Raw genomic sequence first — 144179 nt, forward strand, 5'->3', positions numbered from 1 at the left:
TTTCAAAAGATCTCGATTATCAATCACTCGAGTGATCGACTTAAAAAGATCTCGATTATCAATCACTCGATTATCAGAAGTACTCGATTCCCGAGATCTCGATTATCAAAAGATCTCGATTATGCCCATCACTATTAGTTTTACATAATAACAATTGTCCCCACTTTTCATTTTGAAAATGGGCACATGTCCCTATTTTGGAGTAAAAAAGTTTGGTCTCCTTAATGTTTCATCAGCTTACTGTACCCTAACTGAAAACAACAGTCAAAAGCTCAGTTTAAATCAAACTTTAATGGTGAAAGAAGGAATTCGGAACTCCAGCGCTCGAATACGCTACCTTGCGGTGATTTATAAAACTGCGTCTGCACCTAAAACATTGCCACGTTGCGCATCACGTGTGTCTGTTGACGTAAACGCGGTCAGTTTGTTCTGAGTAACGCATTCAACATGTCTAAGAACGCCTTCAACAACAGAAATTAATTCGTCCCTTAGTAGTATTCTCGAGCTTCTCAAAATAATTTCGAAAGCTTCTAAGCTTCTCAAAAGTATTAAATGGTGGAAGCGTAAACAAGAAAACTCTGGATTAACAAAATTGGATAACGTTATACCAGGTAAAATTTTTTATTGTTTTGTATGAATTTGTAAGAATATGGGGTTTTTTTTAATCTTAAATTTATTAAACTTACCATATTTTACAGCAGCATTTAGTTGGAATGGACAGTATGCAAAATATTTTCTTGAATATATTATCGTAGAACAAAATGAATAACCGAGAAAGAATTTACTTTATTCCTTTTATTCTCAGCTGAAAGGTTTCGCCAAATTTGTTTAGGGTTATTAATTTTTAGTATTGTGCGAGCAAAGTAGCCTTGGCGAGATTTCGCGTTTTTAGTTAAACCATTTTTAATTTTTATCATGAGTGGAATAAAATGGTAGTAAGATTACAGAATTCGATAAGTGAAAGGAAATAATGGTCAATCAACTGAAAAGAAAACTACCACCATATATCCGTGAGAATTTTGTTGATGATTTGCATAACATGACACAATTAAATCGTAACTCAGAAATTAGAAAAATTGAAACAGAAAATTTTTAAATGAACCGATTCGGGAATTCGAGAGAAATAACTCAACTACAAATGGAAAAAAAAAAAAAGCGCTAGCCAAGCAAGGCAAAAAAGTATCATCTTCTTTCGATATCAATTTGTAATGTCACATTGAATTTTCTAGCATTAATTGTTATTCTTGTCAGGCCACAATTATTATTTAGTTTTATCAAGAATTGATAAATATCGAATTCAACATCGTGGAAATAGCTGCTTAGAACTACGAACTACGTAGTTTGCATTAATCTTTGACGTTTAGTAATGCTTCTTGAATTCTCATTTCTTTCTACGTGGGCCAGAATATCCACAAGACTTTGAAAATTAATTTTAAAAGAATAAAGCGAAAAAATCATACGTACGAACAAAAATCACAACACTTTTAGCATTTTCTTCGTTACCATGTGCGTTTGTTGTAGTTTTCAATTCCGCCATTAGACAGTGACTTCAGTGCCCCCTATAGTTCGTTGGAGTTGCGAATAACTACATTCAAAATTGTTCAACTAAAATTATTTTCCTTCTCCGCTCAAATGATTTTTCGTTAATCGTTTTCTTTGCTGCTCAAACTTTCAGTGCAAACTGACTTTGAGCGAAAAGGACGCTTGCGTCATTGAAAATCACTACTCTTTGCTCAAAGAATTTTCAGTTTCGTATATCTGGCAACATTTTATTCTCTACTCATTGTTGCACATTGCGGAATGAGCATGAGCACAGCTCATGATTGGCCACTGGTTAACATTCAAGCTTTTGTTGTACAATTCGTGAGGTGAGCTGATGAGCATTGGAAATTGAGCGTCTGTTCTCGTTTGATGTAGGAATCTGATTGTTGACATCGCGTTTTGATTATTGTGCAAAATGGAAGTGGATCCAAGTAGTTCCCCAAATAACATCGATGAAAGTACAACAGATGAAAATCCTGGAGAAAATTCGAACTCGGGTTCAACCGAACAAGTTACTGAAAGTGGCACCTCTGAGTATTCCGAACTATGGATGGATTTCAAATGTGTGTTTTGCAATCAAGACTTAAAAAGTATTGCCCACCCTAAACTATTGCCATGCCTTCACACTGCATGTGATTCTTGTTTAATTTCTGAATCTAATGGGGAATCTGGAGCATCGTCTTCGGCGGGTAAGAAAATTCCATAAATATTGTCACTTTATAAGAACGTAAACATGGCATTATGCCGGTTTATCGCTTCACCTTTTGTTTATTTTAAAGTTTTTTTTGGCATGCATTCTACCATCATATATTTTTTGAATACCTGTTGTTAAAGATTTATTTGTGGATATGATAAACTATTTGTTTAACTTTCGAGTAGAATTATGAATGCTGTCAGTTTTTAATTTTCCGTGCATTATTAAATTCCAAGTAATATTTTCGAAACATTATAAAAATTGCATTTTTTTTGGCTGCATAACTAAAGAAAAAAATTTAAATAAAAGGAAAGGTATTGAAATTTTTAGCTAATGATTTAATTAATGCTGATTTTTATTTGTACTTATGTATTAAAAAGAAAGTAGTTAATTTTTCTCATCTAGAAATTATTTAACAACGGGTTGTAGTATTTTTGTAACACAAAAATCTACGGTCAGTTTTCTTATTAATTTATTTTATTTTTAAATCACAAAGCATGTTTGTTTTGTGTTTTATGTCTGCTGCCTCAATGAACTTACTGCATACTGTGCAACTGCCCAGTGAGTAGATTATTTCTGTCTGTCATTTAAAACATTATTACAAGAAAAAAAAATGTGCAAAAAATTATTATCCATTGTTTTGGCACGTACTTTCAAATAAGCACTTCTTTTGATATATGCATTTTTCAGAAATGGGACATTAGGAATAAAATTAAATAATAGTAAATTATATGCTTATATATTCATGTATTAGACCATCAAACTTACAATTGACTGTTTTCGACAAAGCAAAAATATGGCAATTCTTGATAAAATCACAGGGGTTTGATAAAATCACCAATTAATTAAAAAATATTGAATTAGTGTAAACATTTGACAGTGGTGGCAGTCATGAACATTGGGGAAGAGTTCGCCTAATTTTTGAGCAATTACGAATCGCTTTATCTTCAATTGGCCGTAGATGACAGTCTTGATTTTTTAGGTTTACCATGACAACGAGAATGTCTCTTGGTTTTAATATTTTTTCAGAGAGGTAAACTTTTGTTGTCATGGTTACAAATCGTCTGCATTAATTCAAGGCTTAATTCAAGCAGAATTTTCATTAAAAAATTTTTTTTGGAAAATTAAGTTTTTTTCAGGAAAATCACTTGTACACAGATGAATTTAATAACAAATGCAAAATTTCCAGATTGCTATATCCTTCCATTCTGTACCTCAGAGCCAGAATGACGTAATTCTAAAAATTGTGATTCTCCATTTATTAGTGCCTTGTATGTAGAATCCGCATCGAGCCATGTGAAAGTAATTTGATAAAGAAAAAAAGTTTTTAATTATTTACTAGAGTTAAAAGAGTGCGTGTCCCATCCTTTGCATGCACCAGAATTTTTTTCCCTCTCTTCTTTAAAATTACGATAATGTAACTTACGTCCTTCTGGCTCTGAGGTACAGCATTGAAAACTGATAAGAAATAAAAATACCATAACGATAAACACTAAAAATAGTTATTGTGATAAGTGTACAGAAGGGTGCAATTGGAACTAATAACCATGATAACCTAATTACCATTTCTATATAATGGATATGTCTCATATTATCTAATCCAGAAAACTACCAGCCACCAGCCGCGGATCCACGGGAGGGGAACTGGGGGAACGTTCCCCTCCCAAAATCCCAAGTGTACCTAAAAAATTCAAAACAGAATACAGCAAAATTCTTCCATTTTTTAAAACTTGAAATTGAAGAAAGGCGCCAGGAAAAGTGGGGAGAGAATTGCAAAAGCAGATCCAAAGAGGGGAACTGTGGGAATGTCTCCTCCTCTCAAAAAAAATCCCAAGTGTGCCTAAAACTGTTCAGAAAATAGGAGTACAGAAATTTTTTTCCGTTTTTTAGAACGTGAACTACGACATCGAGAAAAGCAATTAGACAGCAGCAGAAGCAGGTGCACGGAGGGGAACTGAGGGAATGCCTCCCCCCCCAATCCCATATATATCTAAAAATTTTCACAACAGAGTGCAGAAAAATTATATTTTATAGAACTTGAACTAGAAGAAAAGCTGCAGGAAAAGCGATTAGAAAATAGCAGAAGCAGATCCATGGAGGGGAACTGGAGGACTGTTTCCCTACCCCCAAAATATCATGTGTACCTAAAAAGTTTTAGAACAGAGAGCAGGAAAACTGTTTTATAAAACTTGAACTTGAAGAAAGGCACAAGGAGAACCGAAGAGAGAATTGCAAAAGTGTATCCAAGGAGGGGAACTGGGGAATGTGTTCTCCTCTCCGCTCAAAAAAAAAAAAAAAGTGATCCTAAAACAGTTCAGAAATCAGTACAGGATTTTTTTTCTTCTGTTTTTTAGAACTTGAAGAAAGGCTCCAGGCAAAGCGATCAAACAATAGCAAAGGCGAATCCATGGAGGGGAACTAGGAGAATGGTCCCCTCCCTCCCCCCAAAAAATCTGATGTGTATCTAAAAATGTTCACTACAGAGTACAGCAAAATTCTTCTGTTTTATAGAACTTGAACATGAAGAAAAGCTTCGGAAAAAGTGCTCAAACAATAGCAGAGGCGGATCCATGGTGGGAACTGGGAGAATGTTCCTCTTCCCCAAAATCTCATGTGTACCTAAAAATATTCACAACAGAGTACAGAAAAATTTTCCTGTTATATAGAATTTAACCTTGAAGAAAGGCGCAAGGAAAAGCGGAGAGAGAATTGCAAAACCGTATTCAAAGAGGAGAACTGGGGAATGTCTTTCTTTCAAAACACAAAATCCCAAGTAAACTAAAAACTTTTCAGAAAATAGGGTAAGGAAAAACCACCAGTAGTTGACACTTTAAAGATTATTTTTTTCTGTTTGTTAACATAGCTTGGAGGGAATACATCCTAGAAGAAACTTTTAATAAGTGATAAGCGTACCAATTAGTCCCCTATCATAATGCAACAAAATAATTAGGTTTATAAAATGAATGCACATTTTTTTAATAAAAAAAGACATTGGGTTGGAGTTGACACTAACCTTAAACAAGAACATCTAATTGTTGACACTTTTTTTTTCAGCGGTTGATACATGCTTTGATATCGAAAAACAGGAATTGCTTAATAAATGAATTTGTGCCTACTTGTATGAATACAGGAATAGCACTGCCGGATCTAGGCAGCAGCAAGCTAATAAATACCCTTGGCTTACCTTTTGTACATAGTCGATACCCCTTGCCATCCTCTAGTTGCTCGGGTTGCAACTTCTAGGAAGATGCAAATTTACACTATTTTCTGTTGTTTTTTCGCTGAACCTAGGTATAAAATTTCAAGGAAGTTGGATAAGGGTGATGGATTTAGGTTTTGCTCCTTTTCAGAAAAATCGAAGATCCGGCCATGCAGAAATGTAAAGATAATTAAAGAAAAATAAAAAAATTAAGTGCGTCCGTCATCAGCTATTAGTTATAAGACTATGAGAAGTTTTAAAAATTCAAGTTCTGTGACTGAGTAAATATTTTTCATTGTACTCAACGGTTCATCGATATAGCACAATACAGCTTCCCAGTGTAGTTAAATTTATCCACTTTAGGGCCATTTCTATTCTCCAAATTTTGTACTTGCATTATGCATTTGTTTTCCAGTAATCTTTAAAAATTAGTCTTTTTGAACACAAACCTGTTTTAAACTGTCTTTTGTATTCATTTGGTGTAGAGTTGATCATAAAATTTAAAGCTTCTACAATTCAGTGGCGCAACCAGAGGGGATGGGGGGCAAGGGTGCCCACAAGGGGATTATGGAACAAGTTGCGCCATCAAGATTGGGGGAGGGGGGACTTTTTAATTTTTTAAATTTATTTATTCAAGTTCACTTGTTGTTTTATCTTAAGTGAAAACTATTTATTTCATCTTATTTTTATTTTATTTTATTTTATTATTTTGCGTGTAAGTGTGTGTTATTTGTGTAGCACGGAACTTTTCTAACAAAATAATAATAATAATGAAAATAATTTAAAACAAATAAATAAAATAAATGATTAAAAAACATTTTTTAAAAAATGAATAAAATAAAAAGGGCTTAAAGTAAAAAATAAAAAAGGGTAAAAGGCATGAGAAAATTAGGGGAGAAAGATTGACACCATCGAAAGAAGGGGGATGGGCAAACTTGGTGGTAGGAGATGGCACAGAATCGCTTAATATTGCTTTTTTGGAGCTTCAAATTTGAAAAATTTCCGAAACCCTAACTTTACCAAATATGGTCTACAGTCACGTTTTTAAGACTTAAATTACGAAAAATTTCTGGACAAGGGCCCGAATGCTCTCGTAGGAAATCTAAAAAGAAAAAATTACAATTTTGAAAAATTTAAGGGGGAGAGCATTTAAATCCTTCATCACTGAATATCGCTTAAAAACTTCGTTTCCTAGGACTTCAATTTCGAAACGTTTTTTGGGAAGAGCCCCATAACCCCATTGCTCGTAACATCATCAAAGTTTGTACCTGCGTTTTAGGAACTTAATTTCGAACGATTGGGTGAAGGAGTGAAAATCGATTTGGGGCAGCCCCCAAAAGTCTTGTCTCTTACTTACCGTCAACAAATATCGCCTATAATCGCGTTTTTAAACATTCAATTTCTTAAAATTTCCACAGAAAGCCCCTCGAACCCTTCCTCCCCGTAACATAATCAGAGACCGTCTAAAACTGCTTTCTTATTGCTATAATTTCAAAACATTTTCCGGGGGAGAACCCCCGGACACCCCCTATCAGTTAGCAAACATTTTAGGATTTATAAATATAAATACAACAATAAAAATACAGCAAATGAAAAAAAAAATGTTTTTAAAATTATTTTCTGAAAGTTAGACTTGCAGAATTTGTAAAGCAAAAACATTTTTTATAAGAAGCGTTAAGATGCAAAGGGTAAGTTTTCAAAATCAATTTTTAAGGTTATTTTTAATGAGTAATTTCATACACGCTCCCCCCTCTCATAAAACATAACTGCTAAAAAAGTTCCCCTCACAAATCCATATTCTGGATCCACCCCTGCCAGCCACAATATGACAGGTGCAAATTTCTTCTCCATTCCATTCCATTTGTAGAAACAAGAAACATAAAAAGTAAAGGTCTTACTGCTATTCGTGATTCCAAAAAACATAGTTTGAATTGACACACCTGTATCTTTTGGGGTCAACATATAGGGCAAATTTGTTTGGTTCTGACACTTACTTCCTAGGATGTAGCAGGCATGCAGGGCCGTGCTTAAGGGGTGGCAAACTGCGCCCGCTTAGGGCCGGCCGCTAAAATATTTTAAAGTTTAGGGGCCACTAGAATAAAAAGTTCTGCATGAAATAGTATGCAATTGTAATCTGAAAAGATAGAAAATTTCTTTTTATATTTATTTCTTTATTTTCAGATTTTTACTTTCAACAGAAATTTCCAACTTTTAATTTTTATTGAAAAATTGTAGATTATCATGCGATAAATTCCTTTAGTGTTATGAATTTTTGTTGATCGGTTTGCAACGTTGGATATTTTTCATCGTCATTTCATTGTTTTTACTATAGCTTATGAATAATCTATAAGTGCAATTGTTTTTATTTTAACGTATGCACATATTTTCTTCATGTGCCATTTTCTTCTATAATTGCTGGTAGCTTTTTTTTCTTTGCTGTCATTGATTTGTCGACCCAAAAACAATTTTCACTATGTATAATCGTAATTTGCAAAGGAGTATGTTTATGTTCGCCTATTTCCCCCCCCCCCTAAGATTTTTGTATTTCCAATTACCCCTTATAGGGTTCAAATTGCAGAATTTTATACCCATTGCAAAAAAATTTATCCGCGGGAGGCCTCCCGGGCCCCTGAAAGTTGGAGATAATCCATACCCAGTGGGATAGCTACGACGGGGTGGAGGGAGTGGTCCGCCCTGGGCGGCAGATTTTTTTTCGGGGGGGGGGGGGGGGCAATTTAACACTTTTGATGTGAAAAAAATCCAAGTAAAAGAAATCATACTTTAAATCTATTAATAGAGGCAAAAAAACCCCCTTCAAAATGTAAGATTTTGGTACAACTATAAGAAGAAAAGCACTATACTACACAAAATACATGTTGTTCTTATGAACATATGAGAGCAAAATTCCTTTTTTTTTCTCTCCCTTTACATTAAATTGCAGATCTAAAAGGGCGGCATGGCAGTGATAACTCAAGGGAGGAAAGTATTTTTATTGAGGAGGTTACCATAGATATCTGAACTGGGTTGTCCATAAGTGCAAAGACTAGAGAGGGTGGCAAATTAAGCCCTGGTCTCGAACAGCAATTTAAATGCCCGTCAAATTAAAGTGCGGATCCAAAGTAGAAATCTATAAGAGGTCTGTAACCCACCTAGAGGTGACCAAAAACAGCCAAATTTTGTGTTTTTGGCATTTAATTTCAGAAAACTTTGTGGGAGAACCCCCTTTCGCCACACCCTTTCTTAATGTCACTAAAAATTAGTAAAAATTGTAGTTATAGGACTTCATTTTTTAAAATTTTCGGGACAGAGAGCCGTTTAATTGGTTCTTTTGATCAACATGACCTAAAAAGTCAGTTTTTGGGGAGGATAAGAGTTCAATTTCAAACAATTTTCCGCTGGGAACTTTCAATCCTGCTTTGTTTAACCAAAGATGATATTTAAAATGTTTTTAGACGGCGTCGTCGTGCGTTCATCTATATTATGCAAGATTGGAGGGAGATTATTCCACCCTTCTTTCGTTGTCTTTCCAGAATGTGAGTGAGTTTTGAAAAAGTTCCAGGATTGCGTACCTGACTTCGCAGCAGTTTTGGTGATGTTATATCACCCCACCCCCTAAGATCCTCAAAGATATCCTATAATTGCGTTTTTGAGGCCACTCTCCCCCTTCGGTGTTAAAACATATTCAAAGAAATGCCCGAAGCTTCCCCATTACCTTAACATAGCCAAAAAAGACAGCCTAAAATTGATTACAAATTAAAAAATGTTTCGAATGGGACCCGAGCCCTCCTTCCTCCCCTAACCATCAAAGAAAGACTACAACTGCGTATGCCAGAGTTTGAAATTTAAATGTTTTCATATCGAGCTCCTGGCCTTCCTCTTTTCCTCAACATCCCCTACTAAAGTTGTATTTTAGATACTTGAATATTGGAAAATATTCTGGACACAAGCGTTCTCCGAACATCACCAAAGGCTAAAACTAACATAAGCTTTGAAGAAACTTCAGAAGAGACCCCCAAGCCCCCTTTATTACGATTTTTGAAATAAATTTAGAAAATTTCTCTGAAAGAGGAACCTGACCCTCCCTGTTTTTGTAGGAAGAATATGAATTAGTTTTTTTTTTTTTGCCCCTTACCTTAAACTAAGTTTTAACTTCAATAATTTTCTATCATATCAGTTATGTCTCAGATAAAGGGTGGCAGAAACTGGTTACGCCACTGTCCCAGGGTGGCGACAGATCAGGGAAATCAGGGAGATCAGGGAAAAGTCAGGGAACTTTATTAATCAGGGAAAAGTCAGGGAAATATCAGGGAATTTTGAAAAAATTACAAAAAATCAGGGAAAATTTATTTTTATGAAGAAAAAAAATTTTTTTTGCTTTACAAAATTAAGTACTCTAATTCCCTACACATTTTCCGCCAATTATGTGTTCAAAAAAAAAAAAAAAAAAAGTAAAATTAATGAGGTGCGATTATACACCGCCGCATATTTGTGCATCTTTTTTCCTCAACGTCTAAGTATTGAATCTTACTTATTAAACCACAGGATGAACTTCCTAAGATATCTTCTGTGTCTGTTAGGTTGTTTATTTTACCTAGGGTGAAATTTCCTTTCACGCTTTCAATGCTACGTAAAATAAACAACCATACAGGCAAAGAGGAAGAAAGGCCTTAGCTCCTTTGTCTTTATTCCATTGTCTCGAAGTAATTAGCGTACTGTAATCACGATTTCAAGAAGAAATCTTTGGTTTTTGAATCAATACTGATAAAAGCTTAAAAGTTATTACTTCTTCACGTTTTTAATTTATGTGCTAAAATTGAACTTTCAATAAAAAAAAAACTTTTTTTTTTTTCCGTTATACTATTTGTTGTCACCGCAGATTATAAAGATTTTCTTTCTTCAGACTTAAGTGATCCTTTTATTTTATAACCAAGTTGTATTCTTCTTTTATATATTTTAAAATTAACTAATCGCTTTTTTTTTTTTGTATTTCAAAGTTGTTTGTTACAAAAGCAATCTAAGAATTTTTTTCGATACATACTGAAATCATTTGAAATAGAGTTAACTTGTGTTTACTTAAGTAAATATTTTTATTTGTTTACTGTTAAAATGCTGTACTCATTCATTAAAACCTATGTTCTTGATTAGAGGAAAGCTCTTTATGAATGGATGTCAAATGGTTTCATCTGTTTTGCATAAATATGTCAATTAGTTATATAAGAATAACTACATTACTTCTATTCTTTCACTGTTACTAGTTATTCTTGCAACAATTATTATACTGTTTGAAAATTTAGTTCAAAATAATTTCAATTACTTTTTTTTTTATAGTTTTCTATAATCTTTCCATGAAGAAAAATTTAATATACTGTTTTGTAGGGTTTTTTTCCCCAAAAAATTGACTTGATATATTTTTTTTAACCATTTTATAAAAAAAGTAGCATCTTTTTACTAGATATCTTTAATTCAACAACTTTACACAACTTAAAACGTTTAAAATACTGCATTTTGTACAAACATGCAATGGATTTCAAGTATAGCAAAGAAAGAAAACCATTATCCTTGGTAACGTAAATCAGGGAAATTTGGTGAACTTAATCAGGGAAATCAGGGAAAAGTCAGGGAACTTTTTTTCACAGTTCCTGTCGCCACCCTGTGTCCATACCCCGTTTAAAAGGGTTAAAATGGTTTAATAAAAAAAGTTGTAAGTTCGGCATCACTCTTGATACTATTTCCATTCTTATGTTTGATTCAAGAATGACAGCAGGCAGCACGTTAATAAAGCGACACAGAAAAGTCAGGCATGACGTTATGTATCACTGGAGAAAAGAAAACAACATAGGCAGGGGGGGAGGCTTTAAAAATGGCCTTTTATGCTACCAACAGAAAAGTTGTCTGAACTACAAAAGATACCCAACGACCTGAAATAGCTTAGGACCACGGGAAGGCTAAATCCCAGCCACCAGTCTTGTTCCTCACCCCCCCCCCCCCAGGAACTCGGTCCTAAATCCACTTGTAAAGCTAAGAAAGTTAATCTTCAGTTAGATTTTTTTTTTTTTTTGAAATGTATATTGTAATTTATTTGGATCTTTTCTTTTTTCAAAATGAATATTTGTTTTCGGTGAATTTTGATGTGTTTTTCTTTTTCTTCCTTTCTTTCTTTTTTTTTTCTAAATTCACATAATAAAGCAATTTCATAATAAAATTTCAAAATAATTGTCGATTCTTACGTGCTGGGTGAGGGTTGTGTGTGTAGGGGGAAATGAAAACAATCGGGAAAAAACACGCAAAATTTTAGAAAAAAACTTTTTTCGAAGGGGTTTATTTCCACTCCGGAAAAATTGAAAAATTATTTCTTTCAACTTTTCAGGAAGTTTTAATTGAAATTTTCAGCAAAAAGTGATTAGAAATGTTTCATACTTAAACTCTGATGCAATCTCCTCCCCCCTCTCCTTGTATGTTAAAATACTGCCTAACTTTGATAATGCAAGCTGTTGTATGATAATATAATTTGCATTTTGATCAAAAAACATATAATTTTTGCAAAAAGAATTAAACTAATATTCTTAGTGAAGAATTTATTTTACTTTTTCATAAAACTTCATAACTTCAATCATAGAACTATGTTTCTGCTGACTGTGTGAACTAGATGTACAGGATGCGGCAAAAAAAAAAAAAAAAACCTGCATGCAAATTTTCTTGTAACTTTATTAAAAATAAATTAACAAAATGCAAAAAATAATATGAGAAGACCTTTAGCATTCAAAAGATTAATTGGTTTCAAACTGGCCGCCTTTTGAAATAATACAGAGGTGCAACTGCTTATTGAAATTTTCTTTCAAGGGCCGCAAGTCCTTTAAAAAATCCTATTCCCTGTAAAGCAATTGGTTTAGGGAGTTCAAACTTAAGTGTAGTTTAGGGTAGGCCTTGGACTCTAAAATAGGCCATACAGTGTAATAAATTGGATTGAGGTGTATCGAGTAGAGCGTCCACTCTAAAGATGATATCATGTCAAAAACAATGCACCTTGCACCACCCTTGTCTTTTTGGCTGTATGAACTGGTGTGGAGTCGAATTGAAATATCCAATCTACATTGCTATGCTTTAGTTCTTTTAGGTCCATTGAAGTACAATCGTAAATCAGTGAAAGGTATCTCTTCCAGCGTGGACTTGCGGCCCGTCTCAAACGTTTCTGGCATCAGGGCCGGATTTGGAAGTGTGGAGGCCTCCGGGCAACGAAGGAGTAGAGGCGGGGTATGAATAGATCATATTTTCGAAAATATTCGATACTTTGATTATATGTATCCGAATATTTTGATATATATGAATATATCCGATATTTTCAACCCGTGAAAGTTAAGATATTTTGTAAAAATTTTATTGTGGGGGGCCCCTTTGTCGTGGAGGCCCCTGCCCTGTCTGGCATCTTTGGAGTCATACAAATGCCAGAACTTTTTGGTACTGGTAAAACTTCTGTTTGGGCTGTTTTTGCCCTTAGTCGCACTTATTGGTCACAAATTCCACATCTTACGAACAACTTCTCTCGTGGAAACCCAAGAATTTTTCATTGAACTCACTTTTGGATGACCTGACAATTAACCAAAATGTTCACTGTTCATTTTTGTACACTTTCCGGACATCGACTATCTTTTCAAGCCACCTGAAGCAGCATAATGCATCAAATACTGTTTGCTAAGGCACAACAAGCAAACAAACTCATTCAGCTTGGTTAAACAACTTTAAAATAGCAGGTCTTTTGCTTAGAATTGTAAGAAAATCAAAAAACAACACATAAACCAGGAGATATATTGTAAATTATTTTCTAAATTATTTTTCATTTGCCAAATGAAACTCTACAGAATGATATAATGCAAGTATGCACTAAAATGTACATGTGTACGTCTAGTGAGAACTGTTAAACATCATTATTTAAGAAAAAAAGTTTTTAAAAGGCACTTTTGTGATGTTATCTCCAAATTTGCCGAATCGTCAGAGAAAATTTGCTGAAGGAACTTTTACATCGTGATGCATCGCCAACCTTTCATCACGATGTAGAGATGAATCACGATGTAAGTTTTTTAAAAAATATTCTTTTCATCATACTATAAAGCAGTGCGAAAAGTGGAAATTAGTGAAAAATATGGAAGACACAAGTTTTGAGATGAAAATGAGCCTGTTTTTTCAATGCAAAAAGATGTAAGTGAATGGACGTGGAGTCATGCATTCCATTCAAAAGCTCACATTTTCTTGCATCAAAAAAAGGTTCCTTGTAATCAGTAGCGGGAGAGGAGGGGCACACCGGGTGAAGGACACTGAAAGAGGATTTCGAAGTTTATAAAAAAAAGAAATACTTTTTCTGAAAATGTCCACCAATAAATCTCAAATTATATTTAATCCAACAAATTTAACAGAAGAAAGTTCCCAATATTGCAGGGAGAGGGGAAGGTTACATACATAATCTAGGACAAATTTTGCATAAAATGGATTCTATTTATATTTGTCTTCCAAACTTTTGTTATGCCAGAAAAATAGAATTGAGTTGTTTCTGAAAACTATATAAGTTCCATATTTACATGCAGCATTTATGAAGTTTTTTTTTTTTTTGAAAGAGGGGAGGGGGGGGGGGTGATACTACAAGTTACCGACCTGTGTGACATCTGCACTAAGAGATATACACGTCTTGTAACACCAAAACACATTGCATTTTTTATTGCTATTTTGCCCTTTAAATTTTGCGTTTCTTCTAGCAAGTGACTATATGCCAGAATGTGATAAACTTACTAATTCATCAACACATCTTTCGTCTACAACTAAGAACACATGTGTAATTCTTTCATGTTTTGGGAGAAATGAAGGTCTAACTCTTTGCACCTTCATTGTTAAACTGAATTGGATTCACGCACTGCGTGCTAATTAACATTAGTGTGGAAAATATTAGAGAATAAAACAGCATCAGCCCTGGACCGGTGTCTGTATATCAGAGCAGTATTGATGCATTAAATTAGAGAAACGTTCTAAACCGGTTTAATGATGTAGGATGCACACCGGTTTTTGGTGATGCATCGCCCAGGTCACCGTGACCTCCCATCATTGTGTCTTTGGCAGCCATTAAAAACTGCATTTCTGGGTCAGAAAAAGAAATTTTTGAATTGGATACCTTAACCCCTTGAGTATGTCCAGGAGCGCCCTACTAATAAAATTTTTGGGAAGGGTGAAATTCTGAATTTGCTGTAATGAAAATCCAATTTTATCAAATCAAAAAATCTAAGCATGTATGTAAAATCTTATGTGAAGAACATTGATTAAAAAACACTTAAAACTAAAAAATAAAGGATCGCAATGTTGTAATATTGCCTTCAAATTTGCAGAGTTGTTAATAAAATTTATGCCGGATAAGGAATTTTGTTAGATCACTGCCATAACTAGATAATATAGATGCATGCGGTGCGCAGATACATTTGATGCTGTGCATATACATTTGCTGTAGACCCGTGCATTGGATGAAAATTGTTAATATCCATATCAAGCAGATTCTCTTCAAAATTCGAAGATAAATTTATGACAAATATTCATTACCACTTTCACAAATACATGATTGAAAGCTAAAGGCATTTTCTAAAAAATCACTCCTTTTTAACAATTCTAAAATACTTTCTGATAAGTGTTTGCTAAACCTTTGAATAACATTTTTAACATTCTTCCTTTTTACGAAATTATCAGCAAGAAAGAAACCAATTCAAGATTTTTCACTTTTGTTCGCAATTTGATTAGATTTTGACAGCTAAGTCCCACCTTTCGAAAGTGAAAAAACCCTTTGTAATTCTTTTATCCAATTTAGAGTTGTGTGTCCCTTTTCAATCTAATGAGGAGCTCTTATCTCTTTTTCTCTCATGGGAGAAGCTTGTACTGACCACCTACAGCTTTAGGTAGCTATGGTCTTTCTCTCCTTCTGCTATTTCCCTCGTCCAGTATTGCAATCACCTGCTTTGAATTCCTTTCTATTTTCCCTCATTTTGTCAAAATCTGAAACCTGTACTTTCAGAACTTATTTACTTGCCTCTGCCTTTCTTGAGGTGTCATGCCTGGTCAAATCTCTTGTCAGAATTCGAAGTTCCTACAACAAACATTTCCAGGTTTTTCATTATTTTACTGAAAATTTTTCAGTTGCAAAGAAATATTTGATCTAGTCTGCACAGGTCAAAGTGTCGTCGTAACCAGAGTTGAACCAAAAAAAAACCGTCGTAAAATCCGGAGCCACGTAATATTAAAATAATATGGCATAAGTTTGAGACTTTGAAAAAGTGACGTGACATCCGGAGTGTCGTGAAATCCGGATGTCGTGATAATGAGGTTTGACTGTAATAGGCATTGGTTAATGTGTATTTGACTCTTCAGGGACCAATTTAAAAAATGTATAATTGATAAAAACTTCTAAAAGAGAAACGTATAAACGGTGTTTCACTGTTTGTTTAATCATTTTACTTCTCTCCATATCACCCCACTTCTTAGCAATGTGCCTTAAGTTTTCATTTAGGGTGGGGGGTGGGAGAGGGGGTGCGCATAGTAGGCCCCTGCCACAGCTTAATTTATAAGTACTTGCTTATGAAAAGAATATCAAACTGTCGTATCTCGACTTCTGTCTTAGTGAAGACCTGAATTATCAAGGTTTAATTTGGCATATCCCCGTAGACCCCCAAACCCCCGTAATTCGTTTCTTACTACTTCGTATCGCACTGGGAAAACCATTGGACTATTAGCAAGTTTTAACAAGTTAACATAACAACAATTTATAAAAACTGATTTTAATGTTAAGCAAAATTAGCAATAGCTGAAAATTCTTTCTCTATTAATAATTTTATTCATTAAGACATGAAATTAGAATTATCAGTGATGCTAAAAATGATAATGTTTAAAAGTAAACTATGCTTAAAAAAATAAATTGACAAAATTTGTCATTTTAAAATTAATTAATATTAATTATTTTTCTTGAAAAGAATTTTTTTCCTCAGGTGGATATGTAGTAATTGCTTTGCTGAGTTGCACATTGGCATAAAACTAAATCCTGTGATAAAAAAGATGATGAAATGAAAGTTTTTATTGTTAATCTAAACACTTTTTCAATTTCATTTTTAAAAATTTAATAAAAGTAGCATAGTTTTTGTTAACTAAAATTACATATCTATATATTATGAGTATAAGCAATTTTTATTTCATTCAAAAAAGTTTAACAAAAACTGAATTTATATTAATTTTATGCTTGCGTACTTCTCCCTACGCCGAGTTGGGCAAGAAATGTTGTTTATTGGGAAACTTCCGAATTAAAGCGACTTCCGTTTTTATGACAACGACTGCAATTCAGTTCATGAAGCTTTCTTCATGCTGTGTTGCCAAGTTGGGAATTGAGTATAGCTGAACGTTATCGACCACTTATGAATCGTTAGATAATTATTTAACAAGTCTACAAGGCTAAATCCTGGCTGCATCCCCAGTTTTTATGGTCTCCAGTGCTGTCTCTAGTCTCTCTCTCTTCTTAAAGTTTACTTAATAAAGTGGCTGATATGATGTTTGTTTTTTCATTTTCAATTCAGGATAAAATCCTCACAGTATAAAAACAAAATAAAAAGGTGGTCCTCCAGACTAGTCAGCCATTTTGCAACTTCTGAGTGAAACAACAGTTTTTTCTTCAATTTTAAAATAAAACTTCAAAAAAAGTTACTTATTAATCTTCCAATATTGAAAAAATAAAAATTTTACTATGTGAAAATGTTTTCGGGCATAAGGATCATAGGAGTGAGTCCTATACTCTGGTTTTATGCCGAAAAGTAAGTGAAAAAATTGTAAAACAAACCCGAAAAAAAGATCGGTTTAGATGATTTTTGAATATTTTAGGGGGGAATGCCCCCATGAGTCACTTGACTTGGTCTAAGTGTTCATGGTTTTAAACTTTGCACCTCTCTTGTCCTTCAAAAAAGTACTAAAAACAATGCTCCCTTCCTTTTCCAAATAAAAATAATGGCTATGAAACTGTTGAAAATTGAAAAAAATTGGGGGGTGACGTCATTTCCAAAAATTGAGACGTGTAGGGGGAAAGAGAGGTCATATTTTGATTCAGGGGGTTATTTTACATAAGAATCAGCAAGAATTATGTCAGAAGCATTTTGAAGGGTTTTTTTTTTTTTTTTGCTGCCAAGGATGACGGGTAAAAATTGCTTTTACTCTTCTGCATTTTAACGAAGCAATTGTCTGTTTGGTAATAGTGGATTAACCCTAAAGTAGATAGCATTAATATAGTCGACCACTTTTTCTTTTCGTCATTCTTCTAAAATGAGCCTTACCAATAAAACAGTTAAATGACCGGATCCAGTTCAGCCTTGTCAAGATAAAGCATTTCCTTTCATGTCAAACATTACCAAAAAATATTATCAAATTATCATGCTGTGGCACGAGTTTCATTGTTGATGACGTCAGGAGCATTACTCAATCATTCGCTATTATATGTAAGAGGTTTACTATTATTTCAATAAATGGGAAAACTGCCCCTTTTGCTCTAGAACTGCTTATGCAGTAAAACCTGTCTACAATGATATTGTTGGGACCTAAAAAAAATATTGATAAAGACAGGTTATCATTATAGACAGTTTCATTATTTATGCTAAAATTTTGCTGGGACCAAGGAAAATATCGTTATAGACAGTATTGTTATACACAGGTTTCACTGTAATTTCTTTTCTACTTTTGTGCATGTGTTTGTGTTACAGTAAACTGTATTGCTTTTGCATGTTTTCTGCTGCTTCCTCAGAATTGATTTTATGTAAAGATGTTTCAAATTGCAGGTAGAAAGAATAATTTTGCAATACTTAATACAGGTTAGTGGCAATTTTTGTGGCTTGGAATTCTATTTTCTGTTCTCGTGTTTTGCTTTATATGCTTGCTATTATGTAACTTTCAAATTTCTGCATTTGGCTCAAAAGAGTAAAAGTCAACAGTAGCACAGCAAGAATTTTCTCTTGCTAGTTGATGTTTGGTCATAGTCATAACAAATTGGGAATTCTCCTTCGCAATGGGGTGGGGGGTAGTAATCACAACAGAACTTATGCAGTGCTGTAATTGGAGCAGAACGCAGGGGGAGGCACCCCTTGAATTGCCTGGTTTATATTGTAAAAAAATGCAAATGTAACGAACATTTGTTTAAAACCACCTTTTAATGGGGAGTACCTCCAAATACTTTTCCCCCAACTATTGCCCTGCTTTACATATATATAACATTACCATACTCAATGCGGCAAAATAATGAGAGGCTCTGAGGATCTCCTTCAATTCCACATCCCCTGCTGCATCTCTGAAAAGCAGTTACAGTGGAGGACAAAAAACTGCATCACTTGCAAAAATTCTCATTTTAAAAAATTTCTCGAAGAAATAAAAGATTAATTGTTCTGCAAATTTTGTCACATATAAGATATGCTTCAGCTGACATTTTCATTTATTATTAAATGCCCATGCATTTAAGGGACCAGTGACAAGTTGAAGAAACCAAAAAAAAAAATTTTTTTTGATATCCTTTATTCTAAATATCTTTGAATAGACTAAATTTCATAAATTAGTTTGCTGTAGGTACAATGTTATAGAGTTTTCGAGAAAGTATCACTTATATTCACAAAAATCAACATTTCTTTCGAAAATGTCAATTTTGTTCGCATGCTTTTGGCTTATAACAAGCAAAGTTTTCCTTACCAAATTTTCAGTTTCTGACAGCACACTAGTGAATCATTATGCCGAAATTTAAATAAAAATTTACTGAATTATGAACATTTAAAAGAATTATTGACTACCCACATGCAAAAGATTGCAATTTATTGTTTTCAAAATTTACTACACCAAGGTTCTGGCCAGAGAAAATGTAGGTTTAAGGACCCTTCACAGTTAAAAAGGACCATTCACAAAATTTCAATTGACCAAATCGGACCTTTTATGGACTAATTTTTTGACAAATGAGTATGCAAACCAGAAATCTAATCTATATTTGGTGGATAACTTTTGGTTTGCATTTTGACATTTCACAAAAACATTTGATTTTTCACAAAAAAAATTTTTAAATTCAAAAATAAGACTTCGTGAAAAATCCTAGACAGAACGACCCCTGCTTACATACAATGGTTCAGTATGATTTGTGATAAAAACCAGATTATTTTTGAATAGTCTCGTATAACAATTCATCGCCTATCAGAGAATATTAAAAATTTGGCTCCATATCTTTCTAAGTTTTTACGATGTTCAACTGGAATTTTTTTACAAATTGCCAAATCTGTTTGCTGTGACATTTTGCCTTCAATTACGTACTTAGAACTTCAATGTTTTACAATATTCCATAGTTAAGTCACCTATAGCTTATGAAAACTAATGTATTTACATATAAATAAGCATGGTTTTTGCTGTTCTTTGGCAAAATTTAAAAGGATGAAATAACTTTTCCGAGTCAGACAGGACAACATTTCTTCAGACAATATTGTACAGTTTTCAATTGTTCCAAGAAAATGACTCCACAAACGAGGAAAAGTGCGACTCAAGTAAGGTAGAGAATTTCTCATCATTTATCTAACTTTCTTTCATGATTGTTGAAACATGCATATTTTTCCGGGAAAGTTTGGGTTGAAATGACTTGAGCTGCACTTTTCCTTGTTTGTGGATTCATTTTCTTACAACAATTGAAAACTACACAAACACTTAAATATTGTCCTTTCTGACCCAGAAAAGTTATTTTGTCCTTTTGAGTGCATTATAAAAAGTGCTTAGTATTTTTTTTGAAAATTCTGTTATTTTATTCCTTTTAGTGTAAATGTATTTCATAAATAGAATAATGTTACCATCATGAAATTTCCCCTCTTTTTTTCATATAAATGCTTCATACTGAAAGGTAAAAAACAAAATACGTGTCTAAAACTTAAAGCATTTGGCACTAAAAACTAATCCTTCTAGGATTTGTTTATGTGCTAATTTAATTAGAACCATTTAAATATTAAAGGTTTGCAAAACTAATTCATATTTCACAACAGACAAGTTACTCGTGATAAAGATCCTAATATGTTAATATGTGTCTTTGTTTAGCCCCGTTTTCGATTATTGGTATAGATGAGGATAAAAATCCTAATAAAGCAATAATAGTGGATAAATTTTATCTTGCTTCAGAGAAGCCTTGATTCAAAATTTTTACTATGATTTCTGCAATTAATATTGCTGTTGTAAGACAACAAAATTACCTGTTTACCATTCTAACCAAAATAATTTTATTTTAAAATTGAATTTTTTAGCATTAAGTTGTACCTTAAGATTAAGCAAATCATTTAGTGAAATCCCAAAGTCTCTAAGTGGTCTAGTTGGTGAGATATAAACAAAAGCAGTCCTCAGATTTCCCCTTGACAATCAGGCCGAGTATAATAAAAGTGCTTAATAAATTAAGAGGACAAATTTTTGTCGCCATGGTTACAAATAGTTTGCGTTCATTCAAGGCTCAACATAGGCAGATTTTAGTTTAAGAAAAAGGGGGGAGGGATTATGTTTTTTTTTTCCTCAGGAAAAACATCAACATAGATGAACTTGAAAAGCAAAACTTCATCTAAATACAAAATTTCCAGATTACTAATTCCCATCCTTTAAGATTGATAAGAAAAAAAATACATAAGTGTACTGGTGGATATCGGCCGGTTTGGGGTCAAAACTTCGCGGACAAAACTTCGTGTGATCAAAACTTCGCGTGGACAAAACTTCGCGCGGTCAACTTCGCTGATTCATAACTTGGTGACTTCGCCTAATTCAGAACTTCCGCATGGGTCGAACTTCGCGCATTCTTAACAATGAACTTCAATAAACATATCATATAAACTTAGCTAATAAGTAAAAGTGTATCTTTTTTTTTTTGTGTGTGTGTGTGGGGGGGGGGAGGTGTTATCGTTTAATGATTTCCAGGAACGCATTAGACACTCTATACAAAGAACTTAATTTTTCATAATTTATTGCATTTTTTTATTGCAAGTTCTTGTGTAAATCCTAAATGAATTTAAGTATAGCAAGTTAATAAAGTAATAAATTGATACAGATTTGAAGTTTAAATCAAGAGTAATTTATCACTTTTTCGAAAACGAGGAAACTGGTTTTATAATAACAATTTAATGTTTTATAGCTAATAACTAACTAAAAAATTTTTGATGATTGAAAATTTTGCATTTCATTTTAATTCTTTTCATCACTTATTAGTTTTTTGTACTAACTTGCTTATTTGGTTTTCTCTAAAAAAAAAAAAACTGCTTAATGGGGTGGTTTCCTTTAGTCAAAAGTACTACTTTTAGTCATTGAAATGGATAGAATGAGCAAAAAAAAAAAAAAAAAAATAACATGGACCCAGAAAATATTTTTATTTTCCAACAGTTTTTTTTAATTAATTTTTAAAATGTCCGATTTTTCAAACACGGCGTGGTCTTGATGACGTCACAAATGATGCACTTTGTCGCATCTTTCTACTATGTTTCCACGTTATTAGAGGCGACGAGTACCGGTAACTACTCGGTACTCGGCCTACTCGGCCAATTTGCCGAGTACTCGGTACTCGGCCAAATTTTGATTAGATACTCGGCCAATACCGAGTAGTTGCAAAAAATTGAATATTGTCCAAGACAGATATTAAAATTTATAAAAAATGCAATCACATATAATATTCTGCAATCATTTACAATTTAAATTTAAATTTTGAGAATAATGAAGTTTGTAATGCTTCAAGGGAATAAATCTTTATTTTAATGTCCCCAAAGTTAATAAAACTTATTTATTAAAAATTGTGCAAAAAAGTAAGTATAGAAAATATGGAATTTTTATATTAAAAATGTATTTTTGCTACAAACAAAAATTAGTTATAAGAAATATAAAAATACCTTTGCTTAAAAAATGAAAGGAAATAAAACAACGTTAAAAACGCAGTGCAGACACGTGTTTTGGCATTACAAGTAATTCCTTTTTCAATGCACAAAATGTGAGCTCGTTTAAAGGCATCCGACAAAAATCGGATTCTTTTGTCGAATGTCTTTAGTCTTTAGCTAACATTTTATGCACTGAAAAAGACGTTCCTTGTAACGCAGAAACACTTGTCTGCAGCGTTCCTGCACATTTGTTTTATTTGCTTTTAAAAATTATTTATTTTTGGCGGACAAGAACTATAATAGATTGGTACAATTTGTTTTAATTCCAACTTGATTAATCATACCTTTTATATTTATTTTTAATTTAAAAAAAATATTTTTTTTGTAAAATTTTTGTCAAATATATATATATATATATATATATATATATATATATATATATACAATTTTTTTTAAATAATGCATAGTTAAATTTCAGCAGGAATTTAGTTTTAAAAACTATTATATGGACATGGAGGTCTATACAACTATTCCAATAAGTTCAAAATTCATCACATGTGTATCGGTGGTTCTTCTTAAAACATAATTGGTACTTGGTAACTCGGCCGAGTGTACTCGGTAACTCGGTACTCGGCCGAGTAATGAAAGGCCGAGTACTCGGTACTCGGCTACTCGCCAAAGTGCTACTCGGTCGCCTCACACGTTATGATAATCAAGCAGCGAATTAAAATTGCGCTGTACGCTTTCTATCAACCATATCGTAACCAATACACGTGAGTAAAGATGCGAATTAAATTTTCTGTTCTGTGAATGGGAACATTGAATGGCATTTCATCATTTGTAATGTCACACGACAGAAGTGTAAACAATGAAAGCGCAACGATTTAAGTAATTTTTTTTAAATATTAAAATTAAATAAATTATTTAAAAAATGGTGAGTTACTATGTTTTTAAACATGCTCTTTCAGAAAAAAAATACTTTAAAAATTTTGGAAACGACCCCATTCTAACATTTCCCTATTAGTATTTAATTCAAAGCGCGTTTCTTCAGACACTCGAAAACTCATTTCTGGAGATATTGCCGTTTACCTGCCCACAGCAGTATCACCGTATCATATCACCATTCATTTTTTTTTTTTTAAATGGATATGCCAAATCTTACCTATTCTAGAAAATCACCATTCATAATATTTTTTGCAATTTTTTCAGAGCAAAATTTTTGCCATTTCCCAACAATAAACAATCAAAATTAAAATTTTAATGCGAAACAAAAGTTTTTTTTAAATTTAAACTTAGCATTCATTTTATAAATCAGTACTTTTTTTTTGTCTGAAAAGATTTTGATTGCATATCATGGTCTGAAATTGCCAAATGTATTATTTTCTGTTGTCTCTGAGAAAAATTGTAACTTTAATTATTTCTTGGCTCAGTGATTGTTTTTGCTCAAATTGATAAACGGAAGCCAATTTTGCTCACATTTATTGTTTCTCAAGTTATGAGCGATCTTATCACCTCTGATAAATGTACTGCAACAACCAAAATTAACCAGACCAGCGGTAAATGTTATGACTCCACTCCAGTCAACCCTTTACGGAAAGCAATGGGTAGAAATGTGAATTTATTTTCTTCCTCTGCTCATGAATTCAGGCCTTGGCCTTGATGCTCATACCGGTTGCTAGGCAACGGATTAGAGCAAAGATCCAAGAATCGATTGAAGCTTGGTGGGGAAGCGTCTGCCGTAGCTTTTCTCTGATGAGAGGTTTTCTACTGCTTCATTCTTTCCACAAGGTTGCCGGAATTAACCATCTTCTCAAAAAACTTGTCTGAAAAATTTTCGCCAAGTTTAATTTATTCGATTTTTTTTTATTTGTTTAATTTGCTGAGTTTAATTCTGAAGACGTTCTCTTTTGCTCTGTCATGGAGTTTTTGTAGTTGTAGTTCTACCGACGCACAGATCATTTTTCTGGCTTGCAAATTTTCATAAAATTGCAAACTCAAGTTTTGCATTTTACATGGACCCTGTACTGCTACCTGTGCAGTACCCCCCTGCCCCTGTGCTAACTATCACTTTTTCTCGAACCCCTTTCTCTCTTTAAAATGTAGCATTCTGTGGACAGCCCTCAATAGTAAGTTGTATATCTGTGTGCAGGGCCTATTTGGGATGGGGGGGGGGGGTACCATTGCAGGGGGGACTCGGGTAAGGAAAAGGCCCAGTCTAATTTCATAGCAAAGTAGATTTGATGGAATTTATAAAATTTGAAAAAGAGGAGCACTCTGGTTTTCAAGTTCAAAAGCGTTAAGCATCATTTGACATTTTTTGAACTTTTTTACCTCTGACCCCTGCGAAGGGTCGACGATCCCCAAGGGATCAGCAGACCGCAGTTTGGGAAGCCCTCATTCCCTCTCTGCTTGCTGTGCTTGTAATAATATGAATTGTAACTGAATATGCCAGTGATTGTCGTTCGTCTCGTCCCTGGCTTTAATTTCCTACGTAGAACAGGTACGTAGAACGGACAAATGTGTCCCTAACCCTAGAGTTTAAAGAAATCGCCGCCCAGCTAAATTTCATAAAGAACTATATATATATTAAAACAATGGTCGGATTATACCAGGGGTGCCCACTGAGAGGGGAGGGGGGAGCACATGGTGTAGACAGTGTCACTGAAATATTAAGGGGGAGGGCGGACCCCTAGTCAGTTTGCCCCCCCCCCAAAAAAAAAATAAATAAATAAATAAAAAAAGAAAAAAAAAAAAAACTTATCTGCTTACTAGAAAACAATTCTATTTCAAATGCCGCAACAGTAAATACCAAAAGCGTAAATTTTACTCAATCGTTATTTTAATTCAAAAGAAGAATTTTAATCCAAAAAAGAGAAACCCGATACAGAAATACACACATGTTCCTGAATGAGTTTTAGTTTCCATTTTTCTTAAACTTTCTTCTGAAACTTTGAAAAGATATTTTCGAAATTTAACATTATAAATTTTTTAGTTTCCTGAGCCAAAGGAACGTCATCAGTGGCGGCGATTCGGAGGGGGGGGGGGGGGGGGGGGCTGCCTCCGCGCTTATTTCATCGTTAAACATTGTCTCTGCGTTAAGATTTCAATTTCAAAACATTCTGGGTGAGATTACCCGAACATTAACGTCACCAAATAGTGTTTAAAATTTCAGTTTTAAAGCTTCAATTAAAAAAAAAATAATTCCGGAATAAAATCCTCGAGCGCACTCCCTTCTCCCTTTTAATTCAAAGATGACCTAAATTTGCGTTATAGAGTGCGTTCGATGAGCACGACCGGGAGCACCGGTTAGTTAATCACGTGACAGCTAATGATCACATGCTCCAATCAACCAATCAACTGCTTAGAATGGTAACCGCTGTGGTAACCGGTTGATCATAGAACGCCGCGGTTAGTAACTGGTTACTTACCGATCGACCGGTGAGGTTCGTCGAACGCAACCATAAAGACTCCAGTTTGAGGAGGGAAAATCAGGAAGAGAATCTCCTAGATAGCATAAAACTGTTTTTAAGACTCCAATTTAGAAAAAAAAAAAAAAAAAGGCCGGAGATCTTTTTCCCCAAAGGAAATTCAAGACTAAATTCTTAGGATTTCAGCAGTTCAAAAAAAAAGGGGGGGGGGGAAACCTCCGAACCCTTTCGTTCCTCCTTAAGTCAATAAAAGAGAAGTCTGAATTAAAGTTTAAAAGACGTTTAAAAAAGTTTAAACTTTGCAAAATTTCTGGGAGAGAACCCCAAACCCCTTCCTTTTTTAAGTTTGCTAAAGATGGTTTTAATTTGCGTCTTTAAGACATCAGTTTAAGCTTTTTTTTTTTTTTCCCGAGAAGAGCCTTCCGTTCCCTTACACTGCCAAAGACAGTCTAACTTCTTCGTTTTTATTATTATTATGATTAATTAGACTTAACTTTAAAAATAAAACAAGAACATTACGGGGACAACCCTGGAAACTCCTCTCCATTCCCCAAACGTTGACAAAACTCATCTAAACCGGCGTTTAAACTACAATTCCAAAACATTTACGCGAGAGAACATCAGACGCCTCCCCCAACCTCCCCCCTAGTCACTCAAAATAGCCTAAAATAGTCTTCAACTTCCTGAAACTTTTTGCCCCTGCACATATAAGCCCCACTCACCGCCTCTGCCCCTCAGTGTTGCCCCCCCCCCCCCCCGCACTGCCGAGTTTGTATGTTGATCTGGGTTTTATCAAGATTAAGAAAAGTTCATTTTTAAAAGGATTGCAGTTTATTTTAGAGTGATAGACGGGGGGGGGGGGGGGGCAAAAATACAATCCCAGGGTTGGAAAAAACTCGTTTTCATAATTTTTTTTAAAAAGCCCATTAACCCAGGTTGTTTTTGGGGTTTTTTTTTTAAAGCCCCCCCCCCCCCCCCAAAAAAAAAGAACTCCCAACTAATGCTGGGTTAAAAAAAAGTTTTTTTTTTTTTGTCTTTTTTAGGGAAAAGGTGGGGCATTTTTAGCATATGGACAAAGTGTAAAAGTTGTCTTGGGGTGGAAAAAGCTCGAAAACTAGTTAAAATTCAGCTTTTCTGAAGAGAAATATGAAAGACGATGAACCCCAAGAATGGTGAAGTTTCAGATTTTGTAGTTTCTTTGATTACCAAGTTTAGGCCAAGTTACTTCTCAAGCGATAAAATATATTGTTCTTTTTTAATTACAGTCGGATTCCGCTACAACGCGATTCGACTTGCGCGAAATGGCTATAACGCGAGTTTTTCATGAATAATGAATTTTTTTTATTGCTGACGCAAATTACTCGCTTGCGACAAGAAATTTTTTGGAACGGAGCGGCGGAGCATTAGAATGGGCTTTGTTGACACTAAATATTGGTTTCGTGCATGGACTTTCATCCCTTTAGCATCACTGACAGCGGAAGTTCACACACTGTATTAGTCTAAACAACGCTTTGCTTTATTTTATACAAATTACCGCTCCTATTCTTAACAGTTATTTTTTTTCCTTCTTATGAACGTTGATAAAACATAATGGTTCCCAAACTGGGACTTTCATCTAAAATTAGCAAAAGTGGAAAGAAAAATAGAAAATTTCTGACAATGCAAGAAAAGGTAAAGATTCTCGATGCTTGAACAATTATAAAGTGCCTCGAAGGTAGCACGACAATTAAGTATGAGTTAATCTTCGATACGTATAAATAAAGTTCAAGAAAAGGAAATCCGCAAAAGTTCAGAACTTAATTTTAATAATGAAGCTCGCAGAGTAGTGTCTGAGCAAAATACAAACATCATGAAAATGGAAGCCAAGCCAGAAATAGTGGTGTCACACTGCATAAACTTCATAATTTTTGAAATTATAATTAATATTATGATACCTACTGTTCAGTGCTATTATAATGCAGTAATGTTCTTTCTGTAAGTACCTTACTGACCTACTGTTTAAGTACACGTATCTTATTTATCACTAGCACAAATACCCGGCGTTGCCTGAGTCAGAAATAAATTTAGGAAACAATCGCTACTTCCTTTCGTTTTCTATTTTAACTGAAAGAACTCAAAACATATCACTTTGACGCCATTAAAAATCGAGCTTCTTCCTTACCCATTAAAGTAAAATAGCAATAAGTATAAAGAACGAACGAATATTCATTTAGAAACGAAAGCATGAATTTAAGCATATAAAAATTTGAAGAATTTCCAAAATATGAACTAACAAAAACAAAGATCACCGAAAAAACCGTACGCTTTATTTAATTAAATAGTACACACTCAAAAGAAAAAAAAAGCTCTCTCTACTATGTTTCTTTATATATTATTAAGGATGCAAAAAGTAAAGTTTCCAAATGTTTAAACCACTTTAAACTCATGTCTACTCCGGAGAAGCCTTGATTCAAAAATTTCATTATGATTACTTTTATTATTGCTGTTGTTAAGCAACGAATTTTTGTAACAATGGGTTTCATATTCGCAACTTCAAAGCTCGAATACGCTACCTTGCGGTGATTACCAATACTAAAGAAAAGGTAAAACATTCCATGCCACGAGTTTTCTTTGGGGTAAATTTCCGGCTTCAAGCAGTTTGTGGTGTAATGTAATTTCAGAAGAATAAAAAAGAAAGCTTCGCACAAATACGATGAAAAAGTACTGTCATTCACTAAACGTCAAAGCAAGTTATAAGTTATGGCATTTGTTTGTTTCACTTTTTTTCATCCGCCATTAGACAGTGGCTGCTGTGCCCCCTATAATTTATTGGAGTTGCGAATTTAATTATTTAATGGGGAAATGATATGAAATTTACTGTTTCCCACCATAAATTTTTACAATTAAGTTTTTAAGGAATAAATTACAGCCTAAGTTACTCCCTCATAATGTATCTATCTATGGTGAAAAAATGGTTAAAATCCGTCCAGTAGTTTTGAAGTTTACCCCGGACATCCGAACAGAGATTAGCCCTTTATGTATAAAGATGAGGATGCAATTCCTAAGAAAGTAATGTCATGCTTGCTCCAGAGAGGTCTTGTTTCAAAATTTACATTATGATTACTTTTAATATTGCTGTTGTTAGGCAACGAATTTTCAAAACAATGTGTTTAATCTTTTAGCATTTGATGTAGAAATTACATGACATTTATTGTTTTCGATCACGACGTTTTTAGACTAAGTTTTTTAGCGATAAATTATAGCCTAAGTTGTTCCCCGATTATGTTGCTATCTATGGTGAAAAAATGGTTAAAATCCGTCCAGTAGTTTTGAAGTTCACCCCGGACATCCGGACAGAGATTAGCCCTTTATGTATAAAGATTGATTTTGTGCTTCATAACAGAGTAATCATGTTAAATAGTAACGCTTTTTCTAAAACACAGCAAAAACTCAGTTTTTTATAAAACATACGGTAATATATAGTTAAGAAATGATTTGAAACAATTTGAGGGGTGTCATACATGTCTGAAATAGTTGTGTATGCTTATAAAAAATTTCTTTTGCATTTTACTTTATTGTATTTCATTTTGTTATATAAAACTACAATAGAGCTTCAAATTGCCTAAATCCCTTTAAACTAAATTCCAGCTTAATCAAGAGCTTTTTTTTTTTTTTTTTTTGAATTCTATGATGCCCGTTTTTCTATTTCTTTGCACAGAGTAAGAAGTATTGAACTTTAATGTAAGATAAAAAAAAAAAAAAACGCTGTTCATCTTATTCTGTTTTCTGTCCAACTGTTTGTAAATCCTGTTAATTTCTAAAGAATACAGTAAAACGTCGTTTTACGTGGATGCGTTCCACGGAAATGCCGCGTAAATCAAAATCGCGTAAATTAAGACTTAATATTAGTGTTAAAATAAGGGTTAGGTTCCGTAGATAAAAAAAAACCGTCATTTTAGTGATGACTAATTGTATAATAAGTTTAATGTGTACTTAGATCGATTTCTATGCAAACATGCATTTAGAAAACATAAAATTAATTTCGTGTTCTGTTTATAAATAGGATCTTCCTATGATACTCTTTTGGCAGTCATTTAGAATTTTTCTCTGTAGTTCTTTGCAGAGCATTAACGCATCCATGATCACTTACGTCATTTCCATGACAATCTTTCTTCATTAACAAATCAGAAATATCATTTCTATTGTCTAGGAATGGATCAAAATTTTCAATGTGAATGTTTATGGTTGTGTGTCACTGACGTCGGTATCCTCGTTGGTTTTGTCCTCCTTTGTCACTCCTAAAAGCTCTTCCAGTGAGTTCTGAACTGTTTGAGTTTAATAAATTTACTTCTGGAAAGAGCTCTGGAACTAATCGCATAAAATGTCTCCAGTGGCCCAAGCTCGATTGTATTAGCACTCCGAAATGCACTTTACTACGTGTAATCTGCAATCTTTAGGAGTTTGGAATTTGAAAGAGGGAAAAATTTTTTTCGATTATAAAACATATTTTTAATCAAAAGAATCAGGAAATAAAAGACTTAATGAATAAATGAAAATATACAGAATCAATAAACGAATAATTAAATGTATGAATGAATAAGTGAATTACTAAATGAAGGAATAAATGACTTAATTAACAAATGACACGCAAGTGATTTATATTAAATGATTGAGTGAGCAAATGAAACACTATTTCACTTTGCCCCGTATGTACTTGACTTATAGTACAATTTATTTAAAATACAAATAAGCTTAATATTAACTAAATTAATACTGCATTGAATATTACTAGGTCTCAATTAATGTGAAAAATTGACAAGAAGTTTATCATTTATTTGTAACAAAAATAATTTTTGACTTCTAACAAAATATTACAATATGAGTATCAATTTTTAAAAATTGCTTGTATTACCTTTATGCTTTAATCCTCGGCTTTTTTTTCCTGCTGAAATAGACTACATATGGTAATATATAGTTAAAATAATACCAGATAGGTGGACCTAAAAGCAGAGTAAATATTTCACCATTTCACTTCATGTTCCTCTACATTGGTTTATTTAAATTTGACTAAAAGTAAAGTCAATGCATTTTTAAAGGCTATTAAAGTTCAAAATTCAGTTTTTCTTTATATCCATCGTCTGTAGGGAAAAACAAATAAATCATAAGTTTAAATTGCGAAAGTATTTAAATTAATTGTATTAAATGCTTCTCCGAAATTTAAAAAACAAAACAAAAGTGGCTAAATCATGGGTTTTTGGATTTTACTTTTTTCAAAAAAAAGCCCATTGGGTCCAATCCGGCCAACCCTGATTCAGACGGCCCCTTCAAAAGTGTAAACATGACGTCTGCAACGCGATTCACACGCACAAATCTCAATTCAACAAAGCTCTTGCCTTACGAACATCCTACTTCGGAGGGTCAAGTGGGTGAATCTCTACATTAATATAAAATGTTTGTATTCACGAAACGATCAACGTTTTTTTTTTCTTCACACACTTTCACCCTCTCATCAGTCCAAGAGCCCTTGTGTACCAGACCTGCGACCTACGCATAGTATAAAGGCCCAAAAATGTTTTTGCGTAAGCACATCACAAAAATTAAGAAAGGTTCGCTATTGGCAGCTCGGATTAAAATTCTTTCTTCCTATTTTAGTTTAAAGGATTGGAGGCCAAAACTTTGAAAAAAGGTATAAACTGGTGCGGAAAGCCTCCATTCTCTATCTGTCCAAGGGCGGATCCAGAAAATGTTCAAGGAGGGGGCGATTGTTTTTTGCTCTAAACTCTTTGGAACTATTAATTCCTAAAAACTTTCGCTGGAGTGTACTGAACCCCATCGCCATCCAGGGTGAGCCTTTGAACCTATCCCTAATTTCGTCTAAGATCGTCTAAAATTGAGATTTTTGAACTTCAATTTCGAAAAAGAAATCCTTTAGAAAGTTCCGGTGCCTATCTCCAGAGTAATAAGAGATGGGTTACGATTGCGTTTTCACGACTTCAACTCCGGAATAATTCCGGGGAAGAGCTCTCTTTCTTCTAACACCATCGAATATTATGTAGAATTGCCTTTTTGAAACATTAATATCGAAAATATACATGAACAAAGTTTCAAGGAGGGGGCAATCGCCCCATCGACCCTCTCTTCTATCGTCCTTGCATCTGTCTCTATATGTACTCGTAATACACACGCTCACACACTATCAGTCAAGTCCGTAATTTCGTCATTTTAAGTTAAGTTTCACATTCTATCCAAGTATTGTAATCATGAAAAGGAGTTTTTTTTTTGTATTGCGTTTTGTCTTTCGATTCAACATCGATTCTTCACTGCAGCTGTTTTTTTTTAGAGGGGGTAGAAGTCGTTCAAGTCAGATTTGCTAGTTTACTGCCAATAAATACAGCTGTACTGTGGCAAATCTAATCGCTATATTTTTGAATTATTCATAACATGCTCTCTGTGCTTAGTTTAGATAAAAAATGAATGCTTATACGAATACTTAGACAGATTTTTAGAAGCATGTCATGTTTTGCCTCTAATAGCTCCTATCTTCACATTAATTTTTAATGTGATCCTTTTTCTGCTAGAACGTTGGTGGAAGTGCAGTTGTCTAAGGTCATCATTTGTTTTCGTATTAGAAAAATTCAATACTCAGAAGAAAAAAAAAGAAGGAAGCGATGCGTCTGTCTACGTTTTCAGCAGAAAAATTCTCCAGTGAAAATTTCATTTATAAATTTGAACTCGAATTAAACTCAGAAACATATAGGAAAAACATCGATTGCGCAATTTCCGTGGGTTATTAATTTATGATTGCGTGATTCCTCAGATTAAAAAAAAAAAAAAAAAAGACTGCAATACCTATTGATTGGAATGAGCTTCGTGGTTCAAAACAGGTGTTTCTTTTCGTATCGTGTATTCTCTTTGGTGATGACTTAAAATGGGCAGGGTACTGCGTCCATAGTCGCCTTTTTGTAGCGTCTTGCAGCATGGGCGGAGCTGAAAGTGGGCTAAGCCAGGAACGAATCCAGACATTTTTGAAGGAGGGAGCGATTTTTTATTTTTTATTTACCTCTTACGACGCATCAGATCTATGCTTGCTTGGGGGGAGGGAGGATGGGAAGGCTGCTACATCATTTTTATCTGAGACAACTAAATACAGATATTTATTCCAAGGAGGTCCCCGAACCTGTTCCTTTCCTTTTCCGTTCACGAGGTACTCTAAAATTGCGTTTTAAAACTCCAATCTCGTAATATTCCGGTAGAATGTTTCCAAACTCATTTTCCCTGGGGTTGTTTCCTTTAGCCAAAAGTATTACTTTTAATCACTGAAGTTGATAGAATGAGCAAAAGAAAAAAAAAAAAACATGAAGCGAGGAAAAACTTTGATTTTTGAAACGTTTTATTTTTTAATTATTTTTTTCAAATGTCCGATTTTTTAAACAAGGCGTAGTCTTAATGATGTCACAAGTGATGAACTTTGGCGCGCTATTCCACTGGCGCCCTGAATGCTTACGCTTGCTGTCTACCGCGTTTCCAGATTGCCAGTACATCTGAGTAAAGAAGCGAATTAAATATTGTGCGTTCTGCGCAAATGGCATCAGTGAATGGCATTTCAAGACTTGTGATGTCATCTGCAGAAGCGTAAAAATTGAAATTGAATCTGCGTACCGATTAAAATAATTTTTAAAAAATATTACACTTTGTCAAATTGTATGTTTCATGCTCTTGCAGAAAAAAATACTTTATTTAGAAAACAACCCCATTTTCAAAACAAATTTCCAAAGTGTTCATTTACTGTTTTACTTTGCTTCACATTCTTCTACCATTCGTAGTTACGTTCAAAACATAAAGTAATCAATTGCTATTTTTATCTAATTCTATGATCTGTAACAGGGGTTCTCAAGTGTTTCCGACTCGCGACAAACTTTAAAAAATTAGAATTTTTTCATGCTACCCTAGTTTATCTGTATTATGTACATATACATATAGAAAACCCCCTATTTAAACAAGCATATTACCAATGCAGCACCAATCCTGACTTTACTGGAGAACGAGGTTGAGCAATTTTTGTTTCCAAAATGTTCGATACATAAAACCTTTTGTATTGCGGAAAATGTTAAGTCTGAGACTTAATTCTTGTTTTGCTCGCTGCAACATGTAATGATCTATATTGAAAATGCGACAGTTCTCTTAAAAAGCAAATCTGGTCCACATGGCATTTTTGGAAAAAAAAAAAAAAAAAAAAAAACGTGGTTTTTTTCAAAAATGTTTTTTTTTTTTGGAAAAATTTCATTGTTTCCCCCCAAATATTTTCATAAATTTTACATACTATAGCAAAAAATAAAATCTAATTGATGAAAAGTAACTAGCAAAGCTTTATAGATAAATTACACATTTAATAAATTTAAAAACTTATAATTGTTAAGGTAATGCAAGTTTGCTAAAGAGCTTTGTTTATTGATTAATTTTTCTTGTTTTAAATTTATGCAGTTTTTCTATTAGGTACATAAATATACAAGGCGGACCAACTGAGTTTTTCTAAAATTACATGAAAAAATTCTAAGTAGCTCTTTTATAATTTTTAATTATCATAATTTTTCAGTCTTTTGCATTTCAAAATATATAGTCCAAAAAGCATATTTCAACCAAAACTTCATGTACTACCTAATTTGCATGATTACTTAAGATTTTCATTTAAGTTTGTACTGAGGCTTTTAATTAAAATGATTTTTTTCCTTGATAAAAAAATTGTATTCCTAAATGCATTAAACCAGAAGAAATAATGTCTACAATGGAAAACATAATGATTTTCTTAAAACTTACCTGTCCTGTTTCTATAATTGTTGTCACTGATACATTACGTAAATAAATTACATGATTTTTAACTTTCTAAAAAATTTTTAGACAATATGCATTGATATTTTGATTTTCAAAGTTGTATAATGGACATCAGACTTATGATTCATTTGTAGATAGTGCAAAATACTTTCCCATGTTTAAAATGCGTGATTTTAATTTTACTTTTTTATTTCTAGTAGATAGTTATGAGGAAATTAATTTGCGAGAATTTATTCTGGGTTATTTGTAATTAACAATGTCTGAACTATCACAGAAAATTATTTCTTTGATTATTTATACCGCAAGACCTTATTATATATTGTATTTTTTATAATAGTTAAAGATTTTCAAACAATATTCTCCTATAACGGTTTTTATACCAACCCTGGACCACAGTGCTTGTCGTCATCTGAACCTCGTCAAATCCAACAGCTAAAAAGCTCGTGGAGGATATGAAAAAGCTCTGTCAGATAATTGGGGTGCCCCATCTTGTTGAAAAATTAACGACCACTGATCGTGACATGTTGCAGCGAGTGACAGAATAATTTTACTGTTAAGACCAGACCTGTCTACTTTTGAAAATCTAAATTTGTAGCAGAGTTTTGCGCAGGGTTAGCGTTTCATAACAAATGTGAAAAGTTACGTTGGTAAATACTAGAAAAATTATCTTCCCCCTATTTTCAAAACCAAACTGATAAATTTAAAGTAGAGGGGGAGGGATTATCGAATTTTTTTTTTTGAAAGTTTGGATATTAGGTTATTTCCTAATACTACGGCTGAGCACGGTGACCACAGTGCTTATTGTCATCTGAACCTCGTCAAATCCAACAGCTAAAAAGCTCGTTGAGAATATGGGAAAACTCTGTCAGATAATGGGGGTGCGCAGTGGCGCACACAAGGGAGGGGTCCGGACCCCTTCCAAAGGTCTTGTTTTTTTCCCCGATTGACTACGTATTTATGTATCTTGTACAAAGAGTAGTTTCCAACAAAGGTAACAATAATTTCAGTTTTAATAAGTAGAAAAATAAAATCTTCATGTTCAAAAATTTTAGAAAATAATGTGCACTTTTCCTATAACGATTTGTCTATAAGAAGCAGAATGGTGATTATAAATGAATAAATACACTGTAATAACCACGTTTTTAATTTTGTAATTACAGATTAAAATGAGATTCTATGAAATAGAATGCATTTTTTTAACTATGGGAAAAGTAAAAGCGTAAATTATTTTGCTTTCTGGTTATTTATTTAAGTATATTTCATTAAATAATACTAATTATTTATTCAATAGTTTATTTTTTACTCTTCCTCGTTCTCGGGAATAAAATCGAGTCAATATGTTTGACGGCGTATTGGGGTATGATATGAGAATGAGGATTTCGACCTTGGACCCCCCCCCCTCCCCTTGCAAAATTCCTGTGCACGCTACTGGCGGGTGCCCATCTAGTTGAAAAATTAACGATCACTGATCGTGACATGTCGCAGCGAGTGACAGAATAATTTTAATTTAACCACAAAGCTTCCAACTTTTAAAAATCTAAATTCGTAGCAGAGTTTTGCGCGCGGGGGGGGGGGGGGGGGTGCGCGTTTCATAACAAATGTGAAAAGTTACGTTAGTAAATGCTAGAAATTATCCCCCCCCCCCTATTTTCAAAACCAAACCGATAAATTTAAGGAACAGGGGGGGGGGGATAATTACTTCGAGTTTTTGAAAGTTGTTTTTAATATTAGGATATTTCCAAGTTGTGCGACAATTTTAAAACAACGTTTTTCCACGTGGCGTCAAGTTGAAGTTTGTTCATTTTTAGTGTACGTTCCGAATTTCGTTGTTCCAAATAAGTTCCTTTTGAACACATGAAATGGCGTCCTAGCATCAAAATGGACCAAGACAAAGTGGAAGGAATAAATCCCTGGAACTGGCTAATTGTTTCTTTTTTTTTTGCATGATTAAAAAAAAAAATTGTGCGATATTGTTTGCTTTACTTTTGTTTTTTTAGAAAAGAAAACCTGCACATAGAGGGGGAACTATATCCTAAAAACGTTCTGACAAACAGAGCTGAAAATGTTTAGTGTGTATGTGTATAGGCGTGCGCTGGGCTTCAGGAATGGGGGTACCACTGTACCAAGAGGTTGAATTTGCGCTTGGATAGACTCCCATACTAAGCATTTTTAAAGCGTATGAGGTAAGAAATTAATGAACCTAAGAATGCTAAATTTTAGCCTCTTTCGAATTAACCTTCATTTCCATGTGCTAATGGGGGTACCACGGTACCTCCTTCCGTGCGTACGCCTATGTATGTGTTTGGTGTTTTTGTTTTTTTCCCTTTCTTTTTGAGGGAGTCGCAAATGAAGAAGATTACGAGAATTTTCTGGATTAGAGAATTTCTTTCTGTTAAGGTGGGTGGAAGTATAATCGATGGAATGGTTACTTTCGGGATTTCACGATGAATTTACATTAGGACAAGTTCCAGTTAATTTTGAAAAAAAAAATTATTTTTTTATTATTTTATCATTTAGTATAATAAATTCTTTTTTGTTTATTTTTGAGCAAAAATTTGGAACATTAGCTAGCACAAAAACATTAACCAAATAATTACTAATGTAGAACCTCTGATTTATAAAATTCAATACCAGTTTTGTTTTTAAATTTCATTCATATCCTCATTTTCAAAAGAAAACGTTCAGAAAACAAACGTGATTATTTTAGAATACAAATAAAGTTGAATAGATTTTTTGATCGTACTAGTTAAAAATTAATTTTCTTATTGAGAAATACCCAAACCGCGATGAACGCCAACCCATGGATACCCCAGCCGCAGCCTTCTTCTGCGTCGGCCAGGAAAGGCTAGGAAAAGAGGGGATTCATCCTTCCTTTGTCCCTCCCGGAGGGAAATTCGTTCTGTCCTGCTTGCCTGCAATGCAGTGTAGAGGTAGAAGCGCATTTCTCTTTACCATTGGTTGGACTTTCCTTTCATAGCATTGGCTATCTGTTAACGTTAGAGGAGAGAATGAATGAAACATGTTGAATGCATGCATGCAGAATTTACTGCAGCTTCCTTCTCTCACAATGCCAATGGGCGTGTTTGTTCAGTTTCTGCATTGCAAAGCATTCTTGCTTGCTCATGGAATTTAATGAGTTAGAGCTGAGCAATGCTTGCTGAGCAGTTGCTTCCCGCTCTTTGTTAACTGTTAGCAATAACATTCTCAGTTCCGAAGAAGAAATCCAGCTCGATATTTAATTACAACATTTTTAGAAACTTATTAGTGTGGAATTTTTTTTCTTCGAGTTCAACCTGGAGGACAAAGGGATCATTCTAAAATTATAAAATGAGTTTTGGGTTTTGATTTTTAATACAGCAATAAAGTATTGCATAAGAATTAATGCATTAATTCCCATGTGATACTTTGTCAGTAAAAAATAATACTTATTTGAGAAAAATTGAATGAATGAACGTTAGCTGCAAATTAAATGAACTTTTTGATGAAAAAAAAAAAAATCTCTGCTTTTTATCCCATCCAAGGTATATTTTTTTAAATGAACTTCTTAAATAGAATTTCGTTTTGCAAAAAGTTACCACCCTTAAATTTTTTCATTTGGTTTTGACAAATAGTTTTCTGAAGGTAGAGATTTCTGCGCTACAAAATTCCAAAATTGAAGAATATTAAAAGAAGATTTATTGTTCTCTTTTGGTATTTTTTTGTACCGATCCCCCCTCCCCTCCCAGCATTCTGCTTAGAGAATACTTCTCCTCGTTCAGTGGCATTCCAAGCAATGTTTTCATAGCAATATTTTTGGGATTTAATATGGTTAATTACAATATCGCCTTTGCTGTTTTGATCACTTATTTTATAGAATTCTGATTGAGGTTATTTTATTAATGGAGTTTGAAACATTGTTAATGAGCTTGAAGCAGGGTGGTTTACGTCAGCTTAAATAAGTCATGATTTAAATCAAGTGATTTTTTAAAAATAAAGCATTTATATAAAGCATTAAATTTTGTTTAAAAAATAATTCTTTAGTTTAAGAATGTTGTTCTAAGTATAAAATAGATTGCATAATTACGACCTAAGTTTCAATTAAATCGGCTATTTAGGTCCCCTCTGCCTGTCTATGTGTGAATTCACGTTCTATGCGCAGGATTTCAATACTTAAGAACTAAATTATTTTTTCTCAACCTTACAATATTGCTGTCACTCTTCAGAAACGAAATAAAGAACTGCAGTTCTTTATGCACTAATATGGCAATGAAAAATAAAATTGTTCAATATCCTATTGCTGCAAAAAAGCGAGTCTTTTCTAAGAAAAAGTAGTAAGACAATAGGTTTGTTGAAAATAAAGTGATAAAACTGCAATTCATTTCTGGCAAAACCCTTACACTTTTGTTGGATGATCCTCCACTTAAGCTGATGTCTTTAACACTGAAAATAGCATCCTTGTAACCTTAAAACACTTGAATGCAATAATTTGCCCCTTTTCATGCCTTATTGTTTTTTTTTATTATTATTTTTTAATTTATTATTTTTATTATTTTTTATCAATCTTGATTTGTATTTGTGAAACAGAACTAAATTCTGCATTTATAAAGATCATATTTTAGATTTCTGCTGCTATAGATTAGCATCCTAATATATGAGGCAGTGAGAAGCAAAGGGGTGTAGTGGCAAAATTAAAAATTTGGGGATAACCAGCACAAATGGTCGGTGAACCCATCCTCTGTCTTGGGGCAAGAGATAGTACTAGTAGCTGGGTTGCTATTCCGTCCACTTTTTTGTAAAAAGTCCGGGATGCCGTAAGATATTGGACAAAATTGGACGAAATGGAAAATCAACTGATTATCCATACATAAATTTATTGTTATAGTGTAATAAAATTAGTATATAATTCTAATACATTATCTATTATAAAATAATCATTTAATTAAAATAGAATGATCGTTAACTTTAAAATTTAATAAATCCAAAAAACTGTTTAATTAATTACACATTTGTGCAACTATTTTTTGATCCTAATTTACGTAAAAGTAGTAAAATTTAACAATGAATAAGCTATTAGGCGTGATTACCCTACTATGTCTTACAATAGTAGAAATTAAACTCAATGGAAAAGTCAAACGAAATGCTGGATACACACGAAACGAAGCTTCAATAGATGAGAGGTGCCCCACCTAAGGGACGTCATGGCGCAGTTGTTGGAGGGGTATTTTTCTCATTTCTGGGAGGGTGGGGGCTCTTGCTTTTTTTGGGGGGTCTTTACAATATTTAGGGGGGATGTGCCCTTTCCCCTTTCTCTTATGGGTCGGGGGCAACCTTGTATAGATTAAAAACATTTTATTACTGTTATATTTTTTGAGTTTTTATTGATCTCAGTCCATAGTAAAATATTTATGTAGTCTGCATATTTTTATAGATATGTTAATGTCATACAAATTAAGAAAAATTACAACTTAAGTAGGGTTGTGGGTACTCAGAACAGAGTACCGGAAGAAGCTATAATGAGCAAGGGGGTAGATATCTTTAAAAGGGCTATTAATCTTCATTGGGGTCTAATAAATTGACTAGGAACAGCCTAACTGGATTCAGAGCCTGTTCCTGATCATCACATTTGTATTTCACTTCAGAACAGATTTCACTTCATGTCAACATTTCTTTCATTAATGTCAAGTAGTTTTTCTTTTTTTTAAATATTAATTTTAATGTTTTGAGACTCTAACCTTTTAAAACTTTTTATTTCTACTTTTTAATTTTATAAATTCACTTATTATGGGCAATAAACCTCCATATCACAGAAAAACATCTTAAAATTTTTATAAATACTATACATGCATTTTTAATAATTAACACTCATTTGATTTATATACACACTTTCATAAACTTTAACTGTTCTTACTTTATTCATTTTCACTTGAAACTATTTTACAATCAATTGTTTATATACATATTTATGTATGCTATTTTTATATTAAAATATTATTTGAATAGGAAGAATATGTATAATTATTTATTACTTTCAAACTTCAAATTTTTTTGCAAAAAACTTTCAGTAAACTGAAAAAGTGGACAAAATGGACAAATGACATTTTGTCCAGGACGGTTGTTTTTGGGGTGGACAAAATAGGAAAACCCTGACTAGTAGCCCTGGTAGGTGCTGCTGTACAGCATGATTTAGGGAAAAAAAATCAATGAAGCCTACATAGAATGTTATCTTTATAGTCGTTTCACTCGAAATTTGAAAATGTCCTTTTCCATCCGTTTGCTTCTCACTGTCTCATATGTGAAAAAGAAAACTAAATGACATAAGTGGTTCAAACCAAAAAAATCCCTCGGTTTTTTTCTCTAGGTTAAAACCAGACAGACCTGTTTCAAGTACTGTCTTCTTCCCATAAACAAGTACTTCCAAAACACAGAAAATATTAAACTACCTGTTCCCGCTGTTATCATGCCCAAAGTAAAAAATTTCAAAAGACTTATTGCAGTGATCAGTTGGCTTACAGTTTTTAGCACACAGGCAACCTGTTAACAATTGTATATCTATATCATTCCAGCAAAATTTAAATTCATTCACCAATATGGTCTTGTTGATTTTTTTTTTATATATTCTTGTATTTATTCTTTTACAAGAAACTATTTTGTCTAAAGATGTTTCCCACAATTCTTCAGAAAATTAGAAACAGTTTTGATCATTAAAAGAAAATATATACAGGGGAAAACGTTTAACACAAAGCTGAAAAGACCGGAAATTTTTTTCATTTTAAACGAATTTCATGTTAAAAGATTTATATTTAAGTGCGCAATATACAGTCCGGATCGCTATTTCTGTTTGTGTAAACCGATTTTTTAAGTTAAGCGTTTTCGTGTTAAACGTATTTCATTGTAAGTGCATTGTTATTTATAGAGTCTGAACCAAATGACTGTTATGACAGGGTCGTTCCACATCAAATCAACCACAAAAATGGGATTTTAACACCCACCGTCTCGGAATTTGATCAAACTTGGTATACAGTATACCAAGTTTGATCAAATTTACTTCATCCCTTTATGGTTACAAGCAACCCCCTAATTTTTTTTCTTTCAGTATCAATGCGTTTTGATTTTACAGCCTTTTGAAATTTGGCGATTTTACATTTTTTGTCATTTTTGAGACACTCAAACTGAGATGTGGTTGTTTACAAAAAAAATTATTTCTTGGTAACTAATGCTATAATCTTTTTGAAAATTTTTACAAAAAATAGAAAGACTTTGAACATTTTGATAAAAAATATTTCAATAATCTTAGTTTGCACAAAATTTTTTTAAAAAATTAGAAAATTGAAAATTTTGAATTTTTTTTTCAAAAAAAGATGTCGGCAAAAAACTGAATTTCAACAAAAGGGTCAGTTTTAAAAATCATGATTTTTTAAAGAAATGATCATGAATATGTACTCTAACTTATCCAATGAAAAACATTAGGGGACTTTAAGAGATTCTGCCCCCCCCCCCCCCAATTCTGGAAAAAAAGCATAAAACATCATACAATCTCTTCCATATTCTTAAAAACAGAATTGTCAACAATTATGACAAAAATTCAAATATAATGTGTTGAATATGGAACTCAAATATAAAAAAATATATACTTAAGCTTCTATTTTATTTGAAATAGTTTAAAATTTGTCAAATCAACCACAAAAATAGGATTTCAACACCTACCATCTAGATTTTGATGAAACTTGGTATACTTCCTTATTTTGTGGTTAAAAGCAACCCCTTAGTTTCCTTTGTTTCAATCTCAATGTATTTTAATTTTATAGACTTTTGAAATTTTTCAATTTTGCATTTTTTTGTCATTTTCAAAGACACTAACTGAGCTGTTGTTGATGGGGGAAAAATGTTTCTCAGCAACTAATGATATCACCTTCTTGAAAATTTTTATAAAAAATATTATAATAATCTTAGTTTATACAAAGAATTTTTTAAAAATCAAAAAGTTAAACATTTTGATTTTTTCTTTTTTTTTTTTTGGTCAAAAAAAACCATTATTGAAATTCTAAATTTTTAACATCAGGGTCAGTTTTAAAAATCATGATTTAAAGAAAAAATGATCATGAGTATGTGCTTTAACTTTTCCTATGAAAAAAGTTATGGGTCTTTTAGGGATTCTGTCCCCTCCCCCTAGAAACAACGAAAGCATCATAGAGAAAATTTTTTCCATGTCTTTGAAACAAGAGTTCCCAGCAATTATTTAAAAAATTTAAATATAAAGTGTGTTAAATATTGAACTCAAACATATAAATTTAATATTCAAGCTATTTTTTTTATTTGAAATAGTTAAAAATTATTACAATTATTATAATTATATTAAATATAGACAGTCTGAAAATAAGATATCATGAAATTCAAAAGTTGCAGACAACAATATCTGCATATGGATTACTGCATTTTAGTCCAGACAAGTTAAAACAAAAGTAAAGTCTTAACACCAATTCATAATCATGCAGTTACTAGTACTTTCAGGATCCACCCTCCCCCCCCCCTTACGTTTGAGAAAAATTGCTATCATGGAACTGCTTTTCCATTATAGTTTTACTGCTGTACAATGACAAATTCATCCTTTTAATTTCTTGAAATTACATTTAACACCCCTTAAAAATTAATGGCCTGATTGTTTAGTAATAATATGATTAAATATAGTAAATTACCTTTCCCCCCCCTCAAAGCAAATGAAGAAATAAATTAGTATTTATGCACCTCTCGTATTCAATGTATTTTAATATTTTTTAATGACAATTGGAAAGAAATTATTATTTGCATGGAATTTTTTTTTGTCCAGATTCCCCTCCCCCCCCCCCCCTCCAGTTTAATGACATAACTTGGAACTTTTCCTCAACTTACTGGGGTTCCAAAATTTTGTATCACTTATGCTTATTAATGCTTAACATTCACATTATGAAAATTAATTCCAATAAATGAATTTTCTATTATTTTTGTTTTCTTTCTTTTTAAAAACAATAATAGATTTGAATATCTTGTGAGGAATAAATACATAACTTATAGGAGTTCTAGCAAAATGTGTGTCAAGCTAGAAAGCTTTTCAACCATTGAAGTTAGCATTGGGCAGACTCTAAGAAAAATAAATGTCGAGTTACCTGGATTATCAGTGTGTTCAGTTATTGAAGTTTCACTGTATTTAAACTGGAATTATACATAATGTTTATAAATCATTTGTAGAAAATAAAAAGTGGCTTAAAAGAACATACTGTCCTTGATAAAACTAATGCACCAGTTGAAAGAGGAATCAAGAAAAAGAAAGTGTATTTTAAATAAAAAGTAGTTACCAATCTCACAGTCATAATATAAACAACTAACTATAAACGTAAACCATACAGCTTGCTGATCAGCTGTCATCTATTACCAGCTGTTCCTTTTTGGGGGCTAATGAAGCAACCAAAGTTAGGGAGGTGAAGGCAAATATATTAAAAAGAAAACAAAACATCTAAAAAAACTACTAGTGAAGTGTAAAATAAAAATACCTGTCATTTGTACAAATGCCAGGTTATTAGGATCCATTTATGATCATAGAAACACTTAAGATAACAAAACACTTTTAGGGTCAAATGAGATCATGGGCGCATATATGCAAAGTCGCAAGGGGGGGGGGCTCAAATATTTTCCCCGTAGTTTAGCTGGATATTTTCCCTGTAGAAAACAATTTCAGGACAGATTAGAGTCATTAAAATTAGACATTTTTAATAACTTATTCATTAAAAGGGGTGGAGAAGAAATATTTTTACAGTTGTGCAAAGAAAAAAGTACTAAAAGCAAGGAAGTTCTAATTTGAAAAGGGGGGGGGGGGGGGCTCGACCCCCCCCCTTGCCCCCTATATGGGTGCCCTTGAATGAGATTGTTGCAAAGCCTTAATTATAAACATTTTGGGCAATGGTAAACATTTTAAACTCATACCCAATAAATTGCTATGTTAAACCAAATCCAAGTTTCAGTTTGAGATTGTATTCGATTATGAATCAAGTTAAAAGCTCTGAGCTGGTATTTATAGGATTTTTAATACTTTGTATAAACTGTCTTATTATAAATTAGAATTAGATAAAAAGTTTTAATTTCTATGTTGCCCTAAGTTTAACAATAATTTTTAGCATGCATAAATTGTTGTAGGAAAATTTCGAATTTTGCGATATCTTATTTTTATTGTTTATTATTAATTAATTTAATTAATTATTTACAATTCAAAAAAATCTTGAGTATTTAAATGTTTACATTTAAGTTCAAACACCAATGTATTTCAATATTTAAATTTTCTTCAATGCAATTATTAACTTAGCTTGTAATATTGTGATCAACTTTTTTTCATTAATCAAAATAAGGGGCAAGGGGGCAGAATCCCTCAAAGTCCCTTAAAGATTTTCATTTTATACGTTAGCACACATGTTAATGATCATTAAAAAATATATATAAATTATTTTAATTTAGACCCTCATGCCAAAATTTTAAAATTTTGACTATCATTTTTTTATTAAAAAAAATTAAAATTTTTCAGTTTGTTAATTTTTTTTAATTGCTGAATATAAATTTAGATTTTTGACATATTTTTTTCTGAAATACTTGAAATCTTAATATTTAATATAAAAAATTTCCAAATTTTTTTATCTTTAGTTATTGAGAAATAATTTTTTTTGCAAACAGCTGCTGTTCATTCTCAGAGAACTGTAAATGACAACTAACGCAAAATCGCAAAACTTTGAAGGGCCAAAAAGTAAAAACTATTTTTAATAGAGAAGAAATACTTTAGGAGGTTACTTAGGACTATGAAAAGTAGAAGTATACAAAGTTTCATTGGAATCTGAGATGGTGGGTGTTGGGGTGTGGTGGAACTGACATGGAATGACCCGACAGCAGCATTGTAATGTGATTTTTTTGAACTTAACTAAAATTTATTAATAATCATTTAAATTCTATTGAACTAATTTCTTTTGATATAGAGCAAGTTTTTTTTTTGTACTGAACCACGTTATTTAACAACTACCAAATTTTTATTCTTGTTTCATGGAATTTGATTTTATACAGTAGTAATTGCATTAAGGATACAAAGATAATCTTCATTTTGATTAAATAAAAAATAAAACAATTATTTTTCTTAAAAAAGCAGGTTTTTTTTTAAAGTGGTGTAAACAAAAAAAAAAAAGCCGGGCGGCCTTTTTTGGCCTGGCTAAAATCGAACAGTCCTGTCTAAAAACATACATTTTTATGAAAAGACTTATTTTAGTTTTATACACAACTGCTTCTTTTTGATTACAACTTCAGAAATTTATGAACCTTTACGTTAATGAAATATTTAGAAAAATTATCCTTACATCATTTGTAAACTGCAAAACTGCATGCGTATGTTTATTTAGATTGCTTTTCATAGCTTTCAAATGGAGTGAACTTGAACATATTATTGTACTTAGTGGGTGGTTAAAAATAATATAAAGTATTAAAATGTACTAGGTGTAAAAAAGTAGGGTGCTCATTAAAAACTTCACAAAATTGCTTAGCTTTTTTCAGATTTCTAAAGTAAAAGAGAATTCTAATTAAACTTAGTCATATTTTTTTACATTTACAGTTTTTACTATTTTGCCTAATGTCTTAAACAGTAAATGTAATTTAAGTCATTCATGTAAAGTTTTTTTGCCTTTCTGTAGCTGAAAACGGCGGTGCCCCCCAGCTCAATGGTGCAAATCCAACCTGGGGGGAAAAAAATCTATCAAACTGGATTGAACATAAAACTTTTCAGAGTCTATAATTTCCTGTTGAATTCACATGCTCAGCATCTTGTTTCTAGTGAATCAATTGAAAAAAAATAAAAAAAAAATAAATAAAAATAAATTTGCATGAGGTAAAATCAAATGAACTGTAAGCTGAAAAAATCTTTCCTTGGAAAATTTTTGAAATTGAAACTCCAAAAATGCAATTGTAGTTTGTTGTTGTGTCAAGTCAACTCGCCATATTTTTTACATGGTGATTTGGCAGACAATGATTTTGGTCAAATTTCAGAACATATCAATTTCTATACGGTTCATATATGCTTCCATGGTTCATATATGTCAAGAATTGACTGATTTGACGGGGTGATGAAATAACTTCATTGCATGGCATAGCAAAATAAGAAAAGGCAACATTCATGCAATTGTGCCACCTGTCACTTAAAGCAGAGAGACAGAGAAAAAAAGAAGCAAATTTCGAAGACCCAGTGGGGCAGTAAATATAACATGATATTTTTTAGTTATTTTGATCACAAACAAAGAGATATTCAACTATTTACACCACAGGCAACTAAAAAGAAAAATAATATATTAAAAATGAAAAAAGTATTTTCAAAAATGTTAATTTTTACATATTTGGCATAACTACAAGGGCCTGGTTGGGGGGGGGGGGAGAGGGGTGTGGGGGTTCGAATTGTATTTTAATTTAAAAAAATCTTACAGGAATATTTGATGCCAATTTCTCAACTTTTCTCTCCACAGGTGATTTCGATTTGAAAAAAAAAAGTGTTAAAATCCACCCACCCTAGTGTTGGTAACAGTGTAATAAAAGTTTTTGTCTAAGGTATGCTGGAATTTGATCAAATGGATATTAGTTAAACTTGTTTAAAACGTTCAACAGCTGAAATTATTTGAATGATTGAATATTTTTTAGCCTATTTTGAAGGACTGAAAGAAATGTTCGACAAAGTTAATGTACATTTAAATTCATTCAGAAGCTGCTGTTTCAGAAAGTTCTAAGAAATAGAAAGTAGAAGAGTAGTAGTTTTACCTTTTACCACTAGATCTTTTATTATCTGGAAAGTCCAAGTTAAATTGGCTTTGGAAAATATAAGCATTTAAATTAGATTTGAAAAATGTAGGAATTAAAATTATCAAGTAAAGTGAGAGGGTTATGTATTTCACTTAATTTTCCAAAAAGACAAAAAATCACATTCAACTTTTATTTCTAAAGAAGATAATGTTATTTTTCTAAGATAATTTATTTTTTCTTTTTCGCATAACTATTTATTTATTATTTAATAAATTTATATCTCTATTTAGGTTTGTTCTTTTGAATTTATTATTTTTTGTTTTTTAGGAAACAGACAGCTTAACTGTGCTGCATGTAATCAAGATATTAATTCAGAAGAAACTGTTGATCATTTATTTCTTACTGAATATGTACAGAACTCTGAGGCACAACCCGAGGAGAGTAGTTATCCTTGCACAAGCTGTGAGGAAGGTGCTGAAGGATCAGCATTTTGTCAGAACTGTCAGGAATGGCTTTGTGATACATGTGTTAATGCTCACCATAGGGTTCGGGTGACAAAAGACCATGTTGTGCGCCCTAAAGATGAAATGGAAGGTGAAACTGCTGCATTAAGAAATCAAAAGTATCTCATCTGTCCTATACATTCCCCAGTGAGTATTCCAAAACTTAGCCTGTGATTGTTTATTTTTCTTTTCCGATTTTATTACATTATTCTTAAATTCCAGTTTCCAGGAAACTTATTTTCCGCCTCACTCTCATATGAAGATTTTTTTTTTTTAAAGGGAGGGCCTTTTTTAACATTCCAATGAACCTCTACTTAACACTCCATGAGCAAGATGTGTAGAATTTTTCCACATAAATATTTTTTGGAAGTGCTCTGCCATGAAAGTTAAGTGTCTTACCTGACACCAGTGCCTAGCTACCACTCTGCCACCCCCCCTTCTGATAGCAATGTCGCACCCCTCAAATGCCCCCCCCCCCCCCGAATGAGAGCTCTCGACAAAAGACAAACAGGTACTTTAAAGTATCCACTTAAAAATTTCAATAGTATAATCTGCTCCATAGACCCGTTACTTTGCACTGTTTTTAGGCCTCAAAAGTGTTCTCAGCTTGCCAAGCTGTTCTTCATAATTAACTAAAGTTATAATATACGTGTACATGTATTTGTATATGTATTGCTCTTCTACCTCACTCCCAGCAGTAAAAGTCAGTTTGTCTAACTGTTATTTTATATTAAGTGATCATGTTAAAAAATTGATTAGAAGGTACCAATTTTGCGAAATTAGAAGGATTCATATTCATAATATACTTGGAAACAGGACCGTAACCAGACTTTGGCTTTGGGAAGCGTTTTACCAAACTTTCTCGTGAAATCTATTTGATTAATATGATTTCATTCACATAGTCGATTGATTTTTGTTTTGTAACTTAAATCAGAAGGCTATATGAATAGCTTTTTGTTTTGGTCACCTTATCTTAAGAACGATATTAATGTATTGGAAAGGGTTCAAAGGTGGGCTACAAGGCTAATAAATGGGCTTTCTCATTTAGACTACGATTCCAGGCTTAGAATGCTAAAAATGTACAGTCTTGAGCAAAGAAGAGACCAAGGGAACATGATTCAGTTGTTTAAATTTATTAAAATGAAAAATGTTACGGGTTCAGCACTGAAAACAGGACAAGGGGTCATTGTTTTAAGCTATTTAAATCTCAGGCTAACACGGATATTAGGAAAAATTATTATTTTAGCAGGGTAGTGGAACCTTGGAACAGCTTACTGGAAGAGGTAGTAATGAGCAAGGGGAGTAGATAGTTTTAAGAGGGCCATTGATCTTCATTGAGGATTGTAAATTGACTAGGACCAGCCTAGCTGGACAAAGAGCCTGTTGCTGGTCGTCACTTTTGTATTTGTATTTAGATGAGAGGGGGAGGGGCTTCTTTTTGGGCTTTCGTATGAGCAAATGTAAAATGTGGCATGTCTGTCAAATGAAGGAAATAAAAATCCTGAAGGGTGCGCTTCACTTCACACTCCAGGGTTCCCCATAACTACCACTGTTTGATGGGTGCTCTACATTATCTTTGTTAAACAAAGTAGACCCTTGTTTTACTCGGGTTTATTTTACACAGTTTCGATTATACGCGGTTTAAGATTTGACACTTTTATTTTACACGGATGAGTTTCGATTTCGCGCAGATGCGGCAATGCAAACAGATAAAATTTTCCCCTCTTTCAAAATCCAAACTCCTAAAGATTTCAGATTACACGTAATAAACTGTATTTTGGCAACTCACACAGTTCAGAACTCACTGAAAGAAGAGCTTTTAGGAGGGACGAAAGCAGCCAAAACCAACAAAGATACCGACATTAGTGAAACACAACCAAAATCGTTCACATTGAAAATTTTGAACCATTCCTAGACAATAGAAATGATCCTTCTGATTTGTTAGTGAAGAAAGATTCTATCATGGAAATGACGCAAGTGGTCATGGATGCATTAATGCTCTACAAAGAATTACAGAGAACAATTCTTAATGATTGCCAAAAGACTATTATTGCCAGCTCCTCTTTATAACACGAAATTAATGTAGGTTTTCTTTATGCATGTTGTGCATAAAAATCGATGTTAGTACACATTAAGCTTATTATACAATTAGTCATCACTAGAATGAAGTAGTTTTTTCTATCTATGGAACAGGCACGTAGCTAGAACTTTGTTAAGGGGGGGGGGGGGTCCAAGGTTGCACGAACTTCAAAAGAGGAGGCATGCTAAAGCAGAATTAGTAGCTGATAATTACACAAGACTAAGATAAATCCAATTAAAACTGATCATTAAAATATGATAATTAACTAAATTAATTGAATAATTGAAATTAATAGAGTCATTAGTTAAAATTAGTTAACAAAAAGTTTATGTTAAGTGGTAAATTAATTATTGTCAGTTTGTAAATTAACATTAAACTGAAAGTTATCACATACAAAGTTTCCAAATATGGGTGAACCTCTGTCCTCCTGAAAATAAGTGATATATTTTCTATTAATAAAAAGGGCACAATAAATTAAGAAAAACGGAAAACGAAAACTGTTCTAGAAATTACTTGGAAAATGAATGCGATAATTTAATAAAATATTAAAGCTTTGTAATATATTTCAACAAAATATGTACATTTGTACTTATGCCATTTTATTTGAAAACTAGAAAGTTACCCGTCAAGGCATGATGGATGAAAATTGCTTCAACTCTTCTTCATTTGAACGAAGCAATTGCCTGTTTGGTGATATTTTGATAGTTGAAATTTTAACTCTAACACCAGTGGATTAACCCAAAAACTTCAGTAGATAGCTTACACCAGTGGATTAACCCTAAACTCCAGTAGGTAGCATTCATTGTTTTCGTTTCTTCATTCCTCTGATATGACACAGTCTTACCAGTAAAACTGTTCAAGTTACCGGATCGAGTTCAGCCTTGTCACAATAAAGCCTTTCCTTGCATGTTAAACATTACCAAAACATGTTATCGAATTACATATCATGCCGTGGTGCGAATTCATTGTTGAAACACGCGGGTTACTCGATCATCGGCATTATTTATATGAGGATAAATAAATCTATATCTATGGAGTCGAATGTATAACTATATGAATGTTACATAACGTAACCCTGTCCGATTTGAACAACATTTCAGACAAAATCCCACAACTCTCTCAACGAAAATATTAACAAGGTTTCATTTAAAAAACTTGAATAAGTTTTTATTTATTTACATTTATAATATTCTTTTGATAACACGAAATAGAATGATATTTCCAATCTTATCCATTTTCTAATTATCATTCCTAATCATCAATTAAAAGCTTGAACAAACTATTAACTCTTTGAGGGACGGAGGCACCCTTTGTTGCAACCATTTTATATATATATATATATATATATATATATATATATATATATATTTTCTTTCTTCAGCCAAATGACACAGTGATTTCAGTTAGTTGAAAAAAAAGAGAAGCAAAAAATAAATGATGTTCTCAAGTGAAGTCGCTATTCCTCAAAGGGTGAAAGCTGTTCGAAAAAATTTTAAATATCGGAAAAGGCGTACTGCCGTTTTTTATCATTATTTTTTTCTTTCTAACGGGGCTGTGTTAGATGCTTTAGCCTTTTGCGGAACAAGTGCGAACCAACAATATGGCATCCAGTCATTCATATGCCACCATTAAGGCGCGGATGTGAATGTCACAGGAAAATTTGATGCCCAGTTTCCACCAGATGGAGACACCTGAGCTCTCTTCGATGCGAAACTGCAAAAGGAATTTAATTTTGTCAAGAGTATTCACAGTCAAACGACCTAAGGGATCTTTTACATGCCGATTAATGGAATGTATACCTAATGAATTAAATTAAGCATCTGTGTAATTTTATTTTAACAACATGTTAATTTTAACAACATTACATATCATATTTTACGACGCAGGTAATGATTTTTTTTTCTTCAATACGATGTTAGCAAAACACTTTATTGCAAGAAATTGTAAATGTCTTTAGCTTGAAGAAAATAAGTGTTTAAATAAAAAGGCAATATATAAAAGAAAAGCTCAAAAACATTTACCTCGTATTCACCTTTTTTGTTTCTTTGTTTGTAACGCAGTAAATAGCGGTAATTTTCACCTAGTAATTTATAGTTAAATGCACATGCCTGTTTTTTGTTACGTTTAATGCTACCTTCACAATTTACTAAAGATGGATGCATAGATGCTAACTAAATAACTCCTTAGTACAAAGCCAGTGAATAACAATCAGAAAATGTATTCCAATGATGCAAATACAAATATGTTTTATGGAATAACATCGAATAAGATTTTTTTTCGTCAATTAAAAACTAACTTTTTCTTTTGGGATCATAGAATCACAATTCAGTAAGATTTAAAAGTAAAAGTAATAATTTCTAATAAATTACTTATTACATGCGTTAATATGGCCGAACTTGTAATTTCATAAACTGATCACAGTAAAATATTCAAGTAATTTTCAATTTAATTTTTCTATAAAATTTTGATACCGTAAAAAGTTTGTTACATCAACTTCAAGTTTTATTTATTCATTTATTTTATTTATTTTACCTTCAAACACGAATTTTTTTTGGGGTATTTAATATGTTCCACGTCCAAGAAAACCACGCCAATGAGACTGTGGGATACAGGGGAAGTGGCAATAAGTGATTGTTTTTACTTTGCCAATGGCAATTTGATGGACCAAGGAGAGGGGCTGAATTTCAAGGTCACAGGACCCAGCTGGTTTGAAAGTCGAAAGGGACATTTCCCCGTTTCGGACGGAGTAGGTGACACAGCAAAAAGCAGACGAAAATTGGGAACCTGCAGTTGTTGCACGAGGTTCTCGTGTTCTGAATTGACTCAAGCGCTGAGAAAATTGCCGATTACTTGGAATATTTAAGGGGAGAGAATGCTGCGTTTTATTAAATCATTATCTTTCGGAAAAATTTGGTTGATGCGAGATGCAACAACTGAGAAAAAAGGAGAGGGGTCTTTTCGGGAAGGGGGGGGGGTCCGGACCCCATGGACCCACCCCTTGGCTACGTCCTTGTACGGAACCTAACCCCTATTTTAACACTACTAAGTCTCAATTTGCGCAGTTTCGATTTATGCGGCATTTCTGTCGAACGTAACCCCCGCGTAAAACGAAGGTCTGCTGTATTCAATGTCTGTTGTTGTTGTTGTTGTTGTCGTGTCCAAAGAAGTGCAGAGTGCGAAAGCTTTAAATGGCTCCAAAAGTCTTAAAGACAAGATCCGCTAATTCTGGAGCCCGATGACTGTAAAGGATGTCTGTTGAATTACTCAAAAGAATATATGCATGTACTCATGTATGCACTTTCGAATATATGCATCTCCTAAGTTAATATTTTTTGGCACCTTTAAAACGCATTCAGTAAGAGTGTGGTACTTTCAAATTCAAAGATTCTGGATGTTTTCGTTAGCGTCAGGTATCCAAAATCTAAAGGAAAACACTATTATTTTGTAAGAAATGAGGTTTCCAATAACTAAAAAAAATAAATACTCCAGATAAAGCACAGCTGTGAGATTGTATAATTTTTCAGTAATAATAATTTCATATTTCAAATGAAATTGAGATAAAAAGTTTGACAAAAAGTAAAATAATACAGTGGACACTGGCACTGGTTAATTGAATCAATCCCTTTAATGAATCAAATCCTCAAAAACAGAACAAAATCCAGCTTTTTTAAACTCTGCTTTATGGAATCAAAATTGTTTAGAACAAACGTGATTCATTGCCCCCCCCCCCAGTTATTTTTAAAGAATTTTTATTAAATACCATTTTACTTCCTTTTACAAAAAAGGAAGTGTTGTATTCGCGAAAAATTTTTAACTCAAAAATCGACCTTAATTTTCATTTTGCTCACCCCGGAATGAATTGTTTTTTTTTCGACTCGATCACACTTGGATACCCGAGTAGCATCAACTCATCGGCCGATCATCGGCCGTTCATCGAAATCCGATCAAACTTTGATCGGTCGATGATCGGCCGATGATCGGATTCCGATGAGTTTTCATCGGAAATTGCTCCAATATGTCTCATCGGCAATAGTAGAATCCGATCATCGGTATCCGATGAATTTTGCTCCCTATGCCGATGAGATTTGGAGCAATATACGAGCAGTGTTTTTCCGAGGCGATGAATTTTGGATGAAAATACGATGAGATTTGGAGCAATATACGAGCAGTGCTGTTCCGAGGCGATGAATTTTGGATGAAAATACGATGAGATTTGGACCAATATACCAGCAGTGCTGTTCCGAGGCGATGAATTTAGGATGAAAATACGATGAGAAGTAATAACAACCGCGATATAGGGACAAGCAGGAGGAAAAAAAAATTAACAGTGAGAAGATGGGTCCGCCATCTTAGATGATCACGTGACACTTCCGCCATCTTTAAAACTTTCAGAAGGGGTATTTTCGGATGACGTCATTTGGGACAATTATTTAATATACTTTAATTTCTTTTAATAACTTGTTTAGTTAATTTCTAATTTAACAACTTCTGATGAACGTGATTCATGAGCTCAATCTAAGTCGCTTTAGCCGGGAATCGAACCCTAGACCTCTGGAATACGATATTCATACGCTAACCACTAGACAAGCAATGCTCTCTCTAAAGAGGAAAATAATGTATTAAATGGAAAATCATTTGTGGCGCCATCTATCGGGGGGCAAGGCCATGACAGATTTCTGAACGGAAAGTGAGAATTTTATTCAGTGAATATACTTGTGGCGCCAGCTAGTGAAGAGTCGGAGTCGATCATTTTGCTCGCAAACCGAGTCGGAGTCGGTAATTTTGGGAGTCAAATTGAACAGCATGGAATTGTTTTGGAGATAGAGAAAAATCATTCAAGAGTCGGAGTCTCATTTTGTTCGCAATTCCAGTGAGGTAATCGGGGTTGGAATCGTGGAGTTAAAGTTGAATTGATTTTGCAGCAAATCGGAGTAAACCCTTCCAAAATCCAGGAGTCGAATTCGGAGTCAAAGTCTCAGTCATTTTTCCTCCGATTCTCAACCCTGAATGTTGATCCGTATAGCCTTACATAGATCAATAGTCGGATATTCGAATAATAAAACTTATCCTATTTTAACAGTTGGGAGATTTCCAAAAATTTTAGATTGGGAAAACTTTTATCGGAAAATTTAAACGACCTACTTTTTTTAAGATGAAATGTAACTCGGCAAATTTTCATCGGAAAATTTGATCGTTACGATCTCTTTTTTCCGATGAAATGTAGCTCGCCAAATTTTCATCGAAAAATTTGATCGTTAAGATCTCTTTTTCCGATGAAATGTAGCTCAGCAAATTTTCATCGGAAAATTTGATCGTTACGATCTCTTTTTCGGATGAAATTTCGCTCGGCAAATTTTCATCGGAAAATTTGATCGTTACGATCTCTTTTTCCGATGAAATGCAGCTCGGCAAATTTTCATCGGAAAATTTGATCGTTACGATCTCTTTTTCCGATGAAATGTAGCTAGGCAAACTTTCATCGGAAAATTTGATAGTTACGATCTCTTTTTCCGATGAAATGTAGCTAGGCAAATTTTCATCGGAAAATTTGATCGTTACGATCTCTTTTTCCGATGAAATGCAGCTCGACAAATTTTCATCGGGAAATTTGATCGTAAATATATAGTTTTCCGATAAAAAACAGCTCATCGAAAACCGTTCTCGGATTCTGATCGCAACGATATCAGCGTGCATTACGCGATGAGTTTAGGAGGAGTCGATGATCGGCCGAGCAAAATCCGATGAGTTGATGCTACCTGGGTAAGTGCCTAACAACGTATAGACACGCGAAATATCCATTTTGACGTTACCCGAGTTAGTTACAACAAGTTTTCTCGTGACATCTTTATGTATGTATGTGCGTGTGTATTCCTAGTGGGGTCTAGTTGTGAAGGTAATGCAATAAATTGTATTTTTTTTTTAAATAATGTTTTTTGAAACTTGATTATTATGTATGTATAAACCTGATTTTCTTTTTCTTTTTTAATCTTAGGAACAACTAAAACTTTATTGTGAAACCTGTGATAAATTAACATGTAGAGACTGTCAACTTTCTGATCATAAAGAACACAAATATCAGTTTCTAGCAAAAGCATGTGAAGAAGAAAAGGGAAACATAACAGAACTTTTAACACAAATAAAAGAAAAGCAAGGACACATTGAAAATGCAAGCAACAACTTAAACAGAAGGCATGAAGAAATTGAAGACCGTGAAAAAGTGGTTACTCAAGAAATAAAAACATTTTCTGTTAAGTTAGTACAGCCTTTTTTTCTGTATTTATTTGTAGCTGATTGATTCTGTTTTATCATTTATTCATAATGTGTTTAAATCAGCAACATTTTGAGAAATTGATTTGATTCTGTAGAATATATGTGTTTAATTTTGTTTTAAAAGTTTGTTAGTATTAAAGGCCATTCAGCACACTGAATTCATTAAATTAAAATAATAGCAAAATTTTAAAAGCTTAAATATGTATTTGTGAAGTAAGTTGAGTATGAACAGTCTTATCAGCCTATGCAATATAACCCAACTTTTAAAATAGTTTATGATTTCGCTTCCCCTAAAAATGACTTCCAACCCACCTTGCTGCATCCCTGTTCAGTGGTGGATCCAGACGATCCTGTTGGGAGGGACGAATGAGTAACATATTATGGGGGGGGGGGGGGGGGGGGGGGGGGGGTGACTAATGAAAATAAAGTTTTAAAAATTTTAAGAACTTTACAGGATTCCCCCCCCCCCCCCCCCCCCCCCGAATAATATGTATCATTCACAGTTTGAATGAAAGTTACAAGTGTTTCAAGTACCACACACACACAAGAATAAAGAATGAAAGTTACAAGTGTTTCAAGTACCACATACACAAGAATAAAGAATTGAAAAAAAAGGGGGGGGGTGGAGAATTTCTACTAATATTTTGGATTTATTATCCAAAAAAAAAAACCCCTTCAACTTTTGATTCGTTTGAGGACTTGTGAAATATTTTCAGTAGCCATTTAGTTCCTCAATTGTACTTCTTTCTTTATAAAAGAAAGGTTGCAGCATCGAGATAACATCTTTTTTTACTAGTTTACGTACGAAGCGTAATGAAATACAAAAATTGCGTTTGTGAATTAAATTTGAAGATAGTTATGGGTTTGTTTGTTGATTGAGCTGTTCAAAATTCCCGCATAAGTAAGAATGTTTGCGGGTTCTCCCCAGAAAATTTTTGTTAGGAACGCATTTTTAGACTCTTTGGTGGTTAATATGAGGCTTGGAGGTCTCTCTCTGGAAATATTTTGAATTTTCAAGGTATATTTTCGAAAACACAAGTATTTACTTTCGGTGGCTTGAAAGGAAAGTATGAGATTTAAGAATTCTCTTCAGTTGTTTTTTGATACATATTTTGATGCTTCAAAAACGTAATTTTAAATATCTTTAGTGATGCTTAAAACCTGGGGGTTTGGGGAACTCTCCCCCGGAAAATTTTCATTAGAGTGGCCACAAAAACTGGTGTGACACACACATAGACAATTTGCACGAATCCAATACTTTCTTCTTTATATTGGATATAGAAGAAAGTAAAAATGGTCGAAATGGACTCAGCACACCTCAAAACGTTCGAATTCATCAAAATTCGAAATTTGAAAATTTGCACTAATCGAATATTAGATATAGAAGAAAGTTAAAAGGAAGTATTGGATTCACGAAAAAATTTTCACTCAAAAATCAACCTTAATTTCCATTTTGCCCACCCCCAAATGAATGTTGAGGTCTTTTTTTCGACTCGACCCCCTATAGATAAGTGCCTAAGAATGTATGGACATGTTAAATATCCATTTTGACGATTCCCGAGTTATTTACGACGAATTTTCCCATGACATCTGTATGTGCGTATGTATGTCGCATAACTCAAGAACGATATGTCCTAGAGGGTTGAATTTTGGTACGAAGACTCCTAGTGGGGTCTAGTGCACCTCCTTTTTTGGTTGCATTCGGGTGTTTTAAAAGGGGTCTTTTGCTCCTTTTTGGAGAGAAATCATTGTTAATTTCAATGTAAACTCAAGTGGTGTTGCAATTGGCGGACACTTGGCAATGTATCGCCAGTCTTTTTGTCACCAACTTGGCGACAAATTTGGCATTTTTTTTAAAAATCTGGTTTCAATTTGGCCACTGTTGGTGATATTTAGAGAGTAAACTATTGAATCGCATTAAAATTGTCAATAATGGGAAAATGACATTAAATTGGACTAAAAGGAAGTCATGTGATGCACACATCAGCTCGTTTTTCTGTTGCTTTTCTGCCTTTGCTAGTATTTTATTCAATTTTAATATCAAATTATTCATACAAGTGGAAGTTATTGCACAGGTTTCTAGTATCTACAACAAACCCCTAATTTTCAGTACTAATGTTTACTTTTATATTTTTTAGCCTTTATTTTTTGTTAAGGAACCTATGATTTTTTTTATGTAATTATAAAAGGTAATTCAGAAAGATACACAAAACATATGAAGTAATAACATGACATTCTCGCAAATGTCATTAATTGGTTCATGTAGTATTGAGAAAAGAGTAGTTGAAAATTTTTTTGATGTATGCAAAAACTGATGCACTGGTGTGAAATTGTTCAATTGATGATATTTTCAGTAGTTAAAGTTAGAATTATTTTTATTTCAGGTTTATTACGGACATTAACAAAAGAGGTAAAGCTTTGCTACAAGAATTAAACAAAGTTTGCTCAGAGAAGAAAAACCAGTTGAATTTTAAAAATAAAGAACTGAGAACTATAGCAGAGCGATTAAAGCATTGCCAAAAGTTTGCCCATGCTGCTGTAACTCTTGGAAGTGAAACAGCACTTGTATATAGCAAAAAACCAATAATGAATCAGGTATGATTTACTACTGCAAAGATTGATAGAAAGAAATTTGTTTCAAATAGTATATGGAAATTTTTACTTAATTTTTTTTTTTTAATTAAAAAGTTAGCATTTGTAGCAGTAACATTATTTTGCAATGTATCAAATATGCTCTTAGTCTCAACTTTTATTACAGTTGTTGAATTGGAGATAACCCATATTAATGATAGGAGATTATCTCCTCTGTTTTGGGGAAAGAGATGGTATTTACAGCTCTGGGTGCTGCTATACAACATGATTTAGAAAATAATTTCATTAAAAGCTTACCAAGGACCTGAACTTAAAACACATAGAAACTTTAAAAAAAAATCCCATTACATTCCTTTGCTTCTCGTTACCTCATTTGTGGAAAAAAATATTTCTGAATACATTTCTTTAAACTAATCTGTAAATGATATGGCTTGCAAGTGTGTTGGTGTACCAAAAAAGTAATTTGTTGCAGTATTGCAGTCTTTGAAGCTTACGATTAAGTTTTCGGTGGAAATAAATTCAATGGGTTATTTTATTTTATTTATTTATTTATTTATTTATTTTTTTTTTTTTTGATGTCATATTGTCAAAAAAATTTCAATATTCTGACAATGTACATATTCATCTCAATTTCAAGGAAATAATCCAATAACATACCATTTGCTAGTTTTGGTATCACAGGCAGCATGCAGGAGTTACTCCGACAGTTGAATTTGAAAATTATTTAAAGAAAGTATTGAAAAGTTTACTCCACTCATATTACATAATAGCATTTTGACATTTTGAAAAAAATATAGGAAAACCGTAAAATTAAAAAAGCAGTAAAAATTTGAGCTTTCAGTGAAAAATATTCATCACAGACACAGTTCAGAGGTACCACTGCATTTAACTGTTGCTTACTACATCAACCAGTAGGCGTAGGTTTCTCAGACGTGGATCATTTTCAGTTTTATTTGGTAAATGTGCTGCTAAATAAGAGAATCATAAAACCTTTATGAGTTACGTCCATCACAGTCAAAGCGTGAAATTTATCAACATTAAGGACAATTTTGGAACAACTGATAAGACATCTTCATGTGTTAGCATCAACAAGACGGAAAAGCCTCAGGGGATGATAGAAGTCTGTTGAAAATATGGCACTAGGGCAACTGAAAATGACATTGTATTGTGATAAGCTTTAAAACATGCAAATTGCACTGCCGAGAGACAAATCCCTTGCAAAAATGTGTCAGCCATTTGAATTTGAATTTGTTTATTAAAGCAAAAATTGTTGCAGAATTAACAGTTGTCACCAAATTATTTCACTGCAAACATTCTTTAGGCACTAATGAGACTAGAAATTGACAAGGACAGCATGACTCTTATCTTCTGTTGAAAGGCAATGAACACGGTTTACAATGACGTGTAACCCCACTTCGGCATTGCACACTTGCCGTTAACATTTGCCCACACGGCAAATGTCACAACAAGGAGAAAGCATTAACATAAGAGAAACCTCAGTACATATTATCTGCTCCTGTTATCTGTAAATGGAATAATTACTTTTCATCCCTCATCATCAATGTGTTTTTCCCCTCATAATTTTAGAATTTGTGTTTTTGTTTTAAAATTATTGTTTGAAGTTAGAATTATTATTTAAAGTAATTTATTAACTGCTTACATGTTTGAAAGATGACAAGAAATTAATTATTATTTTCTTTTTATTAGTATTCAATTATTTAATTGCAAGATTTGCCATTTATTTTGTCCTTATTAAATATGGAGTACGAAAATACAATATAAGGATTGCCCAAATGAAAAGTGGACAAGTGCGATAACGTCAGAATGAATGATTCGATTACAGCGCCATTGCATAAGTATATAAAGGGTAGTATGAGGTATGCATCTCAGATGCCGTTCAGCGGTGAAACCTGTTTGCAGTAGAGGAAATTGTGCAAAAGGGAAGTCGTGCTATCCATACAATGCACGATAGTACGATTTCTGGATGTGAAAGATCAGCGTAATATGGACATCTATCAGCGAATGGTAGCAGTGTATGGCAACTACTGTTTAGGTTATACGGCTGTAAACAAGTGGTGTAAAAGTTTTCGAGAAGGGCGACAAACGACATTGGATCTACCGAGACCAGAACGCGATCACCAACGATTCCATTACCTTTGTTAATGAAATGATCCGAGCAACTTGAAGGATTGACCCGTGAAATCCGTGACAAACTCAATCTGAGTGAAGGAACGGGCCACTTTAATTCACCCATTCCAGGGCCACTTAAGAAAGCATTACAGGGTATACGTTTCCATTCAGACGATGAAGTGGAAGAAGCTGTGCAGGACTTTCTCAAGAATCGGCCCGGATCTTTCTACAGCAAAGGCATTGACCTGCTGCCGCAACGCTGGGACCTGTGTTTCAACACCCATGGCGATTTCTTTTGATTTACATTAAAAGTATTATTTTTATTCAACTTCTCCACTTTTCATTTGAACAACCCTTATATCGTCGCCTCAGAGCAACAGTAAGATATCTAATCACAGAAATAACACTAAGATATCTTACTGTTGCTCTGAGGTGACGATGTATATAACCAAGTCATTAGAGCAGATAGTGCAAAAGTTTTTGTTGATTGCTATAATAATATTAAGATGTAATTTTGGATTTTATCAAAATTAATAGAGAAATCTAGAATAGATCTCTTCAGGGTAAAGGTATTTTTAAAATGCTAGGAAACTGAAAATTCTGTGGGCTGCATTTTAACAAATAATTTGTTGAAAATTAAAACTGTATGTTAGTCAATACATGATTTGTGATCATGAATGAAAGAGATGTTAACACAACTAGGGGGGAGGGGGGACCCTGAAGCATTAAAAATTGCCGCAATTGAAACATAATTAAAGATGCTATTATTGAGAAGAAAATATAAGATTTGGTTTAACATTAACAGAAAAACCTGACCATAATAAGGAAAGTAATGGCTGAAAAATCTGCTGATGATACTGTGTTGAATGTCTGACATCAACTCTTAACTACCCTCCATTGTTCATTTTTGCTGTAAAAATTACACTAAGGTCTGATTTATTGTGATATTTTTGGCCTTTGAAAGTCATAACTATTGACACATAAAAACCTTTATTCAATTATTGTGACATGGTATTTTGTTTTTCACTTAAAATTTTTTGTATGTGTTTTTCAGTTACGGCGCATTTTGAGGCATCGATGTGAAGTACCAAACCCTAACCATATGGTGGATATTCAGTTTAATTATGAAACAAGCTTTTTAACTCAATATATTAGCAGCTTGGGACAGATATTAGTAGATTCACATCCTCTTCCAGGATCCTCAGCTAATCAAAATGCCATGTTGCCTATGCCGCAAAATATGTCTCAGAGTCCAATAGTAAGTATGACGAATTTCATGCCTATGTGGATTGATGTTCAAATGTAATTTTTGTGTGTGTGTTTTCTATGCAACACATTTTTTTACAGGTTAGATAAGTCCCATTCAGCTTTGTGTATGTCATTGTACTTATTTTGTGCCATTTTTATATTTCAGCCATCTACACCTACACCTCCTATGAGACAAGTTTCACACGTTCAAATGAATCCTCAACGTAATGTTCCCATTCCTGTTCAACAAATGAATCAGCAGCTAGGCCCTTATGGTCAACCTCAAGTGACTTCTTCTACTGATTTAGCTAGGACTCCTAATAATCCTCAAATGAGGCAGGTGCTTACAAATAGCAAGATGGTCAATTACAATCAAAATCACATGCAGCCACGAGCTCGTGTTCAACAATCTCCACAGGCTAACTATACCATGCAAGCAAATCAAGGTTACACTCCAAGACATGTAATGCACCAACAACAACCTCAAGCCCAAATTCGACAACACCCACAAGTGCAACAACAGCAACAACAACAGCAGCAACAACAAGTATCAATGCAACGAGTACAAGAACGGCAACAAGTTCAAGTACAACAAGTTCAAGTGCAACAGCAAAATTACACTCAACAAAATACCCCAAATCAGTTGCCAATGCCCTTAAGACAAAACAAAAGTATTTCTGTAACAGCACTTCCTTCACCATCTGGGCCATCTCCTTCCAAACAAAGGTAAGTTGATTGGTGCTTATGAAAATTTCAAAAGCTTCAGTTCCTAGCAAAAAAATATCTAAAAAAAAGTTATTGATATGGTGGCTAAAATTTTAAAGGGGGTGGGGAATAATTATAAATGAATAAAATGTTGTTGAAAACTTTCATATTTTATTTCAGTTATGAGTTAAAAATACTGTATAGTGGTTGAATATTTGAATATTGAGAATTGCACATGATACCTTTTGTACTTGAAAAGAAAAGTAAGGCTTTTTCATCTTAGGGCAACAATAAGACATCCAATCCCAGAAATAACACTAAGACAGTAGTACAGTAGTGTAACATTTCTGGGAGGGATTTTCAAAATCGAAAACTGATGCTTTCTTTTTTTTCATTTATTTCTGATATGAAAATATTGTTCAATATATTTAACCAAACTGTTTCTATTTCTTAGCAATTGTTCATTTATAGCACTTGCTTAAAATTAACTGTTATTGATGTAATGATGACTTTAAAACAAAGAACAAGGGGAGAGGGCACACAATATATTCGTAATAACTTCATTTTAACTTTATATCCAGCTTTCATGGTTTTTTCATGGGGTCATTTAAAACCTTCCCCTTCAGACACGTGTTTTGATGAATGCACATAAGAGCTAAGTCATTTGCTAATTCATCTGAAATAGTTTAACAGAAATTCTAAACCCAATGTAAGAATGTCATAATCCTTAGAGGAGAAGCATTTATTTATTTTTAAAGCTATTAAAAACACTTTCAAAGTTTATGTAGGTCAAAATTAAGATAACAAAAGGGTCACTTTCATTTTATCAAATGCAAGCTAATAACTATTTTCCTAAAAGGGTTCGTACAGCGCTGGAAATGCTGAGTGATCATGATCCTCTTATTGCATTTAATTAAGACCATTTTGCCCTTTTATACTAGAAGGGGTGTTCATTATGAAATATTACTTTTATGTTTAAAAATTGGGAAATAATTTGTGATTGCTTCCCATGGTATTTTAAATGCAAACATTACCATTTCACAAACATTTGTTCTTTTCCTTAAATTTGAATTGCCAAAAAATTGCTTGTTTTGATTTGAACCGTGCACAATTTTGAAAAACCAATATTCAGTTTTTTTGGTTTTAAAACTTTATTTTTGCTAATTTTTTATATTTTTCTCTTTCACAAATGCATTTAAAATAGGAATGTGTAATTTCAGTATATTGCTGTGAGCAGAGATATTTTAAATGCTTCTACAAGTCAACTGCTTACAGCTGAGAAAATATGCCTCAACCCATATACCCCATGCATATTTTCATTCTTGAGCTTGGTATTTAAATAAAATTGAGCAGCATAGAAACCAGAGGGGTAAAAGCATTTGAAATTTCTAAATTGTTTATTTATTTATTTATTTATTTATTATTTTTATTTTTTTATTAATGCAAAATGTGAAGCAATCTAAATGTTAAAAATCAAAATAATACACTTCCATCTTTCCCTGCTATCTTCCATTTCATCCTTAGAAAGTTGTACGGAATTGATCACTATTGTGGTCTTTCCTCTTTTAGTATGTTTCACTCCTTCAAAATGAACTATTTCACTCCTCTAAAAAAAAACATTTTTCCATGCTTTGAGAAAAAAAACCCTTTCTATACCCGTGGTTGAGAATGTGTTGTAATCTTGAAACATCTGGTTTTTGTTGATTTCTCATTTTGTTCCTAAAACAGCAGACCAAAAAAATTCTATTAATTTTTTTTTTTTCAATCTACTTTTCCAAAAACATATTACACTTGGACCTATTCTTCCAGACTCGCTTTAAAGATATGTTTACGGAAAAAAGAAATAGTCATGTCTAAAACAGTGATTCTCAACCTTTTCCCCCCTCTTGAACCCCTTGTAAAATGCAAAAGAAGTTGGGGGAACCCAAGCCAAGAATGTAGCAAGTGTAGTAAGAGTAATTTACAGTAAAACCTATAAAGTTGACCACCTGTCAAAGTTGACTGCTATTTTCAGGCTCAGAATTGGATGTAATCCAAGTATCATGCAATTCAACCTCTATAAGTTGACCACCTGTTTAAGTTGACCACTAAAGTAGTGCACCACAAGTGGTCAACTTACCCAGGTTTCACTGTAATAAGTAACAAGTCAAAAAAAGGGGAGGGGGAGGGAAAAGAAGAAGAGGAAAGAAAGCCATGCATGCAATAAAATTTGGGAGAGAAGTGCTTTTGTTTGATTTTATTCGATACGATACAATAGGTTGTTATCAGAACAGAAACATAGCAGCAAAATATATTGTAGAAGCACAAACATTTCTATAAATTAAAATCCTAATAACTTCAGTTCATTTTGAAAAAAAAAAAAATCTTAATGGGATAGTTGTTGAAGCAACTCAAAGTTTGACTCAAATGTCTGATGCCTTACTTAGGTTAAACATTTAATTTGCTTTTGAATTTGTCTCTGTGTATGTTAAATCCTTTTCCCCTGCATTCTACCAACTTGCTTCAAATGTTTGTGCTTTTGAACTTTTCACCTCTGTAGCTCCTCAGAAGAATGTTGATGGTAAAATCCTGTTACAATGAATACCAATACAACAAAGTATCCATTTCAACAAAGTAAAATTTCAGTCTGGATTTTAACTTCCATTTCGTTTCTTGAATTCCATTTTACAACGAAACCCTGTTACAACAATTAAAATTTGTGATCCCTTCAGGGTTCGTACAGGTCATGGAAATCCTGGAAAGTCATGGGAAAAAAATAAGCAAATTTTTCGGACCTGGAAAAGTCATTGAAAATTGAAATTTTCATTTAAAGTCATGGAAAATTATAGAAAATTGTTTAAAGTCATGAAAAAATGTCCTGGGCAAGAAGAAAGTAACATTAGCTAAAAGAGGATTAGAAATATTGAGTGATTTAACAGTATTGCATATTAAAACTGGAAAATTGAACAATCTCAAAAACAAATCTGAATTTTGAAATCTCATTACATCCACTTCTGTAGCAGCCGCTCGTCTTTTTTGAGATGTGATTTTACTGCTTGGACATCACTCATTTTGCATTTATCATTATTTTCAACACTTTTTATATTTTATATTCTGAAATAGCGAACTTGCACATTCTTGATTTTGCCATGCCCATTTAAAAATGCATTTCAGTTGCATCCAAGTTTGTTTCCGTCACTCGTAAAAGCTTTATTATTAAATTTATCAGAGTTTATCTCTATTTGTTGAAAGTTTTAGAAAATGAAGATCTTTAGTCAAGTGATAGAATACAGAAATAGAAGATTTCCAATACTCTAAAACAGTAGTGCCCAACATGCGGCCCACAAAACTAATCCATGCGACCCACTGCTACATTCAATGTCAGGAATCAAACACTAAGTTCTAGAATTTCTGAACCTATTAATTTATATGCATTTGAAAATGTGCAAATAAGTAAACAAGTACTTTTGAATCAGAAGATATTATTCGCTACTGAGTCTTTTCTCGTTTTTTTGTTTTTGAATATAAACACAGTCAGTTCGTAATAACTCAAAGTCTGATAACTCGAATATTACTATAACTCGAAGTTTTAATCAAGTCCTGACCCCTTTGTCTTTAATTCCGTGCTAATTATTCTCAATATCTGAAAGTTAACTTCCTTTAACTCGGAAGTTTTTTTCAAAGATGACCCAAAATTTATTTCGGAAGAACGAAAAAAAAAAAGGAAAGAAACAAGTGATTATGAGAGAAAGATTAATTCACCTTCACTTACAATTCATGCCCAGTAAACCTCTAAAGCAAGAAGAGCACCTGTTGAGCCACTGTGCGATAAAGGAGTTATACGTGCGGAAATGATATATCTTGTTTTCTTTAGCTGTTCTGTACTGTTAACACTTTGACATGTTGCTGGACTATGAATTTGTTTTTAAGCTGTCAAGTTGTCAAGTCAACTGACTGTACCTTTATTTAAAAGCTGACTTAAGTAAGGGTTGCGTTCCACTTCATTCTTTAGTTCGATCATTTGCTGATAAGTTCCTGAGAGACAGAGAGTGAGTTTTCTTTTCTATTTAATATATCTAAGCAAGTACTCTGTCAATGATATTAAAAGAAAAAGAGAAACGTCTAAAGTGGTAGAATCCATGAATCGGAATTTGAAATGAAGATGTGTACCTTTCCTGAAGTAGAATCAGCTCTATTCAATTGATTCCAGCAGTATTGAAATCAAAACCATGCTTTTGATTTTTTTTGTCAATATTTTTGATTAAACTGTGCATATTGTACTTAAAAACTTTTAAGTTCTGTAATTTTATTTGTTATATGAACATATTAAAATATTCGATAGTTTTTAATATTAAATGTCGGAAACTGAAACTAGCGGTAAGTCGAACTTCCGATAAGTCTAAGTTTTTTGCCGATCCCTTTAGATTCGAGTTATCGTAAATTGACTGTATCTGGTTTAGAAACATGAATTTACTAACAAATGTGGTTTTTCTTTAATGAATCAAAGTACTGTCAAGTTATGTGTACTATGCTCAAATGATGCTAAAAGGCAACTTTTGAAGCAAATTTATTGAGACTTAGTAATGACTCATTCAACCTTTGTCCCATTCATTATCATTCTACCTGTTTATAAAATGACTAGTGGTACCCGCACGGCTTTGCCCGTAATAGAAAATGAAAAGGTCTTTTGGTTACCAAATAATGTATGGTGAATTTTCTCGCCAATTGGCTTGTGCCCATGTTACAGTTCCACGTTATGATAATTTCGTAATTTACTCGTCCATCTTATGATAATTTTGTTCTTAAAATTGCAATAGAAAAAGAACCACATCGAATTTTTGAAAAATCGCTTTGAGGTGCACACCCCCATGCTACAAACTAACTTTGTGCCAAATTTCATGAAAATCGGCCGAACAGTCCAGGCGCTATGTGCATCACCGAGATCCTGACAAACAGAGAGGCTTTCAGCTTTATTACTAGTAAAGATTATTAGACATTTGAGCACCGTAACATTTCATTCACTGTATTTGTACTTTAAGTTATATGATGAAGAAAAATATGAATAGTTCGTTTTTTAGGTGTACAGTCGACTCCCGCTACAGCGCGATCCGACTTACGTGAAATGGCTATAACGCAAGTTTTTCAGGAGCAACGAATTTTAGAGCTAAAGCGAATTTTTCGCTCTCAACACGAAAATATTTGGAGAGGAGTACTGACGCTAAGTTTCGGCTTTGTTATTGTGTACAATATTTATTTCGTGAATGTCACTTTCTCCCATTGATCATTGATTTTGTGCATTGTAACAGTATTTTATGTTGAATAATGCAGCTTTTTTTAAAAAAATACAGTAAAAATTCAGCTCTTTATGTAAGAAACGGTAATATGTAGTTGAAAAATAGCCTAACACAGTTTAAAAGGTGTCTAAAAATGTCGAAAATGATTCGATATGTAATAAAAAAAAATCGTATACGCAACATTTTTCCACAACGCGAAATTTCAACTTACGCGAGGAGTCTTGGAACGCATCCCTCGCGTAAATCGGGATTCGACTGTACACTGATATTTTTTCTGTCACAAGTAAGTGCTTCGATGAGGTAGGGGCATTGACTTACAAGTTTCGCTAATACTCATTTCCAAAAGGTTTCAAGTTTGATATTGAAATACCTCGCATTATTCTCTTCATGTAACAAGGTCATGAAATTTTTTATGCAGTCATGAAAAAGTCTTGGATAAATCATGAAATTTTTTCATCAGAATTGAGTATGACCCCGTCCCTTGAAATTTGTTGTAACAGGATTTCACTGTATATATAATGCTCCCATCTCCTTTTGAAAATGAATGATGGCTATGAAACGGTTAAAACTGAAAAAATTGGAGAGAGGGTTGGGGCAGTTTTTAAAAGTTTGGTGGGGACGTGTTGTTGGAAAACGTTGGCTATATTTGGATTTAGGGTGTCATTTTGCACATAAATCAGCAAGAATGATGTCAGAAGCATTTTATGATTATAATCACATAATAGAGATTAGAATGCGGTCGTTTCCAAAATTTTAGAAGTATTTTTTTCTGAATGCTTAAAAACATAGGATCTGACCATTTTTTAAATAATTTGTTTAAGTTTATTATTTTAAAAAATATTACTTCAATCAGCGCGCTTTTAATGTTAATGCTTCTGTTCGATGACATCACAAATGACGAAATGCTATTCTATGTTGCCATTCACAGAGCAAAATATTTAATTTGTATCTTTACTCACCTGTATTGGTAACGATATGGTTGATAGCAAGCGTAGAGCGCAATTTTAATTTGCTTCATGATTATCATAACATGGAATTTGGGTGGAAAGATGCAGCAAAGTGCATCATTTGTGACGTTATCAAGACCATGCTTTGTTTCAAAAATCGGACATTTAAAAAAAACTGTTGGGAAAATAAAAGTAGTTTCTGGATACATGTTTTTTTTTTTTTTTGCTTATTGTATCAATTTCAGTGATAAAAAGTACTACTTTTGACTGAAGGAACAACCCTATTATAATCATTCTTACAAGATTTCACAATTATTTTAATTGTGAAAATAAACAATTAATCCTTACAGTATTTAATTTTTCTGATGATAGATTGATTGATTTGTAACATTCAAACCTAATCAAAATGAATCATAACTGAATTTTCTAAAAGCATTAAGTTACTGATGTGTCTTTTCATATCATATGGTCATATAAATTTTTTGCCAATTGATTATTTGATAATAATAAATTCAAATCAAATATTTCAATTTGATTATTGATTTTTTTTTTTTTTTTTTTGTATTTGAAGGGCTATTGCACCTCGAGCCTCCATGAACATAAGTACAATGAATAATCAGAACAATTTGCAGCACATAAATAGTACTCAAGCTAGTCCTCATAGGCCTCAAGGGCCTCAAGTTATTGTTATAGATGATCAACCAAATCAGAAGACTCCAAATATGTCGAATACTTCCAGACTTTCACATTTTCCTAGTAGCATAGCAGCTACAATTGCTGCAAATCCACAGTTACAAATTCAGCCAGCAAATTATAACAATTCAAGTAAGTTTTAAGAAGAATAGAGCTTTGTGTATTAATTTTTAAATATTTTTTCTCTTTGTAAATTCAGTGCCTACTGAACTTGATAAATATTTATTTCTTCAGGTAAAATATTCATATCATTCAAAAGTTTTTTTTCTACAGCTTCATTATAGTCTGGCTCTGGTTTGTTAAAAAAAAAAAAAAGTTTGACTTTGGATTAGTTCATTTACATTTGGGTTGAAAGAGATATAAAATCTTTGATTGACACAATGACACACAGATTGACACAATGACAATAATCCTTATTGGAAAGGCAAACCAGCTTTCCTCAAACCTATTTTAACAAATGGTGGTTGAATGTTAAAATGTTGGAAAATGTTTAAGCCAATTTCAGCTGATCGGAAGTCTACTTATCAGGACCAGACTAGCCTTCCATCTGTATTTTTTTGATTTGGTATTTTGATATAAATATTTATATTCTGCATTGCTGTTGTCGAAATATGATAGCATCCGCTTTTATAAAACTCACTCGGTGTTTATCATGTGATTTTACCACTTAGAGATTAATAATTTTGGGTTCGACATTATTTTGAACCTTTTTTATATTTCTAATTGTTTATTTGAAAAGTAGCACGCTTGAAATTTTGCAACGCCCACTTGAAAATTTTAAGCAATTTGCATTTGAGTCGATTCAAGACAATATCCAAGTTTTCATAAAGTTTCACCACAGTGTTTATCTTGAAATTGAGAATGTTTTTGAAAATAAAATCAGTCTAAAAAAGTTTATTAAAAGTGGCTATAAAATATGAAAAACATGAAATTTTCATTGAAAATGTTGCGAATACCCAAATTTGATTTTTTATTCATTATTTCTTTTTCTAAAATTTTGGCGTTCATATCATGGAAGTTGATCGACTAATTATCTGTTCTCTTATTAATAATCTAATAATAAAACACCAAGAGGTAACATTTTTCAAATGATCATTTGAAATCTCTTTTTACATCCGGCTAATATTCCATTCATATGAAACAATAGAGTTATTTTGATGCAAGCTAGTTTATGCAAGCTTAAGATGACTAATTTTGTTACTTATTCTGATAGCATGTATGTTTCGTTTAGCATTTTTCTCACAAGAAATACCGCTGTCGACTTAAAAGAGGTGAATCAACTAGTAGTCATTCATGAAATACACCGCCAGCTCAGTCATTTCCAGCCGAGGACTGCAGTTTCGTATTTATTAGCACTCATCAGCCCGGCATAGGAAAGTGACTGAGCTGGAGATGGAAAACCTCTAAAAGGAAGCCAAGAGTGCCAAACAAACTGGTTGCTAATATAGGATTAACAGACCAGACGAGTGACAGAAGCAATGGTTCCAGCTCAGTCACTTTCTTATGCCGGGCTGATGAGTGCTAATAAGCACGAAACTGCAGTCCTCGGCTGGAAATGACTGATTGAGCTGGCGGTGTATTTCATGTATTTCTGCTTTAGCCCTGGCTAATGGGCGGTAATTTACTAAATGTTAGTCATTGGTTGAAAATTTTCCAATCTATCAAAAATATGTAGAACTCTTGAAAAACAAAATTACTAAACACATAACAGAGGTTACCTGTAAATATGCCGGTGAACCAAATTGCCTTTTGATTTTCTATCACAGGCAAGGTCCTGTGAGTACTGCTAGTAATGGATAAAAATGAAATACCTCTTGAATAAATAATATTCCCATCCAAAGTTGCAGCAATGTACTATTTTTTCAAAAATAAGTGAGTTGAAAATATTATAATTTTAATCTAAATTTTTTATATATATCTGCTGTGTTTAAACTAAAACTTATTAAACTGATGAAAAATATCTGCTAACCCTAGTGTACTGTCAGTCCTTAAGTAGTAATATAACTGAATTTTAATGTATCATAAAAATTACCCTTGTTTTCATATTATTAAGTAGGGCACGGGTAGGAGAATCAGCATGATGTGCATCCTAGATTCTTGAGAAAGTCTGCAGATTAATTTTTAGTTGAGGGCAAAGGAAAACTTTAAAAACTTTTATGAAAGAATAATCCTAAATTTTAGCAAATGAAGATTTGTACTATATTTTCTGGAATACATAATCTCAGGCATACGCCGTACTGAGGAGTATTTGTATCAAAAACCTGACCAAAAGTCAAAAATCTCCCTCTTTCATACGTTTTCGGACAACTGATTAGTTACTACGTCATATTCTATCCCATGAAACCTCTCCACCTTCATTAAGCACCATACGAATGCTTTAAACTCAGCCATTGATGAATCTGCACTGTTGTTTTTGTGGAAGCTGCATTTGTTGGTCAAATTCTATCAGCTGCATCAGGTGCTGTTTTTGGTATTAAAGAATAATCCTAATGGAGATGGAAGATGAAGGTATATACTTTACTATGATATACATTCAATATAACTTTTACTTCAGGAAATATTTTTTCAAAGCATTTTAAACAACTATAAAAACGCTGTTCGATTTTGAAAAAAATTTAAGCTGAAAGGTGTTTGTATATGTTCAGAGCTACAATTCGGGTATCAAAATGAAGTTCAGTGTTTCCTTAAAAAAGATTTGAAAGAAAATTTACCCCATTTTTACCCCCCTGTGTTTAAAACCGGTTTAAACTTATTGATGTATATTTGTTTTTTTTCTTTTGGGTTTGCACATAGTCTCATTTCTTTTCAATATCTTCAAGGAAGTTTAAAGAAATGACAAAAAAAAGTCATTATATGTCATAATGCAAAAGTGTCCATCCAAGAAAATAGATGAAAAATCTATATTTTTTCAGAAACATCTTGCAGAAATAACTAAATGTCCGAAAGTGAGCTTAATGAGTTAAAACACTCTTTAAGTCATTTTAAGACCGATTTCAAGAGAAAATGGGCTTCTGCTAAGTGTATGGAGGATCGTTTTTTGAAAAAGAACGAGCAGTGGCTCAGCAATTTCCTTAAATTTGCAGTTTGGAACGCCAAGAAACCTAGAAGCCCAACTAAGGACTTTGTTGAATTAAGCAAAAGAGGCAAAAGAAGGAAAACAAAAGATTTGAGGGATCATGTACCCATGGAGGAGTTAACCTATGCTGCTCAAATGAGTCAACGAGCAGAAGGAAATGCTGACGTGTCTAAAATAATCAAAGACATAACTTTAAAAGCCCATAAGAGCTAAAAAATTGAAAGGCTATTTCTTCTGCAAAGAAAAATGAAATTAAAAAACACACTCCGTGTTATTCCTTGGAAATCTTTGTGAAAGACCAGTGGCCATAAGATTGATACAGAAAAATTTGCGAGTTACACGTACGAAACTGCAGAACTTTACTTGCAGCTATATAAGTGGTATCCAATGTCACCCACGTTCACAAAGTTTTAATATACGGTCCTATGGTCATATCCTATTTTATACTGCCAATTGGGCAACTCTCAGAAGAAGCTGCTGAAGCTAGCAAAAATATTTCAAGCGCTACAGGCAAAGCTTCTCTCATAAATTTTCACATGCGATGTGCAATAGAGATGTGCTAAACAGGCTTTTATTAACTTCTGACCCACTAATCAGCAGCAATAGACCTCAGCCACGTAAGAAAAGCATATCATTTTCTTCTGGAACAATAAGTCTTCTGCTTCCTGAAATGCTGAGTGTGCAAAATGTGAGCAGTGATGAAGAAGCCGAAGATGAAAGCGACGCATCAGATTTTGATGATTAATTTTCAATTTAACAATTTCCCCGCTATTTTTAAAGAAATACACATTAAATAATACCTTATATTGCTGCTCTGTGAATTTCCTTTTGAAAAACAACATAAAATAAATTTGGCCAGATTTTTGAATCAAATACTCCACTGTGCGCCGGCTGGTGGCGGGATGGTAAGGCGCTGGCCTTCTATGCCTTGGAACCAGGTTCTGGCCTGCCTAAGGTGGCCAGTCAGTGGATTTTCGAGATACAGAAAATCATCAGCGCCCATGTGGTATGATGAAATATCCCTTGAGTATTCGTTTGGCTTAGAATTCCCTCAGCAAAATTTAAATTCCTTGTGCGATTTCGCATCAAAGAGAGCCCAGGCAGTGGCGCCAACACCATAGGGCTTGAGGGGGCCCGAGCCCCCTCAATAGTTTGTTTTGGGGGGCAGAGCCCCCTCAATAATTTAAGAACATTATTTGTCATATTATGGTTTCTAAAATCACAAAATTATGTTGGTATTTTTTACTTTCCTTGTTTGAAGATAGTTACATTGTAAAATACATTCAGTAATGAATTAAAGCAAAACACTATTGCGGTAGTAAACAGATTAATTGAAAACGAGTGGTGTGAATAATGATAGTGTTACGGTGCTGAAAGCACTCATAGAATTTGTCCCACTGCGCGAACCTCCGGGTAAGTCTGTCGCCGGCGGCTCCCTCATCCTAAGTGTTGCTGATCTGGAAAAAATATATTAATATTTGATTTGTACATTAAATGGAAGGTGTGATAGTTTTCTTCAATTATTAGAGTTAATAGATTAATCTGTATTATCTTTTTTAACTCTATCAAAGCTTTAATTTTTAGACATTATTTTTATTAAATGAACTCTGAGCCTTATTCAAAGCAAGCTTAAATTAGTTATTTCACTTATAGTAATCAAAGTGCGACAGCAATCTTTTATGCTTTATTCTTTTAATGATAGTTTAGATTTATTTAAATATCATTTCACTTTTTTCAGAGCTATATATTCACTGCTCTGTAATAGACTAAAAGCATAATTATTAATGTAAATTAAATTAGCTTTTTATGAAAATACCATGAGTGTTTTTTTTTTTTGTTTCGAAGTCAAAAAATGTGTCGGCTTGTCGATTTACCGAGAATCGAGTTTTTGGGGTTCTAATGTTGATCATATGACTATAAAATGCTTAAAAAACTTTAAAACTCACTATTTTTTATCTCAAATTTAGAAAATTTCCCCTAGCAAGACCCCCTCCCCCAATAGTCGTTATAAATCCGTGCCACTGGGACTTCCTTTCCCTGCAAGTCAAGTGCACTACCTTGTATGGTGCCGTAGCCTAGCTATGGCACTTCACGGCTCCCTACAAAATGGAATTGTAAAATTGTCCCTCACTTAAGGCAAGTGACATGATCTAATTGAAGCAGAAAATTTGTGTACCAATTTTTAGATTGTTTTGCTTTGAAAATGCCATGTCACATATTGTTTGTTTGTATAAATTATACACACCAGAAAATATGTAAGTTGGCATTTTCAAAGCACAAAAATCTGAATTTTTTCGTAGGGGGGGGGGGGCGCTCCGTGCTTTAACATACTCCCTAGATCCCGGTGACATTGGGCACCCCCCGCCCCAATAATTTTTCCAAGTCGGCGCCCCTGAGCCCATGTGCCTCAATTTGGTGGAAACTGGCATCAAAAACTACTTGTGTCATGCATCAGCTCCTTAACGTTGGCACATAAAAGACTGATGCCTTGTCAGGGAGTGCACTAGGTCTGGTTATGGCCAAATGGCCACTGGAGAGAGAGAGAGAGAAAAAAAAAATCTCAAGCATCATGTACTTGCAGTTTTTAGTTCATAATGTTGTTTTTGGGGAATTCTCCATGCTTATTTAGACTTTATGACTTTAGTAATGTCTCTCAAGCTTGCAGACAAGTTTTATGTGTTTGATCTGCATTGCAGAATGCAGACTGCTGAAAACGATTCTGCTAATCGGACTGCAGCATTGAGATTTTTTTCCCCAAAGCATCCTGTACATGTATGTGTGCTTATGTGTATTAAAGATTTAATAATTATTCTTATGTATCTACTGCTAAATATTAATAGCTCATAAAATAGTGACACATTTGCATTTACTTTTATCATAGTAATGTATACACAAAATAGCCTCTTTTTTTGCCTTCATTGTTTTTGAAAACATTCTTTCTTAAACTTGCACTTTCATTTTTATTTAATTATTTAATTTTATTGTAGCTCTTTCATAATTTATGAAGAACTTTAATATTTAATCAGAAGTTTATTTTTCAGGACATGGAAGAGGAAACTCATAATGTGATGTGTGTGTGTGCTTCAGTGCTGCATCATTCATTTTTAATCCTAGAAGTTAGAAAATTAATTTTGTAAAACTTCATGCAAAAAACATTTGCTTTCATCATTTAAATTTAAACATCAGCAACATTATATGTTTTGAATAATTCTACTTCTAGGATTCATTTTAAACAAATGATTTTTTTTTTCTTTTAATGTGTTGTGATGGGAAAATTTTAAGTATAGATTGATAAATCATATGCAGTACTGGTGTTTTACATGGAAGCATAAATACCTTGATGTTGTGTTTGCAGTGTTATGTATGAAAACATTGGAATTTGAGGATGATTGTGTGTAAACTTTAATATTTTGTTAATTTTACAACTCATATATAAATTGCTCAGAAGCAATAAGGTCCAGAAAACAAAAATTGAGTTTTTTTTTTTTTGTGTATTTACTGTACAATATATTTAGTAATAGTAAGAAAGGGAAAAAGAAGAGCCGGTAACCTAGCAAAGACAAAGCAATGTTGAGTTAATACTTTAATAACTAAGAAGTTTATTATTTATTCAGTTAAAGTTTTAAAAAAATGGAAGAAAGAAAAAAAAAGTAGTCTTAACCACCCATTGACTTTTGGGTAGACTGACACTTTTATATTATCATAAAAGAATACTAGTTTTTATTCTTTGTTTTCCCTGTATTTTCCTGTGTATTTAGTTTTTGCTTATTTTTTCCAAGTACTACATATAATTTATTCCTTCAAAGTAAAGTAGGCATTGAATTCAACTTAAAATTGTCATGCTGTCATTATGGCAGAAATTGGTTTGGTCCTTTTAGCTATAAATACCTTGTACTTTCATTATGTAACTATTACCTAACTTTAAAGAATGTCATGTAATTTTTTCCCATCATTCTTATATTTTATACATCGTTAATGTATATTTTTGAATTCAGAATATTTTATCGTAGTTAGTATCAGTCTTTGTCTTTTCTTTTTCATTCAACCCAAATGAAACATTGTATCTTTAAAAAATGAAAATAAATAAAATTGTATATAAAGATTTGGTTTTCATGTAGTTTTTTTTCCTTGTAATGACACATTTAAACAACATTGTGCATGGACCTTTACCACTTTCTGCCTGATGTCAGTCTGCTAAATATTAAAATTTTAAGCATTATAAATTGAATTTATTTTTTTTTTAAATGTGCAGTTTTAATTAGTTCTTTTTTAATAATTTATAAATTTTATTTTTATTATTAAGTGTTTTTTTAAGTGTTCATCTTTTGTTCAATTACTGTTTCTATAGCAGACTGATGCAGAATGGTACTGGTTTATTCCAATTTACTTTTTCATCTTTTTTTCAAAATGTCATTAAAATCTTAAATTCTAATAATTTTTTAAGAAATTAAATTTACCACGCTGTATGAAAATGCATTGGGAAATGAATATGTCCAGGATTTATAAAAAAAAAAAACAAATGAAAGTACACTTCAAAATACAGTAGACCCTCGTTTTACGTGGGGGTTAAGTTCCTCGGAAATGTCGCGTAAAACGAAACCGAGTAAATTAAGATTTAATATGAGTGTTAAAATAAGAGTTAGGTTCCATAAATTAAAAAACAAATTAAAAAAAAATTCATTTTAGTGATGACTAATTGTATAATAAGTTTAATGTGTACTTAAGGGGGGAGGGGTTAGGGTTTTGCAGATAAAAAAATTCTTCATTCTAGTGATGACTAATGGTATTACAGTCGGACCCCGATTTAATGAATTCATAGGGACGGAAACTTTTTTACGTTAAATAAGGGTTATTCGTAATATCGCGGCATGAAAAAAAAAATTTAAAAATTGCACTCATCTTCCATAAAAGTTCAAATAAGCAACTGTGCAATAATATGCAAAATTAGAATAAGAAAGTGAACACTTTTTATTCAGCATTCCGCGACTTATTACACACCAGTTAGTTTGAAATTTTAAAGTACTGAGCAATAGATGTTTGACAATTTCCTTTAGACTTTATGGAGAGAAAAAAATATTGTGTCATTTACAGCCTGCTGCATGAAATATGTTTTTACAGTTTCCAAGCCATTTGAAAAAATAAGTTTTAATGGGAGTTTCATCATCGCTTTCTGCATCAGAATCGCTATTCATCGGTTGCCCTCCTCATCCGTAAAAAATTGCCGATTCCAAGAAAAGTCTTTTCCTGCTTCGGACAACATGGATGTATCATTTGGAAAGTAATCCAATATTTCCTAACTCAAATTAACCAAAAAAAAAAATCGGCTGTGAAAATAATTTGTTAATTCAGGGTTTATTATTTGGTAAATAAGGGTTTTTGCCTTCACTTTAGTCGGGGGGAAAAAGAAAAATTCGCTAAATCGTGAAATTCGTTAAATACAGATTAGTTAAATCGGTGTCCGACTGTATAACTTTAATGTGTACTTATGTCGATTTCTATGCTCAACATTCATAAAGGAAGCACAAATTAATTTAGTGTTTGTGAAAAGCAGCTGGCTATGATAGTCTATGGCAGTCAAGAATTTTTCCCTGTAGTTCTTTGCAGAGCATTAACACATCCGTGACATTTCCATAATAGAATCTTCCTTCACAAACAAATCAGAAAGAACCTTTCTATTGTCAAGGAATGGCTCAAAATTTTTGATGTTAACGTTTTTGGTTGTGTATCACCGATGTCGGTATCCTCGTTGGTGTTGGCCACCTTTGTCACTCCTAAAAGCTCTTCCAGTAAATTCTGAACTGTGTGAGTTTAATAACTTTACTTCTGGAAAAAGCTCTGGAACCAATCGCATAAAATGTCTCAATGCGAATATTTTTTTTTTCTGGTGAAGATTACAGAGAATATTTCTGTTCCTCATTACTTCAGTTGAATCAGAGTGGGTTTCACGGGACTAACAATTTTATTGTATTTGGAGAGGTGGTGAATGCTAAGCACAGCCCTTGCACTAGGGTGGTTCAAAAAAAAAAAAAAACTTTTATTTCAGTTAGAGTCCAGGACACCAGGTGTTTTTTTTAAAGACTTACTAGTAGTATTATGCTGTAAAGGTTTTTGCTTCTTACTGAAATTTTAAGACGGTGCTCAATGACCCATTAATTTAACATTAGCAGTAGCATAGAAAATGACACAAATTTAGAAACATTTAATTTTCCCATCTGTTTTTTTGTAAATAATTATTTTATTGCAATGTATATACATATTACTAGTGTATATTATAATGTGTAGCATGGTTTTTTCAGTTCAATGAAATTTTTTACCCCCCCCCCCCCTTCCCCATACTAATGAAATTTGGGGGTTTGGGTTGAGCATCCTCTTTCAGTTAAAATAGGAAGCTAAAATTCTTCCGATATATATATTACTATTCACAAGTCTAAAAATATTGAGTGGTGTCCTGTTATCTAAGAGGAACTTTTTTTTACATATATTTTTGAACCACCTACCTTACACATATACCAAAAGCCTAGCGCAAAAGCAAACTAGATCAACTAGAATATAAAATATTCATTCTGTAGCGCATTATAAAGACAATATCGCAGGCACATATTTTAACAACCCAATTGTTGTACTACATTATAACAATAACCAGGGGCGGACTGGCCAGGTTGGCTAGTCGGATGATCCCTGACTGGACCAACCGCCGAGTGGGCCATTTCAAGCCATTTTTTTGTTGAACTTAATACAGTTAAATTCACGTCTAACATTTTTTAAAGTGTCATAAAAAATAAAAATAATAAAAAGTAATTCGTTTACTATATGTGAAAAAGCGTTTGGAAACAGGTTTTTTCCCCACCCTAAGCAGGGACCAAAGTAAATAACCGAATTTAACACGTGCAAATGCTTTCCTCTCTTATCAACTTTCTCTCTAGTTTTTAGAGCTTTGGGGGCCATAGCTCCCACATTGAGGAAATGGGAGAGGGCTAGAGAAATTGGGGTCCGACGCGGCCTGAAAAAGGGCCCGAGACGAAAAAAGAGAGTTAAAACTTGTATTTGTTCGTCCATTAACAAAAATTGAGGGGGCCAGCACCATTAGACAAATCGGCTCCGGCCCTGCTATAAATGTGTGGGTCATGCTTTGGGGTATTGATACATGAGCAGTAGGAAGGGCATGCACAGGGGGGGGGGGGGAGAAGGGACACTTGTTGACGAGCCTGAAGGAGGTCTGAGATTTTTTAAATGAGGGCTGAAGTATATATAGGGACATAGGGGTAAACAAGATAAATGCGGGGGGCTGTAAAAGTCTGAGACGTGCCCCAAAATTTCTGTGCTACCTGGTATTCACTGGTTGTGACAGATTCAACTAAATGCTGTCTGTTGGCAAGATATTTCATTGGTCTATATCGTAGATTATTGCTGTACGAGTATTTTCATCTCCAAATTGCATACGGGAAAGCAATTTTAGGCTATACGATAAACTGAATCTGAAACAGGACAAAATTTCGACTTAGAAATGAAAGCTCCTAAACACAGGTGGATTTAGGACTGAGTTCCGTGGGGCTTGGGAGGGCAAGGTTTCTTTTCTTTTCTTTTTTTTTTTTTGAGCTACATTAGTTGTAATCTGTGCCAGATGTATACTTAACGGGGTATCTAAGGTATTTCAGGTATGAGGTATTTGTAGTCCTAAAGTCACCAACGATACTAGTCTTAGGTCTACAATTGAGGACTTTGATGCAAGAACCAGTTCAGTCCAACCTTTTTTTTTTAAATTCATTTTTGTGTGTGGCCAATAGTATAGAAGTTTCGATTGGTGCAACGACGGGACACCAGGGGTGCACACCTAGGGGGGAATCATGGTGCCATTGAAATTTTTAGGGAGGTTGTTTTGAGGGCTACTTTTCTCATTTGAGGGATGGGGCTCTTGCTTTTGGGTGGGAGTCTCCGTGATATTGAGGAGGTGCGCCCTTCCCCTTATGAGGAGGCATCCCTGGGGACACAAATGTAAGCAATATGGGAAAGATATTAGCCTTTCTACCGGACACTAATGTTGTTTGTTGGTCTTACCAAAAATGAGTGAGTCTGAACTTACCTGGTTCTTGCATCAGGGCCCTCAATTGTGTTTTTCAGATTTAAATATCAAAAAATTGCGAGTTCAAGTCTTTAAACCCTCGCTATTTCCTTAAAGTCACTAAAAATAGCTTAAAATTTCACTTTTTGAAATTTTGGGAGAGCTCCATAACCCTTTTATAAGTACTATAGTCTAAAATTGATTTCAATTTCAGTAAAAAATGCCCAGAAGGAACCAGTGTTTTCCCCGGACCAAAAAAGCGGCAGTGCACTTTCAGATAAAAGGTTACTGTTTCAGAGAAGTTTTGTAAAACACAAAAGGTGTTTTTTTACTGGTTGGTTTTCTAGATACATACAAAGTTCAAGTGTTTTCGATAGTAATTATTTTAAAAATATTTTTAGCTTTTTGGTGTTTAGCTTTAAAGGTAATGCAAAAAACATTCAGATATATTCTAATCAGATTCTTGTGGATAAAGTTTTTGAAATGAGAGAGTAACATTTCAAGGACATGCTTATGTGAATCTTTACCTTTTGAAAAAATTTTAGCTTTTGTGAAGTTTTTTCTAAAATTTTAAGGGGCAAGGAGGGTTGATCAAGTTAAGGCTCAAAGGTTTGCTTAAAAGTGAATAGGCACAATGCCCTCCTAAAAAATCTCGGGGGAAACGCTCGAGAAAACTGTGCCCTTTCCTTTTAATGTTTTTAAACATATTATAAGATTTATGTTTTTAAAAGTTCAATGTCAAAAAATTCCGAAGGAGAGTCACCGGATTCCCATGCAGTTTAAAATTGGGTAGAGTATACTTCAGTTTTTAAATGCTTCCACTGAGCCTCCTCCTCTCTCAAACGTAAAATAACCAATGACAATTTTTCGTTTTTTAATAGTTCAAAGTCGAAACGTTTTCATAGAGAGCTCCTGATGCTTTCCTGTTCCATTAATTTTACTAAGCGTAATCTAAAATTGCATTTCTAAAATTTCCCACTTCGGAGAATTTCTGGGAAGAGTCCTTGACATTCTAGTGTAAACAAAGATAGACTATTATAGACTTCAATTTAGAAAAAAAAAGTGAAGAAAGCAAAATCGTGAAACCCTTTCTTTTTCCTCTCCTCAACCTTATTAAAAATTGTAAAATTACGTTTTTTGGCATCAACTTTGAAAATATCGCTTGGAAGGGAACCAGAACCCCTTCTTCCGATTTTTTCTCCTTATGCCTATACAGATAAACCAATTTCGAAGAAATTTCCAAGGGAATTTACCTGATTCCTCCCTTTTCTCATGTCCTTCCTATGTTGTCAGTATAGAAGCCTAAAGATGTGCCTTTTCAGAGTTATAACCATTAGTATCCTTTGAAGGCACATAAAAAATGTGTCAGTGTTAGCTTTATTTTATGTTTCAAAATTTTGTTTTTTAGAACTTTAAAACTTGATTTAAAAATTTAAAGGGAAATAGGAACTAGCGGTAGTTTGATGTAGTTGCTCGGCTCGGAAAAATCAAGATCCGATACTGGTTAATTTAACTTTTTTAATTTACAGAGGTGGGCCAAAATACTATTTTGCCGACTGGACCAAAGTCAGCCAGTCCGCCCCTGACAATAACTATTTCCTTTAAAATATTAATTTGATTGAATGTTTTAATGACAAAAGGACAAAATGCTAGGATATATTTAAAAAAAAAAAAAAAAAAACGCTTGTGTGTGTGTGTGATGAATCACAAAAATTCCAAAATATATTACATTCACATGTGTGGGACTGCAGAAATCCCTTTACATAAACCACAAAAAGTTGGGTTTTTGAGTACATAAGTTACAATGAACCTTAACCGGCTGTATGTAATATATTTTGCTATTTTTGTACTTAAATAATTTTTAATTGCTGTGTAAAGGTGGAATATTTTTCAAACTTGTGAAGAATTATTGAAGCAAAATTGTTTTTCTCCTGTAAAAATGGTGAGTTATATCCTGTTTAGGGTATGTTAGTTCAGTATTGGTGCTAACAGATTGAGAACCCTTCTGCCAAATATTTGAAGGGATCCTTCAAAAATATATACCTACAATGCTAAATTTTTGGTCCTGGACTGGGTCCCTAAAAAACCACTAGTAATCTTGTAAGGGATAAAAAATTTCTCACCACTCAAGATTACAACTTCAGGCTCTATTCAGCTGGAGAGGGTACATGTTTTAGTTTCAGTTGATTAAAATGGAGTTTAAGAATTTAGTGCAATACATTTGACTGACAAGGAGTCACATTTATTAGCGTTTAAACTTTAACATGAATCTAGACTTGAAAAAATTCAAATTTGAATAGTATGCCTGCACCAGTTTGTCAGAAAATGGAGTGGTTCATGGCACAACAAAACTTACAACTCAGAACCAAAACATTATATGAGGCAGTGAGAAGCAAAGTGATGTAAGTGCCAAAATTCAAGAATTGGAGATAATCAGTACAAATGGTAGGAGAACCTCTCCCGTTTAGGGCAAGAGATGGTACCAATAGCTCTGATGGGTGCTGCTGTACAGCATAATAATGAAAATTTCAATAAAAGTCCACCTACGATCTGAACTTTAAACATGTTTTACTCGAAACTTTAAAAAGTAAACTTACATCCCTTTGCTTATCACTGCCCCATATGTTTCAAGTCTAGCATTTCAGTGATTTCTTTAAGAAATGTGGATGTGAAATAATTGTGCCACACTGTCTTAATATTCTTCAAATTTCCTGTTTGATGTTTTCCTACTTTTCTTCAATGCACAAATATGAGATAGTCCTCACAATTTCAGCCTTCCCCTAGGATATTCCTCAAGGAGAAATGTCATACAAGGTATACTAAATTTTCATTTTTAGTCATTATGGCTGTCACACCCTTGCCTTGCAGAGGGGCAACCAAACTGTAGTTTAGACAAATTTCATTTTAAGTAAATCCCCATCCATGTACAAAATCAGATTTCTGCCTTGATAGAATAATTTTATTCTTGGACTTGTGATTTAATTTTTTGAAGAAATAAGCTAAATAATATTTCTAGCATCTGGGAGTTTTTAGAGCTTGAATCTTTTCTTTTCATTAAATTATACTTAAAAATTAAAATACACAATAAAGGGAGTTTTCAGAACATGACATTAAGTAAACTTAAGATTAATTACCTGATCTGTTATTTGCTGTATAAAGGGTTGGAAAATGTTAGTGTGAAAAACGTACTTGTGACGATGTTGTTATTCAATTTATTACTTTTCTCTGCACTTTATACTGTTTCTAATAGCTCTTCACTTTATTTATTAACTAGTATTATTTTCTGTTACATGTGCTTTGAAAGATAAAAATGTAATTAAAAATTATTGAATCAAATTACTTAAATGTTTTAATATTCTTAAACCAAGTCTTATTATTAACTAGTAGCACCTCTAATCAAAACCATGTTAGTAATAATTCTATTTAATTCAGAGTTTCATGACTGCCGGTTTTAGTTTGTGCGGAAAAAAAGTTTACCTAAATAACAGCTTATTATTTAAAAAATGAAAGCATAAGTTAACTCACTAATACAATACGATAAAAACCACTAGGGATATTGATATCCCCACCCAAAACGATAGGGATATTGCAAATGTTCTAAATAACTTTTTTCCCCAGTGTGTTTAACGATAACTGTATCTCATCAGTTGACACTAACAAGACACAAATTATTATAGAGCTTGAGGATTTTGTATTTTCAAGGGAGGAGGTTCTATTTGATTTGAAAAAGATTAAAGCAACTAAAGAGTTCCGGGACCAGATAATATTTATTCAAAATTTTAGTTGAATGTGCAGAGGAATTAGTGGATATTATTTTAAATATTTTCAATGCTTCTTATAACTCGGGGACAGTGCCAGAGGACTGGAAGCTAGCTAACATAATGCCACTTTTTAAGAAGGGGTCTTAAGGTAATGCTGGGAATTATAGACCTGTGAGTCTGACTTCAGTGATTTGTAAGATTTTTGAAGCTTTTAATCAAAATAAGATCATGAATTTCTTAGAGACTAATAGTCTGTTGACTAATTTTTCAGTATGGTTTCAGGAAAGGTAAATCCTGTGCTACTAATTTATTGCATTTCTACGACAAGGTTACCTCAACTTGAGATAAGGAAAAATGGGTGGATGTTGTTTATATTGATTTTCAAGAAGATTTTGACAAGGTACCGCATGTTGCTCTTCTCAGCAAATTAGCTGACATAGGAATAGGAGGAAAAACTTTACTTCGGTTTAGAAATTGGCTCATTGATAGGAAGAAAGAGTAGTTGTGAGAGGAAATCATTCTAAATGGAGTTATGTTTTAAGCAGGGTTCCTCAGGGATTAGTTTTAGGGCCTCTTTTATTTATTGTCTTTATGATTGACATCAATGATAATATTTCAGAAAGCATGAATTGTTTTGCTAATAACGTAAAAGTGATGGGGATTGTCGAAGAACAAGTAAAACAGCTTCAAGAGGATTTAGATCATATTACTAAGTAGGCGGATAAATGGGGTATGGCAGTTAATGTAGGGAAATATCAAGTGCTACACTTAGGTCATGGAAATAAGTGTACAAGTTATCGTTTATAGGGTTCAGTCATTAGTCAGGCAAAAAATGTTATGGATCTGGGTATCTTAATAAATCAGGACTTCAAGCTTAGTGAACAGTGCAGCATTACAAGTAACAAAGCCAACAAAATGCTTGAGTTTATCAATAGATCTGTTTCAAACAAATCTAAGAAGGTTTTTCTGCCTTTATATAGGAGTTTAGTATGACCTCATTTGGAGTATGCTGTTCAGTTTTAGTCGCCTTATCTGAAGAAAGATATTTCTGTATTGGAAAAGGTTCAAAGAAGGGTAACTAGACTAGTAAGGGGACTTTCAGATTTAGATTATGATACCAGACTTAATAGGTGCAATATGTATAACCTGGAGCAAAGGACAGTCAGAGGGCACATGATTCAGTTATTTAAATTTATCAAAATGAAATATGTTAATTGATTAAACTTTTGCATGAAAAGCAGGACGAGGGGTCATTGTTTTAAGCTATTTAAATCTCAGGCTAACTTGGAAATCAGGAAAAACTACTACTTCAGTAGGGTCGTGGGCACTTAGAACAGCTTACCGGTAGAGGCGGTAATGAGCAAGGGGGTGGATAGCTTTAAGAGGGCATTGATCTTCATTGGGGTCTAATTATTTTGACTAGGACCAGCCTAGCTGAGCCCAGAGCCTGTTGCTGGTCGTAACATTTGTATTAATAAATGATATTATAGCTCGCTAAATCATCTTGAAACAAATTGCAACTTGTTGAATCATTTATCTTGTCTATTCATGGTTAAATTACTTTTAAAACCTTACTTGTATAATTTTAAACATTTAGAATTGGTTTATCGAAATTGTTATTTAAAAAAGTTTATAGATATTATGTAGCCTTTTACAAGTGCTCTCGGTTTTTGGGCAAAATGCATATTAACTTGAATTTCAATGAACTTCTGTTCAGTTGGTTCTAGGTTTTAAAGTGTTTAAATCCTAAGTTTTGTTTTTATTTCGTTTTCACATTTCAGTATCAGTTCACATCATTCATACTTTTTAGTTGGTAATAATTAAAGAAGGGTTGCATGATGATGTAGAAACAAAGTTTGTTTTCAGCATAGTTTCCGTTTGATGAGCTAAGTTTCACACAAGTCTTTCGTTTTTCTCAATGAAAACAAAATTAATTTCTTTTGGAAAACATTTAGTATAGGCTTTACTAGAAACAGAGAAAGTTGATTAATCTATGGGAAAAGACTTTAGTCCACTTACCAACTGAGAGTCTTGCTATCCATGAAAGTATGAAAAATGACTATGATTAATTTATTTTAAAGCCACAAGAAATTGTTTCCCAACCCCAGTGATAAAATAAAAATGAATAAAAAGAATTCAATTAATAAATAAGTTAATGAATACTGCAGTAAGTACAAAGTGAGAAGTAATAAAATATTGCTTTTTTTTTTGGAGTTGCTGCATTTTATTGTTTAATGTATAATAAAACTGAACAAATTGCTATTAAAAAGGTTTCAAAAAACAATAGTGTTCAAGCGATATCAAAATACACATTATTTGAAACTTGATTACCATAGATGTAAATTAGTTCTAAAAGTGCAAGAGAACAACAAAAAATCTGATAATGGGTGGAATATATATCTTCTCAAAACTAAGGAAGTGTTCAATATTTTCCATGCCCATCCCAGTTTTTGCTTATGTTTATTACATGTTGTATATCACATGTATTATGTATATATAGGAAAGAATAATTTTTCATCCAAGAATGTGATATGCCACATGATGTGAATTTTTCAGTTGGCCAATTTCCAACTTATAAAAAATATTTATAGAATTTTTCAAAGGTATTATACATTCTATATTCTGCAATACTAAAGCCAGATATGTTTTTTTTTTCCAAATGACATAATCCGTTATCATGTTTATTTTATTTTTAGTTATGAAAAATTTGAATTTTGATTCAAAAGTCACTCCTTGAGACTTGTCACATTTCTGCCCCAATCCCTTTAATTATAAGCATGCCCATTTCATGCACCACCGTTCTTTTTTCCCTTCAGATCCTCATGTGTGCCCATCCTCCCTAAAGGTGATGGCGCACCCCCTCAAAAACTGGAAAATCGACCATCCTCCCAGTATGAGAGCCAACCCCCAAATGTGATCAAAACCCCTGACAAATTACCCACCCCCCTAAAAATTTCAATGGCATAGTCTACACCATTGACGCACTTCTGTAAATCTCAACGTTTTTCTTAGCAAGTCCCTTCGGAAATGGCTGTTCAAAACATTTTTTTTCCTAGTTGCATTGAACTAACTTTATCAATACAAGAGGCGGGGTCGTGCTTAGAGTTTTAGCGGCCTTGTGCCAAATTTGTTTTAATAGTCGATAAATAACCATTTTTGTTATTTATTTATTCTCTCCTAAAATATAACACATTTCATTATCACACACTACAATCCGCACCAACCCCAGCACATAAAAATCGAAAGAAAAGAAGAAAAACAAACGCAACACAAAATTTGCCAAAATTAAACATTTTCTTTTGAAAAAAGAAATTAAGATTAACTTTTCTAGCTTACTGAGCAGCAAATCGATCAATTAAGTTTAAAAAAAATAGAGAAATACATAAATCATTTTCAATCGATATTAGTGCTAGAGCATTAAGACGAGCATTAATTATCGTTGATCTTAAACACGTTTTAATTAATTTAAGCTTTGAGAATGAAAGCAGTTATTCGCAACATTTGATGAAAAATTTTGGAAACTGTTTTCAAACAAATATTTACGTGTATTTAGTGTTGAAGTTAAAGTTTCTGAAATGAAATTTACAAGAACTTTTAACTCTATGTATAAATCAGTTCCATTCACATCGAATGGCATTCGAAGAAAATACTTACATACTTTAAAATAAAAACAATGTTTTATACTGCCCATAAGCTAGAGTTAAAACAATGACACTGCGATGAAAAATATCAAACATTGCAAAATGATCAACAAAAATCATAACACTAAAGGAATTTCTTGCATAATAATTTACAGTTTTCTCACTAAAAACTAAAAGTTAGAAATTTCTCTTGAAGGTAAAAATGCGAAAATAAATAAAAAAAATATAAAAAAAGAAATTTTCTATCTCTTTTATCTTTCAAGAATGCAATCGCGAACACAAATGGCACTATGTCATACAGAAATATTTTATTCTCTTGTAGTATTTTAGCAGCCCCTAAACTTCATAATATTTTAGCGGCCCTGTGCGGCCGCACAGTTTGCCATCCCCTAAGCACGGTCCTTACAAGAGGGCATACTTTAAAAAATAAGAAATATGAATCCCCCAAGTGAAAGAGGATGCATTTTTAATTTATTTATTTCATTATCTTTGTGACACCTTGTTTCCAAAAAATAATTCAAATTCATTACTGGTCTTGATGAAAATATTTTTGTAATTTTTTTGAAGTTATTTTTCTTTTGCATTTAAGAATTAATTTATAGTCATATTCTGTTAATTATTTGAAAAATTTCTAGTTTTGTTTTGCATCAGAACTGCTGTAGAAATTCTTTTACTTTTCATTTTAATTTTCAATTAATACCTAAAATTAGACTAACTATTATTAATTAATAACACAATTAGCTTAAATAAACAAATTAAGATATATTTATTTTTTTTCTTTTATGCCTTTGTTATTTATTTTAATTTGGTTTATCCGCATTTTATTTTCTTTTGTTTAGTGGTTCCAGGGATGCCTCCAATTAGTATGATAAGAATTCCATATGGTCAAAAGTAAAATTTTTGTTTTATATCACCTCTTTATATTTCTCTACAATATTTACTTTCAAATTTTGTTGAATTTTGTTTTCTGTTTCTCTCATTTCATTTTACATTATCAATTGAGACAGTGAGAAGCAAAGGGATGTAAGTGGCAAAATTTAAAATTTGGAGATAACCAGCACAAATGGTAGGTGAACCTCTCCTAGGGGTTCACCTGCCATTAAACCCTACAAGGGAGCACTCCGAGACATACATAAGAAAAAACAAAAAGGGTGATAAATGGGAAAACATTTCATAATCCATTTATTCAAAGTTCATTTGAAAAGGGAAATACATTTTCATAATGAGATGCATTAATGAAGGATTGGTGAAACCTCATTAAACTGCCACCTCCACTTTTGCCAACTTTCAGCCTATTATTAAGGTTGGTGGTTTAATGAGGATCGACTGTAATTTTGAAAATGTTTCAGAGGAAAACACCACATAGCCCCTCCTCCCTAAAATGGCCAAAGATAATCTACAACTGCATTTTCAGTTTCAATTTCGAAAAATTGTCGAGGGAGGCTCCCCAAACCTGTCTTTCCCCAAAAACTAAAGCATTAGCAAAGATAGTTTAAAACTGCGTTTTTAAAACTACAATTTTGAAAATTTTCCGGATGAGAAACCCTGCCCCTTTTATTTTTGAGGGAATATTTGACGTTCTAAGTTTCATATAGGGTTTCCAGTCCCGCACTGAATTCAGATCTACTAAGGACTAAATTTTAATGTCAAATAGAAAACGTTGTGCTTTTTAGAAAGGACTGCATTTGTTACTACAAATTAGTAGTTTTCTCGAATTCCATGTACCATTTACAGAGCACAACAAAGTCAGATCCCAACTAGCAATTATCGTTTGGAGCGCTAAAGTGTGCCTTAAAAAGTCTATGAGAGAGGATTCTTGCTCAAAAAATTATGCTCTTGATTATAATGCGTGCTGCAACTCCACTGCAGTTGTTTTTACTGAGATTAAATAATTGTGGACATTTAGCAAAAGTCAGTTACTTCATTTAGCCAAATACTTCATCACCTCCTTAAATAGATTTTTCTTTTCCTGTGCTTGACTTTTGCTAAAGGACTGAAACTTTTGGACAAAAACTGTTTATTATATGTGTTTTGCTGTATCCAATTTAACTTGCTTTAAGAATACCCCTGTAGCTCCATAAACATTGGTCATTGTATCAGTGCATTTGATTCATTACTGCAGGGAATGATTACTGCTTGATTTCACCTAATTTTTTTTGGCTAACATAGTTACTTATGCTTCTCAATTAAAAGAGACATTTAAAAACTGGAGCAGCGCACTGCCATGAGGGTCATCCAGTGTTTCATCCAAATTTCGGTCGCCTCTTTTATATTCGTGCCGAATATATTAATAATGTCGGGTTTTTCATTGCTTTCTTCTTTGGAGAAATAGGGTATACGTCACCAGTAGACAAGGGTCCAATAACAGACAGTCGTAAGTTTGGATTTAAATAATAAGAATTTGAGGTGGATTAAACTGATGTTGCTGCGACCCATGAGTTCCGCGCAACCATCTAGTATTATCAGAGTGAATTTTATGAGCCAGTTGGTATTTACAAAGCAGTGGTAGGTGGTTATGAACAGACACCACAAGGTCTGCCATTGTTTCATGTTCATTTGAATTTAATAAGGTTTTAGATCTAAAAACAAAAAACTTTTGCACATTTTGAAGAGAAAAGGGGAATTTTGTCCATTACTCATCCTTTTCTCATCCTCTGTTACCTGGGTTAAGCAAATAAAATAGAATGAACTTACTTCAGAGAATCCAGAAGCAGCCAAACGTTAGATGAGATGTAGTTGCATGAGAGAAAAATAGTTTTAAATGTCTAAATACATTAAAATGCTCAGAAAATTAAGTTATAATCTGAGAGTGATGTCTTAAGCATGTCTGCTACTGGTGCCAGAACCCTATATTGTGAACTTTTTGTAAGTTAACGGTTTTGAGTGCTTTCTTTAAACTTACAGAAGTGCTCGAACATTGCATTCAGGGTACTCCGCGGGGGGGGGGGGGGGGGGGGTTCAATATGTAATACACATTCTCTATTTTTTCTAAAGCATAATTTTCTGTATTATAAATTTTAGTGATGGTTTTCATAAATGCTTGTAAATTTTACGCATTTTCTCATTCCTGAATGCATGAAAACTGAAACCTTGAATAAGAATACCGATACATTTTCAGAAAAATATACACTATTTTTATTGTTTTCTTAATGGTCAATTCACCGTCCATCATATGAGACACAATTTTTCCTGCTCTTCTTGCAGATATAGGAGAAGGTGATTCAAACTTCAGATGATGCTTGTGCAAATAGTCGTTTTAACAGGAAAACGCTTGGATGGAAAATATTTGCGGGATTGGAAATCCAGCAGGATTAATACCGCTAAACATTATGTGGGATCCCTCAGGATTTTGGGATTGGAAGCCCTATTTAATACTTATATGTAGATATAGTAATGACTCCACTTCTTCCTTCTAAGCCAACAACTGAATCCACTCTCTCTGCATTTATATATGCATTTAAAAATAGACTGGCGTCAAGTCCCCCCTCCCCCATATGCACACATCCACAGTTTTTTTGCCCTTGTGACAGCTCTGCTTAGGCACAAGTAAAGTTTTGCTTTTTGTACTTGTTTTAATTTACTAATCATAATTGAGTTCTTGTATATATATATATATATATATATATATATATATATATATATATATATATATATATATATATATATATATATATATATATATATATATATATAATGTTTTAATTTTTATTTTACATTTTCTCTTAATTTTTTTTTCTTTTAGTAAATATGTTTATTACACACATATTCTGCTGGTACTTTTTAGCTGCTGGTAGAAAAATTTAAATCAAATTAATGCCCTTTAGGGGGAAAAAAATACACATTGATGTAAATAGAACTGAAAAATGTCCCTATCTTTGGTTGAACAAATGCCAGTACTGTTTCATAATAAATTGCTAATGTTCTTGATTTTATTGAACTTTAATCAAATAGCACACGGGGTGCCATCCCAATAGTTCGCCAGGTTTGCTAGACCCCATAGGTGCGCCACTGGGTAAAAATCTCTAAACCATGACATAATGATTTACAGATTTTTATTAGGGTAGTTTTACAATAACAAACAGAACAGACTGCAAGAACTTATAAATATTTTTTCTATCAAAAATATTTATTTTATACAATTTGTTTTCTTTCAAAGCCCAAGACTGGTGTGTTGTTTGATGAAATATGTATTAAAAAATTAAAACAGATTAAACTATCAAAAGGCAATTTCTTTTGTTAGAATGTTTTGAAAGAAGGATTTCATAATTCAATGTTCATTCTTTTTTTAGTACTCCCTCAAATGCAGGTATTGTTAGACTACTGCAACAACCTCTTTTGCTGAGCAATAATGTAAGTATCTTCTACTGTTGTCGTGTATAAAAATTAAAAGGTGCTTAAATTTTTTAAATATTAAAAAGTTTTTTTGAGATTTTTTAATGGATATATATATATATATATATATATATTACAGGGACGGACTGGCCAGGTTGGCTAGTCGGGGATCCCCGACTGGGCCAACAGCCAAGTGGGCCACTTTAAGCAATTTTTTATTGAACTTAATGCAAATACAAATACAAAAGTGACGACCAGCAACAGGCTCTGGGCCCAGCTAGACTGGTCCTAGTCAATTTACAATCCCGAGTGAAGATCAATGGCCCTCTTAAATCTGTCTACTCCCTTGCTCATTACCACCTCTTCCGATAAGCTGTTCCAAGGTTCCACTACTCTGCTAAAATAATAACTTTTCCTAATATCCATGTTAGCCTGAGATTTAAATTGCTTAAAACAATGACCCCTTGTCCTGTTTTCAGTGCTAAACTTGAGCCCCGTAACATCTTTTGTTTTAATAAATTTAAACAGCTGAATCATGTCCCCTCGGTCTCTTCTTTGCTCAAGACTGTACATTTTAAGCCTTCTGAGCCTGGAATCATAATCTAAGTGGGAAAGTCCACTTATTAGCCTTGTAGCCCGCCTTTGAACCCTTTCCAATACATTAATATCTTTCTTAAGATAAGGAGACCAAAACTGAACAGCATACTCCAAATGGGGTCTTACCAAACTTCTATATAAGGGCAGAAGAACTTCTTTAGATTTGTTTAAAATAGATCTATTGATAAACCCAAGCATCTTATTGGCTTTGTTGCTAGCAATGTTGCACTGTTGGCTAAACATTAAATCCTGACTTATTAAGACCCCCAGATCAGTAACTCTGTGTTACTGCACATTACAGCATTAACAGTTACTGTGCATTTAACTCACATCCAACATTTTTTAAAGCGTAATAATAGAAGAAAAAATGAAATTTTTTCACTCTATGGGAAAAAAGTGTTTGGAAGCAGGTTAATTTTTCTCCCATCCTTAGCCCCCCCCCCCCCCCCCAGGGGCCAAAGTAAATAGCCGACGTCCACAGGTGCGAATGCTTTCCTCTCTTTGTCAACTTTCTCTCTAGTTTTTAGAGCTCTGGGGTTCGTGGCTCCCACATTGAGGAAACGGGAGGGGGCCAGAGAAATTAGGGTCCAACGTGGCCTGAAAAAGGATCCAGCGAAGGTGCGACGACTTAGTCTGAAAACTTTTCGATATTTAAGTCTAAAAAACACAATTGAGAGCCTTGATGCAAGAACCAGGTAAGTCACGACTCACTTATTTTTGGTAAGACTCACAGATAACATCAGTATCCAATTTTAAACTCTATTATCTTTCCCTAATGATTTACAACAAAGCAGAGGTCTGATCTTACATTTGTGTCCGTTGCAACAATAGTACATCTATATTGTCCACACGAAAAAATAAATTTTTAAAAGAAAAAAATGAAAAATTTAGACTCAATTCCAGACTATCAATGGCAACTTAAAGAGAAAGCCTTAACGTTACCAAAAGTAGAGTCAGGAGGCTCTTCTCTGAAGTTTTTCGAGTTTGACATTATGAAAACGCGACTTTAGGCTTTGTTTCGAAAAGATGTAGGGGAAATAAGGGATACGAGATTTCAGACTTCTCGAATCTTGAATCATAAAATCGTTCTTGAATTTAAGTCAATTTCAAATATTTTAGGATAAAGAAAGTTCAGGGGCAGGCCAGCGCCAAGCCTGATCGGCGCCGTCATGGAAAAATTTCTTTTGAGCGTCCTTATGCACTGGCATTCGAGAAAAATATTGTAAACACCTGGAGTGAGGTTTTGTAGACAAATATAAAATGGAAAAGAAGACGTTTGGCATTTGATTTATTCAAAAAATACTGTGTGAATATTTAAATTTGGAGTATAGTGTACGTTTTTACTTCGTACCTTAAAATTATTTCCGGTTCAGCAGCTCTTCTGATATGCTAATAATGCGTTTCGGAAAAAGAAAATATTCTAAATATCAAGTTAAACCACCACTTTGAATATAATCTTTGACACTAATTTTTAAGTGATGAGTAACTGATAAAAACTTTCATGCCTGTCAAAACATGACAACAGGAGCATGGCACAACAAGAAAATAGTTTTAGGGGGCCACAGTGTGACAAAATTCTCCTTTAAAAAGAGGGGACTGGGGCTTCTCCGCGGAAAAATTTTGAAACTTGTTGTTTTAAAAACGCATTTTTAGACGGTCTGTGGTGGTGCTGTGGAGGGAGGGGGGGGAGGTGCGGGTGCTCCACCGAAATTTGTAGAAGTTGAAACCTTAAAACGGTCATATTTAATGACGTTAGAATAAGGAATAGAACTCTGGAACTCTCAACGATCGTTTTTTTTTTTTTTTTTTTTTTAAATAGACAGAAAAAACAATTTTTCCCCTCCCTTCCAATTTTTTGACATTTAACATCCAAAAACACAATTGTAGACAAGTTTGAAGATTTTTACGAGAAGGGGATGTGGAGGGCCTTTGGAATTTTTTTCAAAATTTAAGTCCTAAAAACTTGAGCAATATTCTATGATATTGGGAGGAGAGGCTTAGAGGCTATTCCACTTAAATTTTTCTTAAGTCATGTTTAAAAAACCTATTTTTTGTAATATTAAAGAAAAGCGGTTCGGAGGATCTAGCCCAAATTTTTTCTGAAATTTATTTCTAAAAAACGCGATTGTAAGGCCATATTTGGTAACATTAGGGCTGACGATCTTTCAAAATTGAAGCTCCAAAACTGCAATTTTAGGTAATTTTCAAACGCAGTTTTAATGTTGTTTGGTATTCAGGGACTTTCCCTTATAATTTTGCGAAACTGCAGGTCTGGAAGCGAAATTTGAGATGCTCCGTAATGCTTTTGGCAGGGGAGAGGGGGGGGGGGCAGATTCACAGAAGTAGCATTTTAAAGACTTTCTTAATTTCAGACGAACTTGAAAAAAGGAAAATAGCATGAGAAAAAGAAAATAAATAAGACTGGGTGGGGGGGGGGGGGGGGGGAGGAGCGGATCAATAACCTGTAACTATTGAAATTTTTTATCCGAAGATTTCCTTTTAAAAGAAATTAAAGTTTTACCCTCAACATCATAATTTTTACCCCACACCCCAACAGAGCTCGGCGCCTTTTTGACTCTGACGCCCTCGTACGACGCGCGACCTTGCACATAGGGACAGTGCGACCCTGTTCAGGGGTGGATCATTCCATGTCAAGTGATCCAAAGTTTTTTCCCTCACCTTTTTGTATTTCTTTGAAATTTGGCTCATCAATTGTACCCTTTGAGGTAATCAAAAGTACAAATCTTTAGATTTTTATCTCTATTATTTTTTTATTTATGACACTTTGATTTTTCGAACAACCCTCTTTTTTTCATGGATGTTTGAACATAAAATGGACGATAAATCAGCACCAAATATAGATAGAAAGATTTGGTAAAAAGCATTTTAAAGTACATTAGTTGCTGTTTAATTGGATATGCAACATGACTAATTTCAAAAAATTTTTAATTTTTAAAAAATGAAATTTACATTTTAAATTTAAATTTTTTAGAAAAGGTATAATGAATTTTTTTAAAAAAATTCTGAACAATTTTTGTGTATTTTATCTTTATTTGTGCAAAGTTTCAAGTTGGGATCTCAATAGGATCATATTTTTATAAATTTTTAAATAAAATTTGACTTATGAAATAATGACATTTTTCAGATTCTAACTAGTTAAATATAGGGTTCTCTTACTAAGGATGGTCTAGTAAGTAGTAATTGATCATGACTATGCTTGAAATGAGCTGACATGAATTTGTAGATTGGTACCCCCCCCCCCCCCCCCCCCCCCCCCGCCACACAACCACTTTTTATCTTTTTTTTTTCCCAAAACTGTATTTAAAAAATAAAAAAAAAAGCTGGCACGTAAGAGTTATAATCATAATAAACTGGGATGCACGCTGCTAAACATCAGCAGTGACTAAGGCTTATAAATGGGGGGGGGGGGTCATAAAAACTAAAAGTCAGAAAAAGTTTAACAGACAAATAGAACCACTCATTTGCAGCTTTTTTTTTTCTTTCGAAAAGTGGGACGATAGGGGGAGGGGGAAGAGCAGTCTGGAATGAAGCTTAACAACATGGAAGGTTATGCTCAAACTAGCAAAATTTGTTTGATCTATAACTGCTTTTAATATATGCATAAATAGATCTCGCTGCATTGCTCTCCTTTACAACTGAAACTAAAAAGAAAACTAGCATTAAAGAAAAGAAGACCGCCGCACTCCAAATGTTGTAGAAAGACAGTTTTATGCGGAGATACATATGATCTGATACTTAGATTGATTTTTAGTTTAGTGTGAAAAGAATGAAACAAAATGGGGGGAAACACTCCTATTTTGCTATGATCTTGGGGCAAACTATTTCTTTCCTCCCTCCAAAATTGAAAGTTGGCGCAGGGGTAGGGGATGAAATGAATCATAACTTTCCTTATCAGATAGTGAATTAATCAAGTAAATTTTGTGAAGTTCGGATTGAAAAAGAAACACTTGGTCCGAAAAAAAAAAGCGTCAAGTGAGGCCTGATACTATTATAGTGTTAATCGTATGTGTGGGTGGGGGGGGGGGGGGAATGTACTTCGTCTTGCTTTAAAGAAGAACATTTACCAGCTTTTTATATGCTTTCTATACATTTTGTTTTATTTTATTAATTTATTTATTTTTTGCGTTTTGAAAATAGTTTTGAAAAAAAAAAAAAAAAAAAGTGGTGGTGCTGGAGGGGGGGGGGGGCTTTTTCTTGCTTTAAAGAAGATTATTTACCAACTTTTAATAAGTTTACTATTTATTTTGTTTTATTTATTTATTTATTTAATTTTAATTTTCGAAATGTTTTGAAATAAAATTTAAAGTGGGGGGGGGGGGGGGGCTTACCAATCTACAAATTCATGTCAGCTCATTTCAAGCATAATCATGATCAATTACTACTTACTAGACCATCCCCAGTAAGAAAACCCCATATTTAACTAGTTAGAATATGAAAAATGTCATTATTTCATAAATCAAATTTTATTTAAAAATTCATAAAAATATGATCCCATTGAGATCCCAACTTGAAACTTTGCACAAATGAAGATAAAATACACACAAAGTTTTGAGAATTTTTTTTAAAAAAATTCATTATACCTTTTCTAAGAAATTTAAATTTAAAATTTAAATTTCATTTTTTAAAAATTAAAAATTTTCTGAAATTAGTCATGTTGCATATCTAATTAAACAGAAACTAATGTACTTTAAAATGCTTTTTACCAAATCTTTCTATCTATATTTGGTGCTGAGTTATCGTCCATTTTATGTTCAAACATCCATGAAAAAAAGAAGGTTTTTCGAAAAATCAAAGTGCCATAAATAAAAAAATAATAGAGATTAAAATCTAAAAATTTGGACTTTTGATTACCTTGAAGGGTATAGTCGATGAGCCAAATTTCAAAGAAATACAAAAGGGTGAAGGAAAAAATTTCCCAAATTTTGGATCAGTTGACATGGAAATGACCCGGGTGCTTTTTTTTTTTTTTTTTTGAGATTGTAAGCCTTATTTAGGCTGTCTTGAGGATACAGAAGTGTAAGGATATCCCCAGAGCTTTTTTTGTCATTGAAGATTTAAAATGCAATATTTGGCTGCATAGGGAAACTTTACGAGTGCGTGTACGTTAAGTACTCGCAGTCTTAAGTTAAGTACGTGTTCTCTCCCTGGGAAATTTTTCAAAATTGAAGGTCTAAAAACAAATTTCTGCGCTATGTTTTCCCTGACGTAAGGGGGAGGATTCTGAGATTTTCCTATGAAATTTTTCGGCACTGCGGTTTCAAAATATAGGGGAAGTGATGAGAGATTTAAGAGCTCTCCCTTCTAGGTTAAATTTTTGTCCTGTTTCAGATTCAGTTTATCAGAGTCCAGACTTGCTTTCCCGTATGCGATTTTGAGATGAAATTACTTGAAACAATAATTTACACTAGAACAAGGAAATCTCTTGCCAACTTACAGCATTTAGTTGAATCTCTCAACCAGCTGAGTTGCTAAGTACATAGTAAATGATACGGTTGTCTTTTTCCAATTGGGCCAGCAATCCGGGATATTGTTCACTCATATTTGTTTCTCCAATTCTAAATGTGCAGTCAACAATTTTTCGAGGCTGCAGAGAGCAAATTTTCGATTTATCTCAATAGTTATTCCCTTATCCCAAGTGCTTCTATTGTTGTCTTCTTGACTTATACCCTTTTTAATTTATTTCCCCAAGCCTTAAATTTATTTCCCCATGGAATGGATGCATAAAGATAGCTGGTCTACGACTGAAATATCATGTATAACAGTGGTGCCCAACACTACGGTCTGCGGACCTCATTCTGCCCACAAAGCTGATCTATATGTGGCCCATTGTTGTGTTCAATGTTATGAAATGCAAAATATATTCTGAATCATTTCAAACCTATGATTATCTTCATTCAGTCTTATGAATGATAGTTGCAAAATTTGAAGCCAAGTAGTCATGCATTTGTTTCTAAAAAACAGATCCAAAGTTCATATCATTAAAATAAGCATGCAGTAATAATAGAAGCAAGTTCTGGTTTGTAACTGTCTTTAATTTTCCTTGTTTTCTCATTCTATTTAGAAAAAAAAAATGAATTTTATATTTGTTCTGGCCCGCGATATCCCTCCTAATATGTGGAGTGGCCTGAGGTAAAAATAAAAAAAGGTTGGGCACCACTGATGTGTAGCATCAATCTCAGAAGAACTTTTTCCATTTTATTTACACAATATCGACTTGAATTTGAAGGACAAGAGCTTAAGTAATTTTCTTTAGGAAAATTTGTTTGACAAAAAAGGGTCAACTATTTAAGTTGGCCCCCCTAAGCAGTTGACCCAGTCGGGGATCCCTGACTAGCCGACCTGGCCAGTCCGCCCCTGTATATATATATATATATATATATATATATATATATATATATAGACAAATTATTCACACTAAGTATTGCTTTTTGAAGAGAAACAGTTTCTTTTTTGCAAAGAAAGTTATTTCTATTAGTATTGAAAATATTTATTGGAAAGGGTTCAAAGAAGGGGTTATAAGGTTATCTAATGAGCTTTCTAAATCAGTTTATGTTTCCAGGCTTAGAATGCTTAATATGTATAATCTTGAGCAAAGGAGAGTAAGAGGGGTCATGATCCAGTTAGTTACGTTTATTGGCTAAATTTACAAAAACAGGTACAAATATAAATGTGACGACTAGCAAGTTTCTGAGCCCAGTTAGGTTTGATTATAATTTAGAGCTTCTTTGATCCCTCTTAAGAACCAGATGGGCCACATTTTAGTATAAACACTTTTTCTCCTGAAAGGAACATTATCCCCAACCATTTTTGCTGGTTTTTCTTAAAACTCCTTCTGCTGCAGATTTACATCACTATTATCCAATTCTAACAAAAACAACTCTTTCATGCTCTGCCTAAGTGCAACAAAATCAGTATTTCTGAAATTTGACTCAAACGCAAAATTTTCATCTTTTGCACGTATCAAATTTCATACAGAAGCTAATACTGTTGTGGTCACTATCTCCAATATGATCCCTTACACACCACTCCTGAACAGAACTTCCCACATCACAGAAAATTAGACCAAAATTACATCCTGCCAAGTTCCCTGAGTTACAACTTGATGTAAGAAACAGTCAAACAGTCATCAATTGCTTTCAAAAAGTCCTCTTCTCTGCCACTACTGGGGTAAAAAATATTCCAATGCCCAGAAAATTGGAAGTTCCCTATTATGATGACTGATCGTTTACTGAACATGTCACTAATTATATCATGAAATGAAATGAAAGAAAGGGGTTCAACCGAACCAAGCACTGCGACCAGAGGTCTATTGTACTAGTCCCCAAAAAGAAGTCTGAAAACAGACCAGCAGCTGAAGTAAAATTCAGCGAGCACCCATTAGAAATATCATGAATCTCTCATGGTTCAAGCAAATGATGACCAAGGTGTTCAAACCTATAGGCAGAAAACACTTTGCAATCACACAGAGTGTGAGTAATAGTTTTCTCATTAAAGAGGTAACCTTTGCAAATTGGATCATTACTGATACTCAGTCATTATAGCACGGTGCCACTTTAAGATGTAAATACCAGTAAGAAGACCAAAAGCTTTCCCAATACTATTTTTGTTACGAAGCCTTTTGTATTTTTGGCATGTGATCCCCAGAGAGAATCAGGTCTCTCCTCCTTATGATGACAAGCTGAATATGTTCAATGTTATTGCGAGATAACCTCTCCAACAGGATGGTTTCTCTCACAACAGGCATCTTAAACATACTCACTGCTTGAGCATAGTTAGGACTGTGGCTGACTTGTCCTTACTTGTTAGGAAACAGCAGTTTGTACAGGGGAAGGAGTTGAAACCTACGACTGAAGACGTTTCGTTTCTCATATTTTCTCAGGAATGGTTGGCTGAGTGGCTTTTGCCTCCCATACCAGCCACTTCCTCTCCTGCCTGTGCCAGCGTCTTTTGCATTTTTGTGCACAAATGAGTACACCCTGCTCCCCTACTGCAGAGTCGGTGGGTCGCAGACCTGCACCCTCACCTCCTCTAGCAGCAAGATTGCTGGTTCTCTCCTTCAAACCAGTAACCAGCTCCATAGGAGCTGGGAACTGGGAGGTGGTAAAACGTAAAAGGTCAACATCCGCACAACCACCCTGTACGAGTGCAAGGCTAATTACAATGAGGTTTCGCCCGGTTCCTCAAGGAAGCAACCGTTTAGAAATCATACAACCCAGATGCCATCCATCCATCAGCACGGTGCCTCACACCTTAGATTAGGTATCCATTTTAGTCGCCTTTTACGACACGCATGGACTACGTTGGGACTATTCTGTTCCGGTCACCACACGGAGAATTATATTATACAGCCGTGCTCAGCACAAAAGTCGTGTCTGCATTTTTAATTGCATCTGAATTAAATACATGGTGGCGCAAAATTTTAAACAGGAATTTCTCATTTTTAACTTAGCTGCTAATACGACTTTTGCGCTTAACACAGCAGTATACATCTGTTCATCCTGTCCCTGGCTTACATTAGGTGGCCTATAAATGTTTCCCAATCTCAATTTTTTGCCCTTATTGCCAATCATTAGGATTGTCATTTATGACCAAATCATTGCAAGTGAAAGTGTTTGTAACATTTAAAAAAAAAAAAAAACCACCACCTTTTTTAGGCTAAATAAATTATACCCAGCAATATAGAATAAATCTGCACCATTTTCAGTAGCCTATGTCTCTGTAATTCCAATAACATCCAACTTCTCTTTCATAATTATACTTTTCAATTCTTCCATCTTGTTCCTAACACTGCAACCATTGGTATAGAAACTTTAAGCATGCACTCTGTGGCAGAATTTTATTTTACTTTGTGTGACAAATTTTCTAGACCTAATTTCTTTCTGCAAGAATGCTCCATGAAGTGAAAAATGAAATAATGGACAAACTTAAATGCAATTCATTTCAAAAGTGAAAATTTATTTATTAACAAATTTCACACAACTTCTTGTTTAAGTAAATTCGTTTATACAAAAATAAAAAACATTAAAGCTCAGTATCAGGACTTCCAACAAATTCTCAGTTTTTGCCTAAAAAAATGGACCTTGAGCTAAATCTATATGGTTAAAAATATTAACACTATGGTAACAGCAATTGGTAAGTGGAGAAAAAAAATCAAATCTAACCAAAAGCAATGTAAATTATTATACCAATTTATGTAATGCTTGTGTAAATTATTATTAAAAAAAAAAAAAAACCCTTCCCCAAAGAAGAAAAAAACTAAAACATGAATGTGATTTTAGAAAATTAATAAGGATCACCACTCCTCTTCCCATAAAAAAAACTAAATTAAAATATGCATTGTACAAGGCTGTGGGCTGTCGCCCGCTTTGCCCACACCTTGCTGCGCCACTGGTTACTTGAAATGGGGGAATAGCTCCGAGAGAGCTCTTGATTTTCATTGGGGATTGATAAATTGGCAGCTTAGCTGTACTCAGAGCCTGTTGCAGGTCCTCACTTTTGTATTTGCATTATTTCTATTTTCATAAAATACCAGAGATCTCAAGTTTGTTTTGTGTGAATGTTAAAACTATTTGTTTGTTGTTTATCTTATTATTATTATTTTTTCCTTTTAATATTTAGAATTTATCTCCAACTGAAAATGTATATTCTACTCCTTCTCTACCTCCACCTTATGATGTGCATGGTTCTATGCAAGCTTCTGTAGCACCAAATGTTATGCAACAGGGCACTCCAAATGTCTCTCATAGTCTTGATTCTACTTTGAAAGCACTACTTACATGGAGCAATGCGACAGCAAATAAAAATGAATCTGTAAAAACAATTAGTGAGCAGTCATCACCTGAGAGCCTACCCTCCTTGGAAACACTTTTTAAAGTTACTGATGTGAGAAGTTTAGCAAATGTTCCTGGTGAGCCTCCATCTGATGTGAATCAAGACGCTGCAACGGAAGTGCCTGAAGCAACTTCAGAGATAAGTACAGAAACTGATAAAATGTGCACTGTTGAAAAACCCACTGATGATCCACCAGAAGATCCACTGATAAAAAGTTCTGTTTTATCCACTAATGAAACAGATAGCCTAAACAAGCAATTTAAGGAAAATTGTCGAACAGATTCAAATGATGATTGGTGTTCAGTCTGCAAGGATGGTGGGGATTTAATATGCTGCAGTTTTTGTCCTAGGGTTTTTCACATGTCCTGCCACGTTCCAGCGATACCAATATCACATAGACTTACGTAAGTGATTACTTCATATAATTAGTTATGTTATGTCTCAGAAAGTGTTTCTAATCTCCAAAACAGCCTAGATTTTTATTTTCTTGAATTATCATTTGTATATGATTTTAAACAATGTTGTGTTTCAAATTGTTTCTGACCTAGCCCAGGACAGAAATTTCCAAACAAGCAGTGTAGGTTATTAAACTGCTTAAGAAGGCAATTTTTTAGGGGTGACAAAATTATACTTAAATCACTTTTTTTTAAAAACTATTCTTGAAAATAAAATATGCCAAAATATGCAATGAAGATATTAGAAAAGAATTAGGGGTGTTTAGCTTATGTGATAGAGTGAAGGAATGCCATAGCAAGTGGAAAAGTCATGTACAGCACATGCTAAGTGCAGGACTCCTTAAGGCTGCCCTCAATTATGCTCCTAAAGGCAGAAGAGACTGTGGCAGACCCAAAAAAAAGTAGGATGGATCCAGGGCCGGATTTGGAAGTGTGGAGGCCCCAGGGCAACGAAGGAGTGGAGGCCCCTAATCAGGGTTCAAAAAAGATCATCATATTTTCGAAAATATCCGATACTTTGATATATATACGAATATTTTAATATATATGTATATATATCCGATATTTTCGACCCGTGAAAGTTAGGATATTTTGTAAAAATTTTATTGTGGGGGCCCCTTTGTTGTGGAGGCCCCGGGGCAGTAGCCCCACCTGCCCTCCCCTAAATCGGGCCCTGGATGGATCAATGAGGCCGGAACAGGCATATTGCCCGATCCTTGATGCAGAATCACGTCCACAATCCTTTACCGTAGGAGGTGGTAATGAGTAAGGGGGTAGATAGCTTTAAGAGGGCCATTGATCTTCATTGGGGACTAATAAATTGACTAGGACCAGCCTAGCTGGGCTCAGAGCCTGTTGCTGGTCGTCTCATTTGTATGTCTTTATGATGATGGTGAGGAAAATAAAATATCAAGTGAGATTTTCACTGTGCTAAATTTTATTGCTATTTCAAGAAGTGATAAACAATGGGGGCCAGGGATCAGTGCATCCCTAGTTAAAATTAATGCTAAATTTTAACTTAATTTCATTTGTAAAATTAAACTTCATTTGTAATCTTAAGTAATTATATCTATGATTGTAACTTCAATAAATATAAATAATTTGGTAACTTTGTGACTGAAGATGTGCGATGTGACTTGTATGCAACATGCATTGACTTTCAAGATTTTAAATTTTTTTGTTCAACATGAAATGTTTTTCAGACATGGGTTTATAGAAATGAGGCCGATACTTTGGTTTTACACCGAAAAGTAAATGAAAAAATTGAAAAAAAGATTGCTTGGATGATTTAAAAAATATTTTAGGGAGAATACCGCCATGAGGCTTTTTCCTTGCTACAAATGTTCATGCTTTTAAAATTTTCTCCTCTACAGTACCTCAGAGGATTGTTAACGGTTAATATAAAATGCTTCTCCCTCTTGCCCAAACAAAAATAACGTTTATAAAGCTGTTGAAAATTGGGGGTGAGGGGAATGGAATTCAAAAATTTTCCTAAAAAATGTATTGAATACAAACCTTTTGCCTCCTTAAAATTTTAGAATCGACAGTCTTGGGGAGGGGAGAGGAGCAGATTTTAAGTCCGCCTAGGAGTGGCGCAGAGCTAAATTCGGTTCTGACTGGATCCCAAGAATGGAAAGGGGGGAGGAAAAGATGTAAATCAAACCATTATTGTCGTCTTGCTTTGTATCTCTATCCATGGGGGGGGGGGATTCTCTTGAAGAAGGATTGAATCCTAGACAACGTAATAGTGTAAACTTTTTGTACATTAATAATATAACATGAATACATTAAAATGTTATATGTTATTTCTTGGTCCATACTAAAGGGTACAGTCAAACCCCATCAACGCAAACTCGCTTAGCGCGAAATAAATGCCCCCCCCCCTTTATCCCCGTCAGATAAAGCTACAAATTAGTGTTAAATCAATCGCTTAACATGAAGAGGATTTAGACAAAATCCCGCAAAAGACAAAGAAAATTTTAAGGTCTTGAAGAAAAAAGGGAAAAGAAAATTCTTATGATTTTAAATGAAATTACTTTAGAAAGTTGAAAGATCTGCACTTGAATGCAAGTGACATGGATGAAGAGAGAAAATTCCTCTCCTTTTGTAGGAAAATCGGGAAAACCACGTTGTTTAAGAAAGTACAAACTTAAGCTGTAGACTATGCTTACAGTAAAAAAGCTTGGATGATCAGTGAAATATTCGACAAGTGGCTGACAAACCTAGATGTAAAATTTCATCGTGAAAAAAAAAGTTTAATTCTGGACACTTGTTCTGCCCATGTAGAGGTTTAAGGTCTAAAAGTGATGAATTTTTTTACCCGTCAACACTGCAGTGAAAATCCAGTCTTGAGATCAAGGAAAAATCAGATTTTTGAAAATGCACTATCGTAGAGAACTGGTTCGAATAGCCATTGCCTCTGTTTCGAATTACTTGTGTTTCACACTTAAATTATAAACATAAATGCTTGGATGTACATTTTTGTACAAAGGTACTTTGGTTCCTATATTTTCTGAGAAACAAAAACATTGTCTGCTTACACAAAATCCGGTAAAAGTGGAAATCGGTTAACGCGAACTTTGGTTAGCACAAAATATTTTGGCATCCCCGTCGAGTTTGTGTTAACGAGGTTTGACTGTATTGTAATAAAATATAATGCCATGTACAAAACATATTTCATAAGCAGTAAATGTGACATTCCTACTTTTCCTGTGCACTTAGACTTTTTTAAACAATGTCATTTTTCCTTAAGAAAAGATTTTCTTTTAATGTCCATTTTAGGAAATTTTCAGATTTGAACAGGAGTAAAATCAAACTTTTGGGGAGAAATTGGAATTTTCGTATGAAATAAAAATAAATAATAATCTGAAAAATATGCCGGAATGGAATTTCGCCCCATAATAAAAGACTGAAATGGGGTTTCGGCCCTGTTAAAAACACCACTGGTTTTAAAACCACCACTGGAAATTTAGCAGGCTGTTTGACTGTAATTAAAAAGCTTTTTTTTTTTTTTTTGCATTTTCAGAAAAGTATTTTATTACATTTCTGAAGTCACCCACAAGAATGTTGTTTTGATCAAAGAGGGAGGGTGGGAGGATCCATATTTTAATAAATATTCCGCCAACTATTTGTAACATATGTACTTTAGAAGCCACACTTACCTACCTATACATTCTACAATTCATTCTGGAGAGGTTAGGATGTGAAAAATTTCAGTTATGGTGCTGAGTAATAAAAGGATTTTTTTTTGATTAAAAAATTAAAGATAAGTTAAATAACAAATTTCTTTTATTTTTATCATAGAAATAAAAAATTTTTTTGTATAACTTATGTATTTTTAAATTTGAGTCTTTTACATCAGGAGCTTTTTTTCTGTAAAAAATGTAGAAATCTCTATGTGAAAGGAAGAAGTTAGTGGCATAATAGACATTAATATGGCATAGACATTATCAAATCAGTATACATTAACAAAAACTTTTGTTGCAATAGAGCAAATGTAAAAATATATTTTTAATGTGTGTAGTTAGTAGACATTTTAATGTATAGCAGTAATACTTTGTCTCTTTGCAGTACATGTGTGCTTTTTATTGTTTTAACATTGAATAACTAAGCACTTTCTATTTCCAATATTTAGTGATGGAGATTGGCAGTGTATGATGTGCACAGATGTGTTAAAATGCCCAGTGCCGAATGAAGGAAGTAAGCGAAAAGTAGTTTGTGGAACATTGTCAGGCAGAGATTTAATGGTATGATGAAAATAATTTAAATTTGTCTGTAAAAGAAAATAATAATAATAGACACACCCCTCCCGCCTGAAATTTAATTGTTTTTCCTCAAGAGTTTTAGAAGTTGGTGTTTGTTTTAGTGTAGTATACTCTGTGTTAAGCTGTGAGTTTTTATAAGTGCTCAGCCTATTAACTTTTAGTGGAAGCTCAACTAAGACGTGTGATAGTTCAATATCAAGAAGAGTCAAAGTTAAAAATAATTTTTATTATGGCAGTGAAATTTACTATGACATGTTTAACTAAATAAAGTTTTAAGAATAATCTGTGACTGTGTTATTATATGCTCTTTTGTTTAAAATTGTTTCTGAAAATATGAGAAATAAAATATTGCATTTGACTTTGTAATTTTTCTTTTGTTTTCCAATTTGATTACTATCTCTTTCAGATATGTGAGCGTTTATTGTTGGAAATGTTTTGTCACCCCAAAAGCTTGGCTTTTCACCATAAAGTCTCTTCAAGGGTATTTATTAATTATAGTTATATTTTTAACTTTACGTTTCTCATTTAATATCAAATCAATACATACTTAACTAGTCATTTTCTTTCGAAGTTGTTATTTAATTATAGTGTCTCTATACTGTACAATCTTAATGTTGTGTGTTGAGAAACTTAATGGTTTAGATTTGTTCCAATGACTGACAACATATTTTTTCTTAGGTTCCAAACTATTTCAAAATAATAAAAAAACCGATGGATTTAACGACTATGCAAACAAAGTTGTCAGTATCTTGCTTTGAAAGATACACTGATGTCAATGAGTTTATAGCAGATATGCTCTTAATATTTTCCAATTGTCGGATATTCAATGAGGTAAGGATCTAAATTAAAAAATCTATTTTACACTATCTATCTAATTTTAAAACTTTCTACTTTTTGATTTTTTTTAGAAATACGTATATTACCAGCAAAGTATGAAATCAGGCATTCTATAGAATGTCGAAAATGAAAAGCCAGCATTGTACCTAAGCATTATAGAATGCAAGATTTTATATGTTGCGCATAATATATTTATGTATAATACAAATACAAATGAGACAACCAGCAATAGGCTGTGAGCCCAGCTAGGCTGGTCATAGTCAGTTTATTAGTCCTCAATGAAGATCAATGGCCCTCTTAAAGCTATCCACTCCCTTGCTCATTACCGCCTCTTCTGGTAAGCTGTTTCAAGTGCCCACGACCCTACTAAAGTAGTAGTTTTTCCTAATTTCCAGATTAGCCTGAGATTTAAATAGCTTAAAACAATGACCATTCATCCTGCTTTCTGTGCAAAAATTCAACCTGTTAACATCTTTCGTTTTGATAAATTTAAACAACTGAATATAAAGTCCCTGACTCTCCTTTGCTCCAGGCTATACATATTAAGCCTATTATCTCTGGTATCATAATCTAAATATGAAAGTCCCCTTACTAGTCTAGTTACCCTTCTTTGAACCCTTTCCAAACAGGAAATAATATATTTTTTAGTTTTAGTAAATAATAAATTTTTTAGTTTTAGTAAATAATATATATTTTATTCAGCAAATTACCGCCCATTAACCAGGGCTAAAGCAGAAATACATGAAATGCATCGCCAACTCAGTCGTTTCCAGCCGAGGTATGCAGTTTCGTGCTCATTAGCACTCATCAGCCCGGCAAAGGAAAATGACTGTGCTGGAGATGGAAAAACCTCTTAAGGAAGCCAAGTGCTTCGGTCACTTGTCTGGTCTGTGCTAATTCTATATTAGCTACTAGTTTGTTTGGCACTCTTGGCTTCCTTAAGAGGTTTTTCCATCTCCAGCTCAGTCACTTTCCTATGCCGGGCTGATGAGTGCTAATAAGCACGAAATTGCAGTCCTCGGCTGGAAATGACTGAGTTGGTGGTGTGTTTCATGAATGTATATTTTAGTTTGTTAATAAATGATTTTGTGTAAATTTTAATAATGTGAGTCATTCTTCAGTATTTGTTTGTGATCTGTCCCGTAGGTAATGCTAAATCTCGAAATATTTATATTTTTCCATTATAAAAATGCAAAAAAAATCTGTAAAATCAAGTTTTTTCCCCGTTTTTTGTAAGTGTACATTTGCCTGCCCTGAAAGCGAAATATTATTATCACAAATTATATGTATTAACAATCTCCAAATATTAGCATGACTTTCATAATCATTCACTTCTTCCTTAAACAGGCGGGGAGTGACTTACACTCGACAGCTGTTCATCTGGAAAAGTTTTTCAATGACCTATTGCATTTGTACTTACCTGAATATACTATAGACAAATTAAAAGATCAACTTACCTCTCAAGATTCTTCTGTGGCAAAAACTGTTGAAGAAAATGAAAACAAATGTACCGATGAAGCTCAAACTAAGTAAAATGTGATGTTTTGAAAAGTCTCAGTGATATTTCCTATATTGTGACTGTTGCAAACTCCTGCACCCCCCTCTTAATTTAATAACAAAAGCTGATATTTTTGATAATGGCTCTTGAGGAAAAATCCTTTTTAATATTTGGGTACATTTTTAAAATACGCACATTTTATATTAAGGTGGACAGGCAGTTATCAAAATAATGGAAATACCTGTGAATAAAAGTGACATTTTTGAATGTGCTTCGTACCTAATGAAGAATAAAACTAGATATTTGGTTTTTTTATAAATAGCAATGTACACTTTCTGGTAGTGTATGGTTAATTAACTGAAGTTCTGGACGTCTTGGATTTTTTTCAAGCGTGTGAAATATCGGACCTCTCAAATTTTAAAAGAGGCTAAATTGTTGGAGCGTGTCTAGCGGAAGCAACTGTAACTGAAACATCTCAATTTTTTCGTGTTTCTAGAGATGCAATATCTAAAGCCATGACAGCATACACGCAGCGCGGCAAGACAAACTCTAGTAAAAGAAACCAACGGTATTGAAGATAATTGTAATGTCTATAAAAAGCAAACAATATCAGAAAAAATGGCCAAAGAACTCAATCACCAACTGGATTCATCATTGTGAGTGATTAGAGTCAGAAGGCACCTTTATCAACAGAACATTTAATGGCAGAGTGGCAATTCCCAACACACTTGTCACAGAGTGTTTCTATTATTTTGATAACTACCTGTAGTTGCTTAGGTTTGAAGTGACTGGCGTCTTAAACATTCATGTAATTATTCAAATTTTAATATTTCAATTTTTATTTAAGTGTTAATTTACTCTCTGTATTGTAACTCTAAACAACTGAAAGATATTCTTTTATAGAGTAATAAAATATCAATTTTACAAGTTCTTTGTTCTCTGAAATTTTTTAAATATTTAACATTTTTACATTGGAATAAATTATTTGATATGTTTGATAAAAAATTAGAATATCGAGTGGTGAAAGTAAATATTTCCTTTAAGACTTAACTTCTTTTCTTTTTTTCAAATTTGAATAATATTTTAATTTTAAATTGGTTTAGAAAAAAAAGTAGAATTGATTGAAGTTGCAATTTATTCGATTAATTTAAATTTATTTGTTCATAAGAACATGGACATGCATGCTTTAAATCAAATTAATAGTAAGATTTGGCAAATTTACTTGATGTGAACAGTTCCAAGATTTCCAACAATGTAATTTTTTGAATATCCTTTGCTTGTTCAGTTTTACTCTTTCCATTTAAGTGTATATGATGTATTATGACAGTACATGTACAATTCAAATACATATCCATAAAAGCCAAAACGTTTCTTTGTTCATATGTTTGTATCAAAGTTTATCTTTATATCTGTATATTTGTTCTTTTGTATGCATAAATATTTGTTTCATTGTTGTTAGCATTTTAATAGAAATGAGAATTCTCAGCTGTGATCTTGTATAAAGACATTCATGCTCTGTTTTTAAGTAATGTCTTAAAATTATTGTGTGTACCTTCTTAATTTAAATTTAATTTTAATAATAATACTTTTTGCTCAAATGATTATTATTTTATTCTTTTTACCATTTGGAAAAACTTTGTGAGTTGAAATGACTAATTTTCTCTTTGAAACTTAGTATTGGAGTATTTATACTTCTCTTTGATAGTATAACAGCTGAGTTCCAAAAATGTTTCACCTAGACCAGGGATGCCCATTACTGTCTCGAGTTTTCATGCATCATTACCTGTCCTTTGCATTTTGCATTAAAAATAGGTCTTAAAACAATTTAAATCTAAAACGAATTTGTTACAGTAGTGTTATTAGATTTGTATAGTAACAATAAAGCAATCAAGCCTGTCACTTCAAAATTTTCTGGGGTGCAAAGGCTATATACTCGATGCATTTTATATTGAAAAACAAACAAAATAGTACCTACTCCCACATATTACATGTAAATGCATTAATTTCTCATAGCCAGGGAGGGACCTCGCCTGACCCCCCCCCCCCCCCAAATGATGGACCTGAAGGTAATATTTATAGAATATTTTCAGTATATCTATTTAAAAATATTATAATTAATACCGAGCTCAGTAGCCTTAAAATTCTACTTGTCTGACTTTTTCCCAACTGCCAATGTCACATTTCAGTACAAACAGTTCCCCTTAGACAGCTTATGTGCTCCTGGTAAAAATACTACTGTATAATATTGCCTTATGTAGCAAATGCATATCTGTGATGATACCTAAGTGTAGCTCTAATATTTGAAAGGGCTAATTAATGTAAATGTTAGTATAGCTTATAAACTTTGCATCATGCATTGCAAGTTGATATTATCAAAATGCTTATCAGAAGATTCCAGTTACATTACCTACACTGCAGGAAGGAATATTTGAAAGAGGAAGTTTTTTTAATGCCAAATATCATATTTCAAGGCCAGTAATCTTATGAATCAAATCACCATTTGTTCAGCAACAATTTCTTGATAGTTACAGCTTCAAAATGAAAAATATTGTTCTTAGAACTGTTACCAAATGACGAGTTATGTAATATTTTTATGTAAAAAAAAAAAAAAAAAAGACTGATGTGTAGACAGATACTACATTCATTATGATTTCATTTACTGCTTAGGCTAAGTGTCCTTTCACAAGAAAAAAGAATTCATCAAAGAAATCAAAAATTTAATTTTTGCTTTAGATTGAAATGAAAATTGTTCAAATTGATAGAACAAAAATCTCTATCTTAATGTGTACTATATATCATGATTTGTACGTTTTTAAAAACCCTTAAAACGACTTGAAATAAAAAGTTTCATTTTCAAGTGCTTGAAAACCTTGCAAAATGTTAAAATTTTATCTTTAATCCTTGAATTTTGTTGCTGTTTTTAAAAAAAGGTACATTAAAAAAAATGTGTTAAAAGTTTTTTTGCCGCCTTTTTTCGGCGAGTTTTACTGGTTTTATTTGTATACTCCGAATATCTGATTCCCCCCCCCCTGAAAATCTGATTCTTTTGGGTATTTTTTTCCTTTTGAAAAACCAACAACAAATTTAGTGCATTGAAGGAATTGACTTATTCAAGTCCTCCACTTAACACTGAATTTTCACAAGTTATAACTGTTTTAATAAAAATTTTAATTTTGGAAACTCGCCAACATAGAGCTTGTTCTTTGCCAAAAATTGAATGCACTATTTCAGATTTAAATTCTTTTGCATCCAGCAAATTTTTCAATTTTGTTAAAAGTCGGAAGCTATTTTAAAATATGCAACTTTAAACCTCCGCTTATTTTATCCTTTATTTTAACAGTTTAATTTTTATTTTTTTAAAAAATTTGATTAAAGTTATTAAATAATTGACCTCAACAATCAAAGCAGTTATTTGGAAAATCTGCAGCTTCAAATATTAGTAATCTTTAGTTGCATGTGACTGAAAATGGCTTATTAGGTACCAAACTTTTGTGCGCATTAAAGACTCAAAATTCAGGGCTTGTATAAAGCAAACGAGCATTGGAAAAATATTTCATCATATATTTCCTGATAGTGCAAGCACAGAAAATTTTGAAATGAATTTTGAAATTACGTCTGATTTTTTAAAATTTTTTTAACTGCTGATTGTACTGCATTAGGCTTCCATTTTTAAATATTATAATTTTAATGTTCTTTTAAGTTAGTGGTAGTCAATCTTATCCTTACTGGACACGATTAAAAGTTGATTTCGAAGCTTCTATAGTGTGGTGTAAATGGTTTTATCTAATGTTGAAACTTTTACATAAACTGAAACCAAATCAACACTTATTCTTTTATTGCTATAAAAAAGTTCAGGCTTTCAAATATTCCCAACTAGTCCTTGAAAAAGCTCATTTTATCCTTGAAAAGAACTGTACTACTCCTTGAAAATGTTTTCCAATTTTGTGTACGAACAATGCATATTCAAGTATCAAAATCCATCAACAGTTTAAAGCCTTCAAAAAAAAAAAAAAAAAAAAAAGGCAATTTACTTTTCAGATGATGAACCATATTTTGTTAAGTAAGGTGGGTCTCTGAAAGTAATGTTCTTAAAAAATTCTTTACTTCGGTAGAGAGTCAGTTGAGTCATGTAGCCTTGAAAAGCCAATTTTGTGCTTTTTTCGCAGACATGGTAACTTGTTTATATTCTTTAAATTTATTGCTGATAATTCTACGCATGATGAGAGAAAATATAAAAAAGTTTTAGAAAATATATTCAACTTCCATTACAAATCCAAACTCTTTGAGACAGATCTGTTTTGAAATCTTTTTCACTGCTAGAGTCTAATTAAAACTCAGGAAATTTTACCTAGATATATTAATACAAATAATTACAGCAGATATTACTCATATATGCTGTGATTTAAGCAGGACTGCAGATCCAAGGCGGAACCCTTGTCAGTTATGTCACCGGGCCCCTGTTGCTCCCCCCAAAAAGAAAAATACAGGGGAAACAAGAAAAAAAATCAAAACTACTTACTAGAAAACAATTAACTTTATTTTAAGTGCCACAACAGTAAGTACCAAAAGAGTAAATTTTACTTAATCTTTACATTTTCTCTTTTTCAGAGTCGCCCCCCCCCCCCCCCCTTTTTTTTTTCTTCCTGCGTTCTCTCCTCCTTTTTCTTTTTTTTTTAGCGTTAGTATCGCCCCCCCCCCCCACACACACAAGGTCCGGGCCCCTAGTTTCCAACTAGGCTGACATGGTCTCTCGTCGGGCCTGGATTTAAGAATACTGAAGCCATTTTTGAAAAGCCTTTTTCTTGTTGATATTTTGAAGAATGGTTGTCCCATCTCACTACTAATTGTTGAAGTTATACTTGCTGTAGAGCGAGAGCTTTTAGAAGAAAGTTAGAAAATGGTTGATTGTTCAACTATTGAGTTTTGGAAACAGATTTCAGTAAAAATATTTTTAACTGAGAAGTATATTCTGAGAAACACCTCATTTTTTAAAAACTTGATATTGTTATGTGTTTTTGTTTTCAATACTATATATAAATTGTTAGTAATAAATGTTGTTTTGTTTTAACTTATTAGTATTCCACTGAACTTATACAAAATGACATAAAACATCACGAACTACATGAACTAATCGTTTGGGTGATAACTTTTCATGGCATTGTTGGTGTTTTGAAATCAATGAGGATCTCAAACAACATAGTATTTTATCTTGAAACATTTTCTTCATTCAAAATCTAGAGGATGCAGAGTTTTGTTTTAAAGTTAGTTAAACCACACACATATAAAATAGTAGCTAATATCATTTTCATTGATGCTAGCCTCCCCCCCCCCCTCCTTTTTTTTTAAATGTATCTGTTGAATTGAACATTGTAAGATTTATTAAATGTGTTGAAGTTTGCAGAAAGTTTTTTCTTTCCTTTTTTATATTTAACGTTTCCTGCTGTTCAGAGGGGCAAGAATTATTTTATTACTTCATTTTATTTTAAGCTGTATTGTGCCTTGAAGAATATGTATACAATGTTTGATAATATTTGTAAAATTGTGATATTTGTACTGTGTATCTTTGCATTGGGCATTAAAACTTATTAGCTTTAACCTAGTGCAAGAAGAAATGATATAATTGTTTTTATGCCAACTGTTTTAGTAACATTGTGCAATGTAAGTGTTTAGCTATTTTGTGAGAGAAAACTTTTATGGCAGAAAATTAAAATTGTCCACATTTGAACTTAATAGTTATGCTGAGAAAGATACATTGCTTTTAAAAAGAACATTACAACAACGTTAAGTTTCAATGCAAGTGATCTGTAATAGTTATATTAGTTTATTTTTATCTGTTTTTATTTTTATTTTAAATTTAAAAATATGTTTTAATAAAATGGTCTAGTATGTTACTTATGCAACCTGTTGTGTACAAAAAGGGCAACCATCTTTTACAGTACTTTATATATGGTAAATATATTTTCATGTACATAACATGAAACATCTCAGGCAACTTTTTTTTATAATTAAATGATCATGTTTAAATTTCTTTGTTCAAATTATTATCAGTGTTATTAATAAGTTTGCCTTGAGATTAAAAAAATAAAAAAAAAAACTGCGAATTCTCGCTTAAAAAATGTGATATGTCAAAAAGTTTCATACATGTGGTTAACATACATTTCTACAATATAATTATGGAGCATTTCAGGTGCATATTTTGCTTGGTAACATTCTTTTTGTTTCTTTATTTCTAAATATTGCTGGAGCTAATTTTATGAATTTACAAGTGCACTTGCTTTAGTACAAAATACAAGTTTTTCATTGATATTGAGTAGGTCAAGATAAGATACGAACATGCTTAGCAACTTTTTAGGCGATAATTAACTTTTGTTATGTAAAAATGAAGTCTACAACTTGTCCAGAACTTCATGAGGAGGTAACTTTTTACATTCGATTATCGCTTTTGAAAGTTTCATACTGTCGCCAATCGCCCTTTGATTCAGTTAGTACTGTTTTAGGGGACCCCAAAGTAATGCTTTATTTTAAGTATTTATCAATTATGTACTTACCTTCATTATCAGCTTTTACCCATCTAAGGTAAAAATTTTCTGTCCTGGTTCGATAAGAATTAATTAGTGTTTGAGCAAAATATCTGGAGATGGCATTTTGGATACAAGCCAAAATAGAGTTCTGAATTAAGAAAAATCAGATTGTGCCATTTCGAGTGAGTATACTAGCCATTATCAGCAGAAAAGGTGTGATTCTGTAATAAGGTTATGCAATATCATACTGCTTAGGGGAAAAACCTTAAAAAATAGTGAGCTGCGCTGGATTGTCTCATACACCATTTTCACCTGACATTGCACCAGCTGATTTACCTTTATTCTGATTGCTATGTTACAAAAATCTAAAATTTGTCTGATATCCCAAATGCCATCACAAGATACTTTTCCCAACACCCAATTGAGTCTTCAATTTTAAAAAATGGATGAGTCTGAAAAATTAAAGTTTTTGCAGGAGACCAAAAAAAAAAACGGATTTTTTATTGAACCATTAGGCTGATTGTAGCAGGATGTTTCGTAACACTATCAAAAATATTATACATCATAAGAAGGCAAAATATCATCCTTGAAAGAAAATTTGAGGGAGAAAATGATTTTTACAGTCATTGAAATGAAACCTTGTCAAAATTCATCCTAGGAGGGGGGGGGAGAATTTGGTTGGTTTTAGTTGTATAACAGCATCATTTTACAACAGAAGCTTTTTTCATCAGAACAAAAATACTACAAGTTTTCTTTTACACTTTCTTTTCACTATATTGTTATTAATTGTAATTACATAATCATACAAAAATAAATCTACATAATTTTTTGGCTGAAGATCTTCTTTGACGTCCATCTGCGGCAAGTCTTCTGAAGTTTTATGCAAGGTCTTATCTCGGTCAGGTAAGACCTTTTCGATTTTTTTTTGCGGAAAGTCACTTTTACCAGGACAAAAACCAAATATTAATCTTTCTAACTCAAAAAATATTATAAATCAACATGTATAGAAAAAAAAATGCAAAAAGATCAGTTTTGAAATAACTTCAAAGATAGGTCTTTTTTGAAAATTCGATTGATTTTTATCGATACAGGATTGGAAATTAGCACAAGGTGTAGACTAGGGTAATTACATCATTGATTAAAATTTTTTAAAATGTTAAAAATGACTTGTTTGGGAAAAAAGACATTACTCCCCGGCCTCCCGAATATTTTTTTGATCTAACTTATATTAAACTTTTAGTGAACTAGTCCAAAGATTTTTCAGTTTTTAATGTTATTATTTTTTGTATATATTGTTAATTACTACATTTATTGCATTTGTCATGGAAAACAACTATTTGTTTTGTACTATTTGGATATTAATAATATTCATCTTCACATTTATTTGAAAGGTTTTTAAATGTTAATTTGTTACTCAACATTTGTAAAATGTTTTGTTTACTGTTTTTGTATGTTAGGTGTTATTTTTGTCGTACGAGCAAATTTATAACATTGCTAATAAGTTCTGTATTGTATTTAAATAAAAATTTACTGCATAAACATCAGCATTTATGAATTATTTTTTCTTCAATTTGATTCGAATGTGTATCATAGCCCGGACTGATCGTAGGACCTAGTGACTTGTAGATAGAGAAAAAAAAATGGAGGGGAATTTGGTTAATTTTAGTCCTTTTATATGGTAAAGAAAGAAAAATTTCTGAGCTTATTTGGGTGTTCCCCCTACCCCCAAACCCCTAGCAGGATCCAGTGGCGTATATATGTTTTTATTTTGGAGGGAGCCCATATAACCAAGATTAGCTCCCCCACCCCTTATTTTGTTTTTTGCAATTTTGGGGGGGGGGGGGAGGGAGCAAATAGTGCCCTGATCTTCTCAATTTTTTTTTAGCTGGAGCAAGAACTTTATATAAGGTTTGCCATCGAGTGGCGCAACCAAATAAAAGTTTTAGGAGGGAAATAATCGCTTTTTTTGGGGGGGGGGGGGGTCGGGGATTCTCCCCCGGAAATTTTTTGAAATTCTAGTCCTAAGAACGCAGTTTTAGACAGTCTCTGGTGATGCTAAGGGGAGGAAAAATTCGGGGGCTTCTGCGGAAGTTTTTAGAAATTGAAATCTTAAAAACGCCATTATAGACTGGATTTGTTGACGTTGGTGTAATGAAAAGAATGGGACTTTTTGAAGTTGCCCCCTGCTGATTTTTTTTTTTTTTTAATAGAGCGAAATTCCTCACCTCTCCGCCCAATTTTTCGAAATTGAAGTTCTAAAAACGCAGTTTCAGACTAATTTCGATGATCTTACGGGCAGAGCGGTTCTGGAACAGTCCCCAAAAACTATTTTGAAATTAAAGTTATAAAAAACGAAGTTTTAAACAGATTCTCAGTAATACTTGGTGGCAAGGGTGCCCATATAGGGGGGTAAGGGGGGGGGCTCGAGCCAGGGCCGCGCCAAGCCTGATCGGCGCCGTTGTGCAAATGTTATTGGAGCGCCTTTATGCTCTGGCGTTCGAAGAAAATACTAAGAGAGGTTTTGTAGATAAATATAAAATGGAAAAAAGTACGTTTGGCAATTAATTTATGCAAAAATTAATGTGTGAATATTAAATTTCGCAATATGGTGTAAGTTTTTGTAAATTATTCCGAGTTCAGCAGCTCCTCTGATATGCTAATAATGCGTTTTGGAAGAAGAAAATATTTTAATATCTAAGTTAAAGCTACGATCTAATTTCTAAGTGATGAATAATTAATAAAACTTCTATGCCAGTCAAAACATGACAACAGGAGCAGTGGCGCACCTAGAAAATAGTTTTAGGAGGGTACAATTTGAAAAATATATATATCTTTTTTAATAAGAGGAGTCCGCGGGTTCTCCCCGGAAAAATTTTGAAACTTAAAGTTTTAAAAATGCAATTTTAGTCGGTCTGTAGAGGTGTTATGGGGGGAAAAGGTACAAGTGGCTACGCGGAAATTTACAGAAGTTGAAGCCTTGAAACGTGATTTTAGGCCATATTTATTGACGTTAGAAAAAGGGATGGACGGAGCTCTGGGATTCTATCTGATCGGTTTTTTTTTTTTTTTTTTTGAAAAATAAGTGGAAATCAATTCCTTTTCTCCCTTTTAATTTTTCGACTTCGAACTTCCAAAAACGCAATTGCACTCAACTTTGAAGATTTTTACAAGAAGGGAATTCTGGAGCTCCCCACCTGGAAATTTTTTTTAAAATTAAAGCAATGAAAACCTAAGCAGCATTCTGTGATGTTAGGAGAAGTGGTTCAGGGGTTATTCTAACTGAAATTTTTGGTAAGTCATGTTTCAAAAACCTAACTTTTGATGATATTTAAGAAGGGAGGTTCTGAAGCCCTTGCTCGAATATTTTCTGAAATTGAAGTTCTAAAAACGTGATTGTAAGGCCATATTTGGTAACATTAGGGCCGGTAATCTTCCGAAATTAAAGCTCTAAAAACGCAATTTTAAATTTCATGCGCGCATGAAACTCCGAAACAATGTTGTTTCGTATTCGGAAGTTTTCGCAAAATTTTGCAAAATTGAAGATCTGGAAACGGAATTTGAGATGCTCCGTAATGCTTTTGGCGGCGTTGGGCAAGATTCGGCCGAGTAGCATTTTGAAAATTTTCTTATTTTCAGGCGAATTAGAAAAAAGAAAAATAATAAGGAAGAAACAGGAGGGAGTAGAGCTGACCAATTAACTGAAACTATTGAGAATTTTAAACTCAAAGATTTCTTTTTAAAAGAAATTAAAGTTTTACCCCAACATCATTATTTTTTCCCCAATTAATCACTTTGTTTTCCGAAAACGCGTCCCCCCACCTTCAAAAGTAAATATTTTTGAGAAACATTCAACTCAGCATTCTGAAGGAGAGGGAGCACAAGGCGGTGCATCCCTGTGGAACCCCCACCCCCCCGCCTCTGGTTGCGTCACGGAACAGGAGGGTACTGATTATATTTCTAAATTGAAGGGTAATATTGTAGAGGATATTCTTTCATAATATCTGAAACTGGAGAAACTTGCTGGTAAAACGAATAATTCTAAAGTACGAATCGTTAAAAAAGCATTGAATTTAATATCTAAAACAAACACATTGTCCAAAGCTCTTTTTTTTTTTTTTTTGAATTTAATACACAAATAGGTGAAGAAAAAGGGAGTGGGGGAATTGATTAATTATGGTCAAGTCGTTACTTTTCGGAACTAAAAACTTAATTTAAATTATTGTCTACAATGTATGCATATGTGCTTACGTATTTTTTAACGTATGATAACATGATGTTGATGTAGTGAAATTACCACGAACAATAGTTAAAAAACGCAATAAGACATATTGCACGAATAACATATTCATACAAATATAACATATTAGTTGCAAGAACCAAAATGGGAAATAGCAATTTCTTGCGCTACTTCGTATTCTCAACCTTGTGAAATTACAGACATGTTGAAATAACATTTATGGCTCCACGTATGAAGAAAAATGCTAATTAATTAGCATCATGTGTTTTCAGTGTAAAAGATAGTGCTTTTGAATAACATATTCAGACACAACAAGGCAATACTTTTTCCTTATAGATAGGCAGCAAGGAGGATTGCTTGTTTTAATGAGCAGTATAATTTCACTGCAATTTTTAGAGATGAATGAAAAGTTCAATTTTATTTTCCCCCCTCATTTGGAACATTTTTGTTTGGAAGAGTCCGGAGTCTTTTTGACTCTGGCGTCGTCGTGGCCGCACGACCTTGCACATAGGGACGGCGCGGCCCTGGCTCGAGCCTCCCCATTGAAATTAGAACTTACTTGCTTTTGGTACTTTTTTCTTTGCAAAAATGTAAAAACATTTATTCTTCAGCCATTAATGAATAAGTTATTAAAAATGAAATATTTTAATGACTCTAATCTGTCCTGAAATCCATGGAGAAAATACACTCCTAACCCGTGGGGAAAATACTTGAGCCCCCCCCTTACAATTTTGCATATGTGCGCCCTTGCTAGGTGGAGGGATTTAAACACTCTCCACCTTAAATTTTCCAAAATTGTAGTTTTTTCGTTGTCAGATTTCATACGGGAGTAGTCGGACCCTCGTCCGAAATTCTTTCGTAATTGGTCTTAAAAGCGCGTCTGTGGACCATATTTGGTGACGTTGGGGGTTCTACCATTTTTCAAAATTGAAGCTCCATAAATGCAATCTTAAACAATTTTCGATGTTTCAGAAGGCAAGGCGTTTGGTAGTTGTCCCCTGGAAATTTTTCGACATTTTGTATCCCTGAAAACGAGGTTCAAGAAGCTCTTTAATGGTTTTAGTGGGTGGAGGGCACTTCGAAGTGTTTTGAAGATCGCCTAGGAAAAAGGGGGTTTCCCCTTTTTTTGGGGGGGGGGGGGAGAATAGGAAGTGTTGGACGTGATCAATAGTCAACCGTAACTTTTGAAAATTTTTGTTTTAAGGTTCTTTTCAAAAGCAATTCAGATTTTTCCCCAACATTAGGCAATCTTTGGAAGTAAGAAGGAGTTCGAGAATCCTTCTCTGAAAGGTACAACGTAATTTCAGGTCATCTTTATAGACGTTTAGTGGTAAGGAGCAGTTTTAGAGATCTTCCTCTGAAACTTTTCAAAATTGAAATCTTAAAGGCACAATTGCAGACTATTTTTCATAGTAACCTCAGTGAAAGGATGTTGGTTTGGGGACCCTCCTCCAGAAATGTTTGAAATTGATGCCCGAAAAACGCCTAAATAAATATTACTCCAACCGAACAACTAAAACTTATTTTGAATTTCTTTTAGGGAACGAGAGTTAAGGAGGGATTCATTTTGAAAAGAAAAAAAGGGGGGGGGTGAAAGAGAGAGGAACTTGAATTGCTAAGCAATTGGCTGCATCTGTTAATATTTCTTTTTAATTTAAATATTTCTTTTTGAAAGAATTGAGATTTTTTTCCCCCAACATTATTTGCTTTTCTTTTTGTTGAAATAACTTCGCTTTCCCAAGACCCGTTCTTTTCTGGAGAACTGGGTACGGATCCTCTAACCCCTTCTGAACACCATTGCCTGGTGCCATCTAAAGCAGGGTTCCCAAACTTTAGCGATTCACGGCACCCTTTGAAGAATTAGAATTTTCTCACGGCATCCTAGTCTGGTTTTATATACATACGTGTTATTGTTAACATGGACGCTTGGCAGCACCCCTCACCTCCTACCTGCGGCACCCAGTTCGCAAATCTCTGCTCTAACGCATTATAATTATTATTACCACTATCATATTTATTTATACATTTTTGTAGCTAAAAGTTTGGAAATTATTTGTGAGCAACTAAAACCAAAAATAACAGCCCTTATTTCAGTTTTTTCCACATTTTGGAGGGGGCCCAGGCCACCTCAGCCCCTCCCTTATATACGTCCTTGGCAGGACCTACGGGGGGAAACAATCAACAACCTGGGAATGATCAACATAGTGAAATCTGAGTGTTTCCGGAAATAGTACCATTTAAAGCTTAACACAAAAGACCCAATACAATTATTGCTATTGAACAGTGATACCCGACCTACTACCTCAGGGGGACATTTTGCTCTCTTTCTTCAAAAACGTCATATCTCAAAAACTAGCGATTTTGAGGCAAATGAGTTGCGTTGCATGAGTTGCATATTTCTGCAAGACCTGCATTTCTAGTATACTGTTATCACGATTTCAAGAAAAATCTTTTAAAATTAATGCTGAAAAAATCTTAAAATTTATCACTTTGGCATTTTTTATTTAATTGCTAACATTAAATTTTGACTGAAAATCAAATTTTTTTTTTTTTTCCCATGGTATTATTCACTGTCATTTCAGATTACACGAAGGGTTTTTTTTTTTCAGACTTTAAAACTTTTTTTTATTTTAAAACCATATACACCTACATTTTGAAATTCATAATTGTTTTTGCATTTCAACGTTGTTTGTTACTAAGGTAATCTAAGGTTGTTGTTTTTTTCGACAATCAACGAAATCTTTTGCAATTGAGTTGTGTACATAAGTAAATATTTTTATTATTTTTTAATAGTTAAAATGCTGTATTCATTCATTAAAACCTAAGTTCTTGATTAGAAAATAAATAGCTCAATGAGACTGGTTGTCGAAATATTTTAATTTGTTTTACATAAATATGTCTATTCTGCTGTGTGTAGGTAAAGGGCAGTAACTGCACATTTTTCTTTTTCTTTCTTTCTTTTTTTTTTTTTTTGCTATTTTGTCATATTGTACTTTATTGTACATACTCGCTTATTTGGTTTCCGCTGAAAAAGAGGCGTGAAAAAAAAGTCTAATTCCAACATTTTCCTATTGTTAGTACTGAATTCACCACACATTTCTTCAAATGTTTTGAAAACTAATTTCTTCAGATACTGCCGTTTACCTGCACACAGCAGTATTATTTACTTAAGTAAAACTACATTACTTCTAAAGTTTAACTATCACTTGTTATTCTTGCAGCAACAATTATACTGCTTGAAAATTCAGTTCAAGATATTATTTCCATTTAAATTTTTTACTTTTATCATGATTAGATATGTCTTTAAGAGTGGTTTTAATAATTTCTTAGGATTCCTTTGTTAACTGGTTCCTGGAAGTACAGTATTTGTTTTAGATTTCCTACAATATTTCTCTGTCGATTATTTAATATACTATTCATACCAAAAAAAAAAGTAGCATCTTTTCAAAATATATTTTTAATTAACAGCTTAAACCGTTTTAAACACTGCATTTTATTTAATATGCAATGCTTTTCAGGTAGGGCAAAGAAAGGAAACCATTATCATTGGTAACGTAAATCAGGGAAATTTGGTGAACTTAATCAGGGAAATCAGGGAACTTTTTTTTCCAGTTCCTGTCGCCACCAGATGACCTTTTGATTTTCTACTTCAGGCAAAGCCGTGCGGGTGCCACTAGTGTAATAGTTCCGAAAATGTTCATGCTCATGGGCGGATTTATGGGGGGGGGTGGAGGGGGGCAATGCCCCCCCCCCCAGTCTTGGGAGGACTTTATACATAGTAACAATAAACCTTCCAAAATCTTAAAAGAAAAAAAATCATGATTTTTTTTTCTTTTTTGAATAGTTCAGAAGCGAAAATGAAGAGAATAGCGACTGTCCTTTTCTTGAGGGAGGGGGGGGGATAGAAATCCGTACAATATATTACAAGTGGTAAAGCGGTCACTGGGATGCTGAAATATTTTGAAAACGACTATTTTGAACTGAAAGCTATTAGGGCAAGTATATAAGTGAAAATATCGACTGAACGAGCTATGTATTCAGCAGCAATACTTATAATAATCAAAGATTATTTCAACAAATTAGAAACTGAAACAAAGATTTTAAAATAGCGGATTTTCCTATAAACTAAACAAGCTATATAGTTTAGGCTACCCGCTTTGTTGAAGACCTCCAACTCCAGAAAATTTCATGATTATCATCAAAAAATATCCTTATAAAAAAAAGGCCATGATAATGATTTCCTTATTTAAAAAAAAAAAAGAAGGGAAGGACTTGAATAAATAAATTTTATTTTAAAGTGCTTGAAAACCTTCAAAATTTTGGAAAAGTACGGTTACAAACCATAAATTTAAACATTTATAACAAATGGGAGGGGATAGACGGTAGAGGAATATATGCCGAAATATGTTAAATTCAGTTCCTTGCCTCATCCTGCATCAAAAATGTAAAAATCATGGTTCTCACGTTTTTGTAACATAGTACTTGAGATAAATTTTTGTGACTCACATGTTTCACATCTTGCTGTTTATTTAATCCCAAATGCAGTGCAGTATTTTGGAAATTCTTTTGTATTGCTTGCTTCTATCGTACTTCTACTGCATATTGTTTATCTGTTCAGCACGGGGGAAAAAAACACCACCTCTATTCCTTTTCGTTTTCTGCACTGCTTGTAATAAATAATTTTAATTGTTCTCAAGTCCTTGAAACGGATTAGATCAGGGGCGGCATTTCACCATTTCATTTGGGGGGGTCGAGTTTCTTAAATAACCCCAAAGCGAAACCAAACACACATTCGCTAACAAGAAGTTGTCAAAAAATCGGTTTAGTATAAATAAAATTAGTGTTTAGAAACAATTAAAATTTTGATTCATTGATTAAAAAGTTATCATACAAACCATCTCGCTACTAAAGTTTTTATACCTTTTGGAGAAGTTATAATGCATGATTTTTGGGATTCGGAAGAGCAGGGGAATCGTGTTACTAATCTATCAGTGCTCAATGTCGTGCTGTTTTGCCAGTTCAGTTAAATAGAAAAGGGTTTTTTTTTTCCCCTTTGTGCTTCGAAAATATTTCTCTAACTTCCTGAGACATAAAAAAAAATCTTTCTTTACTAGCTAAGCTTAATAGTTAAAAAATAATTGAAGTAACACAAAGTTTTGTATGAAAACACTTTTTATATCTTGCTCTTCAAAATCACCCAGGCTACTTTAAAAACTGTGAGGGGCTTAAACTTTTCATCATTGAATAATCTAGTCATGTCGGCGCTCTCAGCTTCAATGAGATATCATCTGCCTCCAGCTCTGTTATTAACTATTCCAGACTGATGAGTCCATAACAAGGACGAAACTGCAGTCTCTGGATGTGAAAACCATTCTGTCGGTATATTGCTTGTAATTTTTCTTGCCTCATGCTAAAAATTTCACTCACAATTGAAATATTTTATTTTTCGTTTTCAAAATTCAATCCAAAAACCATAATCCCAGCCAACCATACAGAAAAATAATTATCATCAAATCGAGTGTTAATTTCATTCGAAACTGAATCTATTACTTCATACATAATATCCAAAAATCAATATTTGACTTCACATCATCGTGTGGATTTTTGTCACTTTTTTTTTTTTTTTTTTTTTGCGCCTTTTTAAAATTGGCTTGGAGGAAGAGTTTTTTTTGAAAAATTTCACGATTGATTGAAATATACATCTATAAAAAATCTATTTTCAGTTTCAATTGTAGATTGAACTGTGGTTTAAATAGTCGAGTAGCGGATTGAAGATATAGATTTTGATAGAGTAAAACATTTTTCAAAAACCTTTTCCCGATGCAAAAAAATTGGATAAAAATTAAAACGAAGTCATACATGCTAAAGGGCATGAGCTTTTTCACCATTGAAGGAATCGTTTTGCAATAATTCTTTCAGTCGTAAAATCACTGCTTTGAAGTTATAGAGAAATGTTTTTATCGTTTTAACTCTTGAAGATTATCTTGTGTCACTCCGCGATTGCATAATTATAAAGCCCCATAAAAGGTATTTGGTTGATATTTTTTTTTATTCAATAATCACATGCATTTTTAAGAAGTTTCTATGAAAGCATTATAATGTATTGAGCAGCTGAAACGTGTTTCTAGCAGAAGAAAGCGATGAACACTCATTAAATAAGTATACACTTAAAAAATGAGCGTAAAAGTGATTGTAAAATATGAAGGAATTTTCTTGTGAAAACCATGCGGCCACACCACTTTTCACGGGCTTCTCATATTGGACATACCATCGTTACACTGGGCACACAAGTGTGAAATATTTAGCCTATATGAGGCAATGTCTTCTTTAGTTAAAATTAACCATGATTCTCTATCAGTTTTCTATGTTCTGAAAAAGCCGAAAATACTTCATGAATTTCTAAGTTATCATCCAAATAACGAAAAACACTTTTTATAGTCTCTCTGAGAATGTGTCGAGTTTCATCAAATAGTTGCTGAAAACCAGCGAGATTTCCTTTCATAAACATTGATTTCCGACTTACATAAATTGAATTCACCCATTTTCTATCATTCTGCTCAAGAAATTTCGGGGTGCGACCGCCCCCTCTTGACCCCCCTATTTGCCGCCCCTGGATTAGATGAGTCTTTGAAATTCCTAAGCAAAGGGTGCTTCAATTTAATTTCTTATCAAGTGTATAAATGACGAATTGTCCAAATGGACAGCATGGTACTCTCCTGTTATCTATTTTCTAAATCTGTACACCATTTTTTTAAAAGCATTTTTTACTATTGATCATTTTGTATTTAATTCATTGTTGTATTTGCGGGTGGGTTAAAGGCTTGACCAAAAACTAATTGAATTTAAACAGCCCGATGTAAGCAAATAACAAAACATAATCTTATCTTCTTCGTAGCTTTTTCTCTCTGAGGACTGCTGCCACTAATTTGTATTGTGTATTATCGTAATCGGCAAAAGAGTATTTTGCTTTTTTTTTATAGAGATCTTTGTGGTTCGAATTGCAGAAGGCTTCAAAATGCAGAAATTTATATCTATTTTACAAAAATTCCTACGTTGGAGAAACCCCCGGACATCCTAAAATTGGGTATATTCTACTTGGTATATCTAATTAGGTATATTCCCTACTTAAAAGGGACACCATTTCCCATCATGAACCATATGTATAAAACATAGTGGGGAGGGGGGGGGGCACTTTGGCCTTTTTTTTGCCACCGACAGAAAAGTTGTCCGGGTCTACAAAACATACCAAAAAGCTGAAACAGCTTAGAGCCATATTAAGTCTATATTATAAATCCAGTCTTGATTACAACTAATATTGCTCAAAAAAAAAAAAAAAAAAAAAAATCCTGCCCCCCCCCCCCCCCCCAGGAACTCAGTCCTAAATCCGCCTATGTTCATGCTAATTAAAAGTTACTTCCTACTCTCCCAGACTAAAAGATAGAAATTTTGCACGTTTTATATGGTTAGACTCGGGAGCGGATACAAGGAGAGGGAGAGGATCATGACTCCCCTCCCCCTACACCGTCGACAATAGTGTCCGTCCACATGTTCAAACACTTTTTGAACAATATGTAAATGATTTCAGTGTTTTTGAAAATAAATATTTGGAATCTTACTTCGTTTCATTGTTTATGAAATTAATTTGTAGCGTTTTTATGTCCTATTGGGGAAATTTATTCCTCGCCGATTTGGTGCTTTTTATTGACACCCAAGCAGTTTCAGAAATTTTTCGAACCCAAAACCGTAGGTTTGTCCATGGGGGGGGAGTCATTTTTCAGCATGCCCCCCTCCTCACCACCACCACAAATTGCAGTTTGAATCCGCCCCTGGTTAAACTACAATTCCATGATTAACAGGGAAGGTCCAGCGTTGTGTAGTACAAATTTATGCTAAACAACATTGGATATTCCCTGTTATTCCGCGGCACAAAGGTATTTATTAATTGCTTACATTTCCATGGTTAGTAGTCGAATCAAATTTGTCACTTCAAAAATTAATTTCATGTTGTCAAAGTACATTGTAACAAAATTGGTCAAATCCCAAATTTAAAAATAGTGCATAGGAATCAAATTTTACATAATTTGTCCTCACTTTTAAAAACATTCCCGAAGTATTTTATTGAACTAATTCTAATTTTATATATACTCCAAAAATGCTTTCAAAGCTGAAACAGGATATTTGTATCGCAGTTTTCAGTCATTTTTGAATCCTCCGAAAATTCTAAGCGAAAGCTTAAGTTTCCTAAGTCTTTTCAGTAATCAGGTCCTGGTTGGTCATCGCATTGATCATTGTTTTTCAATAGCAATTTTGTAACTTAGGTTTTGTGAACTTGAACTTGATGAACGTTTATCATTTATTTTTTGCTCAATTTTCAAGAGTTTATAGGAGTGGTATCCAATCTTTTTGAGCCCATCGCCCCTTCTAGAGATTGACAGGCACCTTTTGCCCCCTTTCTTCCTAGGAAAAAAAACATCATATTGCAAGCAATTATCGACAGACACCTATACGGGGAGGGGGGGGGGGGGCTTTCTTTCTACGAAAAAACAAAGTATAAGTTGGCGCTTGTGAACATAGATATTTATCGAAAACATAAATGCCTAATTTTAATTTGAAATATAATAAAAAGTAAAGTATTTTTTTCAAATCACTCTTTTTTTTCTTTTTGCATATCAACTTGATTTCAATGTCTGTTAAAATTCATGCTGCGGGTAATATATTTTACAAAACTGAATATTTTAGGACTTTTATATACACTAAAATTTCATCAAGAAATGTTTGAAAATAAAAATTTTCACCTAAAATAAATGCATAATTTTGGCAGTTTTACATCCCAAATTCTTAGAGTTCTTATATCATAATATTGTTGTGTGAATCAGAACCTGACAGTTTTAGTTATTTATCAAAAAAAAGTATGTACTAGCAAACTTGATTACAACATATGGTGATGAAATACAAAGTCTTACATGTGCCTTAAATTGATATAATTAAAAGGTCCAATATTACATAGTACACTACACACATTAAAAAATATTAAAAGTCGTGTTCTGCTTTTTGTCTTAATATTTTTGTAACATTTTTTCAAGATTTTTTTTTCAGATCCAATACGAAGTCTGGTGATACTTAGCAATGAAATATATCTTTTTAAACGACATATCTATCACAAAAAAAAAAAAAAAAAAAAAAAAAAAAAACATAATTGCAACCTGTGAAATACCTTTTTTTTCGAAATTTTGTTTTCATAAAATGTGACAATCATGCCAGGTTTTGCAAACATGAACAGTAAAAAAAAAAAAAAAAAAAGTTTTGGACGGTTATTGTGCTTTTCACATTGTTATTGAGTGTAATTGCAAAATCAAAACGAGACAAGCGGAAGACGGTTTTAACATTTCGATTTTTCTGGCTCTTTTAAAGGATATCCTGCAACTATTTTAGCTCGTAGTGGGAACAAAAGCGCAGGAATTCAATAAATTATTTTAATCTGGGGTGGATTTAATGAATACGAATAATTGTTTGTTTTATTTTCTGTCTTTTTTTTTTTTTTTTTTTTTTTTGAGATCATTAACCCTAGTTTCCTTGCCGTGAACAACAATTCTATTTACGTTCTGAAAGGAATGAGGGAAAAAATGTTTGGAGAGAAAATAGTTTTTTCTGCAACTATTTCTTATAGCAAAATGGAAAGTTTGCTTTTATAATAGAAATGTTTTGCTACATTTCGTAGATTTATAGGTGAAAGTTTTTTCTATATTACGCATAATGCCAACCAGCTTTTAGTTTAGTATTTAAAAAAAATTATATAGAGAGATCGACAAAAATTATAAAAATATTAGGAGGCAGGAATTTTTTTTTATTCACCAGACAATATTTTTCAGAGTTTATAGGAAAATTCAGTGCAACATATAGCTTCTGAAAGAACGAGTCGCCAAAGTGACTTTTTTAGCCGCTTTTGCAACCTGTTGCCTGGGATTTGTAGGACCATGTTTAGTAATAGATAAAATTTATCATATTTATATATGGTAAGTGCGCCAAATAAGAGGCAACCCTAAAGCTCATGGCCTAACATTTCGCTCATTTATGGTTCAATTGGCTCAGACTTATGCACATTAATCAGCTGATTCATTGAAAAAATCTATGCGAAAATTTAAGTTTCAGTTATGCTTGTTAGCAGTTTTAACAAAGAAAGGTGATTTGACTTTATTAGAAACATGGAACCCCAAGAAGCTCTGGGTAAGGATTACCTCACGCAGGATTGAAGACAAAAAAGAAGCCAAAAAGAATTATCAAACTAATAAAAATTGTAAAATTCTTCATTGTCAATGCAAAAACACGCCAATTTAAAGTAATTAAATTCTTCTTAACCAACTTAATGTAATGTATCAAAGAATATATTTTTCATTAAAAAAAAATGGAACGGAACCAATTTGATTCTGGTTTGATAAAACATATTCAACGGTCAACTTCGTTAAAAATATTGGAAAAAATACCCACCCTTTGAGAACCTTTGAAAAATGTAGAATTCAGACTTGTTTAAAATTATTTGCACCTAAATTTTTTTCTTTCGTTGAATCTCTTAGAGACTGGAGTGGACCACTTTAGGAACATATTCTTTGCCACTGCCTCAGTGAGCCGAGTAGAAAAACATTTTAAATGCTTACTCCCCAATTTGCGAATCGATGCAGAAAAGACTGTTTTACAGAAATTCATCCAGTCACTTCGCGATAACTCGAGTATTACTATTACTCGATTTTTTTTTTTAAATCAGGTTCCCACCCTTCTGACTTAAATTTCGTGTTAATTATGTTCCCTGTGTTTACTTCTTTTAACTCGAAGTTTCTTTTTGAAAATAACTTGAAATTTGGTAACTAAAAGAACAGGAACTTATAAGTAAAAGTGTGAAAATTCTTTCACCTTCTCTTGCAATTCCTACACAATAAATTCCAAAAGTCAAACGAATACCTTTTGAAATAGAGTGAATAGGGGCGTTCCAGTGGGAGGTCACTGTGAGCTCCCAAAATATTCTTTCATTGCGAAATTTTGAGTAGCGATTCGGCACTTTTGGAGATAGAACTGCAGAAGTGCCATATTTTTTACTTTTTTAAAATCTTATAATGATTTTTATTTCTCTTCGCACCAGATGTATCTATGTACGTGCGCAACTCGTATTTTATCATTCGGCAAAGTTCGAAGTTTGATTCTTAATTGGAAATCGAAACTGGTCGAAATTTTTCTTCTGTCCCGCTAGTTTATATTACTTCGGTCTGTACTGAAATTAGCAGTAATCTTCCAGAAAAAAAATATGCAGATAATCTTTTTGGAACAATGAATTTCAACCCCTCTCCCCGGCAAAGGAGGTAACACAACTGCATCCAGTACTCGAAGATGGTCAAAATGCATATTTCGGTTGTTTATAAGAACAAAAGTACGTATGGACGTGCCGAAAAAACTAGTCCTAATCCATTCGGGGGTGAAAAAAATGGAAATTTAGGCCGAAATTTAAAGAAAACATTTTTGTGATTACAATAACACGGTGTCAATAATTAAACGACCCTAATACAATGTTGTCCAGCAACGAAACTACCAAGGCTGTGGCCAGGATTTTGTTTCGGGGGGGGGGGGGGAGGTCATAAATTTTCGACAAAATGTCACCTATTGGTATGATTTTTGAAGCATATTGCGCATTGGATATGGCAATGGGGAGGGGGGGGGTTCAAATTAGGAAAAAAAAGGAAGAAGACGGGAGAGGGGGGGGGGTGCAGGCGATACTAGTGGTTGTTTTATTTTTTCTTTTTAACAATAATTTTACTGAATTACCAAGAGTTACAAGAAGTTACTTTATCAAGATGTGAGAAAGTGTTTTCTCAGATAATTTTGATTTAATTATAATATCAGTTAATCAAACTTCAATAATGTACCAGTTTTGTTGGTTCAGAAAACGATGTGTGGTGTCATAAATGTCACAATTGCCAAAGATGTCAATGAGCTGAAGACCTTTAATTGGCCCTCAAGTTGGACATGGAATCGTAATATGAACCACCAATCACTCTTCTTGAGCTCTTGTTAGGATCAGGAGCGCCCAAATGATTGTTTGTAAGAAAGGAACAGAGCTAGGAGTATTTTTAATGTTTTGAAATACATGCCAAACTGACACTGGGTTCGGTATTTCATTTTAGACGCAATTTCAAATCTCTTTTTTTTTTTTTTTTTTTGAAAACGCAATTTCAGACAACATGAATATTTCAGAGTTGAAGTCTGAAAAACGAAATTTTTCGCGTTTTTTTTTTAATAGCATGTGAAACTTTGAAAATTTGTGTTTGGAGGGAATTCTGACCCCCTGATCCTCCCTCCCCGCTGGCTACGACCTTGAAAACTACTGTTCAGAAATTAACGACATTTTGTGACATAATGAGGGGGTGGGACTTGATTTGAGCGAATAAAAAAAATAGTTCCTACATTTCACCACCTTATTTCCCGATCATCAAACCTCGATCCATGTGACTTTTAACTTTTTTAGGCATCTAAAACATCCTTAAATCTATACAATCCTCGAACTTTACCTGATCTTAAATACCTCACATCGCGACCTGTTCGTAGCATTTCCTAGAGCATACTACGGTCAACTGTAGAACATGCTATCTCTCGATTTTAGAAGGTAGACGAAAGTGATAGCCGTCATGTTGAACAGGTTCTGATGAAAGATTTGTTTTAAAACCACCATAAATGCATAGCAACTGTAACACATAAAAAGCACCCATTGGTGGTGAAATTCTGAACTATTTTTTTATTCTTTCAAACCAATTCCCATCCTTTCATTATGTTTTACACAAAATTTCGTTAATTTCTGAGCAATAGTTTCGTCACTAGACAACTTAATAGTAGGGTCGTTTAATTGGGTAGTTTCCGAAATTTTAAAAGTTTTTTTTTTTTGAAAGAGCATGCTTAAAAACATAGGTTTTAACCATTTTTTTTAAATGATTTGACACAGTTTAGTTTAAAAAAAAATTATTTTAATCGGTGCGCGGATTCAATTTTATTTTTTACGCTTCTGTTCATGGCATCATAAGTGATGAAATGCCATTCAATGATGCCATTAGCGCATAACGCAATATTTTGGCGTTAGATAAAGATAAAACTATTAGTGCAATAATGCTAATGAATTTCATGTTTGTTTCAGAAAAGCCTTCATTTAAAATTCTCATTATGATTGCTTTTTGTGTTACTGTTTAATGGCAACCTTTTTTTTTAACAATACGTAAACATTCAGCGTGCCAAACTACATAACTTACGTCATAAAGATCACGCCTTATTTCCAGAATCGGACATGATAAAAAATTAAATAAAAAATAACTATTGGGAAAATAAAAGTTTTTTTCTGGCTCCATGTTTTTTTTTTTCACTCTATCAGTTTCAGTGACTAAAAGTAACACTTTTGACTGAAGGAAAAAAAAACCCATTATTGCACGCTGTATTTATGGCAAAAATGTTGAAACTTCTAACTTTTATCCATTTACAATTTTTGTTCCTGTTGTTTAACTCATTGGTGTGCACTGTTGAGATTAATTTATCGGAATGGATTTTATGGAAGCAGGTCACTTTGAAGCTGCAAATCATGTTACCGTTAGAAAATCTCACAGAGAGCGAATCTGCGTTTTAAAGAGAGAAGGGGGAGGGAAAACGGGAAACTGTTTTCCCCCGAAATAAAGCACCCATTTCATTTTCATTCTCTTTATTGTGTGGAGGGATAACAGATTTATTACGTTCTATTTCACTCCAAATCTGATTTCCAGTTTTCATTCAAATGATGCGCTGCCGCAATCCAGCATTTGCTTCACTGGTCTCACGCGACTTCCTGCTGGAGAGTCACGTGGCTTGCGGCACCCCACAAAAGACATCCGACCGACATTTTAGTTGGCTTTTTCACTAATAATGCTGAGTAAAATTGTTTTGGAAATAAATGCTGATGAAAACGATCTGATAAATCCCAAGGTTTTCGAATTAAGCTTCGATTCACTATACGCATTTTCATGAAGATATCTTACTGACACAATACTTACAGATGGCGAACTTATGGCATACGTGCCGCCACTAGCAGGGGCGGATACTGACTAACATTTTAGGATCGGGGTTCATGTTGATAAATGAACCTCCCTCCTTCCTTACTAACAAACCTCTTGTTTGGGTGCGATTTTTTTTTTTGAAACTTCTTGGGTGGTAATAAAAACCACCAAATTGGCCAGGAATAAAGCACCTAATTGGGTAACATCGTTACTAATTGATTCCAAGAGCAATGAAAAAAAGTAGTAATTTCAAATTTTCCCTTTTAAACATTTTTTATGAATTAAAAAGATTACTATAATCAATAATGTTGTAAGATTCCGGTCTGTTGTTACCCCAAACGTTTCGGCCGTATCTGCGGCTGCCATCTTCAGTGTTAACGTGGTCGAAGCTTCCAGGGAAGCGACTTCCCAGCAACTAATGCAGATATCAAAGTGTTGTCCATATTTGAAATGTCAGTGTCAAGTGCAACAAATATGAACAACACTTCGATATCTGCATCAGTTGCTGGGAAGTCGCTTCCCTTGAAGCTTGACCACGTTAACACTGAAGATGATCGCCGCAGGTGCAGCCGAAACGTTTGGGGTAACAACACTCAGACCACGGCCAAACAACCCGGAATCTTACAACATTATTGACACCTGCCGTGAAAGCCTTCATTCTTACATTACTACACTGGTGGGCAATTGCTATGGACGGATTCCAATGGGCAATTTAGCGCGTAAAAAAATAAGTGTAATTCCATGCCAAGTGAAATAAACCAATGACACAACTCTAGAACATAGCACTGACGATAATTTATGGTGCTCTGAAATCCAGAAGGCGTTGAAAAGTGTTCAAATGACGAAACGGTCATTTCGGGCTGAATACGTAAAAGTGAATAAATGTAATTACCGCTCCCAGGCGTTCCGGCGTAAGATGACAATATGACATATGGAGAGCGATGCAAGCTTACACACGTCATGTGATGCTTTACACTACATTATCCAGCAGCTGTTGGGGTAATTTATCTCATTCTTCTGTCAATCACGGATAAGGGTGTCTTTGCTTATTGGAGGGCGTTGACTGTTCCTCAAAGCATTTCAAACATTTTCAATATGACTCAGATCTATAGAACGTGCTGGCCATCCGATGGGTTGAATATTTTGAAGGAGCTAGACACTCCTGGACGGCGATTTTCAGTGACATGTTACGTTGCCATCCATGAAAACGAATTTATCGCCCACAACACCACAGAACACGTGAATATGAGGCAGTAGAACAACATTAATGTATCACTAGCCGTCATAGTCTTGTTTGGAAGCACACAAACGATGTACCGCAAGTTGATCATAATTCTACACATAACATGACACAACTTGTAGGATACTAGTCCTTTTCTTTTATGTTTGCCGTCTTGTATGCTGTACCACTTTCATGCCAGGTTAGTTGTTTTCCGCAATTAGACGGCAGACTGAACCTGCTCTCATCTGAGAATAGTAAACAAGCCCGGTCGACTTCTTTCCAAATGCGATGCTGAAGACATCATTACAAACGAGCAAAATACTGGCTTGTAGACAATGATGTGTATAAAACAAGGTGACGGGCATATAGTCTTACTGCATTCAAACATCTGGCTAGTTTTTCGGAATATTTGTTTGCTAGTAGCAGCAAGAAACTGCTTTGCTACCTCAGCAGCAGTGTTGCGCTGGTTCATTTTTGTTGCTACCACTAAGTACCAACCTTTTGCTCACGTCGTACTGCGTACACGACCTCCCTCGTGACAGTTTCTGCATATTCCATTCGTTTGAAATGATATCCAAACTCAAGAAACAACCCTGTGGCTGACGTCAAACTCCGTGGCAACATCTAAACTTTTCTACCCTTCTTCGATGTTGCCAATCACACGGCCACCCATAAAATCATCTAAGGGATGTCAGGAAGACATATTGAAAAATGCAAGTTCGTCAATTCATTCTCTCCCGTCAAACTTTGCTTTTGTACAATAATGGTCATTACGCGTCTTTTATATCGCTTATCAGCGCTATCACGTGACCAGCAATGTCGTGAGTCTAAAATTTGCATACTCACAACATGTCTTACTGTGTCTCAAACTTATGCTAATTTCCATGTTTCCTTGCCTTCCATTTTGTGGTTGCTAACGTTGCTATTGCCATCTGTCTTTAGCAATTGTCCACCAGTGTATAATCGTTTATATTTTATTCATAAATTGTTTGAATACAATGTGGATAGTACCGAAGGTTTAGGTGAGGAGGGGGAGGTATAATCCCCATGACCCTTCCCCTGTCACTAGGTGACCTGACCCTGGTCACTAGGTGGCACGTTACAGGTATTTCGATGGCACGTCACATGCACATTGCACATATTGAGTTACTTTTATGGCATTCGTTGAAAACATCTCTATAAAAAATATTAAAAAAGTCTCCAAGATTAATGACCATCAACGGCGATTTCAGAAACGATAAATAACTATGGATGCCACAATAACACTTTTCAAGACTGAAATGTGACAATTGACTTCCATCATGAAAGTTCTTGATGGTAAGACTTTTTCTTGGAGAGATGCGTGAATAAGGTGAGTTGTAGAGAGTGAGAGAGAGAGAGAGTGAGTACAAACTCTAACTCGAAAATTATGACACTCTTTCGGTTTTGGTTTCTTGCATACAGGCACGTAGCTAGAACTTTGTTAAGGGGGGGGGGGTCCAAGGTTGCACGAACTTCAAAAGAGGAGGCATGCTAAAGCAGAATTAGTAGCTGATAGTTACACAAGATAAGATAAATCCAATTAAAACTGATTATTAAAATATGGTAATTAACTAAAATTAATTAAATAATTGAAATTAATAGAGCCATTAGTTAAAATTAGTTAACAAAAATTTTATATTAAGTGGTAAATTAATTATTGAAAGTTTGTAAATTAACATTAAACTGAAAGTTATCACACACAAAGTTTCCAAACATGGGTGAACCTCTGTCCTCCTGAAAATGAGTGATATATTTTCTATTAATAAAAAGGGCACATTAAAAGAAAAACGGAAAACGAAAACTGTTCTAGAAATTACTTGGAAAATGCATGCGATAATTTAATAAAATATTAAAGCTTTGTAATATATTTCAACAAAATATGTACATTTGTACTTATGCCATTTTATTTGAAAACTAGAAAGTAGCCCATCAAGGTATGACGGGTGAAAATTGCTTCAACTCTTCTACATTTGAACGAAGCAATTGCCTGTTTGGTAATATGTTGATAGTTGAAATTTTAACTCTAACACCAGGGGATTAACCCTGAACTCCGGTAGATAGCGTTCATTGTTTTCGTTTCTTCATTCCTCTGAGATGACAGTCTTACCAGTAGAACTGTTAAGTTACGGGATCGAGTTCAGCCTTGTCACAATAAAGCCTTTCCCTGAATGTTAATCATTACCAAAACATATTATCAAGTTACATATCATGCCGTGGCGCGAATTCATTGTTGAAACACGCGGGTTACTCGATCATCGGTTTTATTTATATGAGGATAAATAAATCTATATCTATGGAGTCGAATGTATAACTATACGAATGTTGTATAACGTAACCCTGTCCGATTTGAACAACATTTCAGGCAAAATCCCACAACTCTCTCAACGAAAATATTAACAAGGTTTCATTTAAAAAGCTTGAATTAGTTTTTATTGATTTGCATTTATAATATTCTTTTGATAATGCGAAATAGAATGATATTTCCAATCTTATCCGTTTTATAATTATCATTCCTTTTCATCAATTAAAAGCTTGAACAAACTATTAACTCTTTGAGAGACGGAGGCTTCCTTTGATGCAATCCTTTTTATATATATATAAATTTTTTTCTTCAGCCAACTGACACAATGATTCCAGTTAGCTGAAATAAAAAAAGAGAAGCAAGAAATAAATGGGGTTCTCAAGTGAAGTCACTATTCCTCAAAGGGTAAAAGCTGTTCGAAAAAATTTTAAATATTGGAAAAGGCGTATTGCCGTTTTTTATCATTTTTTTTTCTAATGGGGCTGTGTTAGAGGCTTTAGCCTTTTGCGGAACAAGTGAGAACCAACCATATGGCATCCAGTCATTCATATGCCACCATTAAGGCGCGGATGTGAATGTCAGAGAAAAATTTGATGCCCAGTTTCCACCAGATGGAGACACCTGAACTCTTTTCGATGCGAAACTGCAAAAGGAATTTAATTTTGTCAAGAGCTCAAACGACCTAAGGGATCTTTTACATGCCGATTAATGAAATGTATACCTAATGAATTAAATTAAACATCTGCGTGATTTTATTTTAACAACGTGTTGTTAATTTTAACAACAATACATATCATATTTTACAACGCAGGCAATGATTTTTTTTTCTTTAATACGATGTTAGCAAAACACTTTATTGCAAGAAATAGCAAATATCGTTAGCTTGAAGAAAATAAGAGTCGAAAAAAAAAAAAAAAAAAGCGATATAGAAACGAAAAACTCAAAAAAATTTATCTCGTATTCACCTTTTTTGTTTCTTTGCTTGTAACGCAGTAAATAGCGGTAATTTTCACCTAGTAATTTATAGTTAAATGCAAATGCCTGTTTTTTGTTACGTTTAATGCTACCTTCACAATTTACTAAAGATGGATGCATAGATGCTAATTAAATAACTTCTCAGTACAATTGGAATACAAATATGCTTTATGGGACAACATCGAATAAGAGATGAGAGAGAGAGATAATTTTTCTTCAATTAAAAAACTAACTGTTTTTCTTTTGGGATCATAGAATCACAATTCAGTAAGATTTAAAAGTATTATTTCGTAATAAATTACTTATTACATGCTTTAATATGGCCGAACTTGTAATTTCATAAACTGATCACAGAAAAATATTCAAGTAATTTTCAATTATTTTTCTATAAAATTTTGATTCCGCAAAAAATTCGTTACATCAACTTCAAGTTTTATTTATTCATTTATTTTATTTATTTTACCTTCAAACACAAATTCCCTTTGGGCATTTAATATATTCAATGATCATGCTTAAATATTGGGGGGAAAACATCAGAAAAAAAAATCTATGTAATTTGTTACTCAGAAAGGAGAGAAATGTTAAAAATAATCTAAAAGTTCAAATAAAATTGTTATCAAAATATAAAATGAATCTGAAATGAACCATGCCAAAAATATAAAGAGTTAAAATGAAAAAAAAAAAAAAAAATCAATAATAATTTTTTCTCATCCTTAAGCACATGAAATGTGTAGAATTTCTTTTTTCGCTGCTGGCTTAGAATCTAAAATTAGTTTTTAAATGGAAAAACACATTAACTTGTAAAATTGCTTGTATTTTTAAGAAAACTTGAAAAGGGAGCACTGGCTCTTACCTAGTTTGGGTAAACTTAATTTTCTTTTGCATATATTTTTCTTCAAGATATGTTTCCTATAAGTATGATGTAGATAAAAACTGCGTGTTAAAACAGAAAAAAATCGGAATTCAATTACTGATTCACCAGGAACGCACCTCACTCTGGCTGTCTTTCGTGCAACATGCATCTATGAAATTCGCGAAAATCCAAAAAGAAAGGAGACAGAAATAAAGAAAACCACACCAATGAGACTGGGGGGCAATAAATGCTTGTTTTTACTTTGCCGATGGCAATCTGATGGACCAAAGGAGAGGGGCTGAATTTCAAGGTCACACGACCCAGCTGGTTTGAAAGACGATACGGACATTTCCCGGTTTCCGACGTAGTGCGCGACAGTAAAAGGCAGACAAAAGTTGGGAACCTGCAGTTGTTGCACGAGGTTCTCGTGTTCTGAATTGACTCAAGGACTGAGAAATTTTTCGATTAATGGGAATATTTAAGGGGAAAATGCAGGGTTTTATAAAAACATTCTCTTTCGGAAAAATTTTGTTGATGTGAGATGCAACAACTGAGAAAAAAGGACAGGGGTCTTCCGGGAAGGGGGGGGGGGGGGGGGGGTCCGGACCCCATGGACCCACCCCTTGGCTACGTCCTTGTTGCATAGAATATGGAGGTGGGGTGTAGTCGCAGCATCCATATTTTGTCATCAACGTCGCGCCTCTACTTTGCGTTCACAGTTCTGGAATCTGATTGTAACTTAATGCATGGGGAGGGGGGATGCCAGATGAATACACGCGTTCAGGGAAACATTTGTTTGAGGTTAAGTATGTTAACAAGTAATATATTCACAAATGAACGTAATAGAAAAGATCAATGTTTTGAAACATTGATTCTGTTGGATCGTTGCATTAATACAATCGAAATTTTAATTTCTAACATTGATGTTTGAAAATATCAATGTTTTTGGATCTATGTATCATTACCTCTAGTATTGATACATAGTATCGGAGTAGTAGTAGTATAGTATCATAGTATAGTTCCGGTCCCAATACAGTTGTAAAAAAACCGGAAAATTTTTGCGAAAAAAAACGGAAAAAACTTTTTCCCCCAATAGGTTTATTTCTACTCCGGAAAAATTTATTTCATTATTTTTTTCTTCAACTTTTCAGGAAGTTTTCATTGAAATTTTTAGCAAAAAGTGATAAAATTAGAAATTTCTCCTACTTTAATTCTGATGCTATTTCCTTCTCCCCTCACCCCTCCCTGTATGTTAAAATACTGTATAACTTGGATAATGCAAGTATCTGTATGATAATACATTTTGCATATAGATCAAAAAACATATGATACTTTTTGCACAAAAAATGAAATGTGTTTAACAAAGGTATATCAATGATGTCAATTAGAGGAACCATTAGAGGTGAAAGTATATATATATATATGTGTCTAGGACCGTGTCTAGATTTTTATAAAGGGAGGAGCTTTGATCTTACCAGTGGAGGGGGGGGGGGATTCAAACTCTTACAACCTTTAGTTGTACGACAAATAGCCGATCCCAGTATGGCGTTTATACACCTGTAAGGACTGCTGTACCCCCCCTCTCCGTTGAAGGATAATTCTGCCTGCATAAGTAACCAAAGTATTCCTTCATTTTACAGGCTCACTTTAATCAAACTTCGTTTGTTTTTTTAATTAAATCTGTTTACTATGAGTATTAAAAACTCTCCATAAATTCTTTTTTATGTAGAATGTATGTCAGGTAGTTATGTTCTGAAATAATGCTTAATAAACTAAACAAGAAAGAGCTTTTTGCAGATGCAAGTTACATTACCAAACACAATCACTAATGCATCTTCATAGCTATGCCAAATTTACCATAACCACCTTACAATAAGCAATATTAATGCTTTACATTGGTAGATCATTCAGCTGACACTGTTCCTACGGGATTCTGGGAATGCATAACTGGGTTATAACATATTGTTTAAACCAGTTTTCTCAGTGTTTGATCTCATCAGGGTTCGTATGCTCCTTACTAACTCACTGCTTTAAGAAAAGCTAACTTTAAGGAACAGAAATTTGTTTTTAAAAATCTGTAAAAAACATTAAAATTTTCATTTTTTCGAAATTTTTAGGCTCGTTGCGCGATCGAAAGATATTATCCGATTAAAAAAAAAAAAAAAAATGAGCGATCCCGATTGCTTATTGTTCTCACTTGACTGTTTTTGACTTTCCTTTGATTTTTCCCACCTCCACTCTCCGCACCATCACCCTCGACGGGCTCCTCACGTTGCTTCACCTCTAGCGAAAGCCGTCTCCAGGTTGCATCCATGTCCTACACACACGCGCATAACTACACAACTACACACACACATACAAACATACACACACGCATACATACAGACACCCACACATACACACACAAAAACATACACACACAAAACATACACACACAAAACATACACACACATACACACAACTACCTACACATTCATGCCTGAACACAGACACAAACACATATGCCTACACACACATACACATAACCCGTACACACAATCACATACCCCCACACACAAACACACGCCTACATACACACACTCGTGATTGCGAAAAACATAATTTGAATTCAAGATGTCAAATTTCAAATTAATTTTTTTTTTGTTTTTTAAGTCTTTGCCAATCGCAACTTTTCCGCACTATAACAACTCGCAAAGAAACTTTTCGTTTTTTTTCGCTCCACCCTTTTAAGTATCCGTTATCATTACAGAACATAACAATTATTTCTTGTTTGAAGTGTTCTTTCTAAGAAAATGCTTTAAGTCAACAACTATTTTCAAAAATGACAAAACTCTTTCTAACTATTCGAAACATAATCACTATTCTCTATTGTCCTCCCAACCTCACTTACCATGCATTGTGATGCAACAACCCGTTCTTTTTTTTTTAGCAGCTGATGGTCAAGCACAGGTTTGCGCAATTTTCGCAGAAATTGAGTTTACATTCGGCACCTGTATCTCTTGTAATATCACGAAGTTAACGATCTCTGCTGGTCGGAACTACAGACCGTTGGCTCCTAGCGGAAGTTTTTTCACACCAGAGCTTGTACGGAAGGCTGTCCACGACCCTCTGCTTCCGGCAAGGCCTGGACGTTCGCTGATCCCGGGTGCGTGGGACGTTCATCTTTCCACATCTCTTCGAAATATGTCATTTTGGCAGAAGTTCCATGCATTGCGGTGGACAGGATATGTTGGGCAAACTATGAAGGGATTCTGCAAATCTTTGCCATGGTATGTGTCACTTAAGTTGTGATTGGATGAGGTGGCGATTTGTTTTTACGAAGTAATCCCGTTAACATTTTTCTTCTTGTTTTCGGAATAAATTGGATTCGACTTTTATTCTCAAGAAAGGAAAAGAAAAACACTGCTTGAAATTATGAACTTTCATGGGTCATAATCATTTTCTAAGTGAAAGATTCCTTGGACTGTGAGTGACCATCTGTCTACACCAACATAAGAAGTCTAAAAGAAAAACGATCATTCCATCATACAATATTGCTATCACTGAACCAGAAACTACTACGACAAAGAGTCCTTGTAGAATACTGTTAAAAGAAAGTGGCTTTTAATATTGGCCAATGCATTACTTTTGCCGTTAAACATATAGCTGATACGTAAAACCTATCAAAAGTATCCAACTTCTTAAAGACTTGCGTTTTTTCAGCAGTCTGTTTAATATTTCTTTTTTTTTTCCCCCAGAAAACTATTACTTTTTTTGTGTCCTAAACTACGACAGGTTCTGAATATATGAATACGAACGGAATTTAAAGTGGAAAAAAAAAAGAAAAAAAAATACTGTCTGACAGTTGGAATAAGTTTTATTAGTTAAGTGCAGTTAAAACTCCAGCCATCATGAGTATTTCTTCCGGAGGTGTCTGAAAGAAGTCGATTGACATCAATTTAAAACTTGTGTAAAGAGAAGAAGCAATGAAATGATCGTAAGTTGGAAGACATTCTTAGTTTTGCAAGGTAAGATTTTTACATTTCTTACGTTAATTAAAATAAGAAAAAGTCATCACAATACAGAATAAATCGCATTAACCCTTTGAATCACAGTGACTTCGTTTGAGGCCATCATTTTTTTTCCAGCCAATTGTTGAATCCACCGTGTCGGTTGGCAGAAAAAAATGGTGACGTCAAACAAAGCCCCTGTGAGTCAAAGGATTAAAAATTTTTAAAGGGATGAAATGTGGAGTCATATGAGAAAATTGAATAACAACTTCTCCTAACGTTAAATGTCCATGACAGCCTACAAAGATTCCAAATATGTTAGATCCCTGTTTTAGTACATGAACTTGATGAAGAGCATAGA

General features: G+C 33.5%; 1 protein-coding gene across 1 annotated transcript; it reads left to right on the plus strand.

Annotated features, from left to right (window-relative positions):
• Positions 1-1880: 1880 nt before the first annotated feature.
• Positions 1881-76930, plus strand: LOC129235158 (E3 ubiquitin-protein ligase TRIM33-like). The gene is made up of 8 exons (XM_054868849.1): positions 1881-2231; positions 47662-47984; positions 55910-56169; positions 58572-58782; positions 61964-62167; positions 62324-62883; positions 69654-69907; positions 75893-76930. The coding sequence occupies exons 1-8, from the start codon at positions 1958-1960 to the stop codon at positions 75913-75915; spliced, it is 2109 nt and encodes a 702-aa protein (XP_054724824.1). The 5' UTR covers positions 1881-1957; the 3' UTR covers positions 75916-76930.
• Positions 76931-144179: the final 67249 nt, after the last annotated feature.

Source organism: Uloborus diversus, chromosome 2 (genome assembly GCF_026930045.1).
Source record: "Uloborus diversus isolate 005 chromosome 2, Udiv.v.3.1, whole genome shotgun sequence".
Taxonomy (NCBI): Eukaryota; Metazoa; Arthropoda; class Arachnida; order Araneae; family Uloboridae; genus Uloborus; species Uloborus diversus.

Excerpts from the sequence above, each read along its gene's own strand:
- LOC129235158 (XM_054868849.1), top strand. The coding sequence starts at position 1,958 with ATGGAAGTGGATCCAAGTAGTTCCCCAAATAACATCGATGAAAGTACA. Across the intron at positions 2,232-47,661 it reads TGGAGCATCGTCTTCGGCGG|GAAACAGACAGCTTAACTGT; the intron begins GTAAGAAAATTC and ends TTTGTTTTTTAG. Across the intron at positions 69,908-75,892 it reads AGCAAATTATAACAATTCAA|GACATGGAAGAGGAAACTCA; the intron begins GTAAGTTTTAAG and ends TTTATTTTTCAG.